The sequence below is a fragment of the Talpa occidentalis genome, unplaced genomic scaffold (genome assembly GCF_014898055.3).
Source record: "Talpa occidentalis isolate TD23 unplaced genomic scaffold, MPIMG_talOcc4v2.1 talOcc4.5, whole genome shotgun sequence".
Classification (NCBI taxonomy): Eukaryota; Metazoa; Chordata; class Mammalia; order Eulipotyphla; family Talpidae; genus Talpa; species Talpa occidentalis.
In genome coordinates, this window is record NW_023604861.1 from 80,612,771 (window position 1) to 80,751,884 (window position 139,114).

The 139,114-nt window shown below is 37.6% G+C and overlaps 2 protein-coding genes across 9 annotated transcripts; one reads left to right on the top strand and one right to left on the bottom strand.

The window, feature by feature from the left end:
- Window positions 1–37,762: 37,762 nt before the first annotated feature.
- FBXO48 (F-box protein 48) lies at window positions 37,763–46,993 on the bottom strand. 4 transcript variants are annotated; one of them, XM_054701684.1, is made up of 7 exons: window positions 46,943–46,993; window positions 43,628–43,765; window positions 42,296–42,363; window positions 42,027–42,115; window positions 41,426–41,569; window positions 40,026–40,351; window positions 37,763–39,584 (listed from the first exon to the last, which is right to left on the bottom strand). In XM_054701684.1, the coding sequence occupies exons 6-7, from the start codon at window positions 40,275–40,277 to the stop codon at window positions 39,366–39,368; spliced, it is 471 nt and encodes a 156-aa protein (XP_054557659.1). In that variant the 5' UTR covers window positions 40,278–40,351; window positions 41,426–41,569; window positions 42,027–42,115; window positions 42,296–42,363; window positions 43,628–43,765; window positions 46,943–46,993; the 3' UTR covers window positions 37,763–39,365. The 4 variants fall into 4 exon arrangements, with proteins under 4 accessions (XP_054557659.1, XP_054557658.1, XP_037383423.1 ...); XM_054701683.1 differs by lacking the exons at window positions 43,628–43,765; window positions 46,943–46,993 and adding an exon at window positions 42,489–42,544 and having other exon boundaries at window positions 42,027–42,087; XM_037527526.2 differs by lacking the exons at window positions 43,628–43,765; window positions 46,943–46,993 and adding an exon at window positions 42,489–42,544.
- Window positions 42,633–109,925, top strand: APLF (aprataxin and PNKP like factor). 5 transcript variants are annotated; one of them, XM_054701682.1, is made up of 11 exons: window positions 42,873–43,099; window positions 57,530–57,601; window positions 63,785–63,957; window positions 64,657–64,804; window positions 65,095–65,227; window positions 73,413–73,594; window positions 81,778–81,877; window positions 82,049–82,130; window positions 83,975–84,100; window positions 101,290–101,336; window positions 106,663–109,925. In XM_054701682.1, exons 1-11 carry the CDS (start codon window positions 43,004–43,006, stop codon window positions 106,866–106,868), a joined length of 1,365 nt encoding a protein of 454 aa, XP_054557657.1. In that variant the 5' UTR covers window positions 42,873–43,003; the 3' UTR covers window positions 106,869–109,925. The 5 variants fall into 5 exon arrangements, with proteins under 5 accessions (XP_037383418.1, XP_037383419.1, XP_037383420.1 ...); XM_037527521.2 differs by lacking the exon at window positions 42,873–43,099 and adding an exon at window positions 42,633–42,728 and having other exon boundaries at window positions 81,778–82,130; window positions 106,663–109,923; XM_037527522.2 differs by lacking the exon at window positions 42,873–43,099 and adding an exon at window positions 42,633–42,707 and having other exon boundaries at window positions 81,778–82,130; window positions 106,663–109,923.
- Window positions 109,926–139,114: the final 29,189 nt, after the last annotated feature.

Sequence of the window (139,114 nt, forward strand, 5' to 3'; positions counted from 1 at the left end):
TGATTGCTGAGTAATATTCCATTGTGTATATGTACCACATCTTGCTAATTGACTTTGACCTGTGTCAATTGCTCACAGGTGTTTGTGGGGTGGTCACGTGCTACAGTGGGAAATGCAGTGATCCTGAAGCCTGGAACCTGGATCTGAATCGCTGGTCTGTGGTTTAACAACATTTTCGGCATCTCTGAGTATCAACTTCTTTATCCCTACCGTGAGGGTAATAATGTCTCCCTCATAGGGTTTTGTATGGAATTAAAGGAAATGATACCGGTTAGTCATTCTGCCTAGGTTGGAGCTCAACAAACGCCGGTTTTCTTTCTTCTGACCCCACCGCCAAATAAGCCATTGCAGAAACCCAGGTTTTAAAGGCTATGTAGCAGTGGTTTTTCAACTCTTGGTCCATGTCAAAATTACCTGTGGTATTTGTTCTTTGAACATAGGGCTGAGCCTCAACTTCAGGGATTCTGACTTCATAAATGACTTATTCTTATCAATAAGGTTAAAAACTTCCAATATGCTGCTTGAATCCCCACTGTCAGCAGTTTAGATATCAGTGTAATAGCCTGGCATTAAGGCCCTTCACAAACTAGCTCCCACCTAACTCTTTCCTCCATTGTCTGCCTTCCACTTCTGTCACACTGCCCTCTCACAAGACCATCCTGCTTCTGTCCCCTCCTCTGGCTTACTCACCCCCAAGGCTGAAGTCTCCATTCCCTGTCTTTTGGCCTCTTCATTCTTATTTCTGCTTAAGATCCAGTTTAAAGCCAGCTCCCCTCAATCTTTGTACTTCCCTCACTCCCATTGTAGACCTTCTGCCTCTGAATTTCTCTATCATCTACTTGCATCAGGTGTTTAGCAATAGCCACATGCCATAGTGGTTCAAGTTGTTGACCATGCTTCCTGTTTCAGGGTTTGTGAACTTTGGGGCCAGAAAAGTGTGTTTCCTGATGCTTTAAATCCCTTTGTTACCAGGTTCAGGGCTTGGGCATAATAGAGCTCTATAAAAAGCTGTTGTTTGAGTGGTGTGAGTGAAGTAAGTACTAGTCACAGTTAAGACACTATAACATGTACCTGACTGGGACTGGGGAAGATCACTGAACTGTGGCAGCAAACACTTCTGTCTGTTACTAAGTTCTTAGTATTTTATGGAGACTTATACCATATGATTCCGATTTATGGATGAGGAAACTGGCACAGAGAAATAAAGTGACTTGTTTAAGGTCACACATCAAGGAATTGCCATGGTTGGGGATCTAGCCCAGTTTGGCTGGCCCCAGAGTTCATGATGAAAACCCCCACCTAAAAGTCCTCCTTCATAATAAGAGGTGGAGTTTAATTAGTGCTATTAGTGTCAGGAACTGAGCTGCATATAATGTAAATTGTTCACTTAATTTGTACAACAATCTTGTGTAGCAGCTTCATTCCCATTTTGCAAAAAAAGAAAATGAGGTTAATCAAATTCCCAAGAATTTGGGTCAGTAGCTGAAAGAAATTCAAACCCATATGTGCCTGGTTTCTGAATCCAGGCACTTACGCGCTCTGCTTTGCTGGGGACACATTTGTTTTCTTACCATCTTTCGGCTAGCTGTCTTGTTGCCAGGGGAACACTCAGCTAGGGCCCTATCAGCTATAACAAGATTTCCGTTAGGCCCCCAGCCACAACGTTTGGCTCTAGACTTTTCTTTGTTTAAAGGGAAACGCTATGGTTAGATACAGCCATGAAAATAGCTCTGTACTGCTTATATTGGTTTTGAGGCTTTTATTTTCTAACGTTATATGTTGCAAAACATTTTCCTTAGCCAAATACATTGTGTGTGTCTACAAATATATTTGTACCTTTGCATATATACCTAAAACTTTCAAAGTCCTAGTCTACTAGTACCGCAGGAAAAAAACGAAATGATCAAAAGTCATGTTGTGTCAATAGTTAGAAATAACAGAAGGGGTTCACTTTACTGAAGAAGATGCATAGATGACTCATTAGTCACTAGAGAAAATGCAAATTAAAACTACAATGTGACATCAGTATATGTCTTTTAGAATGACAAAATTATGGCGGGATCAGATCAAATGTTCACAAGGGTGTGGAGGATTTGAAACTCAAATACAGTGCGGTGGGAAAATAAAATGGTACAGCTGCCTTGGAAAGCAATAAGACAGTTTCTCAAAAAGTTAAACACGCAGCAACCACTCCACTCTGGGGTTTATACCCAAGAGAAAAGACAGTGTATGTCTATACAAAATGTGCATATGAGTGTTTAGATGAGCTTATTTGTAGTAGTAAATAACTGCAAACTACCCAAATATCCAATAAAAGATATATTGAGGAACAAATTGTATACATTTAAACAATCAAATATTAGTTGCCAATAAGAAGGAATTGTTGATAGGTGCAACATGGGTGCATATCAAAATAAGCAGACTGAGTGAATAAAAGTCAGATAAAAAAGAATATAAACCATATTGATACAAAATTCTAGAGGGCCTCCTTGGTGGCACCGTGAAGCTGTCCACAGCCTCTGCAGTGCGGGTTTGATTCCGGCCGGCCGGGCGAGAATCCCACATGGCGCAGCAGACCTCTCCTGTCTCACCCACTGCTCCCCTCAGCGGTGTATTTCTTCAGTCTCCCTGTTCTGTTCCCCGCTCTGACTCCGGTGAATACTCTCACCCTCCTGCACATTTGGCCTGTACCCCGGTTCTTGTATAAAAATGAATAAATCTTTAAAAAAAATTCTAGAAAATGCAAACTTATCTAGGTGACAAACACATCAGTGGTTGTCTAGGGGTGAGCAGGAGAATAGAAAGGAGAGGGCCGGTGTAGGAATTTCAAAAGGAAACTTTGAGAGTGATGAATAAGTTCATTTAGCTCAATTGTGGTGATGGTGAAATACATAAATCAAAACCTATCAAATTGTATATTTTATATATGCAGTCTATCACTGTTAATTATATCTCAATAAAGTCAGGCTTCACACACAAGAGGCTATGTTTTGAGGGTCTGCAGTACAAGTTCCCCATAACATAACTGTTTTTCCTCCCCCTCCTTCTCTGTTAAGGATTTTAAAACCCTGACCTTGATCTGTGTCCACTGGAATTTAGAGCCCAGGGGCTGGTGATAAGTCATGCCTAAAGGCTAGTGACTGTGGCTAGCCTGGTGGCAGAGGCAAGGAGAAGAAATTGCTTTGAAATCAGCTGTGTTTCCTGATTATTAAGACAAAGGATACATGTGTGAACATTTCCCTGTGTGCGCCACAGGTGAGAGAGTGACAACTGAGGCTTCTAAAGTCCTGCCTGAGAAGATACCCACAACCAGAAATGCTAGTTTGAATCATTTGTCTAAACTGGACTTCTGAATGAACTCTGGTCTAGTACAAGGAGAATGGCAAATCCAATATCACTATGGATTTTTGGTTTATTCTCAGTGTCTGAACACAAAAGGAAGAAAACTTTCTAATCATCTTATCTCTGGTTTAGTAAATGAGGCCAACGTAAGATCAGAAGTCTCATTGACCCAGTTTGGTCATGTTTCCTGTCACAAGGAGTGACCCAGTTGCTTAAACAATCAAATATTCTTGTTGTGCCTCCCTTCCTGTTTCCTATTCACCTTTCAATGTTGTGAGGTGCTAGGACAACTGCAATAGACACTGAGGCTCTGAGTCAAGATCTTTCTATTTGAATATTAGTTTTGAATTTGCTCATATTTTCTTTGAGAACATGCATAGAGTGCTTTCTCTCAATCCTTAAGTCAATAGTGTTTCAACAGGAAAGTAAATCACATTTGAAGATACCAGAGATGGAGCATATGACCTTTACCTTGTTGCTTAAATATTTTGACATTAACAGTAGCTTTAGCAATCTGTTTTCTGACTCCATCTGAAAAACACTTGTTGGACAGTTACGGATAAGACTTGCTGGAATAGAGCCTCTGGTTTCATTTAAAGCTTGGTGAAAGATAGGAAGGAGTTTAAGATAATTTCCAGTTTATGACTTAGCAATACAGAGATGGCATTTTCATCATGAGTATAAGAAATATACTCAGTGTGAAAACTGATGCAGCTAGGTAGGAAATTACTGACTTTAAAGTTTGAGTTAGGCATCTAGGAGTACCTGACCAGTAGCAGGAATCTATAGGAGATTGAAAAAAAGAAATCAAAGTGGAGTTATAGATTTCAGAGTGATAGCATATTCTTGGGTTTTGAAGCTGTAAAACTGAATGAGAGTTTGTAAAGATGTCTTTGACGTGCATGTCATGTAGTGTTTTGCCTATATTTTCTTCTATATATTTTATGGTTTCAGATCTTATGTCTACTCTTTAATCCATTTTGAGTTGGTTTTTGTGCATGGTGTGAGGTAGCAGTCCAGCTTCATTCTTTTGCATGTTTTCCCAGCACCATTTATTGAACAAACTTTCTTTGCTCCAGTGACACATCACCCAAAGCAGTGATAGTGAAAGCAAAGATAAACAGCTGGGACTACATCAAATTAAAGAGCTTCTGCACAGCAAAAGAGACAATAACCAAAACAAAGAGAAACCCTACCAACTGGAAGAAAATTTTTGCATACAACACTAATGATAAAAGACTGATGACAAAAATCTACAAAGAGCTAATGAGACTCAACAAAAACAAAGAAAATAATCCAGTCAAAAAATGGGCAGAAGAACTAAAGAGAAACTTCTTCAAAGAGGAAATGCAAATAGCCAACAGGCATATGAAAAAGTGTTCAACATCACTTGTAATCAGGGAAATGCAAATCAAAACTACAATGAGATATCATCTTACACCAGTGAGAATGGCACATATTAAAAAAACTAGCAACAACAAATGTTGGCGAGGGTGTGGAGAAAAAGAACTCTCCTGCACTGCTGGTGGGTGTGCAAAATGGTCCAACCACTATGGAGAGCTGTGTGGATATTTCTTGACCTACTAAAGATAGAGCTTCCATATGATCCAGCAACTCCACTCCTAGGTATTTACCCAAAGGACACAGAAACATTAATTCAAAAGGGCACCTGCAACCCCATATTTATAGCAGCACTATTTACAATAGCTAAGCTATGGAAACAATCCAAATGTCCCAAAATAGATGACTGGATCAAGAAGATGTGGTATATATACACAATGGAATATTACTCAGCAATCAAAAAAGATAAACACATGCAGTTTGCAGCAACATGGACGGAGCTAGAAGGGATCATGCTCAGCGAAATAAGTCAGAAAGAAAAAGAAAAATACCGGATGGTCCTACTCATAACACGAATTTAGAAAACTAAATAAGGGGCCAGGAAAAAGACTAATTAATACAAAGTAAAAATCAAAATCAACAAGCAACTATAAACCAGAGACACCATGGAAGGGGAGGAGGGAAAGGGAGAGGAAGGACTAGGGTCAAAATAAGGGGGGGGGGTACAATTGTATGGGAACTATAACCAAAATGATAATGCATACATTGTGCAAAAATGAAAAATGATGTAAGAATTATATAAAATAAAATATTAATTAAAAAAACTTAATGAGAGTGCCAAGGGAGAATAAGAGTTCCTGTGATTGTGCACTTATGCACTCAGTAATTATTGAGAGTCCACTATGTGATAATTGAAGGAATGTGAAAACATCCTGGGGAAATGTACCCTTTAAAGACAAACATGTATAGATTATTCTTTCAAGAAACTTGATTAGGAGGGGGACTATATCTGTAGATGATAATTGGATGGAATAGAAAACCAAGAAAGCACTCCTTTTTAAGGATAAGAGAGATTTTCTGGAGCTGAAAATTGAGTTGAATTTTATCTACACTTGAAAAAAAATCTTTTTATAAAGGAGACAAACATAACAAAAATTTCAGTTGATTGTAAATGTTAATGGTCAATATACAGGATGGTATTATAAAATTATATTATAAAATTTTTCAGGGCCTCCCTGGTGGCACAGTATGTTGAGTGCAGCATTGTGAAGCTGTCCATAGCCTCTGCAGCACAGGTTCAATTCCAGCCAGGGAGATACCCACATGGTGTGACAGACCTCTCCTGTCTCGCCCTCTGCTCCCCTCAGCAGTGTTTTCTGTCTGTCTGTCTGTTCTGTTCACCATTCTGTCTCTGGTGAATTTTCTCATCCTCCCACACCTCTGGCCTGTATGCCAGCTCTTGTATAAATAAATAAATCTTTTTTTCCCAAAGATTTATTTATATAAGCACTGGGTACAGTCAGAAGTGCAGGAGGGTGAGAGAATTCACCAGAGCCAGAGCGGGGAACAGAACAGGCAGACTGATGAAACACACTGCTGAGGGGAGCAGCAGGCGCAGCAGGAGACATCTGTAGTGCCATGTGGGACCATTGCTGGTGGCCGGGGATCGAACTGGCACTGCAGAGGCTGCGGGCAGCTTGGCAGCCCAGAGCTCAACCTCTGCGCCACCAGGGGAGGCCCTAAATAAATAAATATTTTAAAAAATAAAATTTTGCAGTGATTTCAATAATATCTATTAATGCAATAATTCACTTTTATCTGTCATCTGGTTTTGCTCTGCAAATAATGACTTTGAAGAATTACATTTCAAAAGAAAATGATTGGACAAACTTTAATTGATCATCTCCTCAACTAAGTGTTATATGGGTGGTGAAAAGTCCAGGCCCAACCCTGTGTTAGTATCTGCTTATAAATATAAATGCCAGTGAACCATATAGATGATCACCGTGATAAGACTAGGCTTTCATTTCTAGAAAACGTCTTAAAAAGTAAGAAAGTGGAAATGTCAAGGAAAATCTAGAAAACTGGCTTGAGGCTCTGTTTATACTAAAAGAAAAACTAAAGAATTTGAGTTTTTCCTTGTAGATGCTGGGGAGCCATTTTTAAAGGGGATCTGAATGGAGATAGCTCAGAAGAATATGATTCAAAAGGCAGGATAATCAACTAGTAGATTATTGGAGTTTATCTGTTTGGGAGGCAAGAGAATGTGGCAGTAGAAATAAGGATAAACAGAACTTGTTCAAAGGAAGAACCCATAGGTCATACTAAGTGGTGAGAAGTCCTCAGAGAGGACTCCACATCTTGATCCTTTGAGAGAACTAGGCCCTTAGAAGAAAAATGAAAAGCATAGAATGAGGATGGGTTTGGTATATGAGCTTGAAGACAGAAACAGAGGAGGTACAGGGATATGTTTAGACTCATGGACAAAGGAGAGCTGAAGTCCAAGGAGATGTACTCACCAAGAAGAATATGACATAAAAATAAGAAATGTGTGCAGCTTTGTGTCAGGACAGCTGGAAAGGCCCATGAATGGTGATTAGGAGCAGGAAGAGGAAGTAACAATGGGGGTTGGTAAAGATGTGGTCCACAGAAGAAGACTTTTAGCAGCCTAGAAAAAGCAAGAGAAGGGATCTGGTCAAGAGTAACAAATGCAGGGCCTCCCCGGTGGCGCAGAGGGTTGAGCCCAGTGCTGTGAAGCTGTCTGCAGCCTCTGCAGTGCCGGTTCAATTCCCAGCCTGCCAGGAAGATTCCCACATGGTGCGGCAGACCTCTCCTGTCTCGCCCACTGCTCCCCTCAGCAGTGTACTTCGGTCCTTCTGCCTGTTCTGCTCCCTGCTCTGTCTCTGGTGAATCCTCTCACCCTTCTACGCCTCTGGCCTGTACCCTAGTGCTTGTATAAATAAATAAATCTTTAAATAAATAAATAAAACCTCATTAAATCATGGATTCTCTTTAAAAAAAAAGAGTGACAAATGCATAGAGATTAAAGAGACTGAGGCTGCAAAAAGACAGTTGGGCTTGATCATTAAAGCATCATGGTAACCTCAAAGGAGAAATTTCTTTCAGTAGGTTGGTGAGGAGAAAATCCATAGTACAGGGGAAATGGTGGGGATGAATGGAAAGCAGTGGTTGCAGGTTATCCATTCTAGAAGTTTTTTACAGTGCATTATAGGGAGATGGTTTAAATTAGAACCTATGAGATATTTATTCACTGTTGAGTAAATAAGGCAAGCAAGAGATCCCCATTATTATGAAGCTTGCATTCTAGTGTGGGGGCAATAGTCTATAAACAATGAAGACAACTTTACATATGGAAAATGCTATTGGTGAAAATAAGACAAGGTATGATCTAAACACATTCTAGTGTATAGAAAGAGAAGGGCAGCAATCCTGAGGCAGGACTGAGCACTGCATGTTCAGTGAACAAAAAAAGGTCCATACATTTGGTGCTTGACAACCTAGAGCAGAAATGATAAGTTACAGCAGAAAGACAGGGAAGTTTGGGAGTTTTTCTATGTGCAAAAGGACACAATCCATGGAGTTTTGAGAAATGACATGGTCACATCTACAACTTTCAAATTCTCTTTGACTCCTTTGTGAAGAATTGAAGGTAGACAGAGTTAAAGCTTGGAAACACAATATGGACCTGCTTAATAATTCAGGTGAAGGACCAGAGTAGCTTAGACCAGACTGGTAGCACTGAAAGTGGAGAGAGGGGGTGAGACTTGGGATATGATTTGGTGGTAGAATCGTCAATAAGATGTGTTATATGATGCTGGGAAAAATACACATAAAGGATGAATTCTAGGTTTTTGGTCTGAGTGACTGACTAAATAGTAGAACCGTTTGTTGAGATGTGAAACTGGGAGTTGTGCAGATGTGGGCTGTGGTAGGTGGTAGGACCTGGGAGTTTCGTTTTGCTCATGTGTGGCATGTCTTGAGTCATTCAAGTAAAGGTGGCGTTCAGAGGAGTGGTCAGAACAAAGTGAACAATTTTTCTCTTAGCTAGCGACTGAATATTTGAAAATTGTTGATTGAGGAGGGAACATGTTGGAGGAAGAAGAGAAGAGGTAGCAGACTGGGAAGAAGTGTTTTGGAGGAGATGGAGAAGAATTGTATCACTGGCCCAGAGGGAGGACTGCCATGGAAAAAAAGAGGGACTGTACTTATGTGAAAAAGGAAATGAAGACAGATGTAGAAATAGAATTCTTTAGAGGTTGAAAGGAAGAGAGAGGAGAGCTCATTTGAATGCCTTCTAACATTTCTCTAAATTAGGAAATGGAGTCACCTACTTGGGGGGATTTTAGTGAGAGAAACTGGTGGAAATATGAGGAGAAAGGTTTAGAATAGACATTGTGGTGACTCAGTTCATAGTAGATAGCATCAATCTTTATGTTATGCACAGGGTGAGAAAAGCCCTTGACCTTTCAGAAGTCTCAATGATCTTAGGATTTTTTTTTAAGATTTATTTATTTATTTATGCGTACAAGAGCTGGGGTGCAGGCCAGAGACAGAGTGGGGAACAGAACAGGCAGATATACTGAAATACACTTCTGAGGGGAGCAGTGGGTGAGACAGGAGAGGTCTGCTTCGCCATGTGGGTCACCTCCCTGGCTGGGGATTGAACTCATGCTACAGTGGCTGTGAAGAGCTTCATAGTGCTGTATTTTAACCCCTTGCGCCACCAGGAGGCCCCTGATCTTAGATATTTAGGCAAGAAGGAGGAACCTAATGGGAATGACCTGGACACCCAGGTGGGAGTGGAGAGACTAGCGGTAAGTTGAGGGTTGGTAGACTAGGTTTGGGGCGTTTGTGGGATACAGGTAGGGAACCTGAAGTATTGAGTGGGGCTGAGAGCTCTAGTATTGAGTGGGAGTGTTGAGTGGGACTGAGAGCTCTAGGTTCCTGTTATATTTCAGTATATCATACACTGTTGGGTATGTTGCTGCAGCCTAGAGATGTGAAAGTGCATCTAAAAATGTGGTCCACAGAGCAGCAGCAGCTGCAGTTCCCCCCCAGGGAATCTGTTAGAAATGCAGAAACTGGGGTTCCAGATGTCTGAGTCAGAGCTTGCATTTTCACTAGCTTCCAGGGTGATGTCCTATCAACATTGAAGTTTGTAATGAGCAGTTCTAGGAAATAAGGCTCTCTGTTAAAAATAAGAACTATGCATTTCTGTTGAAGATCAGAGGATCTTTCACATAGATTAATGTGTTTTACTTTTTATTTTTTTGAAGATTTATTTATTTATGCATACAAGAACTGGGGTACTGGCCAGAGGCGCAGGGCATGAGAGGACTTACCAGAGACAGAGTGGGGAACAGAACAGGAGGATTGACTGAAATACACTGCTGAGAGGAGCAGCGGGTAAGACAGGAGAGGTCTGCTGCGCCATGTGGGTAGCTCCCTGTCCGGCCTGGAATCGAACTCGTGCTGCAGAGGCTACAGATAGCTTCACAGTGCTGTGTTTAACCCCTAGTACCACCAGGGAGGCCCTGTTTTACTTTTTAACATCTTTATTTTTCTGATTAAATAAAAAGGACGTAGACTTGTAGAAGTGGAAATATAGCTACAAAGAAGAGCTAACACCTCCCAAGAGCATCCACACCCACATTAGTTAGCACGTTGATGTGAGCCAGTCACTGTCTAATCACCACAGAATTGGCACATGAATAGAATGGGTACAGAGGCTGAGATGAAGGCCATGCATAGTGCTGAAAATATCAACTTCTGCTTTCAAAGGGTGACACTGCCATTGCTGAATGACCGAATAGTTCATAGCAAGAGAACAATGATGAACCTCCACTGTATCACTATTCTTTAAGAAAACCAATCAGTCACTTGGCAACTTGATTATGTTGGACACCTTCCATTCTGGAAAGTGTAAGGACTATTCTCATAGGAATAATCATCAATTCTGGATGTAGATGTCTCTTTTCTGTCCAAATAGACGTCAGCCAGCATCATGATCGAGGGTTTACAGATTTCTGATCTAAAGCATAAGATCTAATGAGCAGACCCATTTCATAATGAAGGAGATGAAAAAATGGATCTAGTGCATGGCATCCTTTAGTCATCTGACATGTTGTACCATCCAGAAACTGCTGGAGTGGTAGATTGTTCAAGTGGCCCACTGAAAGAACAGTTAAAGTGACACTTCAGAGGCAAATCTCTGAAGGATGGGAACTACCATCAAGGATACAGTATATCAACTGAATCAGAGTCCTCTTAAGGAGACTGTGTGAGAACCAAGGAAAGGAAGCTGGAGCAACCTCACTTGCCATCATGCCTGATGACCTACCAGGTAAGTTTTGGCTACTGATCCTTGCAACTCTGGGCTCTGAAAGTTAAAGGTTTTCACCCCCAGGGAGCACATTCTTGCTGGAGGACACAATAAAATTTCTATTAAATTTCAAGCTATCATTGCCAACTGTGCATTTGAATTCCTCATATCTTGGGTCCAGCAAGCAAGAAGAGGAGTGACTAACTTGAAATAGAATTAAGAATGCAAGAGATTTACTGGAGCTAATGCTTAGGAAAGGTGAAAGTGTGTGTGAGAGCAGGGTTAGGAGCGTTTCACATCAAGAAGCAGATCTGACAATGGCTCAGCAAACTGATGGGTCTCCAGTGCAAAGATTGCCTGTTAGTGGAGTCCCATTCAGAGGAGTGATGGCTAAGACATTGGGGTCCACCGTAATTTGCTATTGGGAAGACTGGGGCCTCGGCTCAAAAGCTGAGGTAGTTAGAAAGGTGCTAACCATCCAGATCTTCAGCTAATGCTCCCCCTTATCTGTGAGTGGTTTCTTCTAGGAGGGAGATCTGAGAGGCACACCTCCTTGGTTCACACATTGTCTTATGAAGTAGACTTTACCAACGCTTTTTTTTTTATTTGCTGATTGAAAGACACTTTTTTTAAGATTTCTTTTTTCTTTTTTTTTCATTTTATATATTTTTTACGTCATTTTTCATTTTTTTGCACTATGTATGCATTTTCATCTTGGTTATAGTCCCCATAAAATTCCCCCCCCCTTGTTTTGATCCTACTCCCTCCCCCCGCTATCCCCCCTCCCCGTAGTGTGTCTCTGGTTTATGTTGTTTGTTGATTTTGATTTTTACTTTGTTATAATTAGTCTTTTTCCTAGTCCCTTATTTAGGTTTTCTAAATTCCCTGCTATGAGTGAGACCATCAAAGCTGTGTGGAGATTCCTCATCCTGCTAAAGATGGAGATTTCATATGATCCAGCAATTCCACTCCTAGGTATTTACCCAAATGACACAGAAACATTAATTCAAAAGGGCACCTGCACCCCTATGTTTACTGCAGCACTATTTGCAATAGGTCAGACATGGGAACAACCCAAATGCCCAAAAATAGATGACTGGATCAAGAAGATGTGGTACATATATACCATGGAATAGTACTCAGCATTCAAAAAAGATAAACACATGCAATTTGCAACAACATGGATGGCGCTGGAAGGGATCATGCTCAGCGAAATAAGCCAGAAAGAAAAAGAAAAATACCAATGCTTTTTGATGGTAGAAGGGAATTATAGCACAGCATAAATAAGAAAATAACTTAATTGCAGTCTTACAGCCTTTCAAAATTTCCTGGCTCTTTCTGCTGAGAAGATAGTTCTGCCTGGACAGTGTGCTCCTTGCACTTCAGGCTGCAAGTAAACTGCAGAGCACCAATCTCAGTCTCCTCTCTTTACTCAGCTTCTCTTGATTCCCAGTTTCAAACTATCTCCTTGGATTATAAGGAACAACATCCAAGTTACTGTTAGTGTGTTAAGTTTCAAACTATCCCATCTAGGTTACTCTGTAACTTCCTTTTTGCAAAAGAAAGGACATGTAATGAGTTTTCTTTCTTCTTTTTCTTTTTTTAACTTTTCGGATGTTTATTTATTTATTTGTTTGTTTGTTTTTTAAAGATTTATTTATTTATGAATACAAGAACTGGGGTACAGGCCAAAGACACGGTGGGTGAGAGGATTCACCAGAGACGGAGTGGGGAACAGAAAAGGCAGACTGACTGAAAGACACTGCTGAGGGGAACAAGCGGGCAAGGCAGACCTCTCCTGGCAAGAGGTCTGCCTCGCCATGTGGGTTGCTCCCTGGCTGGCCAGTGATCAAATTCATGCTGCAGAGGCTGCAGATTTCTTCATAGTGTGGTGCTTAACCCCTTGCACCACCAGAGAGGCCCTATTTATTTATTTTTTAATTTTCTTTTTATTTATATATTTTCACATTTTAAACAATGTTCATTTTTATTTTTATTTATATATATTTTACATCATTTTTAATTTTTGCACAATGTATGCATTTTCATCTTGGTTATAGCCCCCATACAATTCCCACCCCCCTTGTTTTGATCCTACTCCCTTCTCCCCTCTCCCCCACCCCCCACAGTGTGTCTCTGGTTTATAGTTGCTTGTTGATTTTGACTTTTACTTTATTGTGATTAGTCTTTTTCCTGGTCCCTTATTTAGGTTTTCCTGCTATGAGTGAGACAGTCTGGTATTTTTCCTTTATTTCTGGCTTATTTCGCTGAGCATGATCCCTTCCAGCTTCATCCATGTTGCTGCAAATTGCATGAGTTTATCTTTTTTTGATTGCTGAGTAATATTCTATTGTGTATATGTACCACATCTTCTCGATCTGGTCATCTATTTTTGGGCATTTGGGTTGTTTCCATAGCTTACCTATTGTAAATAGTGCTGCTATAACAATGTACATTTTTAAACAATGTTTTCTTCTTCGCTCCGTCCCCTACCCTGCTCAGGTGTACTCCTCACAAAATTTCCTTTACCTACGCACCCATGCAAAATCACCACAGTCCCATGTGCTCCTTCCTCCCTCTGATCCCTCTCCCTCTTTCTCCCCTGCAGGATGTCTCTAGTTTATTGTCTGTTTGTTTTTGTTTTGTTTTGTGGTGTTTTGTACTGTTATTATTTTTTTCTCTTGAGGCCTTATTTGGTTCCCCTATCTCTTTCTATAACTGAAACCATCCAATATTTTTCTTTTCCTTTTGACTTATTTCACTGAGCATAATTCTTTCTAGCTTCATCCACGTTGCTGAGTTTATCTTTTTGATTGCTGAATAGCATTCCATTGTGTATATATAGCAAATCTTGATCCACTCATCTATTTTTGGGCATTTGGGTTGTTTCCAGGTTTAACCTATTACAAATAGTGCTGCAATAAACAAAAGGGTACAGGTGTTCTTTTGAATCAACATTTTTGTGTCCTTTGGTTAGATCCCTAGGAGTGGCTTTGCTGGGTCATATGATAGCTCCATTTTTAGTAGACTGAGAAATCTCCACACAGCTTTCCATAGTGGTTGGACAAGTTTGCACTCCCACCAGCAATGTGTAGGAGAGTTCCTTTTTCACCACATCCTCGCCAACATTTGTTGTTGCATGTTTTTTTGATATGTGCCATTCTTACTGGTGTAAGGTGGTATCTCATTGTGGTGTTGATTTGCATTTCCCTGATTATAAGAGATGTTGAACATTTTCATATGCCATTTGCATTTGGCCATTTGCATTTCCTCTGAAGAAGTGTCTTTTAAGTTCTTCTGCCCATTTCTTGACTGAATTATTTACTTTGTTTTTGCTGAGTCGTGTGAGTTCTTTGTGTATCTTTGTGATCAGTCCCTTATCAGTTGACTGGAGTGTAAAGATTTTTTCCCAATCAGTGGGGTGTCTCTCTGTTTTGGTTAATGTCTCTTTTGCTGTACAGAAGCTTTTCAGTTTGATGTAATCCCACGTGTTTATCTTTTCCTGACTTTCTTTGCTTTGGGTGATGAGTCTTTAAAGATGTTACTGAGATGTATAGTAATGAGTTTTCTTAAATAGAGGAAGAACTGTTCTTTTTTTTTTTTAAGATTTATTTACTTATTTATACAAGAACTGGGGCACAGACCAGATGCACGGGAGGGTGAGAGGATTCACCAGAGACAGGGCGGGGAACAGAACAGGCACACTGATGAAATACACTGCTGAGGGGAGCAGCGGGGGTGACAGGAGTGGTCTGCTGTGCCATGTGGTACCCTTGCTGGTCGGCGGGGATCGAACTCGTGCTGCAGAGGCTGTGGACAGCTTCACAGCGCTGTGCTCAGCTGCCTGCGCCACCAGGGGAGGCCCGGAAGAACTGTTCTTTATGAGATCAACTTTAGTATCTCTCACTAGAAAGTAGAAAAAGTTGCAGGAGCATTTTGTTCTTTCCCAATTTGTTCCTAGTACAGATGTTTCTTTTGAGTGACCAGTATTTTTGTGGTTAGGTTCTGATCAGCAGAGAACCAGCACACACACTAACCTGAACAGTGAAAATATAAAATAAAGAATTATCAACTGCACACTACTTATAATAAGTAAAACCTGGAAACACCCCAAATACCCAAAAATAGGTGACTGGATCAAGAAGATGTGGTATATAGACACAATGGAATACTATTCAGCAATGAAAAAAGATAAACCAATGTCATTTGCAGCAATGTGGATGGAGCTAGAAGGAATTATGCTCAGTGAAATAAGCCAGAAGGAAAAAGAAAAATATCAGATTGTTTCACCTATAGGAGGAATGAGGGGAGCCAAATAAGACATAGGGGAAAAATAATAACAATACAAAACACAACACAACAAAACAAAATGAACAGACAATTATAAACCAGAGACATCCTGCAGGGGAGGAGGTGGGAGAGGGATCTGAGGGAGGGAGGAGCACAGGGGACTGAGGTGATGGTGCAGGGGTGCATTGGTGGAGGAAATTCTATGGGGAGTACACCTGAGAAAAAAAAGCAAACATTGTTTAAAAATGACCAAAGATGTAAAATATAAATAAATATATAAATAAATAAAATGAAGGACAGAAAAAAAAAGAATTATCAACTGCAGCAGGGGATTAGAATAATAAAGGGTTGAACCACTATGGAGAGCTGTGTGGAGATTTCTGGACCTACTAAACATAGAGCTTCCATATGATCCAGCAATTCCACTCCTAGATATTTACCCAAAGGACACAGAAATATCAATTCCAAAGAGCACCTGCACTCCTATGTTTATAGCAGCACTGTTTACAATAGCTAAGCTTTGGAAACAACCCAAATGCCCAAAAATAGATGACTGGATCAAGAAGATGTGGTACATATATACCATGGAATATTACTCAGCATTCAAAAAAGATAAACACATGCAATTTGCAGCAACATGGATGGCGCTGGAAGGGATCATGCTCAGCGAAATAAGCCAAAAAGAAAAAGAAAAATACCGGATGGTCTCACTCATAGCAGGAATCTAGAAAACTTAAATAAGGGACCAGGAAAATGAATATAAGAAAGTGAAAATCAAAATCAACAAAAAACTATGAACCAGAGACACTTTTTGGGGGGCGGGGGGCGGGAGGGGAAGGATTGGGGTCAGAATGGGGCGTTTGCAATTGTATGGGGGAATATAAAAATAAAATTTAATATTAAAAAAAATAAATAAAAAAAAAACCACATTGAAAAAAAAAAAAGAATAATAAAGGGTTGGCTGGTGAGGAGTACAGAGAACTCTAAAGAATGTAAGAACAGCATATATAAGGAAAAGCCACGATCCCTTAGGCTGAGTTATGACACCCAAGGAAGAGGCTTCCCCAGGGCTGAGATCCAGACCTAGTTGGGGAGACCATGGCTTTGGTTTATATTGGTTCCACTCAAGGGTCTGGCTGGGAGGACTTACTGGAATCTGCCTCCAGGGTGCTGGGGAAAGCTATTTACCAAGAAGTCTTAGAGGAGGGCATTCTGCTAGGAATCTGAGGGCTGAAAAAGAGCATGATGATAAAAAATGGAAGTATTTATTTATTTAGCTTAATTTTGTTCATATGTTCCTTTTTTTAATTTTGAAGTAATTATTTATACAAGCACTGGGTACAGTCAGAAGTGCGGGAGGGTGAGAGAATTCACCAGAGCCAGAGTGGGGAGCAGAACAGGCAGACTGACAAAATACACTGCTGAGGGAAGCAGCGGGTGCGGCAAGAGAGGTCTGTGCGCCATGTGGGACCCTTGCCGGTGGCCAGGGATCAAACGGGTGCTGCAGAGGCTGCAGGCAGCTTCACAGCCCAGCGCTAAACTGCTGCGCCACCGGGGAGGCCCTGAAGTAATTTTTCTTACAGCATTATTAAGTTTTGTACAGTATATGATTTCTCCCCTCAAGTATGGTCACATAGTTCTCCCACCAGTAAGGCACGCACAGTCCATCACCATAGTTCTTTGAGCTCTCCCCTGCTGTTTTCACCCCCTGTTCTCTCCTCCCCTTACCTCCTGGGTGCCTCACATGTATGGTCAACTTTCAAAGTTTGTCTTTGTCTGATCCTTTGTTTGGTTTCTCTACATATATTTCACATACATATAGAGAAACCATCCAATATTTATCTTTTTTCTTTGAACTTATTTTGCTTAGCATAATCAAAATGGAAGGTTTTCAGCAGAATGTACTATTGATTTTTCCAGGTCTCTCATTGTAAAACCAAAGAACATTAGAGAAAAAAGAAAAATAAATATTGGGTATCATAATGAACTGGGAATAAGAATGTTATTTTACTCCTCAATAACAGTATTTAAAGAAGACAACTGATCAATATTTTCAAAATTCTGAGTCAAATTTATTTTTGACCTGGAATTCTATATTTGTCTTCCCTGAGCCATGCACTTTCAATTCCTGAGCCCTTCTGGGTTTCCACAGTGCACTTTGCATGAACCCTTTTTAGTATCTCCCCTGCAGCTACTTAGAGTGACCTTTCTCTTCTCCATTAAACCATTCCCAGTTCCCTACACACTTGATGTTTTTATGTTGTGATTCAGTTATGCACCAATTAGTCATGTTGAAGATACAATTTGTATTGCTGCTCCACGCCTCACTTCTTCTGGAATAATCAGCAAGTAGATACATAAAGATCCTTTCCTTGTTCCCTTAAAATGGCAAGTTCCTTTTTCCATCTTTGGCTCATTTATTTAGTTTTTCAACAGATATTTATCAATTGCCTACTTTCAGCCAGACTGGGATAGCAAAACAAAAGTAAGCCCCTAATGGTCTTTTGTATAACTTATTAACAATTCTAATTCCACCTTATTTTCCCCACAGAGGTAGATAACTAGGTCAGGTTTTTATTCTCAGGAAGGCAAACAAACAGAATAAATGGAATATTCAAACTGTGAACACTTTCTTTTTACCTGTACATTTTGCACATGTTCCTTTGGCTACCATTATGCATTCGTGCATTTATTTTAAGTGTTTTCTCTACATGTGGATGTTTCTTCAGGGTTCATTGTCTTATCAGAAATTGAAAAATACCTTCATAGTCAATGCCTTCCTAACCCCATCCTTTCCATCCTCACTCTTTCTTTGTATTTGCTTATGACTTTCTTGATTTTTTTCAAATGAGTGGACAGAGATGCAAATGTCCCTTATTTGACTTGTTTCATGTGTTTCAGTGTCGTCCTGAAACAAAGCTTCCAGGGAGGCTATTCCAAAGTCCGTCATGTCTGTGCATATGGTGTAGCACATGAGGGTGCCTATTGACTTTTTCAACCCCATCTGGACACCAGATGTTGGCTAACACATTAATTGGTTGAGTGTTGTGAGTACTTTTCCTTTAAAACTGAGGAGGGAGTAGGATCAAAACAAGGGGGTGGTGGGAATTGTATGGGGACTATAACCAAGATGAAAATGCATACTTTGTGCAAAAATGAAAAATGATGTAAAAAAATATATAATTAAAAAATAATGAAAAATAAAAACTGAAATTTCTAAAATGAGTAAAAGGATCAGTTAAAAAGTGAAGCTGCAAAATAAAATGTGGTATGTATAATTTATTAAAGAATCGACTTAGACAAATTATTTAAAGTGGAAGAAAATTGAAAGTAATATAGGCATTATCATTGTGTGATTCCTCTGTTAATGAGTTTGTAAGCAAAAGCTTGTGCCGTACAGCACTTATTTTTCTAATTCATCCAAAACGAAGCCAGAGATTTCAGAAACAGTTGCTCCTGGAGGATAAGAAAGAATCTACACTAAAGCTTTGAAAAGAATACTCTCAGGTAGAATTTACATCTTGTTAGATAAGTGGAAGGGTGTTTGTAAGACATTTGTGTCCTAGGTTCTAAAAATATTTCCTTTCACCCTTACTGGCAGCTTAATAATTATGTTGTATCTAACTGCCATGACAATATTCTGGCCAATTGCTTTTATTTCACTTCAATTATTTAATTAGCATTCATTCAAAACCCATATTGATTAGCCACTGTGCCAATATTGTTTTAGCAGCTTGTCTTGGTGAGTTTATATTCTTACTAAATAAATAAATTATAATGTGGTGATAATTATTACATAAAATATCAGATGGAAGCAATCAGAGTGAATGGTCAGTGATTAGTGACACCATTTTAGTGAGAGTATTTAGGAAATCCCTCTCCAATGACATGATACTGAAGCAGAAACCTAAAGGCAGAGAGTGAGCCATGATAAACCTGGGAGAAAAGCATTCCATACAGAGTAAAAGCAAGTGCAAAGACTCTCAGGTGGGAATATGCTTGAGGAACATTAAGGATGCAAGTCTGGCAAACGCAAAGTATGAGTGGGAGGTAAAGGAGAAAAAAAGGTCTGAAGGTAAGATCAAAGTGGAGGACCTCCCCGGTGATGCAGTGGGTTGAGCACAGCGCTGTGAACCCACACTGCAGAGGCTCTGCAGTGTGGGTTTGATTCCCGGCCGGCCAGGAAGAAACCCACGTGGCGTGGCAGACCTCTCCTGTCTTGCCCGCTGCTCCCCTCAGCAGTGTCTTCGTCCAGCTGCCTCCTCTGCTCCCAGCTCTGTCTCTGGTTAATTCTCTCACCCTCCCGTGCCCAGTTCTTGTGTAAATAAATAAAATGTTAAAAAAAAAAGCAACAGCAGAGTTCTGGTTTTGTGGGGCCATTTGAGGAAATGATACGAGTAAGTGAAAGTGTCCATGGAGTCTGTTGTATGAGTTCTCAGACATTTCCTCAACTTCTGAGCAAAAATATCTCCAATTAGATTTACATATGCAATAAATTGCACCTGGTGAGGACACATAAATGGCCTCCACATTGTTAAAAATCAATGGTCAGAATCATATTGTCATACTGATCTATCATAAAATAGATCAGGGGTCATTAATGCCCCTGCCTCTTAAAGCATTTCACGTTACTTTTTTAAAAAAGATTTATTTATTTATGCATACAAGAGCTGGGGTACAGGACAGAGATGCAGGGATGAGAGAATTCACCAGAGACAGAGGGGGGCACAGAACAGGCAGATTGACTGAAATACACTGCTGAGGGGAGCAGTGGACGAGACAGGAGATGTCTGCCTCACCATGTGGGGGTTGCTCCCCGGCCAGCCGGGGATTGAACTTATGCTGCAGAGGCTGCAGATTGCTTCGTAGTGCAGTGTTTAACCCCTTGTGCCACCTTAAGCCCTCATGTTCTTAATTTTCTTTCTTCTTCACTCCTCAATCTCCTTTTCTATCTCCTCTGCATCCTCTTCAGATTTGAATGATGGAATGTGTTAGGTCTCATTCCTTGAACCTCTTTACTAAGTCCTCTGTGGCAGAAAACATTAAATATAAACTAATGAAAATGATTATGTTCCTGTGATGATTGGTGTTAATGTTGGACTTAAAACAAAACTTAAATTCAAAGACAAAATATTTTGTAAGGAGATAATGCATACAAGTGTTCATTACAGAATCACTTGGAAAACAATGTAAGCTCAATTTAAATAAATACAAAAACAAAACAGAGAAATCCTTGCCTTACATAAATGGCAGGATTGGATCAAAGATTTGGTCATTTAGTGGACAACTCATCACACTGAATATAACACTGCATGGGTATTCATAGGAAGTTACATAAGCAAATTATGTAATCTACTCATTCTAAGTGAAATTTTGAAGAAACTCAGTTGGCAATCTGACCCACTTTGCCACACTGAAGTCTCTTTCCAAAAACAGAAATCATGGTTTGAAGTGTAATTGTGAACCTGAGAACTAAATTCCAAAAAACTCTTTGATTTCAGACTTGATGAAAATGAACAAAGATTATTGCTTTTACTGTCTAACTGAATATTGATAGTGTGAAGTTGTAACAAAGAAAAATTACTAAATTGCAAGTAAGCAAAATTATAAAAAAGAAATGCAGTGATGTTCAAAGGACTGAATTTTTACAAATATCTTAAGAGTGGTCAGTTAGATATAAAAAACGTTGTGTAAAGATTGTATCCATATTTGGAAGTACCTATGCTTATGATCAGCTGTTTTCACTATGAATAAAAGTAAACATCTCTCCTATTTAAAGTATTTAAGGCTAAATTCTGTGTTGCAAACTATAACAAGAAGCACAAACCTGACAGTGTTATCTTGGTGAGGAAGGAAATGCGTGAGACTTTGACTTCAAATTATAGGAGCAACTGATTAAAAGAGGAAAATATAATTTAACAGAGGTGATATTTAAAGAAAAGTTTTATTGTGCCTTTCCAAGTACATGACCTTGTACCAGTTAGCCTTGAGGGGGGATATGTTACAGAAGCAATGAGAGTACAATCAAGGTCATATTCCTTTTTTGATATTTTTTTGAGATTTGCAGTAGGTTTAAGATCCAGTTAGCGGCGAGAAAGAAAGTTTGCTTTTTAAGGCAATGAAAACTCAGATCATAGAGGTAATGTACTGAAAACAGTCATGCTTGGGTGACTATGTGATGAGGTAGAGCACCGAAGTGGCTGCTGGTTGTGGAAACCTGCCAATTCCAGTTCTGTGGTGGTGGGAAAAGGTAGAGAGAAAGAATGAGGAGAGACAGAAGGAGTGTGTTGTGATAGTCCACATGTGGGCCTCGGTGTGAAAAGTGGGAAGAGTCAGATAGGTTGAAGAAGAATGCTTTCCCTGCTCTCAGTTTGAGATTCTGGGAAAGACTCCTGTGTTGGGGCTCCATGTTGAAATGGGGTAAATCACACAGCCAGGAGAGCATATAATCACACTTGTTATTGGTAAGAGCAAGTTTCCCCACAGGTAATATTGGCTAGAAGAATGCATGGAGCATATGGGAGAGGTCTACAGCCAAGTGATAGCTAAGGGTAGACTTGATTAATATGAGATCCAGCTGTAAAGTCCTACATGCATCAGATGTAAGTCAGAAGGAGATGCCAGTAGAATATCCCACTACAGTACCAGACAACTCTACTTCAGCAGACATAAAACCCAGCAATGAGAAGAAAGGTGTCACATGACTTCTTCCAGTGCAAAATCACTTGATTTCTCTTTCCCCTTCACCATTTTGAATGGAGTAGAGTAGAAGGCAACAGAAATACAAGGCAGCAAATATTTTCCTAAAAATCTGCTATTTAAAAGTACTTTACGTTATTGAAAATACTTTATGTTATCTATATAAACTGTATAAGAAAAGCTATGAAAGCATTCAGGATTATCAAATATTTATATTTTTCATTTTGTATTACAATTCACTTTCAAAATAAAATTTCCAATATTATACAAATGTGTATGAGACAATGTGCCATAGTTCAGTAAAAATCAGGCAGATTTGATTATATCTTTCCCAGTTGATTTTTCTTGGCATTCAGGCTACTTCACTCCTGGATATTGCCAACTTGGCCCCTGAAGGCATTTGGGGTTCATCTGTTTCAAGAAATCTAATTCAGGGAAATCTAATACTCTTCAGGAACTCCTTGACTCTGAGGGAATACAAAAGAAGGAGAGTAAAGAAAACTCATATATTAAACTCACCTACTAAAAGAATCTTTCAGTAATTCCATGAAAAAATGGTTACAAATCCAATTAAAAGTAGGTTTATAAAGAATGTGTTTGCCTCATTCCATGGAAGATTGGGAGGAGGTTAAACTCTTTAGGTTTCCTTACAAAAGTAAGTCTCTGTGTGACGTTAAGTGTACTCCCTTTCCCTTCTTTTCATCCTTGCTTTTTTCCTTCCTTTGTTCAACAGATAAATATCAGGCCCAGGGCTAGGCAGTGGGGATATAACCAGGAATTAGACATGATGACACCCCAGGATACTTAGACATTAGGGAAGAAGACAAGAAAGAAAGAGAACACAAGTAGAGACGTACATAAAGTAGAATAATTGCCCCATGAAGGAAACAGGAAATTGAAATGAAGAACAATGGTCAATTGGAGGGAACCTCTGATGGGTGTCAAGATAAAGTCTCACCGAGGGGTGGGACTTCGACTGAGACTTGAAAGTGGGTGGCTGCTGTGTCCCAGTTTGCTTACAATTTTCCTGGTTTTTTAAACTGGAAGTCTAGCACCCCTGGAATCTCTTCAGTCTTGGGCAACCCAGAAGGGTTGGTTACCCTAGTTGAAAGATGAGAAAGCGCTAACTTTTCAAAGAATGAGGGAACAAGCTCCCCCAGGAAAAGGAAAGCACAGGTACAGCACCTGTAAGGTAGGAAAAATCTTGACACAGTCAGTGAAGGGTCAGTGCAGGAAGGAAGCTCAAGGAACAATGCAGGAGGAAGAAACAGGCAGTGGCACCACAGAATGGAAACTGTAGTAGAGTGCTCATTTATCTGAGGTGCCTTGGGAAGGCACTGACAGGTTTTATTTAAGGAGTGGTACAATTTTATATTAAAAAATCACTTTAGGGGCTCTGAAAAATGGACAAAAGGGGTCAAGATTACCAGCAAAATTAGGATGATATGGCAGGGTCCAGAAGAATAGTGAAGTTGAAGGGGAGGAGACAAATATGGGGCACATTATGGAGGCAGAAGGGGAAGAACTCACTGATAAATGCCTGCGGGGTTCTGATCTGAGGAGCTGGGTAGATGACTTACTACAATGAAGGAAACTGGAGCAAGAAGAGGTACTTTCTCCTTAAATCTCCACTCCTTATAAAGACATAAAGATTTTAGAAAATGTATCTTCCTACAAGGACACTCATTTCAGCATTTCAAACGTGCAGTCTATGTGAGATGCAGCTTAGAGCCATGGAAAGTGGTTATTATTTCTGAATCTCTGGTATAACCCAGTTAACTTTTAGTTTTGGAAAACAGCACTGAAGAAGATGATGATCTGCTAAGCAGAGCCAGAGAGGTAAGTTCAGAGACTGTAGCTAGAAAGAAGAAAAGTACCCCACATTTCTGTTTATAGTATGGACTTAACCACAACTGTGTTATTTCTAGACTCATATATCCTGCTTACTGCATAGCTTGGGTTTAAAAAAAAAAAGAATAAATGATTAAAAATATATACAAGCAAGAGAACAAATTTAAAAAGAAAAAACATGTGACTAGAAATTTAAGTGAAAAGAATAAAAAAGAACTATAAATAAAAGGATATATAATGTAAGGAATGATTCAGAAAATCAAAACAATAGATTTGTTAAAAATTTAAAAACAAAAGATTAAGAGGGACATAGCTAAAAAGTTAAAGAAATGAAGATTAAGGATAGAAATTAGGGTTAAATTAAAAAGAGATATAAAAAGAATAAAATATACATTATAAAGTCCAGAATAGACAGGGTGAGGAGCAAAAACTCTTGATCGGCAGATTTAGAAGGGTAAAATCATGGCAGAGGTAAAATAAGCTAAAAGAGGAATATGGAGGACAAAAAATAGGTGACAAAAGACTGAAGAGGAGGAAATATACACAATTGGAATGTTAAGAATTTCAAATTTACTAAAAATCCCCAAGTACTTGTAGAATGAAGGTCTTGGAAGAAAAGATTCCATTACTTAAGAAGAAACAAATGTGACAAGTCACGTGAGTGACCTTTGGACTGAAGTAACTCCCATGGGTGAGGATCTCCAGCAGTGATTCATTAGGGCATGGATGGCCTAAACTTCTAGGTCTGAAATCTCTCAAGTGCCTCTCTAATGTCAGCAGCAGACTTATTAATCAATAACAAATAATCAACCTGGAAGATCACCACCAACTAGTGTAAGAATTTCTATTGCTTTAACTCTGTTCCTATTTGTTATGCCACAAAACAGTGAAATACAGAAAATACCAGAGGGATAATATTTCTTGAGTGTGAATATATTGCTAGTGCTTTATAAAATTTTAATATACATTTAACATAATAATATGTTTATATTTTCCAATGAGATTGGCAAAGTTATTGGAAAGACAGCCCAATCACTCAGGAGCATTTTTTCTGAAAGTATTTTTTGTCTCCTCCTTATGGAACACTCCTCCAGCTAAATTAAGTTTAAAAAACTGACTTTCTGGTACTCACAATAACCAAAACAATCTTAAAAAAGAAGAACAAAGTTGGAGGACTCCCAGGTCCTGATTTCAGTACTTCACACAAAGCTACATTAATCAAGACAAGTGGATAATGGCCCAAGAATAGAAAGATCCATGGACTAGACTGTCCAGATATGAACCCATATACCTATGGTCAAGTGATTTTCCACAAGGGTGTCAAGACAATTCAATGGTGCTGGAAGGACTGTAGAGCCACATGTAAAAGAATGATGTTTCCTAACTCACACAATATGCAAGAGTTAAATCAAATGTCCAAAACAGGCAAATCTATAGGGATAGAAAAGCATGGGGCCTGAGGCAGGCATGGGGGGAAATGGGAAGATGGGACATAAATAACTATTATTCTTCATAATGGCAGATAATTTTGTAATCTTCATTTTATAGATACAAATCTGAGGCATAGGTAACTTACCTACTCATTTAATAAATAGCAGTTGTAGAATGAAATATTTCCTATGGCTTATGGGAGGACCCTCTAAACAGTAAGCATTTGCCTTAGGATAGCTATTATTATCTACAGACATTAATCTTGAGTAAAGAATATTACATCACAAATATACTGTGCTTTAGGCAGGATCAGGAAAATAGAATAAAAAACTTAATCATACTGAAATAAAATTATACATCATACTTGGGCACATTTTGTTTTCCATTTTGAAATGTGGACATTGTATACATAATAAAGTCTGTAATCCAAGAGAGGAATTTCCATGATAGGAATTTCTATGATAGGTTTCTTCTAAAATGAAGTGGAATCTTGCATGTGAATTTTAATTACTTTGCTCAACTTCCCAAGCCTCCTGGCTCACTCTTTCTGCCTAAGAGCTTGTTGAAGGGAAAGAATAAAAACATAACTCTAGAAGTGTTTTCTCCCCTTGGTGATTACTTTTTATAAGGGAGCAGAACTTATTCACAATGTTAGTCAAAGGGTGAGAAATTTCTTTATGCCTAAGGACTGTTAAAATATAAATGTCTAGTTACAAGGTCTTGAAATGGAAATAGTCAAAAAGACTCTTAAAAGAATGCTCAAACACAGTCAAAGGACAGTGCCCAACGTAGAGGACAGGTCACTGTCAGTTATCACCCATGCGCACAATTATAAGACCACTCACGCTCGGGTTCCTACATAAACAAGGTTTATTCAACACATAGGACTGGAAAAAAGGAAAGAGTTTCTAAGACCCCCAGTGGCTGGCTATCTCACCTGGATAGTGTCCTCAGTGTCCAAAAGTCCCAAACAAAGGCCGATCATGGAAGATGAGGTGACACAGCAGCAGCAGGCTGAAGGCTGGAATGGACACCGGACTAGACAGGCAATGGACTCAGCTGCACCAGGAGGTGGTACTGGAGAACTGGAGGCTGTGGTCAGCTATTTGAGCACTGGGGAGAGTCCTACATTGCTCCTTCAGGCAATGTCAGAGGCAGGGCCAGTTGCAGCTGCAGCAGCTGAGTCTATGTAATGATCTCTGGTGGTATGGAGATCTAGAAATATATGAAGAATCCTTCTTCAAAGATGTTCCAATGAATCCTTCTTCTCTCTTTGGAGGCTGGCTGCATACTGGTTCTTGCTCTACCTCATCCTCTCTCCAAGGTCCCCCACCCTATATGTCTGGTTGGGCCCTTTTTTTTCTTTCATTTATGTATGTATCTATGTATTTTCTTACATCTTTGTCAATAGTATTTGATAGTATTTGATTTCTTCTGGATAGTATTTGATTTCTTCCCTCAGGTGCAGTTCCAGCGGTTCTCCCACCACCATAGTACCCATGATCAATCACCACAATCCTTTGTGTCCTTCCCTTCCCTGTTTCTACCCCTCTCCTTCCCCTGCTGTATGTCTCAGTGACTGGCCCATTTTCAATCCTAAGCATCTGATTGGACCATTTAGCACCAATCAGCCTATTTTGCATTTTTCAATCTGAATATTGAACACATGAAGTGAGCTGGAACCTAATCGGTCCATTCAGCTTCATCCTGATAGGTCCATTTAGGCTCTTACAAATGCTTACTGATATAAAAGCAGGGGAAATCCCAGATCGGGCCAGCACACAGGTCAGGGCCGGCTGTTGGGCCTGTTGACTCCAGGAAGCTATGGCCAAATCTGGCTTTGCTGGGGCCAGAGAGGGGGAAATCCACAGGCAGCCCTCAGCCCCCTGAAAAAGCCACCAGAGGCTATGGGTATCTGGTCACAGAAGCAACCATCACAGAACTCCCATCTGTTACTTCAATAGGAAACACTCATACTTATAACCCGACTTAGGAAACTATAGAATCATTTGGGATTTGGAGAACAAACCAGTGGAAAATGAAGTAACACCCTTATGGAAAAACATTGCACAGAACAATGACTTGGACATTCTATTTTGGGCCAAAAATGCAAAATGTGTCTTTGGAGATTAAGGTAGAAAACTATTTGGCAGTCATGTCAGGACTCAAGGGCCCCATTGGAGTGAGAATTCCATACATTGGAGAAATAAATTCTTGAAATCTTGATTTCCTAGTGTTAGAGGTTGTTTGTCATTTTGGGGTTATACTCTTTGTTTTTTTCCCTGGGAAAGGCCCCACTCCACTCTCAGTCCAACCTTCCCACTAGTTTAAATTCTGCTATTTGCAACAAAAAAGGATTTGGACAAATTCTGACTTCTGAGATTTTGCAATAGGTGAGCATGGCTGGTGTGAGGAATTCCTCTCACACTCAAACTCTTGGTCTGGATTTTACTAGAGATAGTGTTCCCTCTGCTGGCAGATGGGTGGCATTGACCAGATCTCCAGATGTGGCAGAAACAGTGTTAAGTCAAACTTGGGCAAGGTCAGCGTCTCTCTCCAATATATAAACTGTTTGACCTTATACAAGTTACTTTGCTTCTTTGACCTTCAATTTTTGCATCTTTAAAACAATAATGTAAAAAAACTACTTTTCAGGACTTGTAAGTTAAATGACCACAAAAAAGTTTCATTTAATCAATGGAAGATATTATTGCAAGACAACTTGGGGGAAGAAAGCCAGCCTGATCATTGAGTTTGTTAAACATGGTCTTCAATACTGTTGACTTTCTGTATCTGAGAAAACATACATGTTCTATATAAATGTATATAACATACACATTAACTTAAATTACCATTATAGTATAAAGTGATCACATAATATTTGGAAAGTTCTTTAAAAAGCTCAGGTGAAAGATGTATATCTTAAATTATAGATGCCAAAAAGCTCTTTCATAAAATTCAGCTCCCGTTACTAATAAAATTATTATGTAAAATAGAAACTAATGGATATTCCCTTAGCATGGTATGCATAATATAGCATATACTCTTATAATATTTTACTTGTATTTTTATATATTATATAAAACATACAATTTTATTTGTAATATATATGTGTTACACACACATATATAAACTGTACATATTTCCTTAACATGTTGCATACATATAAGATGAAGGGATAGGGAGAAAAAAGTTACTATAATGGAGAAATACTAAATTTTTTTATTACTAGAAGCATTCTCCCTAAGAAAAGGAATAAGACAAGATGTCTGTGATTTGCATCACTATTTAATATCATATTCATATGGGATGAATTAGCACTCATTCAAGGAAAAAAATGAAGGTATAAAATTTGGAAAAGAAGTAAACTTCATTTGCAGGTGATACCGTAATATATCTGGAAAACCCAAAAGAGTCATTGATAACACTAATATAAACAAAAGAATTCAGCAAAGTCAGTAGGCTACAAAATTAATGCGCAAAAAGCAATTGTGTGTGTGTTTGTAAATGATAACCAAATTAGAAGACATTTATAATAAAGACTTAAAAGATACAAAGACTTGAAAATGAACTTAAAAATGTACAAAAGTCATATGAGGAAAAACTTAAGGTACTTAAAAACAAATGGAAACATTTCTTGGTCTTGGATATGATAACTTAACAACGTAAGGGTGTTAATTGTCCCTAATAGCTATAATAATTAAACATATATATTAAACTATAAACATTTATAATTGCATATATAGCAGAATAATTAACACTATTCCAATCAAATTTCAATAAGTATGATTCCTGAAACTAGACAAATGGACACCAAAGTTCACATGGAAAAGAATACATGCATAAATAGGAAAACCTGGGGGGATAAGGATCAATGAGGACAGATAGCCCTATTAAATACCAGGATACTAGAAATCCTCTATAATGCAGAACATGATATTACTAGATGGACAGATCTTGAACATAATTGAAAATTCAAAAACAGAGCCAAGTAGAAAAGAATATTTATTCCACTACTAAAGTGGCATTTCGATAGGACAATTACACAGTCATCTAAAAAAAAATACTTGTGGATTTCAAACAAACATCATACTCCAGAAAAACTCCAAAGGGAGAAAAGATGCCAGACAAATATAGACGAAAACCCAAGTAAATTTGTTCATAAACTTGCTGTGGGAGAACCTTTTAAAATCAATTCATTTTCCAGATGACAGCAGAAAAGATCAGCAATTGGACTCCATTAATAAAGAGAAGTTTGGCAAAAAAGCACTGTCAGCAAAATTCAAAGACAAGTGACAAAGAGAAATATAATAGCAACACATGTTATACAGAACTAATTTTCCACATTTACAGAGCAGTCATAAACTGAGAAAAGCAAAGATTCACACATGCCAAAAAATATAAATGCCTTTAAACATATGAACTTCTGTTTTCATGAAAGATGCAAGTCAAATATATAAGGAGAAATTTCTTTTAACTTTATGTTTGAAAAAGCTCATTATAAATCACTGGACAAAAGTTATATTGAGATAGCATATCTCTCTATCAGATTGGCAATCATCTAAAAGCTTGAAAACACACTTTTCTGTAATTGACTGAGGCAAATTTGAATCTTATATCATTATTGTATGAAAATTAAAATTTTGGGGTGTGATTATGCAGGAGTATGTGAGTGTCCCTAGGAAACATGTATAATATACATTTTAAATAACCTAGAGCAATATTATTAACTGAACTACCATAAAATAGGAAGGATGCAGGCTGTAACTGAATCCCACCTAAAAAGAGATTAGGATATTTACCAGTTGGTGCAAAGAAGAAGGAGGGCTACCTGGGGTGTCTCTGAAAAGAAGGGCCTACCCTTGCCTCCCCCAGACATGAGGTTTTCATAGTGTGAACAGATGTCCCTTCTGTGTGGCAACCAGACCCTGGCAGAAGGAAGTCCTATGATAGGATGAGGCAACCACAGCAGGGCAGAAAGGGCATGCTGTGGGGTGATCAGGCAGAATAGGTTTGAGAAGAGACTGACTTACTGGAAAATGTTCCTGCTTTGTCAGCAAGCATTTTCTATTCCTTGGGGAGTGTGGAGCTGGGAGGCAAAAGGGGCACAGTCTAACTCAATCTTGCCTGTTAGAAGTACTCCAGTTATTTCCACACTAACTCAGGCTCAGCACATACTCAGCCTTTCAGGCTAGGGTGACCGGATTCCAGTTAGACTTGAATTTTAGATAAAAAAGCAATAACAAAAAAATTTTTTTAACTGGGTCCAATGGGATATTTGTAACACATGGGTGACACACACACACACACACTCACACAGAGCATGATCTGCTGTTTGTCTGAAGTTCTAATTGAACTATTGTAAGAATCCTGTATTTTGGTTTGTCAACGTGGCCCCTCTATGTGGTGTTCCCTGTCTGTCGCTCCTTCTCCCTAGTTCCTGGCATCTGGGGGTGCAGGAACCTTAGAAACAGCATGGCATCAGAGCAAGTCTTCCATGCTGTCTTCCGCTCTGGCTGGCTTACCTCCAGGCCTCTTCACTTTGGGGAGGAGTAAGTCTCTCACTGCATCTGTTGGCCTTGAGTATGCAGTTTCCTCTCTTGGCAGGATCAGGGCTCAGGACCTGGGCGTCCTCAGTCCTCGGTGGCTAACTCTGGCCCACTGGAAATCTCGCTGTTTTGCTGTTGATCTGAGGACACTGCCATCCACTATTTGGCTCGTGGTTCTGGTTTCAGCTGTCAGTGCCACAACTTCTGCTTTGGGTTCATTTGCCTGATTTCTCAACTACTTCTTAGTTCACTCATGGAGCATGGGAACTTTTTAAGATCTTCATGTCCCACTGACCTGAGGGAAACTTGAGGTCTCTCTCTCTCTCTCTCTCTCTCTCTCCCCACCCCTCCTTTCTTCTCTCCCCTCCATTCCTTTGGAAGTCCAATTCTAAATATATTTAACTTCTGTATTCTCTAACTGTAATGAACCTTAAATCCATGTATTGAATTTTCATTTCTATTATTGTACTTTTCAGTTATAGAATCCATTTAATTCTTTTTTATTCTCTATTTTTTTCTGATTTAATTTCTTATTTTTACTGGTCCAACCACTATGGAGAGCTGTGTGGAGATTTCTTGACCTACTAAAGATAGAGCTTCTGTATGATCCAGCAATTCCACTCCTAGGTATTTACCCAAATGACACAGAAACATTAATTCAAAAGGGCACCTGCATCCCTATGTTTATAGCAGCACGATTTATAATAGCTAAGCTAAGGAAACAACCCAAATGCCCAAAAATAGATGACTGGATCAAGAAGATGTGGTACATATACACCATGGAATATTACTCAGCAATCAAAAAAGATAAACACATGCAGTTTGCAGCAACATGATGGAGCTAGAAGGAATGATGCTGAGCGAAATAAGTCAGAAAGAAAAAGAAAAATACCAGATGGTCTCACTCATAGCAGGAATTTAGAAAACCTAAATAAGGGACCAGGAAAAAGACTAATTAATACAAAATAGAAATCAAAATCAACAAGCAACTATAAACCAGAGACACACTACGGGGCAGGGGAAGGAAGGGGAATGGAACTACTAGGGTCAAAATAAGGGGGGGTGCAATTGTATGGGAATTTTTGTTCTTTTTCTTGACTTTTAGTCATTTAGCTTTTTCTTTTGACTTGCAGTCTTTCAGTTCTATCTTTTAGCATGTCTGATACTTTTTTTATTGAAGACATTACATATGAAAAACTAGATGTTCAAGGGGATGCTATCTCCTCTACTGATGATGAAATGTTAGTATCTGTAGGCTCATGCATTTGCTCACTTTGATCAAATTTCAGGTTTAGCCGAATTGAGACCGTGGCCTTTGTTATGGAGACCTCCAACTGAGACCCCTGGGTCTCTCCCTCTGGTGCATCCTCAACTCTAATCACTGTCTTCTAACCAGAGTGAGACTGTGCAAAAACTCCACTCTGCTTCTCAGAAGTTCTATGATTAGCTTCTTAACCTCCAATCCTACAGAGCTTCAGAATTTGGCACATATTTTAAGAAGAAAACGAACGGTGTATCAGATTTAGTTTCCCATCTCTTTCCTCTGGTTGAGTCATCAAGTCTCCACTTACTGTTTCTCTAGCCTTCTTGAGACCATCCACAGATCTGCTCCATCCCCTGTTCCTCAACCAGTGCCCTCCTCCATGAAGCCCAGATTCTGTTTTTGTTCTGTTTTGCATGACAACTGGAATTGCCAAATGTTTCTAAGGAAAAGAAAATTGTACCTCTCCAGGTCCAGCTTTCTCTAGGATCTTGGTTTATTGTATTGGCAGAGATCCAACACCTTTAAACAAGTGATTCTTGTTTAATGTCTGACTTTTCTATTTGAGCATTCTCTTACATATCATTTTGGTTTTTTTTTTTTTTGGTCTGTTTTTGTACTAATTTCTGAGAGGTGTCATGAAATTTCCTATTATGGTTATGGATTCCACTATTTTTCTTATAGTTAAATTAATTTTTTACTTCTACATTTTCATCCTGTGTTATATTCATGCAAATGGAAAAAATATCTTAATCTTTATGATGAATTGTCTTTTATCACTTTACAGTTAAAAAAAAAAACAACCCAGTAATGCATTTTACCTAAAAGTTTTATATGTCTGATATTACGTAGACCAACTTTTCTTTGGCTAGTATTTGTGCGGTATAGTTTTCTATCTTTTTACTTTAAAATTTTCTAGGGGGCCTCCCTGGTGGTGCAAGGGGTTAAGACACAACCTATGAAGCAATCCGCAGCCACTGCAGCATGAGTTGGCAGGGAGCAATCCACATGGTGCAGCAGACCTCTCCTGACTTGCCCACTACTCCCCTCAGCAGTGTATTTCAGACAGTCTGCCTGTTCTGCTCCCCACTCTCTCTGGTGAATCCTCTCACCCCCACACACCTCTGGCCTGTAGCCCAGTTCTTGTATACATGAATAAATAAACATTTAAAAAAATAAACTCTAAAAAAATAAAATAAATTTTTCTTGTAAGCTCCAGTCTGAAGTTTTTAACTTTTGATTAGTGTACTTAGCATTATTATTTATTTTAAATATTGCTACAGATATATTTGGATTGAAATTTCCCATCCCACTATATATTTTCTATATATTCTGCTTGTTCTATATTGTTTCTTTGTCATTTTTTGTCTTTCTTACATTGATTATTTTTATTATTTCATTTTAATTCGGTACTTATATATGGCTTGGTAGTTATATATTCCTTTACTATTCTTCCTTGCAATTTTCTTTTCCTTTACCTACACATTACTTCACATATCCTTGACTTTTCAGTGTATAACATCAGTTGGCTCTTATTCTAGTCGCAAACAATGCAAACCTTGAATTTATTCCCTCCAAACTTAATGCCAACAGTATCCTGTATTTTACATTCCCTATGTAGGTTAAATACCACAGTCTATGAAGTTATTGTCTTATACTTGATATTTGAGATTTGTCTCCATACTTACTTTTTATTTAATTCTCTATTTTTTCCTATACTCCAAACAGATGAAATCTGAAGACATATTCTGTTTATCTTTTGAATATTTTTATTTCAAATCTGTTCAAGAAGAACGTTCCCAGTTTTTGTTTTCCTTAGTATGTCTTTTCTTCACCTTCCATCTTGAAAAGTATTTTCTCTGAGCACAAAATCCTAGGTTGGCAGTTTTCTTCTTTGGAAAGTTTCTTTGAAAATAATATTCCTTGATCTTTTTGGATTCCATCGTTCTTGTCAAGAAGAAGTCACTCTGGCTGCTTTCATCTTTTTTTTTTTTGTCTTTACCTTTCAGCTTATTGACTCTGACATAGCTTAGTGAGTATAGTGTTTTTTGATTGTGTTTGCAGATTACAATGCTTTTTGAATCTGTGATTTGAGTTCTTTCATCACTTTTGGAAGATTCTTAACCATTATTACCACTTCAAAGTTGCTTCTGTCTCATTCTTTCCTTCCTTGTCTTTTTGCACTATAATTACACACATATTGAACCTTCATGTTATCATTTCCCCCCCACCATCCTCTCATCTCTATTTTTCATACTTTTCTTTCCCTTGTTTCATTCTGGTATTTTCTTTGTATCCTTCTTTGGATTCACTAATGCGTCCCCCTCTCTTCATCTGTATTTAATGTGCTGTTTAATAGGTCATTTTAATTTTTAGTTGTAAAATTTTCACTTGCTTTTTTTTATTATTTTCAATTCTGCTGAAAATCTCAGCATGAATTTTTTATCACTGATTACCTCAAGCTGTGTTATTTTGGAGACGGCATCTGATAATTCCAACTGTGTATCCTTTCTATTGTTTTTTTTAATTATTATTAACTTACGGTGTCTTATTTATTTTTTAAAGCTTTATTTATTTATACATACAAGAACTGGGGTACAGGCCAGAGTTGTTGGGGGAGCTGGTGAGAGGATTCACCAGAGACAGAGCAGGGAGCGGAACAGGCAGACTAATTGAAATAAACTGCTGAGGGGAGCAGTGGGCGAGTCAGGAGAGGTCTGCTGCGCCATGTGGGTCACCTCCCTGGCCGGATCGAACTCCTGCTGCAGTGGCTGCTGGGAGCTTCATAGGTTGTGCCTTAACCCCTTGTGCCACCAGGGAGGCCCTACTGTGTCTTCTTATTTATGTATGTGTCTCTGTGTGTGCACATCTGACATTGAATTTTAAAAATGTCTGTAAAGATAATGTAAAGCCTAAAATGGCAATAGCTTTCTTCAAGAAGGACTTTTTTTTTCTGCTTCTGCCAGGTGTTTAGGACATTACTATTATCTCATTCCATTTTCAGAGATTGAGATGTTTTGATGGTGCATGGTTTTCTTGTGATGACCTAAAAACTAGATTACTCCCATTTTTAGCGTGTAGTCCTCAAACTATTTAGCGTTTAGACTCAAACTATTTATTAAGTAAATGTGTTACTAGTTTCTTTTCTCTAGTAACTGTCCTCATAGTCTTGAGAGACTTTCAAAATCTGCTTAGTTTTTCAGCTGCTCCTGCAAGAATTGCCAAGCCCCCATGGAAAGATTAACTTCAACCCTGGACTTACCTCCTTAGTTTTTATTTTCCAAGAAATTGGCCCAATATTTCTTTACTATATTGTAGATCTCTGATGACTTCAATTAGATTAATGTTTCCCCCCAGGTTTTCAAGTTGTCCTAAGTAAGAAGTTTTGTTAGAATGAGCTGTTCTGCCATTAGCAGAAGTGTAATTTCTACATATTTAGTATTAATTTCCCCCTGATTTTTCTAGGTATTCGTGATGGGAGGTGTCCTTTGTTAGTCTTAGCCATTCACATTGGCTAAAGGTAAGAACTAAGTGTCAAGATAAAAAAAGTCACTAGAAGCTATTGGTTAAAAGATTAGTCTCTGAAGTCAGAGAAAACTGGGCTTAAATTGTGACTTTATATCTTGGTTTTATAATTTTTAGGTTGTCCAGAAAAGAATTTGGAGATGGTTTCTGGTGTTCTTTGAAAACCTAATTAATTATGAAGATGAATAATGTTTATGAAGCATTTAGCATAGGGTTGGCTATAGGAGAATACTTTAGAAATAAGCTGTTGAAAAAAACAAAACTTAATAGAAAAATATCCCATTAAATGGAGAGATTTTGGTTATTAACACCACATAGAACAATCATTGTGTGCTTCTCAATATGAGGCAAAAGTTAGCATATTACATCAGCTAAGTTTCACCTCATTCAAATTATGATGAGACAATCAGACATTAATTACAGATGATCCTGTAAGATAACCAGCTTGAAGCCTTTAAAAGAAAAACCAAAGGCAGGGCAACATTTATGATTAAAAGAGATTAAGAGGACATAAAAGTAATATGTATATGTAAATCTTGTGGACCCTAATTAGAAAAAAAATCTAGAAAGGATTTTTTGGGGCCATTGGGGATATTTAAATATTAATTGCAAATTGGATTTTACTGAATGCATATGAAAATTTTAGATGTGATGATGATATTGTATATAGGGGAGAGTATTTATTTTTAGGAGACACATGCTGAAGTATTTTAGGGTGAAGTATCATATCTGCAACTGGTTCTTAAATGTTTCAGCAAAATAACTACTATATAAATGTGGCAATATTAACAATTGTTATTACTAGGGTATACATAAGAGTTTTTTGTTATGTATCATAACTTTTTTGTAAATTTGAAATGTTCAAAATAAAAAGTTGGAGAAACATTCTCTTTCATTTATCATAAATTTTGAATAAAAATTTATTGAGCATCCACTATGTATTATATACTTTTATAGACAGAGATAGGTAAGATTATTCTCTAAATTTCAGCTTCCTCATGAATAATGTGTAGATAGCACCTGCCCGAATACATTGCTTGGTGCAGAATAGGCATTCAGAAAGTGCTGGCTATTATAACCAAACTTTGCTCGTTGTTTATCTAATTTCATTCATTTGATCGTTATGGGTTTCAACTCTAAAGAAAAATGTATGATCTTTATCTAATGCATTATTCTTCCCAATCTATTTACTGATGTTACTATTGTTATTTTTGTTGATTTTGTGAAGGGCATTTGAAATTTTAAAAAGATTATATATAAAGTCAAAGCAAAGATGAAATTAAAGTGGTTAGGAGAATGTTGTTTTTTCAAATTCTGTGTGTGTGTGTGTGTGTGTGTGTGTGTGTACTCTAATGTCTAAAGTTTTTATATTCATGTAGATTTTATTGAGTTATTTCCTAAAAACTTGGTTACAACTAAAGAAGTTTCTAAATTTATTTTAAAAATACTAGGTCTTGGGCCTCCCTGGTGGCGCAGGAGGTTGAGCGCCGTACTGTGAAGCTGTCCGCCACCTCTGTAGCGTGAGTTCAATCCCCATCAGCCGGGAAAATCCTTAAGGGTGCTGCAGACCTCTCCTGTCTAGTCTGCTGCTCCCCTCAGCAGTGTATTTAGTCAGTGTGCCTATTCTGTTCCCCACTCTGTCTCTGGTGAATCCTCTCACCCTCCTGCGCATCTGGCCTGTACCCCGGTTCTTTTCTAAATAAATAAATCTTTAAAAAATATACTAGGTCTTGAACTGATATTTTATAATATTGGAAGTTCTTTAATACTCTAGTCTAATATCTCTCTACTTTCAAAAATTGTGTATAGTAATATGCTATTTTATCTATGCGTAAGAGCCCTCCTTCCTTGCATTTAACTCTACCCATTTATGTTCTCAGATGCTAGTGGTTGGTTCTGATAAATGTACAGTTCATTCTGAGCCAGTCCTGGAACTTAATGAGTTTATCATTAAGTTCCAAAACTTTCCTTTTGATGCAGACTATGATCATAGCTAATAACTTATGATATGAGACTTATTTTAATACAACAGTAGTAAAATAAAGCACCAATGATTATTAATATAACTTACAAAAGTAATATTTAAAATTGATTTGGGTGACCCAATAATTAAAAAGAACAAGTGACAGTTTTCACTTAAGTTTATTTTCAAGTGTTTATGCAAACAATAAAACATTTCTACTTTCCTATTTTCTTCATTTATTAGCTTTAATATTAAGTATCTGATATTTAGTATTATGGGTTACATATTGCACTTTGATATAACCTTGTCCACTGACAAGAAAATACAGAAATCCATTTTTAATATACATTCTGGGTAAGATTAAAATAAATACTACAGAAATAATTTAACAAATCTTTATGGGTTTGGAGAACACAAAAATAAATAAATGGCCCTGCTATTAAGCAGCTCACAGTCTAAAGGGGGAGATAAATAAGAGACAACTGAATGTAGCATGACAGCTTTGAAAGTGGCATGTACAAAGAACTATGAGAAACTTATGAGGGTCACTTATCAAAAATGGTAGAATTAGGGATGGTTTCAGGTCAAGATAGTGAGCTTTACAAAAGAGTTTGCCAAAAAATAAAAATTAAAAATAACAACAAAAAAAGAGTTTGCTAAGAAAAGAATGGTGGGTGAGAGGGATAACATACCTATAGAACATACCTGGACTGCTTGAACTTAAAGTCCTTTCCAACTTTAGGACAGTAGGAGCCAATCAACTAGCGGCTGCTAGATCGAACAAAGGGAATTTCTATAGAGTGGGACATCTTTCTGTTATTTTGTGATTGTTAAATACAATCTTTTGTGCTACACAGATCAATTTAAGAATAAAATCCCATACTAATTAAACGTTTTGAGGGAACTTTACTATGGTGCTGACCAGAGATTCAGAATGAACAATTTGGTATAATGAGTACCACATTATCTACTTTTAAGAAAAAGTGACCAAAAGCTAAATTAAAGGTATCTGGAAATCTATAAGTTGCATCAAAATCAGATATTGAGGGTTCTCTAAAATAATCTTTAAGTTTGGAGAATACAAAAAGTAGCTGAAGGTACTTTGTCTCGGTTATCTATGAGTAGTATACTAGAAAGTGCTATAAGGCTGTCAGAAAGTCAGTTTTATAATAGTAGTAGTATGGCAGTTCTGATGACAGTGTTATGAAAACTTCAGCACCCTGAGAACAATTCTAGGTCTGTAGGGGAGTAAAGAGCATCTTAATGTTAAGCTTTAGCCCTCTGGTCAGATTAATTTTACATTAAACCACTAGTTTAACACATTTTAAAATTGTTTCAGTGTTTGACAATTCAATTTGATTCCACTGAAAGGGAAATTTTAAAGTTACTGAAATACAAATTTATATAAATACATTGCTAGTCATTTCATTTATAGTTAGTTATGTCTATTACTTGATGAATCTCTAGTTCAGTGTCTTCAAATGGTTTCCTGAATTTCTGAATTTTCACTAAGCATAAAATCAAACTCTTACCCTTTAAGTGCTGCAATATTCACAAATACATGAAATACTACAGTGTAGTACTGTATAGCAAATAAATATCATTTCATGATTTTCCACATTAGAAAACCAGAAAAGTATTTTTTACTAAAGTGCAAAATAAAAACAAAGCTTTGCTTTGATGATATTTTCTATTTACTTTTCATTTAAATGTTAAATATTGTTAAAAGTGAATAAAAAAATGAACAAATATAGATATATGTTTTGCAACCTAAGAGTCATTATAGCTTTTAACACTCAAAGTTATAAAAATCTGTGCTTTTTCTGTTTTTCTTTCCAGTTCAGCTTCTAGAATGTCCCCCCATGTATCTGCATCCATCGGGTACATGATTTTTTCTGGTAGGTTAACAGGAGAACTTATGTTGCTGAATTTGCCACTTAGCCATTCCTGTTTCGCTTTACTCTTCTGGTAATTCCTCCGTAATGTTTCCTGAAAGAGGTAAACCATCATCATTCAAGAATATAGGAGGTTGGTCAGTGAGTTTCAGACTAGAGAAGTTGATTGACAGGGCCGAGAAGAAGATCAAGTATTTAATATACACATATACTAATAAATGGATTATGTGTGCAGAGTGAGTCAGAGATTTCCTGGGGGGTGTTTTTAGATAAGGTGGAGTGAGCTGTAGTCACGTTCCTTCTGATTGACAGGAAAAAACTGCCTGAAATTAGGATTTAAAAAATGTCAAAGGACAGGTGGAAGATAGTGGTTCTCAGAAAAAGAACAATAATTCAACTTAGACTCATGTTCAAAAGTCAACACACTAGTACTCTGTTTATTAAGTCTACGCCCTCCAAGTAGAAGGTAGAATTGGTTCAAATCTACTACAATAGCATTGTCAAAGACACTACAGACTGGGAAGATTAAACTTACCCTCAGGGAATAACCCTTTTTTACATCTTTCTTTACTTCTGGGCACACAGATTGTAAAGTCAAGTAAGGTCCTTTCCATATGGAGTCAGTGCTGCTTATTATTTCATTCCAGTTGCAGCATGTCATTGAAGCTGAACACAAACTCGGAAAGTCCAGCAGACTGAAAATGTACCTCTTAATTTCTCGAGGCAGGAGAATAAAATAGTCATTTTGATTCTTTCTGTTGTTATTTTCAGGATCTGAAGAGTTCATTTCTATGTTGGAATCTCTTGAATTATTGTTTTTTGCTATAGCTTGATGTTTAGTAGATTATCTTCAAATGTAACCTTAAAGTCAAAGTTTAAACAAACTCAGTTTCTTTAGATCAGACTATTGGTCCTATGCTGAACTAGATTCTTTCTGGCTATGATGTGAAGAACTTCAACTTTCTGTACTTGAGCTTCCTATGTATAAAAAGGAGTTAACCATGCTTCTTTCCTGAGTGTGCATAGGACCAAGGGATAATATGTGAACTATCTAACCTTACATCTGCACTGCACATGGGAAATATTCAATACCCTCCTTCTTTTAAAATAGTGTAAGTAAATGGGTTTCTAAATATTTGTTTTTCCATCCTCAAAGAACACTATCTAAAAATGAGTCTTCACTATAATTTATTGAATTAGTAGAGATGACTATTGTGAGAACATTCGATTCCAAGTTTTATTAAGAAATGTTGAACATATTTTAAAATATTGAGATTATCTTTGAAAACAGGTATGATTCAATTCTATTAAACTCCTAAATATTTGTCTATAGGAACTGATGCCTTATCATTAAGGTCTTCATTTACAATTTGCAACTTAACCATCAGCCTAATGGACTTAAAATACTCTACATAAGAATTGTTTATCTACTGGTAACTAATGGGTGGGTGCCCACATTCCACACAAATACTACCTGAAATGGACAAGAGGATGATATCTGGTTAGAATCCTCTCTGGAGGATTCTATTCTAATCCTCTATAGAAGATATCTGGTTAGAATCCTCTATGGTCTATGGACGCTATTCCACATGCATAGTTAATTATGAACTAAGGCTATTAGTCACGGATGCCATCAAGCAATAAAGACTAACAATTATAAACAATGTTTATAATTCTGCTAGATATAGCAGGGTGATTTAAGATTTAAAGTCCAGTTTCAGGGAATTTTCCTAACCTGACCGGCTTTGGAAATCAGTGGAAACCATAGAGCTATTTTTACATATAAAGACAGCTCATATGTACTTAAAAGCAGTTTACTCCATTTTGCACTTCCTTTTATATTCAGGTATGGCAATGCAGGGGGAGGTACTTGAGATACACAAATACTTTTAAACTCAGCTAATGACAATTCCCCCTTTTAGGTGTACTACTCACCTATATGTTTCTGGACTTGCCAAAACCACAGTCACTCCCATTCATTTGATTGTTCATGATCCAAACTAAATACGGTGGTTAAAATTTTAATGTCTGTTCAACAGACGACTTCCTCTTGAGGGTTTGGGGAAGTAAGAAAGTAAACTGATAAAAACAAGATTAAGAATCAAGAGCAAGTTTTTGCTATGCACCTCCTCCCTCTTCATCAAAACAAACCAAAGTCCAGTCATTTTATTCTTGAAAAGACTTCCGTACTAACGGAACGTTACTGTTTATTTGTTTGCTACTTCTTACTGGGGAATAAAATGCTTTCTCCCATCATAATTATATCACAGGAATGAAGGAGGGGAATGATTCATTCTTCAAGACCCACGATTGTAACTTTCAGAGGCAGTTATTCAAAATAATTATTTTGACTCTCTCTACTGTCATGCTCAGTATCCAAAGACTGCATTTCTATGTTGGAATCTCTTGAATTACTGCTTTTTTGCTATAGCTTGATAGTAAATTATCTTCAAACGTAACCTTAAAGGCAAAGCGTAAACATACTCAGTTTCTTTACATTCGACTATAGGTCGCGGGTCTTGGGGAAGCTCCTCACCTTCCACTAACCATCTTCGAAGTCGTTTTGCCTGGACGCCTGGAAAATTACTCCGCTTCTCCTTTACAAACCAAACCGCAAAACTGCCTCTTTAATGAAGTTATAGGAGGAAGGACCGAGACAGCGTAGAAGGTGAGGCTGACGCCACTTGGCTCCTGGGGACACACCCGGCTCTTGGGGACACACCCGGCTCTTGGGGACACACCCGGCTCTTAGGGACACCCAAACCTGTCGATATATTTCAAGTCGGTAAGAATGACCCCACGTACCATCTAAGCCGCCCATCTTGCGCGCCCCGCGCAGGTTGCAGCTGCCCGAGCCCAAGGAACACGATGCACTGAAAAATGAACACAAATGCCAACTGTCAGCCCTGACCTGTCACCACGGCTAAAGACCGCTGAGTGAGGGCAGCCATTGGGCTGGGGGCCGCCAGGGGTGGGCGGCAAGTGAACACCCTCTTACCAGTAGAGCCGCGGCGCCGTCTCCTTCAGCAGTTTAAATTCTGCGGCAACCTTATCCTTCCCATCGTCCCTCAAGCCCCGCCCACCTCTGGCCCCGCCCTGTTGACCCGCACGTGTGCGCTCGCGTAAACACCGCGCGCAGGGCCTTCTGGGATTGGCGTTTTTTTAGGGTGTTTTAACCTCGGAAATGGAGGAAAAAGAAGGTTCCAAGGACCCTAAGGTCCTGCGTCCTTCAAACTGGGTGGGTGGTGCTAAAGGGTGAGGATGGGTGAAACCTGGGCTTTTAATCATTGATTTTGAGGCTCCGTGACGTGGGAATCCCCGAGTGCGTCACGGCTGTGGGGGAGAGGCGGGGCTCTGGACGCGCCCGGGGACCCGGCTGCGCTGCTCCGCGCACTCTGGCGGGTTTCTCCCCCTGTGTTTTTCCCGGGGCCCCGCTTAGGCTCCGCGCGTGGCCGGGGAAAGCGGAAACGGCTGCGGGGACAGTCTCCTTGCGCAGGGGCCATCCTCGCCGCCATGTCGGGGGGCTTCGAGCTGCAGTCGCAGGATGGCGGCCCCCGGGTTGCCCTGGCGCCCGGGGAGACGGTGATCGGCCGCGGGCCGCTGCTGGGAGTAAGTGTGGCGGGGGTCGGCCAGAGCTGTGCGGGGTCCTTGGCTGCTTTGCCAGGCCCTGCTGCGGTCCTGGCCGGATTCCCCACCACGCCGCAACTATCTGTCCGCATATTGCAAGTTTAGGGGCTGCAAGTTTTCCAGTCAACTTTAATCAGCTCATGAACGTTTCTTATGCTGCCTTTAAAGAGCACTGACTCGTATTATTCTAGTGTTTTTATAGGGGAGGGCAAAATAGGGCGGTGGATCCAAATCCACTCTGTTTTTGTTTGGGCCCACGTACAAATTCTTACATACTAAAATGTAAACAAAAATGTCCATTAACTTTACAGGGAGAATAGTTGCCTCAAGGGTTGAGGATGTTGCCTCATCGCCTGAGAAATATTTACAGTAGTATCTCGTCCTTGATAGTAAAACTTTGCCACTTGTGATTTTATCTTTTCAGGCTAATTTCTTTGAAGATTTTAGTCTCTTGCGGACACTTTTATTGTAATAGTTTTTTAGAGTAGTATATCAGTAGCAAACACTTACCTAGTGTTCCACTCATTGATCTAAGGACTTGACTTATACCAACTTCTTATATTCTTTCAAACCCCGATGAGTTGGATGCTATACTATCTTCATTGTTCTTAGGAGAAAATTCAACCATAGAGCGGTTCTTTGAAGGACCTGCATAATGCATTGGGACACATAATGCCACTAAGTTATACATTCTCCCCCTTTTTCGGTATGTCTAGAAGTTAGAAATTTGGCCAGTTTTCTGGAATTCTGTAGCTCTCTCCCTCAATACATACTGTTTTCATAACACTTGGCATTTCTTGTTTGGTGGCCACTTTGTGTGGCACCTTTTGCAGACTCTAGCACCGGGGCATGCAAAGGTGAATGAGAAATGGGTGCCTATCCTCTAGAACTTTTCTCATGTGAACTCTCCACACAAACTTGTGTCAGTGAGGTAATACCTTTTGGAGTATGGAATGTTATCCGGGCTAACCTGTGTCTCAGTGGAATCACTACTATAGGTTTAGTTACCCTTTCCAGGAAGGAAAAGGAGGTTCAAGGTTCAAGTGATAAGTGATAAGGGAAGTCAGCCAGCCCTAAAAGGGGTGGGTGTGTGTGTGTGTGTGAAGGTTATTGAAAATATTGAAGTTCTGTGCTTTTTTTTTAAAAAAACTGGACAAGTAATCACTTAAATGTTTAAATAATACCGTGTTACTTTTATTCATAGTTTATTAACCCCTGTGAATATTTGAAAGAACTGCCTTGTAGGGTTTCTTTCTCTTCATATCCAAGCTAGAAACTTTGACCAGAGTATTTGCTTCATTTAGAAATGTCTGGTGACTAATTAATTTTGATTTGCTTAACAAACTCTATTATTGACACAGAGTATTGTGGATCTGGTAAAAAAGATGGGTGAATTTTTTTAGGCCTGTGTTTTATACACACGCCAGTAGGTTGCAGACTCATTTGAAGCTTGATCTTTGTGTTAAGGGCTTGCTATTGTAGATGAGCCTATTTGGATTCTGTTTTTGAAAATGGTAAGAAATAGAAACTCAGGTATGTGGTCAGGATGTCACTTTCCCTTTTCAAACTATCCTTCAGTGATGAGATTCTGTTGCCAAGTTTAGCAGATAATAGGTTTGTTTATGAATGAAATCCAAAATGTATTGAAGGAAACAATTTAAGAATAAATAACCTTGTTTGTTTTTAAGATTTTAAGCTTAAAAGGTTTTAAGCTTTTAGATGTTTAAGATTGTAGAGCTCACAGATGCATGTTTCTTTTCTGCAATGGTTAAACTCAACATAAGGGCAACCATTTCAGACAACAGCAATTGTAGTGAGGTTGTTGTTGCTGCTGCTGTTGTTTTGTAGTGTGAGTGAGCAAAGACTTATTTCCAAGTGGGAAAACTCAGAAAGTTCATTGTAAATTTATGTCCATCTGAAATGAATACTAATAAAGGAGTTTTGAACTTCCTCATTTAACCAGACTTATTTTTCTGAGACAGGTTTCACAAACCTCTGTAGCCACACAAGCATAAAGGTTTGTAATTCAGTGTGTAAAAGTTTTGGTGCTGAAATAATTTGACAAGAAGAATGTCTATTACAGTGGTAGGAAAACACTTAACAGAATGCTTTGGGAGAACAGAACTCAGTAGAGTTTAATTCTTTTTTTATGCCTTTGGCTTTAGTATGAGTCATGAGCAAGCCTGATGTCCTTTCCTACTAAGTTGTAATTCGGTTTCATGATCTGCAACAATTACAAGGTTTTGCAACAGGCTGATTCTGCAGGGCATTATCCTGAGTTAAAACAGTCATTCTCACAGGTTACAAATTATTGTATCATTCACTTATATAACATTCATTGAAATGACAAAATTATAAAAATGGGAAACATATTTAATGGTTGGGATTAAAGAGAGGGGGAAGAGGGTAGTAGGAAATTGGGTATGTCTATAAAATAGCAACATGAGGGATTTTTGTGGTGATGGAAGTGTTTTGTATCTCAACTGTATCAACATCAATATCTGGTTGTGATACTACACTAGTTTAGCAAGATATTATGACTGGATAAATAGTACAAAATATCTTTATTATATCTTTCAATTATATATTTATCTACAACTATATGAATGAAAACATATAATTAGGAAAAAAAGATTTTACAGTTCAGCTTCTCAAGCAACAGTGTCTTTAGACTAAATTATTTGCTTTGTTTTTCTTTAGTTAAAGCTGATTACACTCTTAAATGAAAACTTTGTGATTTCAAATTTTCCTTGTTCTGTTTTGATAGCAGGTTTATATGACACATTCCTTTATGATCTACTTTCCTCTAAGAAAATAGGACAGTACTAGGTATCTAGTGAGAATTAAAGGCAGATGTAATTGAATGGACTCTTTAAATAAAAAGAACAGGCCCTGCATGGGGATGGGTTAGTTATGAGCCCTTCTCTGGACTCCTCACCAGGCATCTGTTCATCACTTCTAAGAAGGCTATTAAGAGTCTTACAAAATTTGTGCAGTTACCACTCTGAGCTGACAACTCTGTACTCTTCCTATTTCTTCGGGAATCCCATTTGCTGCCCTATTAGTGCAACACAGATTTCTTCCCAGCTACCTCCTCTTTGTTGTCTAGAAGGGGATACCCTTTGGTTTTGCCCATCCCTTAATAATAGTACAATGCTTGGCACATAGTAGATACTCAACGCATGATCTCTTCATTCCTGTTCAGTCTTTCGCTCTTCCAGCACTCATACAAAGGCTACTTGTAACATAGGTATAAAAAGGTTATTACAAGGTTTTAAAGTCAATTTAACCATAGTAAAGAGGCAGTGCTCCTGTCTGCTTAAGCTTAAGTAGCAACATTCACGATGAATTAAGTGTATGATTTTTCCTATTTTGTGACTAATAATAAATTCAGAAAATAGTTGATGAAAATATACTCTAGTCAGACGGGAGAGAGAAAAGAGAAATAAGTCCTTGCTTTTAAGAAACAGTTTAGTAGGTCTGAGAACGAAGTAAATAGGGGTTACAAACTCAAATGGAAACTGGAGCCAGGCAGGCACCTTGAGTGAAGTGACAGGAAGTAAGAAAAACAATGCAGGGGACAGTGATAAATGACAGCAGTGTTCTAGATGACAACTGCCTCGGTGTTGGGAGGCCATAGAAGCGGGATCTGTAATGTACTCCTTGCTACCCACTCCCTTTCCCACCTGGTAACAGTGTCATGTCAGTTTTTTCAAGACTAGTAATGAAATCTCTACTTACAGGTTATATTTAAAGTTTTGTTTCAGTATCATAAGCCATACAGAATGATATTACATAAACAAAGAGGTAGCAAAAGGAACCCACAATTAAGAGGAGGGATCAGAGAAGGCTTCGTGAACTCAGTTACATGCTGAGCTGTCTCTGAGGGTGTTAGAACTTAGAATTTTGGCTAGTGGAGAGTGGATTGTAGGGAGGAGGTTCTTCAGTCTAAATGAATGTATGTTCTAAGGCTTTAACATCAGAAAGTGTAGGGGCCTATTGGTTAATTGAGTAAGTGCTAACTGGATGTGGGGATAATCACAGTGCATCAGTGATCCCATTGAGATTTTATAGACATTGCTTTTATAGTGTGCATTAGGTTTCTTTGTAAAATATACTTTATTGGCAGTTTTAAGGTTCACAATAACTTGAGCAGGAAATACAGTTTCTCATATGTCTTCTGTCCCCTCAGCCACCCTCCTCCATAGTTTCTGCTGCTGTCAGCATCTGGTAACAGTGGTATATTCAGTGAACCTACATTGATATGTCATTGCTCAAAGTCCATAGTTTACACTAGAGTTTACTCATGGCCCTAACATACCTCTATGCTTCACCTATTCCTTCTACCCTCAGCCACTGGCCACTACTGAACTTTTTACTGCTTCCATAGTTTTATGTTTTCCAGAATATTATTTAGTCACGTAGCCTTTTTAGGTTGCTCCTTTCACTCAGTGTCAGTGGTATGTTTTTAAGGTTCTTCCATGTCTTTTCATGGCTTTTTAATGATGAGTAATTAATTGTTCATTGTGTGATTATGTCTCAGTTTATCCATTTCCCCACTGAAGGACATCTTGATCATTTATAACTTTTGGTACCTATGAATAAAGCTGTTATAAACATCTGTGTACAGATTTTTGTGTGGATGTAAATTTTCAGCTCATTTGAGTAAATATCAAGAAGTGTAATTGCTAGAATGTATTGTAGAGTATATTTAATTTTGTAAAGAAACTGCCCATGGTCTTCCAAAGTTGTACCGTTTTGAGTTCCTAACATTAAATGAGAGATTTTTCTACATCCTTACCAGCACTTGGTGCTGTCAGTGTTTTCAATTTTGGCCATTCTAACAGATACATAATTAGTTACTTTGTGTGAGTGTGGGGGGTGTATATGTGTGTGTACATACATATACATACACACATAGACAAATTGTTTATTTCCCCCTAAATTAATGTATTTAAATTCTCATTTCCCAAATTACTGCTCAACTTTAACTTGCCCTCTCACATGCTTCCATACTTCTTTGTTTGAGCTCCTTTCTCTGGTGATTTGATTCTGTAGGTAGTGTCTGGATTTTGTATTTTTTAAAGCTCTGCAGATTATTCTTTGAGAAGCCAGAGTAGAGAGCAATTTCTACAAACACTTAAGTAGAATGCTTGGCATTGAGTAGATCTCCAAGAAATATCTGAACTGAACTAAGTAAATATTCAGAAACTAATTTTCCAATGTCCCAAATGGGATTTAAACACATTCTTGTCTTCCTAAGCGCTATATTTTTACTCACTGTGTTCTCTCTATCATAATATATTATTGATGAGGATGAAGTTCTCACTTTTGTATAGCATTCACTTATGTAAGCAGCATTGCAAGCCAAACAGTTTGGGTGATTTCACATTTTGATGCATCAAGTCAGCCCAGTGCCTTATGTTGGCCAACAATTCAGCAACCTTGAATCAGGAATGCAGAAAATATTGACTTTTTAGAAGATCTAAATGGTCTTTATTTTGCCAGTATTGTGAATTAAATAGGTGTTTGTGACGTAGTTTGATAATCTAACTTGTGAGGTTTGGTCTCCTTGAAGGGGTCAGATAGGTTTTAAATTGTGGGGTCATTTTTCCCTGAAAGGGTCAGATAGGCTTTCTTTAATAGTCCATAGTAAGCCTCTTGCAATCAGTGTCTCTTTAATATAGGAATGAAAAGTCAATCAGGAACCTGCAAGTCTGGGAATGTCTATTACCAATGCATAAAGAATGCAGATTATTTTAAATTTAGAGCATTGAAGTCCTGGACTAAGAGAATCTTTGTCCTTGTCTCAGTCCTTTGCCTTTTTCTTAACATGGCGATCACTGCTCCTTCTTTTTATGACCTAGAAGAATGGAGTTTGGGGATGTCATCCAAATATAGGTTTATCTGTAAACCTATCTTGTCTGAGAATCTCATCTTGACTCCCCCTAGCAAGTCATGTGAAACCTCCTGCTCTCCCTGATGTTGCAGGTCCTTAAACACACTACCTATAGCCATGTAAATTCTCCATCCATATGTTACTAAATTTTGGCTTTTTCTCCTAATTAACTGTCTGACATTAAGTTGTTTGTTGGTCCAGCTCAATCTCAGAAGATCCCAGATGGGATCAGGGAATTTCTCTCTCTGCCCTGAAACAATTATTTACATTTTTATTCTCATGGAAAAGTATATTCACAAGTTCCAAAGAACACATCTAGTAGATTAAAACCCTTAAAAGAGAACTTACTCTAAATTGGAGTGTGCTTAGAGAACTTCAGGCCAAAATCAAGTCCATTTCATTAAACTTACTCTTTCTTAACATTAGAAATTGAGCATTGTTACCGTCCAAGTGCAGTAATATTACACATCTTATATCAGCTGACTGTCGCGCTACTGGTATTGATAACTGAGCCCTGGACTCTGCTGGACCTGATACTCTCGAGATAAAACATTTTACAATTTATCAGCTGGTTAATAGTTACCAGCCTAGGGTCTTGATTTCAGATTTTATTTACTTGTCACAAAAATTGTTTGAGAAAAGGATTTTATGCCTATTATGCCTAAGATAGTTCTCATGCTTCTTTAGATTTATGCATTTTCTTATCATATAGGTGGAAATCCCATACCAGATGATTTTCTTTTCCTCTACTATGTAAGTTTGAATTTGTCTATTTTTTGCCTGTTGTCAATAGAAAAAACTAGATAACCTTGTGTGAAGGTACCGTAGATTATAAAGTATTGTACAAGACAGTTTTTATTACCTTAGCTCTTGGTGTGTTATGTAGTGTATATTGGAAAAAAAAATACATCTTGCCTCTTCCCTGTTCCTGTGTTTATAGACACCAGGATAAACTGGAACATTTAATCATGACTATGTTATACCTGTCAATAATATCCAGAAAATTCTGTAGAAAACATTTTAAGAAAAATTACCTGGTGTTGATTTTTTTTTTTATTTATTTATTTATTTTTTTTATAGAGGCATGTTTTATTTATTTATTTTATTTGTTTGTTTGTTTTGTTTTTACATGCACTGGGTACAGTCAGAAGCGCGGGAGGGTGAGAGAATTCACCAGGGCCAGAGCGGGGAGCAGAGCAGGCAGAAGGACCGAAGTACACCGCTGAGGGGAGCAGCGGGCGGCAGGAGAGGTCTGCGCGCCATGTGGGACCCTCCTCCGGTGGCCGGGGAGCAGCCGGGGATCGAACCGGCGCCGCAGAGGCCGCGGGCAGCTTCGCAACCCAGCGCTCAACCGCTGTGCCACCGGGGAGGCCCCTACCTGGTGTTGATTTTTCAATAAATATGATATATAAGCAAAAAATGAAATGAAGTACCATTTTATTACAACTATTTCTGGATCCAATAGTAGCTTTTCCGCTTTTATTTTTAGAATTTGGGTAATAATAAATAGGTTAGAAACTTTGATTCAAAACATCTAAGCATTTCTGCTAGTAGTATAGGAAAATCTTCATTTTGCTTGATTTCAGAAAATGTGAGAAATTCTTTACAAATCAAAAATAGTTCTTTTATGTCTGTAAGTCTTTTGGTGCAAACATCATGTCTTAAAAATAGAGAAAGGACTTTTACATACATCATAATGCATAAAATATTCAGCTCAAAATCAGAAAATCAAAGAAAAGGGATCCACACTGTACCAGTACAAAAGTGATATAGAAATATCCCTGTCTCCATTTAAAAAACAATATGAAGAATTCAAGTAAAAAGGAGTTTTTTATAGTATCTGGAAAAAAATTGCTGTCATTTTAGTTGTTAGTAAGAAAGTATAGGAGTGATTACAGCATTATCCTTCAGCCAAATATTCTTCAGGGTTTCCTTTCTAAGCTCCTGCCTATATACTATGCAATTCTTTTAATATTAAGAAAAGTTCTTTAACTTGAGTGCTTGAGTTTTGTGTATGTATATAAAAATGTGTACTGTCACATCACTCAGAGAATTGGAACTGCAATAACTTAATACAACTTTTTATTCACTTTTATCTAGTTTTCCTAATAATAACTTATTTAGCATTAAAAAATTTAGGATCCAGGGCCTCCCCAGTGGATCATCACTAAGTGCTATCATCACTAGGCCTGAATTTGATCCCTGGCCAAGGAGCTAACCTACATATGGTGCAGCAGACCTCTGTCTTGCCCACTGTTCCCCTTAGCAGTATATTTCAGTAGATCCACCTGTTCTGCTTCCCCCGTCTCTGGTGAATCCTCTCACATCCCCACCCCCCCAGCTCTGGCCTATACCCCAGTTCTTCTACCAAAAAAAAAAAATTAGGATCCAATCATATATTATCTCCTTTAATCTACAACTATTCTGTCTTTTATGGCATTAATACTTTTAGGAGTCAAGGCCAGTTGTTTCATAGAATGCCCGCAATTTTGATTTGTCTGATTATTTCCACATACTTTGATCCAGGTTAAACATTTTGGGCATCAGTATTGCGTAGATGGCTTGAACTCAGAGCAGCATATCAGGAAGCCCATGTAAATGTGAGCCCTTGGGGAAGGCGGTTTGGGCTAGACTTCTCCCAGTGAAGTTATCTTTCCTTTCAGGAATTATCTGTTGAGCAATCCTTTGAGACTTCACGAATGTTCTGTTTCCCATTAAGTTTTCACCTGAAAGTTAAGATCAGCTGATCCCTTATGGTTATTACATTGGTAGCAACAAAATAATGTTTTTCTGTTTTCTGGTAACAAAAAAAAATTTCTTTATTAGCTGCCATTCTTTTATACAGAAAGGCTTTTCCTTCCAGTCTGTAAGGGCCGGACTGGGCACAGGTGCAGGTTCTCTGATCCCATGCAGACCGGGTAAAGGAGGAGTCAGAGTTCTCAGTGGTTTTGCAGGTCTTTTATTGGGGTTCACCAGGCATATGGCAGGCAGGGGTGCTGGCTGGGGGGCTGGGAGGCCTGCCAGCCTCCCAGCCCCCAGCAAGTCTTTACTCTATCTGGGCTATCTGGCGTTCTCTGCTTCTGCGTCGGCTTCTCCTTCAGGTTCTGCTGCTGCTGGCTGGGGCTGCTGGCATCACCCCGTGACGCCGCCCTTAAAAGCACAGTCTTAGCTCAGCTGAATCCCATCTACCTATGCCCACACCCTATTCCAGGTGCCCGCCATCAGGCATGCATTCAGGACAAGGATCCATCATCTATCCTGATGGCGGAAGGGCAGAAAAGCCTGATATTTTCTTTACCCTACAGTCCACCCCCTCAGGGTTTTCTGCCATATAGTCTATACATGTATACAATTTTCTAAGCAAACAAACAAAGCAGCCATGGCCCACAAAAGCAAATACATCAAATATAACAAAATACAACAGAACACAAATAAGTCCAGGCAGGGCACCAACCAAGTGCAAAAGACAATTATTGGTACCAGCAGATGAGCCACCAAATCTGCTGCCGAAGGCACTGCTCATACGAGGGAGGGGAATCACTCACGGCATCTACTATAACATACCAGGAGCCGTCAGGCTTCCTGGCCTTCTCTGGCTGTAGTCTCGGCTACAAGCCACACACCGCATCCACCCCCAGGATGCACTAGCTCTGGGATTGGCAATTTTATTCTGTTGGGGGTAATCGCCAACCCTCAGGGTTTCTGTCTGCAGTCGCTCCAACACTCGGCCTTCACAGCCACCCATGCGACTCGCAGACCCCTGCACTCAGGCCAACCCACTGCACAGGCACATGGGTCGGGGATCCAAACTCTGCATTCGGCTTGGGCTCCACCCCAAGCCACGTTCCCCACTCGCCCCCCAAGGACAGGTTCCTCAGCTCCTCACCCTCAAGAATGAGCAGGGCATCACCCACAGGTGATTTTATGAGACTCACAGGTCTTCAGCATACTAAGGCTGCTTAACAGCCACTCAGGGCTTCTCAACTTAGCATCAGCACCAGCTTTTGCTTTCTTAGTTGGCTTTTCTCCTCCACCTGGCTGCTGGGCATAACAGGCTGCTTTTGGCCATCTAGGCCCACTGGCCACCCCCAGATTCTCAAAAAAAACATAACCTGCCAAGGTCCTCCGCCTTCTGGCAGGATTGTCAGTCCAGGTTTATCAGTCCATGTCCATTGGCCTCTCCCTGCGTCAGCAGCGGCCTGCTGCCTCAGGGATCATTGGCTGGTCCTTTCCAGTATCGTTGCCTGGTCCTTTCCGGTGTCGTTGCCTGGTCCTTTCCGGTGTCGTTGGCTGGTCCTTTCCGGTGTCGTTGGCTGGTCCTTTCCGGTGTCGTTGGCTGGTCCTTTCCGGTGTCGTTGGCTGGTCCTCTCGGGCATCTCCTCCATGCGAGGTCTCGTCCCACAGCTCCGGACCGAATCCACCTTCTGTGCCGCCATGGCGCCTCCAGCGTCATCACAGGCAAACAGTCTGTTCTTCTTAGTGCCTCCAGGTCTTCGGAGGGCTCCAATACCCGTCTGCATGGATCTTGCCGACTTACGCCAATTGTAAGGGCCGGACTGGGCACAGGTGCAGGTTCTCTGATCCCATGCAGACCGGGTAAAGGAGGAGTCAGAGTCCTCAGTGGTTTTGCAGGTCTTTTATTGGGGTTCACCAGGCATATGGCAGGCAGGGGTGCTGGCTGGGGGGCTGGGAGGCTGGCAGGCCTCCCAGCCCCCAGCAAGTCTTTACTCTATCTGGGCTATCTGGTGTTCTCTGCTTCTGCGTCGGCTTCTCCTTCAGGTTCTGCTGCTGCTGGCTGGGGCTGCTGGCATCACCCCGTGACGCCGCCCTTAAAAGCACAGTCTTAGCTCAGCTGAATCCCATCTACCTATGCCCACACCCTATTCCAGGTGCCCGCCATCAGGCATGCATTCAGGACAAGGATCCATCATCTATCCTGATGGCGGAAGGGCAGAAAAGCCTGATATTTTCTTTACCCTACACAGTCCTAGCCCTAGCCCCTCTCAAATTCAATGTAAACTCATAGATTATTTGTGTATCTTCCATTATTCCCGTTATTCATATTGATGCCTAAATTGTTACCAACTTTGCCGCATCTCTGAATTGTTAGATGTGAATTGTATTTTCAGCATTTCTTAACTCAGGTGTTACTCTTTTGGGGAGTGGCATTACTTGTTTCCCATTACCCCTAGATTCTTGCTCCCTCTTACCAGTTTGTCCTGTTGGTGATTTAAGTGTGAGTATTTGGGGAAGTTCTCCTACTTACCAGTTTATCATGTTGGTGATGTAGGTGTGAGTATTTGGGGAAGGCAGGGTGGGACAGACTTCTCCCAGTGAAGCTATCATTCCTTTCAGGAGTTATCTGTTGAGTGATCCTTTAGATTGCATCAGTGTTCTGTTTCCCATTAAGTTTTCACCTGAAAGTTAAGATCAACTGATCCTTTATGGTTATTACATTGGCAGCGGCCACCTGACTCTTTCCCAGCATATGTTCTGAAGCTTGATCTGCATTTGGTGTTTCTTTCCCGTCTTACATGTAACCAAGTTTGCGGTATTCTTTTTTCTTAGTTATGCTTTAGATGCAGGATGTAGGTATTTTCTTTGCTCTATTTGTTGAGCTCTGATTTTTTGGAGGATGTATGGTGTGGTTAGAATTTAGGTGGTTACAGTTATTCTATAGGAAACTGGAATGCCTTAATTTTTACTATTTTTATGACTAAAATGTGAATGCCTGATTTTGTGAAGTTTTCATTTAAACCCCTTGACTCCTGGTAATAAATAAGGATACTTGGGTAAGTCTCTAGTATTTTTTGAAGTATGTTAAACCATTTTTACTGTTCTCACTAGCTTTGAGCTAGCGAGCCAAATATAGTTTGAAAAAGAAACTCAAGTGTACTCTTTGAGTTCTTGGGTTCTTTGCTTTTCTATAGCCTCTTTCCACTTGCAGCCCAATATCAATCATCGCTCCATCCATACCCCTTAACAGTGTTAAGAGCAAAGGTGTCTTTTGAATCAGATTGCTTAGGTTCCAATCATAGTCCTGGTCCTGCTGCTTATAGGCTGTGTAAGTAGTTACTTAACCTCTTTGCACTAACATTTCTCACCTACAAATGAATATAATAGTATTTTTTCCATAGATTTTTGTGATGATTAAACATGATAGGTGTAGAACAGGAACTTGATCTTGATAAATCATTGCTGTTACAGTTAATATGAGTGTATGGATATTTACTCTATACAAAGAAAACTGTCAGCTGTTAAATAAAGGAGGCCATAAGCTGTTTAAGATAATAAATTAGTGATCTATCACCAATCCCAAGTCCTTCCATCCCCCACCACCATGAAACTAAAATAAACTTTAATGATAATTTGTTAAACCTTTAAACTTTCCATTGAGAAAACAAATTGTATTTTGTAATCTATTCACTATTTAGAGGTATTATTTAAAATGAACAATTATAGTTAAATGCCTGAATGATGTCAATTTCAAAGTCTCTTTAAAACAATTTTTTTTGGGTACTCTGTAGAGACTTGCAGCTTGCATTGGGAATTGTATGGTTGTAAAATCATGTGTCCACTAGAGGTCACTTTATACTCATTATTTCAATATTTTACAGTAAATTACTCAACTATTTTCTTGCTAGTATCAGTGAAACTTATTTCAAAGACTGACAGAGGAAAAAGCCCATTATTGCCTCCTGCAAAAATATAGTTTGAAAAAGAAATAAACCTGAGCTGGACTATTACAGGAACCATCATTATGTGTCCTTGTTTTGTATTTGCAGATTATTACTCTGTTGGTTAGAAAATTGATTTGTATTATTAAAATTAACAAGGAAATTTTCATCCCTGTTAGAAATAGAGATACTTCTTACTCCCAGCCACAGGCTAATTTGTATTTCTTGAAGCTATTTCTGAATGATTACATGTAGTTATAGAGTCATCTATGAATATTTTTCTGATATATTTATTTTTACTAATTGATTTGGAGTACTACCTACTCAAAAAGTGACCTACACAGTTACCTAAATTCTTTGGACTTGGAATTTCCAAATATGTAAAATATGAATAATAACTATAACAGTGTCTTCGTGAATACCAATGTTTATGTGAAACTTTATGCAAGGGCACAATCTATGCAAATGCTGCAATAGGTTATCAGATAACTGCTGTTGTGTTTGACCCACAAAGGCACATTAGGGGTAGAATATAGGAATCTCCAAATTTCTGTCTTCTCTTATCTGACAGAATGGATTATTATTATTAGCTTATATTTACTTTTCTGATATAACCATTGTGGCTAATAGTGAATATTTTTTAAATGAATTACCTTTCACTTTACTGTCGTAAATGTTTTAAAAAATTGACTATAACTGTGTGGAAAATTCACGTATGTGGAATTCATTCTATTGCGGTACTTGATGTTACTATTTTTATATAGTCGCAATCTTAGTGTGGAACTGCTATATGGTTAAAGAAAAAGTGGTACTGATTCCTGGAAGTGTCACATTTTTGCAGATCTAATGGGTTTAATTGAATTTGGTCATTACTATCATCTGCTTTTACAGATAATTTTGGTCCTGATGTGGCTAGTAAGTATCTGAGTTGAAATGATAGATACCAAGAGATGGGCCACATAATTATAGTATTCGGTGGTGGAGCTGGTTCTTAAAATGTTTTTGTTATGTATTAGCCTCAAATTACATAGGTAATTTTACTATTGTGCTTACAGCCATGCAGAGAAGTCCTGACAGGCAATTTCAGCATTTAAAGTGCAAACAGTTTCTAAACTTTGGTATGCAGAAATGATGGTGAGCATAAGTAGAAAACAGATGGCTCAAACAGGAAGCAAGTGTATAAAAAAAGTGATAACCTCTTTTTCACTGTCAACATTTGGTTTTCACAGCATCCCCTCCCACCTTCCTGTTCCCTTTATTACTGCTGGTGGCCCTAGCACTCAGTGCAGGTCTGCCTGACCCAGGTCTGTCTGTAGTCACAAGCCTGTAGTTACACATTTTATATTTACCACAGGCTGCTTTTCAAACCTTTTGTATTATACCATACTATGTATTTTCTGCACTTAAAATGTTTTCTGCTGGGTGCATACTATATAGATTTCTCTCTCATTTTATGAATTTTATTTATCAGAACCCCCACTAAATGTCTGTCTTGAATGGAAACCATCATATTAGGTCTTTGGATCTGTTAGTTTCCAACTGTGAGTCTCTGTTCTGCCATTTATTCTGTGATTTGGGGCAGGTCCCTCAGTCTCTGAGTTGTTTCATTTCTGTCCAAAGAGACAGTCAATTCAGTACACAATTGTTGTGATGTTGTGGCACAGTGGTAGTGCCTCTGACTCCAGATCAGAACCTTGCATGTTCTGTATACAGTTGTTGAATGAAAAATATATTTCATATCTTGCCTACTAATTTTAGAAATGCGGCTGTGGGTTTTTTCCTTGTTTTGTTTTTTGAAGAGATGACCATTTGAAATTTTTTTTTTTCCTTTTGCAGATTACAGACAAAAGAGTGTCCAGAAGACATGCAATTCTTGAGGTGGTGGGTGGTCAGCTTAGAATTAAACCGGTAAATATGTTATTCATGCTTTAACATTTTGTCTCTCACTTTTTCCCAGTTCTTAGAGGGGCTTATTTTCTAAGATTATGGAAATAGGAATTAATGTCAGAATATATCCTTCTTGATATCTGCACCCCTATATTTTTTGCAGCACTATTTACAATAGGTAAGATATGGAAACAACCCAAATGTCCCCCCCCCCAAAAAAAATACACATACACACACATACAATGGAATATTTGTTTGTTCAGCAATATTTGTCAGCAATATTTGGTTGTTCAGCAATCAAAAAAGATAAACTCATGCCATTCACAGCAACATGGATGGAGCTGGAAGGGATTATGCTCAGTGAAATAAGCCAGAAAGAAAAGGGAAAATATTGGATAGTTTCACTTATAGGAGGAATGTAGGGGAACCAAATAAGGGATCAGGGAAAAAATAATTATAATAAGTTATAAAACAAAATTAAAGGCAACTATTAATCAGAGATATTGCAGGGGAGGGAGAGGGATCAAAACAGAGGAAGGAAGAACACAAGAGACTATGTTGATGGTGGATGGGTGAATTGGTGGTAGGAATTTTATGGGGACTACACCTGAGAGGAAAAAGCATGCGTTATTGATGTAAAACAGAAGAATGATGTAAAATATATTTAAAAAAATAATGTCAGAATATATCCTTATTGCCAGAAGATAATTGGGAGATAACTATTTAAATTATCTCATTTTCCACAAGGCAATTCTTACATAATTAGAATTTTAATGAAAGATGACTACCAGTTCATGTTTACATTATGATTGTGTTCATAACCGAATATTACAAATGAGATCCTATAAGAAAGTCTGTAACTATGTAATAGTTGTTTTTTTGAGGGGTGGGCAGTGACCAAAGTTATTTCAGTCTTATAAAGCTATATTTTACAGTTTTCTATACCTTGGTGTGTACAGTTGAATATTTCTAAAATTTGGACCTTGTTCAACTGTAAAGTTTTAAAAAATAATTTTAATTTGAGAGTCCTTGTTGAAGGCTAGAATTTGAATTGCTTCCGTTACAGTCTCAGCACTGATGTTTTATCAGGACAGCAGTTTTTGAGAATATATGTGATTATTCTATTTTATTTGCAGAACTTATTGGATAGGAGAATGAAATGTGTGTGTAAGGGTCCATTTATTTTGGACTAGATGTTGTGCTGATAAAATTATTCATTCTTATGTCTTATGTCTGAAAATTAAACTTCCACCTCAAATGATGCATAAAAATCCAATTCCAGGTAGATTAAATAGGAAAGTTAAAGAATAAAGCTATTAGAAGATAATATAAGAAAAAGTTATGATCTTAGAGTAGGAAATGGATTTTAAATAAAGTATGAAAAGTAGAAACTGTAAAAGAAAGAGTAAAAAAAGCCAATTACTTGAAATTAAAAACATTTTCTTAATCAAAAGACACTAAAATAAAAATGGAAAATATAATATAGAGAAGTTATTTAATATACATGTAATTGAAAAAGAAAGGAAATCCAAAATATATAGCAGATGTTTTCAATCAAATATTTTGCTATGATGGTCCCTTTTATCTGTATACATTCCCAAATTATGTTTGGCTATTAAATATTTTTTGGTTTTCTTTCAACTTGGAAATCCAAACATACTCTTAAATTAAAAATTGCCTTTGACAATGATAGATGAATGTAATTAGTGAAAATTTTAATTTGTACTCTTAATGGGATGAATTTCTGACTTTTTCTTTCTAATTCTCTTTAAAAAGCTTCCATCTCTTAGCAATTCTTGGAGATGTGCATGAAGAGATAATGTTAGCTCATGATGCGATGATGTTGGCTTTTTTGGTGCGTCATTTAAATTAATTTACAGTCTGGTATCAGCAGGGAGAAAATGCATTATCAAGGCAAACTATCCATGTTCTCAGTAAATGACTTTATCACCAGTGGTTGGTTGTGTCCTGAGGGTGAATTCAAAGCTTTTTATTTCATTTTAATAAAATATCTTTGGTTCTTGGATGATTGAGGGATTAGTTTTATAATTACATGTAAATTGCAAAAGATTCAATTATTATAAAAAATATATATCTTTGGGTGTTTATGTTTTTTTGATCACAAAATGAAATTCTTGATTTGTAAGTGCTTTTCTTCCCATGAAAGCTGAAATAGCTATAAGATACTACACTAGCTTTTCCACATCTCATTTTGTGGAAGGAAAAAAAAAAGAGTGCTTTCTACATTAGAAAAAAACTGAAAATAAGAGGAACATTTTTGGGGGCACATATCAATCTTTTTTCAATATTTAATAACTCCAAGAGAAAGATATAGAAAATTGATTTGTGTTTTAATGCATTCTTGCACCACTTCTAAAATTATAGCATAATCTATTTAAGCTAGCTTTTATAATCTCATGGATGTGTTAAAAGGCACACACCAATAATATACCTGTATTTAGGTAGCTTATATCTTTTGTTCACTGTGGATTTGAGTTTGTTGATATTTTGCCTACCCTTATCTATTTTTGGAATCAAAGTTAAACTAACCTCATATAAGGAATTCCAGAGCCTTCCATCTTTTTCTGATATTGGCAAGAGTTTGAATATTCAGAAAAATATTTCAATTTATTTTTAGGAGCGATTGGAAAGATTTTAAATTATTGATTGTATTTTTAAAATATTATTGGTCTCATTCAGTCTTCTTTCCATATTTAAATACTTTTGAACAAGCTTGGTACCTACAGGCATACACATACACACCACATAGACATAGATTTTTTTTTTTCAGTTTAAGATAGTTGTCTATTTTGGCAAATACATTTTATAATATTTATAATATTCTATTATTTATATTTTATAATATTTATTATCTATTATTTTTCAATATAATAGATGCATTTATAATCTATTATTTTTCAAAAGTTTTGTTTTATGTGCATTTATATAGCTGTTTTGTTCCAATTTTTTTGGTGTATAACTTCTCCTTTTTTGTTTATTAATATTGCTATCTTATTACCTAAAAAAGCTTCCTTTTGGACTTCATAAATATGCAGCTTTTTAGCTGGGCAATGTATAGCTTGTGATAGATTTTTTTAAAAAAATGTACTTAAAGAGTGAGAATGGCACATATTAAAAAAACTAGCAACAACAAATGTTGGCGAGGGTGTGGAGAAAAAAGAACTCTCCTGCACTGCTGGTGGGAGTGCAAACTGGTCCAACCACTATGGAGAGCTGTGTGGAGATTTTTGGACCTACTAAACATAGAGCTTCCATATGATCCAGCAATTTCACTCCTAGGTATTTACCCAAAGGACACAGAAACATCAATTCCAAAGAACACCTGCACCCCTATGTTTATAGCAGCACTGTTTACAATAGCTAAGCTTTAGAAACAGCCCAAATGCCCAAAAATAGATGACTGGATCAAGAAGATGTGGTACATATACACCATGGAATATTACTCAGCATTCAAAAAAGATAAACACATGCAATTTGCAGCAACATGGATGGCGCTGGAAGGGATCATGCTCAGCGAAATAAGCCAGAAAGAAAAAGAAAAATACCGGATGGTCTCACTCATAGTAGGAATCTAGAAAACTTAAATAAGGGACCAGGAAAATGAATAACTATAAGAAAGTGAAAATCAAAATCAACAAAAAACTATGAACCAGAGACACTTTTTGGGGGGTGGGTGGCGGGAGGGGAGGGATTGGGGTCAAAATGGGGGGGTTGCAATTGTATGGGGAATATAAAAATAAAATTTATTATATAAAAAAAAAGAGTAATACCTCTTTAGATGTAAATAATAGGATTTTGGGTTTGCTAAATGTCTAATCTTCAACCATCTAAAATTTCCATGTTAATTCCTTGCAGCTGAGGAAAAAAAATACCAAACTGAATGTTTCTTTAATTTTGAGTTTTTGTTGCCTTTTTAGAGATGTGATTAGTTTCCTGTAGTATTTTGCCTTTCCTACTCTTAGATTTTATGCTTTTATATTTAGCATCTTAACCTTTATGGATTTAGGACTAGGGCATTATTTAATGATGTTTAGGGAGTCATCTGAATCTTTAAAAGACTTGTATATAAGAGCATGGAATTGCCTTCATCTATAATAACTAAACCTCATTTTCAGAATATTTAGCGATCAGGCAGAAACTCAGTATTCCTGATTTGCAACATTCCTAGCTATGCTGATCCTGGCATACTCATGGAATAGTAGGTTCACTTAAAAGACAGAGGCATGAAAACAAGGGAAGGATTTCCAAGCTTGGCATGTGCTCAAGCTCAGCATCCCTAGGTTAAGAGTATTGTTTGGACAGTTCAGTGTCTAAAGTGTATAGTTATTTTCATTCCCAATTGAGCTACATGGTTCCTTTCTTCAAATTCCTGCGGCTCTGGGGTTAGTTTCAAAGTGTCGTATTATGGTGTTTGATGAGATGAAGTCATGTGAAATGACAAAGTTACTTATATGATGTTCTTGGGATTTTGAAAACTACTAAGTTCATGTGCTCAACCGCTTGCTGCCAGGAGCTTTTTAGAAAATCATAGTGGGGTCATTAAAATTTTAGTTTACCTAATAGTTTAGATTTTAATCTCTAGAAATCATGTGACCTAATATCTTAGAAGAATGGAATTAAAATGATTTTTAGGGTGACAATTATTTAAGGTAACAGTTTTAGTAAACATGTTAGATTTCAAGCCTTACTACTACAGTAAACATCTGGGTCTTTCCTGAGATTATTCACCAGTGAATTCAGTTGGAAAATTGATTTATTCTGTTAGAAACCTCTTTAGTCATTTTAGTCACAGGCTGTGAGAGCTGTTTTAGGTAGAATTATCAGCACTTGTGGACCTTACAGTTTAGTGGTGATTTACCAGATGATTATAGGTGATCTTTGACCTGATAAGAACTGAACAGTTCAAACTGTTCAAGTGAAAAGGTGAGAGGAGTAAGACATTTTAAGCTCTAGTAAATATTTGAGCAGACCTTTATGATTGGATCAAAGATTGTGTGTATTATAGATGGAAGATTTTGGAATAGGAAGTAGAAGACGATGGAGACCACTGTAGGTTTAGGAACGCTTTCACTGCTGTGTTTTTTGAATATGGGGTGGGGGGATCCCACAGAGGCTTTACACGAGGAGATATAAAAGAATAATGAGGAAATGGTAAGGTTAATGAAAACAGGTAGACTGATGTGATGTTAGTACAAACAAGAAACACAAGCAAGAGCTTGAAATAGGGTGGTCACATGGTAAAAAGAAATAGATGCAAGAGATACTTCAGAGGTAAATGATATGGAATTTGACATTTAGATGGAGTGGGAGAACAGTTTGAACATTGTGAATGTTCAATAAATGGACGATTTGGGTGTGTTTTAATATGTAATAGAGTCCATCAAAATATACTGCATTTACCCCTGAAATGCTATAGTAATTTTCTATAGATATGGGCTTAAAATAAATGATAACCCAAAGTTAACACCATTTGCTTAATGTCCTATAGCAGTAGTCTCAACTTGTTTATAATTTTTTAGTTTGCATTCTATAAAGGCTTAAGATTTTAACAAAATCAAAGTAAATTTAGTAAAAATATTAATGAAGTTTCCTAGTTATATGAAGTTGAGTTATATTTAGGACTTGAAATTTGAATATCGACAATGATTTCATAGTGGTAGTTTCAAACAAAATAAGATCCCTTAGTGAAGAGCTAAAAAGTTGTGCTGTTTGCTTGAAAGATTTGATCAGAATCTTCCTTCATATAGTTTCTCATTTTTGAATGATAGTTAGAAATTATTTGGTGAAAATAAGTGGAAAAGAAGCTAGCCAATTCCAGAGGATTAGTAAATTTTAAACATGGAAGTTGGGGTATAGTTTCCATACTGAGAATTAATTTTCATGTTTCTCTTTCCAATGTCCAGTTATCTCAATTAAACAGAAGTATCTTATAACCAGTTAATTAATAACTTTGCCTTTTCTCTGTTATTCTTAGAGGAAATGGGAAATAGAGCTTTTTTCTTTTTTTTTGTGTAGATAATAACTGTGGTATCTGTAAGCACCAGATTTACTAGGTTTTTTAGTCCTGTAACAAATTATTCTTATATTGTTTTGCTGTCAAAATTTTGAATCAGTTCATATTTAGTTATATTTTTGTCATAAATGTGAACTACAGCATCACTGTATTCTTTTAATATTTTCTAGATACACACAAATCCATGTTTTTATCAGTCTTCCGAGAAGAGCCAGCTCTTACCATTGAAGACAAATCTATGGCACTGGCTGAATCCTGGAGATAGATTTTCTTTGTTAGTTGACAAATACATTTTCTGTGTTTTTTCTACATATTCTGAAACAGAAATGGAATATACTTTAAGGTAAGATTGCCTGATAGAATATGATGAAGTAATAGGTATTTGTTATCTAATCCTTCCTCCATCCACAAATGCGTCAGTAGAAACCATTCTAAAATTAAACTACACTGGTGACAAAAATTACAAGTATGAGTGCTTGTGTATGTGTTTCTAGAAAACTATTGCTTTTACTATACTAGATTTAGATACATTTCCAAGCTTTTATTTTTTTCATTCCAACGAATTCTGGTAATATTACATTATAAATCTTGTGATGACTGATTGCTTATAGAAGTATTTGAAGATAAATGAAAAATATATCTGTATCACAGTATAACAGTGTTTATATTTAAATAAAGGCATAATAGAATAATTTGTACTTGTTTAGAACTGAATGCTAAATAAAATTTTGTTCTGGAATTGGATTTTTTATTGTTAAATTTATTCTAGATAATTATAGTCAAATATTCCCTACAGGAAGAATTTTATGACAGTGAGCAGTGCAGTAAATAATATACTGAGCAGGAGGTGAAGAACATGTGTTAGTGTGCATATTTTATTCTAGTATACTGTAATTACTTTGGGGGTCTTGGTAAGTCCTCGAAAAGGAGCACAGCTCAGTTCAGGGTACTTGTGAGAATCACATTTGTAATCTACCTAGTAGGCAACAGAAATTTCTTAAATTTAAATGATTTTTAAATAAATTTTTATTTTATTTCATAGAAACAGTCAAATGCTTGATGAAGATGATATTTTGAATGAAACACCAAAATCTTCCCTGATGAATTTGCCTGATGAGACAATGGGTGCCCCGCAGTGGGAAAGAAGCCCAGAAATAGCTGAGACCCAGACTGCTATGGAAAATAGTGTGGTGAGAAATTTGAGGTCTCATTCATTTATAGGCCATTCTTTTTGAGGTGGGAAAAGAAACCTGAATTTCTAAATATGATGGCAATATTTTTAGCATTATTATTTTTAAGTCAAATGCAGAGAATATCATGCTAGTCCATCAATTTGGCTAATAAATTAAGATAATAAATTTCTATCTTATAGAAATTTAACTCAGTCAGTAGTTGCAAATGTTTACTGGTAGTTTAATGCAAAGAAATAATTTTGGATGCATGATAAATTTTAGTAATTAATATGTAGGTACCTTTTTAGTCTTTCCTAGGTAAATGTACAAATTTCAGTAAGCAACAGCCAAATCCTGGCCAGAGGAAAAGAATCCTTCCAACGTGGATGTTAACAGAAAATGTTAGTGATCAGAATCTTCCAGTACCAGTCATTAGTGAAGGTGGGTTTTATTTCAAGAAACATTAAACAAAACTTGAAAGTTTTTCTGAATAATTAGAGATAGTGTAGTGGTTGTGAAATATATAAATTAATCAAATCTTTTTTTTTAGATGTTTTGCATGAAGTCTCATTTAAAACATAAGCTATTTTTAGGCCATTTATCTAACACCATCCTGTTAACAAGTGTCATTTATCTTATTGCTAGACTTACCGTATTATTGTAAATTTGTGAATATATCAGTTGGTGTAATGTCCAAGATAAAAGGCCAGCCAGATAAGAGTTTTTTAAATATATTTGATTACATTTCTAAAAGTGCCAGGCATACAGTCTTAATGTGCTGAGGGATTCAAAGAGGTGACCTGTGTCCTAGTACACACAATACCACAATGATTTATGTCATCTGCTGTATATTCCTACTGATTCAAGATGATTGAAATGTTTGTTACATTGTCTTGTGTAACCAGTGTTTTATTTGTAGCCTTCCAGTCATCTCAGGTTTAGTTAACTGCTTTTTTTTAAAAATATGGGTCTCATTTTTCTTTTTCTCATATTTAGTGCTTTGCTATTGAACATTAGATGTTATTAATGATATATCGTAGAGATTTAAAAATATTTCTTTCCTATGAATAAATACTATTTTTCTAACAAATGATATGTGTATTAGGCAAACATGCAATTTTCTTCCAATAGTCAATTAATTCATACCCTAAACTCTGTTTCAGACACTGTTGTGTACAGCAGCTGCAGTATAAGTTTAGTTCTTTCAGCTTTAGGCTGCTGCTTTTTCTTTGACTTCCAGGGTTTCCCCCAGGCACACATGGTTTATCAGGCAGCAAATGATTGGAGGGATTTTATGGTAGATTTTGGTTATTTGCCCCTCCGAGACGTCTTTACCTCATGGGATTTTTATCCCTAAGCAGCTCTGCAAACCTCAGAGTCTGTCTTCTGGCCAGTTAAGCCATTAAGATTGCAACTGTATCATTATCCTTAATGAAATTGTAAAATTATTTCCTTTGTAGAAAAATACCAGTAAACTCACAAATCCACAAACTTCCCGAGTTGTAGTTAATTTTTCAATGTTAGATTCTTTTGCAGTTTAGCTTTTTTGGTCACTGTTCAGTGCTTTCAAATAGTTGCTTTTTAATGTTTTATCCAAAATTTATAGTAGTTTTGTATTAGTCCAATCAATCTACTCTGCCTGCTTACTCTGAACATTCTTTTTATAAATCAACAACACAATGTATACTTAATAATATCCTTTTTGTATTCAGCATAGTGGTCAGTCTTCTAAATTTTTTTTTAATCAATTATCTAAATATATATGAATTCGTTATTTGATGCTACTTTGGATTATAGTAGGATTGCAGTGGTTTAGCATATCATGTATAATTGCTTTAATTTGGAGAGTTTTCATATCTAAATCTAAGATTTCTTGCTAAGAGTTTTATTCTAGTATAGTGGTTTCTATCCCCCCCACTCCCATTGCACATGTATGATATATTTAACACTGCTATTTTTCATTATGTATGGTTATCCTTAGCCTGCAGAAAGGAAATGAGAGATCGGAATAAAGAGGGGCAGCACTTTCCTTCAGTGGAATAATTTCTCTAATAAGAAAGAATAGCTGTCTTGACCCAATATTGGACCAGTGTAACTGATCCCTGTAAACAGGTCCTTTTCTTTCAGTTTGTTTTGTATTGTAACTGCTTCTGTGCTGCCACTATTATATTACTTATAATTGTCCAAAATATGTTGTGCTTCAAATTATAAATAGTATTAACTTTAACTTGATATGTACACCATATAAAATATCAGGTACACTTCTGAATATTTCACAAATAAGAGTAATTTGACAATGGCTTGTTCTGGAATAGTGTATGATAATTAAAATATAAAAGCTACAAAATAGGATAGGAAAGAGTCTTTGGATTCTTAAAAACTTAGACTGTAGAGGAGTACTTGTAAGAGTAAATTCAGTTTATTTAATTCCTTTATAGACAAAGATTTAGAAATTTAGTACTTGAATCTAGTTAATTAAAGTTTGGAATGATTATACTTTTATTTGATGTGTGGTTTTGAAAAAAATATTGCTGTTTTGTTTGTTTAAGTACTATATCATCCAGATTTAGACACATTTAGATGTAGGTTATTCTATTCTATTTTGGGAGGTTTGTATGTGTTCATTGGTATTTGTTTTGATTATCTGGAGCCAGCCATATTTTGGAAGAGTCTCTGTCCTTAGGTGTAGGACAAATAACATTAATTGATGTCCAGTGACTTATCTAGTGTCACATAATTAATGGCAGAGCTGTAATTGAGACCTAGCACTGTCTGGCTTTAAAGCCCATGGTCTGAACCATGTCACTTAAATTTACCCTCTGTCTGTTTTAGTGGTTTTGTTTTTTCCTTTTTAAATATTTTCTTGCATTCTCTCCTGGAACTGTTCTTAGTTTAACTCTTGGTTTAATCTTTAAATATATGTGAGTGTTTTCTGTGATAAGGCTGTTTTTTCTGTTTTACAGCTATTTCAGTTCTAGTTTATTTTATTTTCTGTGCCCCCAATACTAGTCCTTGGATGTTACCAATTTTCTTCTTGTCCTTTAATGATTGGGAAATGAAGATATTTGTCTGTCAGAGCCTCTCCTCTCTCAGCTTCCAATTGTCTATTCCTTCAAACTTGTAGGTCCCAGGATATGTCAATTCCTAAATTATGGCCCTCTTGCTAGATTTGAATAGGGGGCTTTTATATTTTTACTGATATCATTTTAGTCTGTGGCACTTTTTCGCCCACCTTCCCACCCTCCAACATGGAGTCATGGAAAGTGGTGATAGAGATCAAAGCAGTTTCCAAACTATTTGGTCAGTGTTTAATTTTTTACTTTGAATATTTTCTGATGACAATACAATGCATACTATAAGCATTAAAATAATATTGTTTTAACTTTAGTTCAAAATTAACTTAAAGCACTAGTGGTTCTATATATTTCATTTATTTCCAGCAACCCTGCTAAGTTGTCTAATTAATTCTAATAATTTTTGAGCCTCTTGGATTTAATAGCTATACAGTTGAATTACAGTTTTGACTCTTCTTATCTACTACTTTTTAGTTTTTTATCATTTTTATTTCATGAACAAGACTGCAAATTTTGTTATTTTATTTATTTTTAAAGATTTATTTTTATTTATTTATACATGCAAGAACTGGGGTGTAGGCTAGAGGAGCGGGCACGTGGGTGAGAGGATTCACCAGAGACAGAGTGGGGAGCAGGACAAACATATCTACTGGTACACTGCTAAGGGGAACAGCAGGAGAGAAAAGAGAGGTCTGTAAATTTTAAATGAAAATGGATAAAACTTATTTGGCTGATAAAACTTATCTTGTGGGAATTCAGTTAGTGTTTCAGCATTTAATATGACCTGTATCAATTAGTCTGATTCCCTTTACATGTTTAAGATGTTTAATATTACTTTTTTGTTTTTTTGGAAAAATTGTTGACTTTCCTGAAAACTTTTTTTGCATTTTTATATGTTAATATAATTAATGATGTTGGTAGATTGCCTAATATTGTACCATACTTGTGTTCCTGGAATAGGGTAACTTTATCATGATGGCTTATTATTTTTATGCTCCATTAGGTTAGATTTCCCAATATTTATAACATTTGTATCTATATGGATTAGTATGGTTATTATTTTTCTCCATGTGTGACATCTAGTTTGATTATGGTGTAAGAGCTATGTCAGAATTGTATAAAATGAATTAGGAGGTTTTCCATGTATGCTCAAAGACTGTTTGAATAACAAATATTTGTTTCTTTATAGAACTTTGCAACATCACAATCTGGGCTTACTTTTGTAGTTGGTAGTTCTGGCATAGAATAGATAAGTTAGTCCAATAAAAAAGAAACACCCAGAAACAGATCAAAATAATGTACATTTAATATATTGAATATGATCAGTTCAAGTTGTCAGGGAAAGGATGCATTATTGTTATAAATGATACTGGGGAAATTAGCTTTCTGTGTGGAAGAAAATATATTAGAAAACTACCTTACATTATTCATAAATAAATTTCTATTGAATTAAAAATCTCAATGTAAAAATTAAAATTATTAAGCATTTGAAGAAAATCAGAGGAAAATGTTTTTTTCTTTTTTTTTTTTTTAAAGATTTATTTATTTATTTATTTATTTATACAAGCATGGGGTACAGTCAGAAGCATGGGAGGGTGAGATAATTCACCAGAGCCAGAGCAGGGAACAGAACAGGCAGACTGATGAAATACACTGCTAAGGGGAGCAGCAGGCAAGACAGGAGAGGTCTGCACGCCATGTGGGACCCTCGCTGGTGGCCGGGGATCGAACTGGCGCTGCAGAGGCTGTGGGCAGCTTCGCAGCCCAGGGCTCAACCGCTGCACTACCAGGGGAGGCCCCGGGAAAATGTTTTTATTTCTTCTGGTCGGTGTTCTTAGGATTAAGACATCTTAAGATGATAAGGAGCCTAGAATCATAGATAAAAATTGACCAATTAGTCTAGATTAAAAATGAAAAAAAAAATGAAAAAAATATTTGTATGGAAAGACACAATAAGCAAGGTCAGAGGCAAATAACAGGCTGACAGAAATACTGGAGATATTATGTTCCACATTTATAAAGAAAGGTTTTTGCTTATTTATTTATTTATTTTTTATTTTTACAATTTATTTTTAACAGCATTGTTTTTTTTTTTTTTTTTTTTGTGGGACCCTCCCCGGCGGCCGGGGAACGAACCAGCCTCGAAGCCCAGCGCTCAACCTCTGCGCCACCAGGGGAGGCCTCAGCATTGTTCATTTTTAAACAATATTTGCTTCCCTCCATCCCCTCAGTTGTAGTCCCCATAGAATTTCCTTCACCAATATACCTGTGCACCATCACCACAGTCCCCTGTGTTCCTCCCTCCCTCCCTGTGATCCCTCTCCCTCCTCCTCCCCTGCAGTATGTCTCTGATTTATAATTGTCTGTTTTTGCTTTATGGTGTTTTGTACTGTTTTTTTTTTTATACTGATGTCTTATTTGGTTCCCCTATTTTCCTGCTATAAGTGGAACCATCCAATATTTTTCTTTTTCCTTCTGACTTATTTCACTGAGCATAATTCCTTCTATCTCCATCCACTGAGAATGGTATGCGTTTATCTTTTTTTGATTGCAGAATAATATTCTATTGTGTATATATACCACGTCTTCTTGATCCTGTCATCTATTTTTGCGCATTTGGGTTGTTTCCAGGTTTTACCTATTGTAAATAGTGCTGCAATAAACATAGGGGTACAAGTGTTCTTTTGAATCAATATTTTTGTGTCCTCTGGGTAGATCCCTGGGATTTCTGGGTCATATGGTAGCTCCATTTTTAGTAGACTGAGGAACCTCCAGACAGCTTTCCATAGTGGCTGGACCAGTTTGCACTCCCACCAGCAATGTAGGAGAGTTCATAAAGGAAGGTTTTTAGTAAGTGTCCACTTAGTAACAAAAGAGAAGAAATTTTGGTGCATTGATATGCAACAGAAGAAAATATACAAATAGTCAATAAATATCTATTACAAGATAGGAAAATGTAAATGGAAACAATCAACAATTTGCTCATTAAACTTATCAAAATCTAAGTAACTTATAATACCCAATGCTGACAGAATGGTTATTATTGAATAGCTGGTGGAAGTATAAATTAGTATAGCCTATTAAAGTTTTTTTGCTGCTACCTCTTAAGTGTTTAAGAATACAACCAAAATTTGATCCAGAAATTCTAATTTGTAGGTATTGATCCCACATAAATAATAACATTTATACCTTTAGCCCTATGTGTGTTTACGTATATGTATTTGTAGATATAGTTGCTTAAACTTAAGAAAAGTTGAGAAGGATCCCCATCAAGTTGTTAGTATAACTTAGCAGTGGTTCTTTTGGAGTGTAATTCTGGATGTATATAATTTTTAATGACATATGCATACATTGAGCCATCATTCATAAGACAATAGTGTTACAGCTCATGTAAGTACATGCAATTAATAATAATTAAAATAAGCTGATTTATTTTATTTATTTAAAAAATTATGTGTATTGAGGTAATGTTTGTTTACAATACTATATATGTTTTAGGTATATAGGTTCACACCTCTACAAACTATATTTTCATCCCATACCCACCAACAAAGCCCCATAATCCTCTACCACAGTCCACTGGGTTCCCTCCTCCCTTTCCCCTCCCCACCTCTTAACTTCCTTTCCTGGTAACCTTAGTTCTGTGGTCAGAGTTCAAGGATTTGTTTTGTTTTGTTTTCCTTTATTTTTCATATATGAATTAAATCATCTGGTATTTGTCTTTCTCTTTCTGACCTACTTTGCTTAGTGTAATCCCCTCTAATTCTATCCATGTTGTTGCATATAGTTAAGAGTTCAACTTTTTTTTAAAGCAGAGTAATATTCCATTGTATATGCACTGCTTCTATTTTTGGGCACTTATACTGTTTCCATAACTTAGCTAATGTAACTAATGCTGCATTGAACATATGGCATCAAAAAAGAAGTTAGCTGTGTCCTTGGAAGGAATATTTATAGTAATGAATTTGGAATTTGGGAGTATGTTATATTATATATATATATTTAATTTTAGAATTTTATATACATGTGTGATATAAAAGTTGGCATTTGGCAAACCATTTTTGCAGAAGCTGTGTCTTAATTAATTTACATTTTTTAATTTTTAGCACAGTGAGAAATATCATTAATTCATTACTTAACTTGGTTCCACTGATCCATAGCCGGTGTAATATTTCATCATTTGTGGCATTAAGTTGTATAATTCTGTTTACTTCTATTTCTCAGTTTTTAAAATGATAGGAAATGCTTCCTAATTCAGATTAAAAATAAATATTTAAATAATTTAGGTAACGTTTAGTTATTGGTTAGTTTACTCTTACAGTGTTTATATTGATACTTGATTTTCCTGTTTAATAATGTGGACGTTATTTTATTAGTATTTCTTTCTGAAAGAAATGAAGGAATATTAATTTCACGCCACTTGAATATTCTTTACAGTTGTTCCGAGTCAAATCCCATCTACCGCTTGTTTTTGTAAATAAAGTTTTATTGGAACATAGCCATCCTTATCCATGTATGTATTGTCTGTGCCTGCTTTCATGGTACAAAGGCAGAGTTATTTAGTTGTGACAGATACTGCATGGTCTGCAAAGCTTAAAATAATAATTCTCTGGCTTTTTATAGAAAGTTTGCTAATCTTTACTTTAGAACATATAGTGACTATGGATTTCTTACATACCTATATTCAGTCTCTCATGGCAAACAGGAAAAAATTTTTATGTTCACAATTCGTTTAGTTAAACTGTTTATTGAGTACCAGTTTGTGCTAGGCACAGTTCTACGTACTGGAGACGTAAGAGGGGAACATGACCAAGGCACATAAAGTCTCTGCCCTCTTGAAGTTTCCATTCAGACATTAGCTGTGAAGATTTCCCCCTGAAAACGAGTAGTTGTTTTCTTTTTACCAACTCCCAATTAGACAGTCCATGAATTTTTTTGACAGACTATAATACTGAGGTTTGCCAACTATAGCGAATTTGGGTAAATATTTTATGGGATAGTGTCCATTGTTATTGAGAATTATTTCCTTCATAGACATTTGTAGAGGTCACTCTCCCATTTGTGTTATTTTGGATTCTTAATTTTTATCTAAAAAAATTGAATCTCTCACTGGACATTAGAGGCTCAGTACTATCTGTAAAATAGCTATATGTCAGACTGTTAGAGAAAATCAATAATAAAATAAAATATTAGGATACTAACATATGTCAAGTACTATACTGGATAGTTTATATCTTGTACCTCATTTGTTCCTCTTAATAACTCTATGAGTTATTATAATTCATAATTTCCAGATGATATGAGGTAAAACAGTTAAAGGATGGAACCTACACTGGTCATGGCCTGGCTGACTCCAGGGCTGGAGCTCTTGGCCATTGTGCTGATCAATACTTGAGATTTCCAAGTGTTTTTAAGTTGGCATTAATATAAATAAATCTTTAATTTTATTTGCCTTTTTCTTTTTCTTTTTTTTTTTTTTTGGTGTGAATACTTAACATTTGAACACACAGGAAATAATTTTATTCTTTTTTTTCTTGGTGTGTGTGTTTAAGATAATAATATTCAGGAAAGTGGAAAAATGGGAATCTGCAAAAATAAAACCCAAGGAAACATAACACAGCAAAGAAGAAAGCGATTAATTTCATCGGAAAGTTCAGAAGGCACATCAGCAGAGCAAGACACAGGGAAAAAATGCAGAGATGCTGATCAGGAAGAGTCTGTCATTTCATCAAAGGTGATTTTTTAAAAAATTCATTATCTGATTTTTTTTTGCCGGGTATTGGAGATAGGAATTAATTATATGTTATATACAACTAAGCCAAAACTACTTTTTATCATTTATGTTTGTGAAAATAGAAACTAAAACAGATTTTATTTTGGCTTACTGAAACTAATATTTAATAGTACTTGCATTGTAGAAAAGAAAACTATTTAATTTAGATAGTTTCAGACTAGAAAAAGGTGTCTTGACTTTGGTCAGACTTTGGTACCCCCATTCTGAATATTGGTGTCTTCTATAATATTGGCATTCCCAGACTGAATTTTTCTTGAAAGGACATAATCACATTTTTCTCAGTAACTTTGAAGAGAACAACTACTGATGGACTTGCCTGTTGCAGGATTACTTCTGAGCTGATAAACAGTATTTATAAACATTTTCTTTCTTCATTCAGTTTTTACCAACTCACTGAAATGGTTTGGCTATAGTAAGCACTTGAACACAGAATAGTTAAAGAAAATGAGGCTTATTGATTAGAAGCATTTAAAGAGAGAAGGAAAAAGAAACTATAGAGGTGGCCTCATGCTAGAAAGTTCAGATATTTTTCCCCTTCAAAGAGAGGAGATGACCATTTTCAGGTCTTTGTAGGCTTTTGATTGAACTCTGTGGGTTCCCATCTTTTCAGTGAGAGCCCAGGGAGTGGGAATAGTTTTAGACTAGTGTGCACTGGGATGATTGAGATGCAGCAGCTATACACCATAAGGGAGGGAGGCAAGGAAAGGTAATTATTTAACCTCTTTGAAGGAGGTTTTTGATTTAGGTGTTGAAAAGATGGCTGGCCTCTTAGCAAGTGGCGAGGAGGAGTATTGTCAGTGAGTGCACATGTAATCTGGTCCATGAATGTACACCTATGCTGGAATGTCTTATGCATGCCCATGTGAATGTGTGTGGATGTAGATATAGCTGGGTGACGAAGCTACTGAAATAGGCTGAGGAGCAGATCAGGATGACGGTTGAAAAAGAAATTAGATGGGCCTCCCTGGTGATGCAAGGGGTTAAGCACTGCACTATGAAGCAATCTGCAGCTTCTACAGCACCAGTTGGATCCCCTGCTGGCCAGGGAGCAACCCACATGGTGCAGCAGACCTCTCCTGGCTCGCCCGTTGCTCCCCTCAGCAGTGTACTTCAGTCACTCTGCCTGTTCTGCTCCCCGCTCTGTCTCTGGTGAATTCTCTCACCCCCTGCATCTCTGGTCTGTATCCTAGCTCTTGTATGCATAATTAAATAAATCTTTAAAAAAAATTAGGACTGTGTTTTATGGCTTCAGAGAATTTTGGAAAGTAAATTTTAGGTGAGAGAGTCATGTGGTCAGCAGTGTCTAGCAGTGATATGTAAGATGGAGCCAGGAGCCACCTAAGAAACTGTCACAGGAGGCCACAGGAAATGAAAGTCTGAACTAAAATGAGAGTAGTGAGGCCAAAAAGAAGCAGACAAATGTGCAAGATATTCCTGATGACTAAAAGAATATTGAAAAGATAAAAATGTTCTTAAGAGCAGGAAGCAGTAGATACAGCAGTTGGGGAGAGTAGAACTTGCTTGGTTTGCAGCAATGGGGGCAAATCTATGAAAGCTGTCTAGTAGCAGAAAATCAGGGCTAAAGTGAGAGAGAATTCTATGATATCCATATTATTTGGAGGTGAGTATATAGAGCATGTGTAGGGGAATGCTTTGTCAGTGAGAATCATTTCCAGTTACACTGCCTGCTCTGTCTGTATATGTAGTTTTCCCCTATGGTATTAACTGTTGAAGTGAATAAACTGGCTATTAGGTATCTCACTTCTTTGTATATAGATGCCGGCTGTGGAGTCTTACTCATATTTCTTCAGGGGAGATGGAAGATGTAACTCTTACTTATGTGGCTATATCTTAATTGGCCATTTGGGGCAGTATCATTTTATAGCCTGACCTTTATCAGTCCCACTGAAACATCTTTTTATTCAATCATTCAAGTTTTCATTAAGCTAGTAGTAGTAATATAGTGGCATTGATAATGCTATTAATAGCAACAACTGAAAAACATAACCTTTTAGTGAGCACTTACTCTAGGCTAGACCCAGTACTGCATACATTTATGTCATTTAAGTTTTAAAAAATTCTAGAAAATAGTTTGATAATCTCATTGGTTTATAGATTAGGGGACCTGCAGCTCTGAAAGTTGAAATCAACTTGTTCAAGGAGGTTAAAGGATAGAAAATGGCAGTTGATATTCAAAATCTGATTTTTTTTTTTACTTCAAAGACTGTTCTAAGAATCGTTACATTGAGTAGCCTTTTTGTTATATAGAAGGCAGTGTTCTAGAATCTGGGATTAAAAGATGAATAAGACATAGTTGATAAGGATCCACAGTCTTGTGGGAAACATGATTCAAAATTATTAAATAATATGACAGTACATTGATTTTTTTTTTTTTTAATGGAGACTTGAGGACAACTACTTAAGCCAGCTGGAGGATTCCTATGGAAGGGTTCCTAAAAGAAATGCTGTCACATGAATGTTAACAGGAGAGCAGTAGGAATGAACCAGATACAAAAGAGGGAGAGACAGGAAGTCATCACCCCAGGGTGGGACAAAGAAGAGCAGAGGGGATGCAAATGGTGTGCTGGAAACTACTGTCTCTAGAATTATTGATGCAAAGTTGAGCAAGAGAGGGGAATGGTTAGTAGACCTTGAGATGTTTTTAGCCTCAGAGGATAATCTTGGCAGCTCTTTAGAGATTGAAAGAGGACAGAATAAAAAACAGGGGGGTGCTTGAGATTAGGGCATTACTTGCAGCCATAAAGCAACGAGAATCTGACTCCAGGCAGTAGCATAAGAATGATGCAATGACTTTGGATTAGAAAAATATATAGAAAACAGAACTGCAGGACTTGTTGCTTGGATCTAGAGAAAGTGAGGGAAAAAAACAGTGAAAGATAGACTTCCTAGTTTCTAGTTAGAGTGACTCTTTTAGTTGAGGCAATGAGATATTGAGGAAGAAATGTCTAGCTGGTAGTTGAATATATGAGTTTGAACTCAAGATTGAAGCTGTACCTGGAGATTAGGACTTTTTAGTCATTAGCATATGGATAATAATGAGATTGGTACAGAACTTTTATGGTAACTTACCAGTATAGAAAATCTTTCCAAAGATAACTTGGAAACAACAACAGATATTACCTCATTGACCTTGTGTTCAGGGTAAGTTCTTTATCCTGTTTCTGGTAGTACTTTACCCCAGCAGATGGTTGAGGGGTGGGGAGGCCTTGGTGGGTAAGTTAACAGACTATTTCAGTAGCTTCAACAGTACAGTTCAGCTGCCTTCAAGCACCAGTATCAAATTCCACCAGCTTCAGGTACCTTCACCCCCGAGGTCTCTAGGATGCATTTTGTACTGCGTAGGGGATCTGACCTCTTTATCATGAATCTCCACTGTCATTTCATTCTTCACATTCTCATCTAGGAAGTAAGCAGTGTGGGTGTTGATACAATATGTAGCTCTCTGCCTTTCTTCTTCCAAGTATGGAGCACCATCCATCTTTCCTATTCTCTCACTTAGTCCATTCAGTGACCTGTTCTGGCTCATAAGCTTTGTAATTGGCACAGTACAAGTTTATGTCTCAGCAAGCTAACAAATTACTGCATGTAATAGAGTTTGGGCATCATTTATAAATAACTGAAGTCATGAATTTTAAATTCTTCAATGCCAGGGGTTCCACTGAATAGCAGCATTTCATGGAATTCCATAAGGAACATTAAGAATTTCAGTTTTTAAGCCTCTTAAAATATATTTGAGAACCCCTGTCCATTGTATTAATAATTGTGACTTTATAATTTCTTTTCCTTTTAGAATAAATTGACATGTTATATATATTTTTTGTGAATTAAAAAAAAACATGTTGTGGGAGTAGACGGAGTCGAAATGATGCTAAACATTTCATATTTTATATTTTCTTTCCTTTGACAGTCCCTTCTCCCCCACCGCTTGTTTTTTAATGTAGGTGAGAGATAATGGTAGCTTATATCTGGGTGTAACAGTGAAGGAGTAACAGTGATCTTACCTAGTCTGCTTGCTTGCCATTTTTCCTCTTTCATTTGTTTATTAACCTTTATCTACACAATACCTATTATGGTGGCATGTATGCTAGGTCTGCAAGACTAACAGTCTCTGTCTTCACAGAGCTTATATTCTAATTAAGGAAAGACAGACAATAAAAATGCAAATAAAATAACATTGTGCTAAGGTGTCTGAATACATGCCTGTCACATGCCTGTCATGTTGTGTAAAGGTAAGAGGAGAGGAGGGAGTCACTACCTACTTTAGCTAGGGTAGCTGGGGTAGGTAGGTAGTGTGTCTGAAGAGCTAGCGTTTAACCTGAGAACAAAGAATGAAAGCAAGTGTAATAATGTAAAGAATGAAAGTGGGCAGTCTGTAGTGGTAGAGTCCCATAAGATGGGGCAAAGGAAATGGAGTGAGGTTGAAATAGGTACTTCTTCTGTTTTGATTTTAAATGTAGTAGGAAGCCACAGAACCATGTTAGGAAGGGGAGAGACTTGATCTAACGAACATTTTTTTTAAAGACTTATTTATTTATTTATTTATTTATACAAGCACTGGGTACAGTCAGAAGCGCAGGAGGGTGAGAGAATTCACCAGAGCCAGAGCAGGGAACAGAACAGGCAGACTGACGAAGTACACTGCTAAGGGAAGCAGCGGGCGCCGCAGGAGAGGTCTATGCGCCATGTGGGACCCTTGCCGGAGGCCGGGGATAGAACCAGCGCTGCAGAGGCTGCGGGCAGCTTTGCAGCCCAGCACTCAACCGCTGCGTCACCGGGGAGGCCCTAATGAACATTTTACTTTTTTCATTATTATGTTTTTAAATGGCATCCACTGGAAGGTCAGCTGCTAGGGGTATTGGGTTACAGGAGCTAAGGAAGTAAATCACTCATTAAGTGAACTTAGAAGGCCAAGATGTTAAGCTCCAAGCCAATCAGGATTTCATTTTATTGAGGTCAATGCTGTTTTTACTTCACATTAATAAAGCCTACCCTCTGTTGCCAAGATTCATAAAAAATCCTGGTTGTAATTATTCCCTCCACTGATAAGGAGATAGAGAATGTCAAATTTAGGAAGGCTGAAAGAAAGGAATGGAAGGAGAAAATGCAGTCTCTCCTCCTCTGGTTTGCAGTCTCTGATTCCAAAACATATGGAATCATGCCGTTGTTCTCATAAGTGCTGTGGCCACTCTAGGAATAGAGATCTCTTCCTGAGGCCAGCTTCCCTTCTTGGACACCAGTTACTTTGGGGCAGAGGTGGACTACCTAAGGTCTTGACAGATGTCAAGCTCAGTATAGGAGACTGCCCCTCCATCTACAGCCTTAAATTTCCTTATCATCTTAAACTTCACTTGCCCCGTTCTCTATTAAAAAAAATTTTTTTTGAAGAAAAGCAAATGTAGGTAGGAAATGATGGCTTATATCTAGGTGGTAACAATGAAAAACTAAGAAGAGATCTTTCCTTATCTGCTCACTTTCCTTTTTCCTCTTTCATTTCTTTGTTAACATACTAATAAGGATTTTAAGATTGAAGATGAGAAATGTTCACCATTCACCCCCAGGTTTTATTCAAAGAGAACTAAGAGCCCAGAAGATTTTAAGATTTGAAGGAGTATTATGTTTCTGGGGAGAAGTTACTCTCCCTTTCTGAAATCAAAAGAGAGGCACTCTAAGGGAATTATTTATGGAGTTATGCTATGCCGGCAGAACAAGAGACTAGCATTTTATTGAACATCTGCTTAGCTGAAGGATTTGCTGACCTTCTTTTACTGCCTGAACAGAAAGAAGAACACTGGTGGTAGTTAACCTAGTAGGGAGATGGGTCGATTACTCCCTTACCACCCCAGACGTCCAGTCCCAGGCATGTTAGTTGTCCTATTGCAGAGAGACATTGGATTGGAGTGCAGTTGAGCAACTTGGGAGGAAAGACTATGGTGAGAGATGTGGCAGGAATGCCACAACTGACGGTTGACTCTAAGGGGTAGCCAAGTGATTGCTTTTCCCTTAGATCGTTTAAGATGATCCAAGAACCATGATAAGACCTAGGTTCCTTTTTGCAAGGTGTTTAGTCTGTTTGGATAACATTTTAAGTTTATATACCATGTTTCTTAAAAAAAAAAAAAAAGACAATTAGTCCAGAAGAAAAAATGCTAATAATACTTTATTGAGAAATTTTGGCTGTTGAATATTAAGTAACAACAAAACCAGCTTTTCTCTGTAGGGCAGCTATCATATGTGAGTCTTAAATTATAAATGCGGTGAACTTTTTATGTGTATCTGGTGAGCTGTCATCACATCTTAGGTATGGTTACTAGGAGGACAAGGGCTTATCTAAGCAAATGCTTCCACTTCACAGGATGTAGAAGTAATTAGAGGTCATCTTTGATAAGATCAGAAGGGTTTCTCTTTGTACTGGTTTCTCCTGTCCAGTCATAATCTGACTGAGAATATTTATTTGGTCAAAAATACCTTTAATTGGTTAAGGTGAAACTTACTCAGACTACTTCAAAGGAATCATGTTTATTTTCTGAGTTGGTTGTAATAGAACTTCATGTACATTTTGTCATTCAGCTATAGGAAAAATCATGATTACATTTAGAGGGTAAAAATAAAGTATTTCAGTAATTAATTTCAGTAATTTATGAGGACAATACATATTAAGAATATGACATTGTGGAGTAGCATATTCAAGAATCTAGTAGGTTTTTTGGGAAAGATTATGTTCAAATCAAAACAAATGTATTCTTTCATTTCATTTGTGTTTTTCTGGTAATTTTTCACTGAATGATTGTTAAGTTTTGATACAACTGTAAATTCATTTTCTAATAACTCTGGATTGTTTTATTTATTTCCCTTAAATTTTGTTGATTTATAATTTACCTTTACATATCTATGTAACGTTGGGGTTAGATTTTCATACCTCCATATGTGCACATGCTTCATTTACCCTCCACCAATACTCCTGTCCCGGTGTTCTATCCCCTTCCTTTCCCTCTCTCCTCCTGCCTCTCCTTTTTTCCCTCTGGTAACCTGTATATTTTTGGCAGAATCTAAGTTATTTTTGCTGTGCTTTGTCAGTTTGTGTTCTTTGGTTATTTATATTCCATGAATGGAAACCATCCAGCTAGTATCTGCCTTTTAATTTCTGACTTATTTCACTTAACATAATCACCTCAAGATCCATCTGTTTTGTCCCAAAGGACACTGTTTCATCTTTTTAAATAACTGAATAGAATTCCATTGACTATATATTCCACAGTTTCTTTGTCTAGTCCATCATTGGAATAATGGGTTGGTTCTACACTTTGGCTATTATGAATGATGCTGCTATAAGCATAAGAGTACACAAATCTTTATGTTTTCATATTATTTTGGTAACTACCGAAATTATACAGTGATATTGTTGGAGCCTATACTATTTCCATTTTTGGTTTTTTAAGGTGTCTCCATCCTGTTTTCCATAGAAATTGCACCAAATTATGTTCCCACCAGTAGTGGATGAGTGCTCCTTTTTCTCTGCATACTTGCCAACATTTGTTGTTTCCATTCTTTTTGCATGTAGGTTATTCTCACAGGGGTAAAGGTGATATCTCATTGTATGAGAAATATGTATATTTATTTAGTATCACTTTAAAGTTGCTAAAATAGAGACAGAAAATAATGGTGTGTGTGTGTGTATATATATATATATATATATATATATATATAAAAGATTTATTTATTTATTTATACAAGCACTGGGTACAGTCAGAAGCTCAGGAGGGTGAGAAAATTCACCAGAGTCAGAGCGGGGAACAGAACAGGCAGACTGACGAAATACACTGCTGAGGGGAACAGGGGCTGTCGCGCCATGTGGGACCCTCGCCGGCGCCGGGGATCAAACTGGCACTGCAGAGGCTGCGGGCAGCTTTGCAGCCCAGTGCTCAACCGCTGCATCACCAGGGGAGGCCCAAATAATGGTATTTTTAATAACTTTAAAATGTGGATGTTACACATTTTAAAAAGATACATGTTATATAAATCTTATAGTTTCACACCTTTATGCTTAAATTTACATATTTTTAAAAACATGTTTTATTTCCAATTTTTCTTTGATTGTCTTATAGGAAATACCACAATCATTTTCTGCAACCACATTAAGTTACACACAGATGAATAATATAAAAAGTGATACACGGAGAAACAAAATTTCAAAAGAGGAACCTGGTAAGATTTCTGAACATAAAATCATCACTCAAGGAAGACAAGATGAAGAAGATGAGGCAATTAACTGTTTTGAGCGTTGTTTGAGTGCCCAGAGCAGGTCACTACATGAAGCTCAAGGATCTCATCCCGAGTCTAGTTCTAATCCCTCGAATCCTGAAACTTTGTATGCAGGGAGAACTGATTCAGTTCCACAAGGTTCTGAAGAAAACAAGGTCAAAAGAACATCCTGCATGTACGGTGCAAACTGCTACAGGTAAATGAAAATTGCAGGTAGGGTGTAATTCTTTTACTTTAACAGCATGCAGCCAGGTGAATATATGTTATAGAGTAGTATTAAAAGCCTAATAAAACCCATGAACCTACAGATTGGGAACTTTGTCATATTTCTACTGGGAACTTTGTCATATTTCCTTTCTTATTATGCATTCTAACAAGTCCTACTAGAGGTTTTTAAAATAGAGTCAGGAATTGGAATTGAATGTTTCATATGTAGACATGCTGACTAATGCAGCAAATTTAAATACTGGGGAATCTATACTTGACAATTGAATCACTCAGACCTAAATACCTGCATATTTAATGTCTTACTTAGGTATTAGAGAAATAGCTTCAGACTATTGTCCAGAGACCTCTTAGGTTCCAGTGCTCAAGATGCTTTTTAGGTTGAAATTATTTTCATAATGATGAGACTTTTTATTTGTGTGCCTTTTGTTTCTCATTTTCTCACAAGTATACAATAAGATTTTCCAGAGACTATGTGATTTGTGATATTGTTAACATTATTTGTGATAATGCAGAACCTGATGTGAGAATCTGGTTGCCCTGGTTAAAGTAGACATTGAAGAAATATCTCCATCAATTTGTTTTGGAAGATACAAGTTATTTATATTAACACTATTTAATAACATACATAAATATCTTATAATTTAAGAATAATATATTTTAAAATTTTCTGTTTTAAAATTCCTTTTAAAAAATATTTATTTATATATATTTTATATCTTTGTTCATTTTTGTACAATGTTTGTGTCCTTCTTTCAGGTGTAGTCCTCGTAAAATTCCCACCACCATTTCTCCTGTGCACCATAACCATAGTCACTTAGGCTCTTTCCTCCCCTATTTGATCCCCCTCCCACACCCTCCCCTGCAGAATGTCTCTGATTTATAATTGCTTGTTAGTTTAGGGTTTTTGTTTATTATTATTATTATTATTATTATTATTATTATTATTTTTCCTGATCCCTTATTTGGTTCCCCTGTATTCCTCCTATAAGTGAAACCATTTGATTTTTTTTTCCCTTCTGGCTTATTTCACTGAGCATAATCCCTTTTGGCTCCATCCATGTTGTTGTGTATGTCATGAGTTTATCTTTTTGATTACTGAATAGTATTCCACTGTGTGTATATACCACATCTTCTTGATCCAATCACCTATTTTTGGACATTTGGGTTGTTTCCATATCTTACCTGTTGTAAATAATGCTGCAATAAACATAGGGGTACAGATATCCTTTTGAATTAATGTTTTTGTGCTCTTTTGTTTTTAAATTTCTAATAGATTAAATAGCCACAAGAAGAAAAGCTTTCTGGGGTTTTATTAATTTTATCCTGAGACCAAAAAAGTTTGAGAAACATTGTTTCAGGTGATAGGATAGTGATTGCCCTTGGGTAGTAAAATAGGTTTGATTTGGAATGAGACGTGGGGGCTTCTGGAATGTTAATAATGTTCTGTTTCGTATCTTAGCTGAGGTTGCATAGATGTGTTCCCTTTATTAAAAGTCTCTGAAAGCTATAATATTTTATTTTTACATATATAAATCCTATTTAAAGTGCCATTTGCAAATTGTTCTTTGATATTCATGACCTACCACACATGCCACCAGAAATTCATTTTGTTACCATGAGAATTTTGTACTGACTGGATGTCATGAACTTTATTTTTGAGCAACATACACATTGGCTTATGTTCTGGATTAATCAAATGTATGTTGCTTGGTTTCCTGAATTATCCAATGAATTACTTTTTTCGAGTAGATTTGAGATGTAGAGTATCCTGTTAGTAATTTTTTTCTAACAGTATATTTGTCACCCTCCTAGGAAGAATCCTGTCCATTTTCAACATTTCAGTCACCCTGGTGATAGTGATTATGGAAGTATGCAAGTTACATGTCAAGATGAGGCTGATGACCAACCTGAATGTCCCTATGGAGCATCCTGTTACAGGTATATAAACCTGAAATATTTGGTTGTCTATCTTTTCTCCTTAACCTGTGTTACTTATGCAGGAGAAACTGCAAGTAGCTTCTCATTTCAAGCCTTTTTAACTTAAAGTTTTTAAACTTTCACACATAATATGTTTTCATTTTCTTATGGGTAGGACTATAGTATTCTTTTAGATAATTTTAACTTCTTGTAGTTGTAGACCTCATAAATGCCTGAAATTGTTCCTCATTGCTAACTTGCAAAGATGCAAATAAAATTATTTAAAAACTGCCAGTGCTACCTCATTACACTCTGCCAGACTCCTTAGTGGGACATGAAACAATTCAGAATGTTGTCTTTGCTTCACTCAATTCCTAGTACTCTACCATTCTCGCCAACACATGAAACTCAATTTTAAGAGAAAAGTAGAAGTGCATTATATCTTATCGCTATTTGTATCATGTAATATAGAATTTATCTTATGAGATTGTGTTTGTTTCTTTTCTGGATGACTTCTTCTCCAGATAGTAATGGCTTGTTGAACATACACAAACAAGTATTTGTGTATTTATTTGTCAATCTATATTTTTAGCATAAAACAACCTTTCACAACTCATGTCATAAGTCATAACTCATGATACGCCTTTTCATTTTTAAAAAACTTTTTACTTCCTTTCCTGCTTTTTTTTAAACTATGGTTGCCACATATTTTTACCTCTATACCTGTTAGCTTATAAGCCATTGTTTTTATTATTTTCTTAAATTTTAGACACTAGCTTTCTTTTATATTTACTAATATATTTCTCATTTGGGGTACCCTAATTTCTTTGTGAAGTTTTATCCTTTTTACTGGGATCATTTTCTTTTTGTTTTAGGAAATTCTTTTTGTATTACTTGTAGTAATTCTTCCAGCTTTTGTGAGTCTGAAAATGTCCTTATTTTTATTATTTATTTATTTATTTATTTATTTTATTTAAAGTTTTTTTTTTTTTAAAGATTTATTTATACAAGCACTGGGTACAATCAGAAGTGTGGAAGGGTGAGAGAATTCACCAGAGCCAGAGTGGGGAGCAGAACAGGCAGAAGGACCGAAGTACACTGCTGAGGGGAGCAGCGGAAGTGGCAGGAGAAGTTTGCATGCTATATGGGACCCTCGCTAGCGGTCAGGGATCGAACTGGTGCTGCAGAGGCTGCTGGCAGCTTCGCAGCCCAGTGCTCAACTGCTGCGCTACCAGGGAGGCCCCTTATTTTTATTTTTATTATTTTTTTTTTTATAAATTTTATTGTTATATTCCCCATACAATTGCAGCCCCCCATTCTGACCCCAGTCCCTCCCCTCCCGCCCCTGCCCCCCTAAAAGTGTCTCTGGTTCATAGTTTTTTGTTGATTTTGATTTTCACTTTCTTATAGTTATTCATTTTCCTGGTCTCTTATTTAAGTTTTCTAGATTCCTGCTATGAGTGAGACCATCCGGTATTTTTCTTTTTCTTTTTGGCTTATTTCGCTGAGCATGATCCCTTCCAGCGCCATCCATGTTGCTGCAAATTGCATGTGTTTATCTTTTTTGAATGCTGAGTAATATTCCATGGTATATATGTACCACATCTTCTTGATCCAGTCATCTATTTTTGGGCATTTGGGTTGTTTCCAAAGCTTAGCTATTGTAAACAGTGCTGCTATAAACATAGGGGTGCAGGTGTTCTTTGGAATTAATGTTTCTGTGTCCTTTGGGTAAATACCTAGGAGTGGAATTGCTGGATCATATGGAAGCTCTATGTTTAGTAGATCCAGAAATCTCCACACAGCTTTCCACAGTGGTTGGACACGTTTGCACTCCCACCAACAGTGCAGAAGAGTTCCTTTTTCTCCACACCCTCGCCAACATTTGTTGTTGCTAGTTTTTTTAATATGTGCCATTCTCACTGGTGTAAGATGGTATCTCATGGTAGTTTTGATTTGCATTTCCCTGATGACAAGTGATGTTGAACATTTTTTCATGTGCCTGTTGGCCATTTGCAATTCCTCTTCAGAGAAGTTTCTTTTTAGCTCTTCTGCCCATTTTTTGACTGGATTATTTTCTTTGTTGTTGTTGAGTCTCATCAGCTCTTTGCAGATTTTTGTGATCAGTCCTTTATCATTAGTGTTGGGTGCAAAAATGTTCTCCCAGTTGGTGGGGTTTCTCTTTGTTTTTGTTATTGTCTCTTTTGCTGTGCAGAAGCTCTTTAATTTGATGTAGTCCCAGCTGTTTATCTTCGCCTTCACTATCACTGCTTTGGGTGATGTGTCTGTAAAGATGTCTTTGATGTGCAAATCCCGTAGTGTTTCGCCTATATTTCCTTCTATGTATTTTATGGTTTCAGGTCTTATGTCTAGTTCTTTAATCCATTTTGAGTTGATTTTTGTGTATGGTGTGAGGTAGTGGTCAAGCTTCATTCTTTTGCATGTAGCGACCCAGTTTTCCCAGCACCATTTATTGAACAAACTTTCTTTGCTCCAATGCATAGTCTTTGCTCCTTTGTCAAAGATTAGTTGACCATAAATCTGTGGGTTTATTTCTGGATTTTCTATTCGATTCCATTGGTCTGTATGTCTGTTCTTGTTCCAATACCATGCAGTTTTGATGATTATGGCTTTGTAGTATAGTTTGAAGTCTGGGAGTGTGATGCCTCCATTCCCTTCTTTTTTTTTCAGGAGAGCTTTGGCTATTCGGGGTTTTTGGTGATTCCATATGAATTTCATCAATAATTGTTCTATTTCTTTGAAGAATGACATTGAAATTTTGATTGGAATAGCATTGAATCTGTATATTGCTTTTGGAAGGATGGCCATTTTAATAATGTTTATTCTTCCAATCCATGAGCAGGGGATATCTCTCCATTTCTTTGTGTCTTCTTCTATTTCTTTTAACAGTGTTTTATAGTTTTCTTTGTATAGGTCCTTTACCTCTTTTGTTAGATTTATTCCCAAATATTTGATTTTTTTTGTTTCAATAACGAAAGGGATGGTTTTTTTGATTTCTTCTTCTTCAGATTTATTGTTTGTGTATAGGAAGGCTACTGACTTTTGTGTGTTGATTTTGTATCCTGCCACTTTACTGAACTGATTGATGAGTTGAATTAGCTTTTCTGTGGAGTTTTTGGGGTTCTCTATGTATAATATCATATCGTCTGCAAATAGTGATAGTTTGACTTCTTCTTTTCCTATTTGGATTCCTTGGATGTCTTTCTCTTGTCTTATTGCCCTGGCTAGGACTTCCAGTATTATATTGAAAAGCAGTGGTGAGAGTGGACATCCTTGTCTTGTTCCAGATCTTAATGGAATTGCTTTCAGCTTTTCACCATTGACAATGATACTGGCTGTTGGCTTGTCATAGATGGCCTTTATGATGTTAAGGTATGTTCCTTGTATCCCAAGAATTTCAAGGGCTTTTATCATGAATGGGTGTTGCACTTTGTCAAAAGCTTTCTCAGCATCTATTGATATTATCATATGGTTTTTATATTTCTTTTTGTTGATGTGTTGGATAACGTTGATTGATTTTCGGATGTTAAACCATCCTTGTGCCCCTGGAATGAATCCAACTTGGTCGTGGTGAATTATCTTATGGATACATTGTTGGATTCTGATAGCTAAAATTTTATTGAGGATTTTTGCATCAGTGTTCATTAGGGAGATTGGCCTGTAGTTTTCCTTTTTTGTGTTGTCCTTGTTCGGTTTTGGTATTAGTGTAATGTTGGCTTCATAAAACGTGTTTGGTATTGTCCCTTCCTTCTCAATTTTTTGGAAGAGTTTGTGAAGGATAGGCACTAATTCGTCTCTGAATGTTTGGTAGAATTCATTTGTAAATCCATCAGGTCCTGGGCTTTTGTTTTTGGGGAGGTTTTTGATTACCATTTCAATTTCGCTAATTGTAATTGGTCTGTTTAGGTGTTCTATTTCTTCTTTATCTAGCTTTGGGTGATTGTAGAGTTGTAGGAATTTGTCCATCTCCTCTAGATTGTTAAACTTGTTTCCATATAACTGTTCATAGTAGTTACTGATTATTCTTTTGATTTCTGCTGTGTCCGTTGTGATTTCTCCTCTTTCATTGATGATCCTGTTTATTTGTGCTTTCTCCCTTTTTTCCTTTGTGAGCCTGGCTAGGGGTTTGTCTATTTTATTGATTTTTTCAAAGAACCAGCTCTTGGTTTCATTGATCTTTTGGATTGTTTTTTTAGTTTCAATTTCATTTATTTCTGCTTTGGTTTTTATTATTTCTTTTCTTCTACTGGTTTTGGGGTTTTTTTGTTGTTCTTTTTCTAGATCTTTGAGCTTCGAGATTAGGTTGTTTCTTTGAGTTCTTTCTTGTTTCTTGATGTGAGCTTCTATTGCTATATATTTTCCTCTTATTACTGCTTTTGCTGCATCCCATACATTTAGGATATTGGTGTCCTCCTTGTCGTTCAATTCAAAAAATTTTTTAATTTCTTCTTTCATCTCCTCATTAGTCCAGTGGTCTTCCAGTAGTGTGGTTTTTAATCTCCATGAGGTAGGAAAGTTCCTTGCCTTCTTTTTATGGTTTATTTCTAGTTTGATGCCTTCATGGTCAGAAAAGATGGTTGATATGATTTCAATCTTGGTGTATCTGTTGATGTTTGTCTTGTGCCCCAGTATGTGATCAATCCTGGAGAATGATCCGTGTGCACTTGAGAAAAATGTGTACTCCGTTTTTTTGGGGTTTAGTGTTCTATAGATGTCTGTTAAGCCCAATTGCTCTAGGTCCTTATTTAGAGCTTTGGTTTCTTTACTTATTTTTTGTCTTGTTGATCTATCCATTGTTGATAGTGGTGTGTTGAAGTCTCCCACTACGTATGTGTTTTCTCTGATGTCTGTTTTCAGAGAGGACAACAGTTGTCTGATATATTTTGGTGCTCCTTCGTTTGGTGAGTATATGTTAATGAGTGTTATTTCTTCTTGAAGTATTGTCCCCTTGATCATAATGTAGTGACCATTGGGGTCTCTTTTTATCTTTTTGAGTTTGAAATCTGTTTTATCTGATATAAGTATAGCTGTTCCTGCTTTCTTTTTTGGTCCATTTGCTTGTAGGATTGTTTTCCATCCTTTAACTTTGAGCCTATTTTTATATTTTGTAGCTAAATGTGTTTCCTGGAGACAGCAAAAGGTTGGGTTTTGTTTCTTAATCCAGGCTGCAACTCTGTGTCTTTTTATTGAAGAGTTTAGTCCATTTACATTTAGAATTAATATTGATATGTTAGCATCTGTATTTGCCATTGTGTTTGTCTTTCCTTTGATTTTATTTATTTATTCTTTTAATAACTTTTTTTTTTTTTGGCCTTCTTTCATTGTTATTCGTCCCTCTGAGGTTCTGGCTTTAGGACTCCTTGTAGTATTTTTTGGAGTGGGGGTTTAGTTGCAATGAAATTCCGGAGTTTCTGTTTGTCTGGGAAAGTCCATATTCTTTCTTCAAAGAGGAAGGAGAGCTTTGCGGGATAGAGTATTCTTGGTTGGCATCTGTTTTCTTGGAGTCTGTTGACTATGTCCCTCCACTCTCTCCTTGCCCGTAGTGTTTCTTCGGAGAAGTCTGATGTCAGCCTGATTGGCTTTCCTTTGAATGTTATCTGTTTCTTCCCTCTTGCCAGCTTCATTATTTTTTCCTTGTCCTGGATTCTTGGGAGCTTTACTATTATGTGTCTTGCTGTATTTTTCCTTTCGTCGTGGAAGTTTGGTGTTCTTCTTGCTTCTTGTATATCAATTTTCAGCTCCTCCTTCACATTTGGGAAGTTCTCTTCAATTATCTCTTTGAATATTTTCTCTGTTCCTACTTCTCTCTCCTCTCCTTCTGGTATTCCTATAACTCTTATATTTCCTTTCCTCATGGAGTCAGATAGTTTCCGAAGTCTTTCTTCATTCTTTTTCCTTCGTACTTCTCTTTCCTTTTCTGTTTTGGTTCTTTTTATTTCTGTGTCTTCAAGAGTACTTATTCGTTCTTCCATTTCATCAATTCTGCTTTCATTGCTTTTCCCAGAATTCTTTAGTTCTTCCATTAATTCTTTGATCTCCTGCATTTCTTTTACTTCCCTCTTTAGGGACTCAATTTCATTCTTCTGATTGTTGATTATTTTTCCCTTATCATTGTTTTCCTTTATGACTTCTGTCAGTTTTTTAATCACGGCAATTTTAAATTCTTTTTCTGGAAGGCTCAGAAGTTCTTCCAAGTTACTGTCATTGCAATCTGGGGGCTGGTTTTCTTTTTGTGGTGTGCTTTTTCTCTGGAGAGTTGCTAGGTTGCGTGTGGTTCTTCTCCTCCCTACTGTCTGTTTTCTAATTTGCCGTATGCGTTGGGACACTGTGTTGTTGGGACTGGCCGGCATCTTGGGTGGGCTTCTCTGCTCCCCTCTGGTTCCTCCAGGAGTCATCTGTCAGTTTCAAGCAGTCTTTACTGGAGAAAGGTCCCTGTTCTAAAATGCCGATGTGGGGACACACTCCCCTGTGCGCCTGGTCTGCCCCGGCGGTGGGTTCCTGCTCCCCCTCTGGGCTTGGACTGCAGGCCAGAGGGGGTCTGGCATGGGCGAACTTCCCCCGCTCACCTCTGGCTCCTGAGGAAGCCTTCTGCAGGTAGTCTTTACTGAAGAAATGTCCCTATTCTATAATGGTGATGTGGGACACACTCCCTGCGCGTCCGGTCTCAGGCACACTCTTCTGCGTGCTTGGTCTGCCCCGGCTGTGGGTGCTCACTCTCCCTGTGGGCTCAGACTACTTGTTCGGAAGGGGCCCGGCGTGGGCTAACTCCCCAGCTGGCCACTAGCTCCTTCAGGAGCCTGTGCTGGCTTCAAGTCGCTAGGTGGCGCCAGAGATCTCTCCTAGAGCCCTTGGGGAGCTGATTATCCACCCCGTGGGACAGGGAACAGAGCGGGGATGGTAGGGTACACCTCAACGGCTTTGGGGTGCTGTGTCTGCCTTGTGCCCCACCGTCGTGGGGAACCCACGCCCCTAATTTCGTGCCCCGGGTCTCAGTTCCAAAGCCCTCAGTTCCAGGACGCGGGCTGTAGCCCAGATCAGTGGCGCGGGAATGGCGCCTTTTGAATCCTGCTCCCGTGCCTGGGCACCTGGTTCCTGCTCACTCAGGGAGGGCCTCCGCGCGTCTCCCCGCAAGCCTAGGTCGCAGGCGCGGGGACCTGGGCAGATGCGATCCGATCTGGATCCGCGTTTGCTTTTCAACTGCACTGCTTTTCAGCTCGATCCGCGCTGCTTTCCGCGCAATCCTGACCGCGATCCGCGCCTGTTTTTCCAGCGCACCGCTTTCCGCGCAGGCTTACCGGGCGGCCGGGGCTGTGTGCTGGTCCTGGCCTCCTCCTGGGCGGGGTCTCTCTTTAATGGCGCCCGGAGCTCACCTCCGAGGCGGATCCTGCGGGGTTCTCCACAGCTCCCGTTCACGGGGTGTGGTGGCTGCAATAGTTCCTTTCCACTCACAGTCCCGCTTGCTGTGTCCTTTGTTCTTGTGGGTCGTTTTAGTTTGTTGTTTTCCTCCTCTCTGCCGGTCGGAGAGTGCCGCCTCTGTGGGCAGGGGAGGGGAGCAGGGTTCTGCGCTTCCCTCCCTTCTGGTCCTCTTTTATGGCCACTTTCTTCTTCGGGCAGTTCGCTGGCGTCACCTGTTTATCTTCCGTGACCCGGTTCTCACTGGGACCTGCCGCTTTTCCTCCCTATTCACTTTTTTTTAATGGGAGATCTTACTCGCAGCGTCTCCTCGCCGCCATGTTGCTATTTTTATTTTTTAAGGTTCTTTCCATTGGGTATAAAAGTCTAGTTTGGCAAGTTCTGTTTCCTTTCATCATTTTAAAGATGTCATTCCATTAACTCATGCATTCATTAACTCTTGCATTCTTTTATGTTGAAAGTTAATTTTTGCTTCTTTGAAATCAGTGTATTTTTTCCTCTGGGCACTTTTACGATTTTTAGGATTGGTTTGACTTTCAATAGTTTAACTAACACATATGTACCTAAGTATTGTGTTTCTCTTTGTTCATCCAGTTTGGAGTTCATTGAGCTTTTATTATTTAATTTTTTTGCTAGTTTGAGGAGACTGCCTACCTGTTACCTTATAAGATATTCTTTCTGCCCACTTCTGTCTCTTTTCTCCTTCTTCTACTCCAGTTGAAAATATATTAAATCATTTGAGCACATCCCCTGTCTCTTGTATATTTTCTTTCCTCTTTGTGTCACACTGTCTAGTTGGTATTGATTTGTCTTTAAAGCTTATTGAGTTTACTAACCTTTCTTGTGTCTAGTTGACTGTTAAACCCACCCATAGAGTTTTTAACTTCATTTTTCAATTCTAGAATACCCATAATTTTTTATAGATTCTGATTTTGGTGAAATTACCCATCTTTTCACTCACTTTCTTCATTTTTTTTTTACTTTTTCCTTTTAATTCTTTAACATATTTGTCTCAATTTTTTCCAAAATTGTATTTGCTTATGAATATTCCTGGATTGGTTTTTGTTGTTGCTGTTATGACTGACTCATATTTTACTGCCTCTTTCTATCTAATAACTTTTTGTTGCAATGCCAACATTGTTTATAATAGGAACTGTAGCTAACATTTTAGATGTTAGATTCCATTAATGAGACTATCCCTATTTTTGGCAGATAGACACTAGTTATTTCTGCCCAATCAGAGATTTGGATAGGCAATCAGTGGGTTGATGCATTAATAAAAGTCTACCTTTAGTTTTTCCTCTTCCTTTAGGCTTGACTTTTTTAAACTTTTGATTGAAAGGTATGATTCTGTTTTTCTAGCTCTGCAACTTCTCTTTGGAGATTTTGAACTTAGCCCATTAGCCTACCACCCATGCATCTTCAATTTTGACATATTTCTTGAGGGAAACTAGTTATGGGTTGGTTACAGATCCCTTCTTTCTCTAGTAAGACTTTGTCTCTGAGACACTCTAAGTTGGAGATTTCATTTCACTATTTTGAAGTTTTAATCCAGACCTTAAGCCTCTCATAACTTCCTGGAACTCATCAAGCATTTCTTTGGAAAATATCAGCTTCCTGTTGGGCTTTTTTTAGTTTCCAAAATGTTGTGACACTACTATGAGACCATGGAGAACCCTATATATATTTCTTCTCAAATAGAATTCTTCCATTTGTTTCAAATTACCCTCAATCTATACCACTATCTGACAAATCTATACCATCAATCTATACCACTATCTCTAAGAGAGAAATCTGTCCATGATTGTCAGCTCACCTTGGAAGGGCTTTTCCCTCCATGAGATATTAGATTCACTAAAATTTTCATTACTCCCACAATTGTCTCAATTTACAATTACAATTTATCTCTTTTTGCTAGTTGTTCAAATAAAAGTTTTGGTTTATCGTGATAGCCTGCATCCTACTCAGAAGCAAAATTCAGCTTCTTGAGAAGAATAAAAACAAAATACAAAGGCTTGCAGCAAAATAATGATGTCAGAATATTACTGCCTTCATGTCATCAATCTCCATAAGAGGTCAGTGTAGGGAGTAGTCAAGAGAAATTATATATATAGTGTGTTCATCTTTCATCTGTTGACCTCCTTGGTGTCCTGGTTCAATTTGGAGATAAATTCTTAAGCTTATTTTCCCCTCATTAATTTTAATTACAGTTCAGAGAGATTCTTGGAGAATATTACGTATGATTGCATACTGCAACTACTGTTTTACACATAACAAAATGGAAACTAAGAAAGGTTTAGTGAGTTGCCTAAGTTGTCTGAGTCTCCTCTCTCCCCCAGTCTAGCATTTACCCATGGCAGGGCTTGCCACCACTATTGTTAGTTATGCCTTTATAAAGTATTAATAGTGATTGATTTTTTAGCCAAATGGTGAATAGCTTGAAGTTAAAAAAAAACAACCAAAAAAATTCAGATAAGGTACTTCGGTGAATTCATGAAATTTTCATATCAACAAGATATAGAAATCCTAGTTGCAGATGCAAGGTATATTTTTATACACCCTTATCAAATTATCATTTTGTGGCCAAAAACATGAGTAGTAGATTTATTTTGTGTCATTGTTAAAACTAAACTGAAGTTATATTATGATTAAGTTAGTGTTTAGAAGTCTTGATTTGCAAATACATATTATTTTGGGGGGCATATACTGGTTAGTGTTACAAAAGAATATTAGCATTATATTTTAGAAGGATAAAATGTTCTAATTTAGTTTGCTTGAAAACAAATACATGCCAGTTTCTTTGTGTAGTCATAGAAGAAAAACATTGAAGTCTCAGATCGTAAAATAACCTACAAAATCACCAAAAGTTATTATGGTTAGAAAACAAAAAAATGAGTAATCTAAAAATAGAGTTGTTGTAACCTTGTGACCAAGGTCTCCAGACTATTAAGGGGAACATATTTTCAGGGTTCAGTCATCTGTGCACATAATGGCAAAGAAATTGGACTCTTGGTGTAAAAGATCTTTCATTGATGTACACAGAGAGAGAGAGAAGAAAGGATTTCATATAACACATTCCCAAATTCTCAGAACTCCCAACAGATTTCCAATAAACTTCATTTCCCAGTATCATCCATGGTCAAAGTTTTATTACTATAAAGCAAATATGAAAACCACAAAACTACATATATGGGTATACTTCATTTTCAGCTGTTCCATCCCATGAGTAAAATGGAAAAGCAGATGTGAATCACATATTAAATGCACACTATAGTAAAATGTGAATATATCTTATATATTCATATATAGCCTATATGAATGAGATAGCTGTTTAGAAAGGACATTTAATTATTAATTTTTATGTTTTTCTAGAGTTACAGAAATTATTAACATTTTCTCTGACTTATATATTCTAAAATCTAAGAAGTTTAAATCAATTTGAAGAAATTATAACTTGAACAAACTAGTTGATGTCATTTTAAGTACCTTGCCCATTTAACTGATTTATTTCTTTTGTACTGTACTCTGCTATCTGAAAGAAGACTAGCTCAATTTATGCATTTGATTAACTTCTGGTACTTGTCTGAATTAGAACATTAGAACATTAGAACATTAGACACTTGATGTCCAGAATAACTCACTGATTGCTATGTCTACCTCTGACTGACATCCTCTGGTGCCTAATAGGATTTTATATAGTTCATTACTCCTGTTCTTGCTTGTTCAGTTAAGCACTACATTAAGACTATATATATTTTCTTGTTTGTTCAGTTAAGCACTGCATTAAGAATATACACACACACACATACACATACACACATACATATTAGAATGAATGGAATTCATTTTCAATCAGCTTAGTGTAAAAATGTAGTCAGACTCACATTACAGTTGTTTTGAATTTACAAAAATTGAAAATGCCTTTCAATTTGGTAAGGCCCTGAGGTGGAACAAGCTAGGGTATTTAGAAAAGCACACAAAGCTCAAGAGGAATAGTGAGGAGGAAAACAGTGGGAAATGAAGTCAGAGAAGCACTTGTAGGGTATGTGAAGAGTTTTTTGAGAAGCTATTGGAAGATTTTGAATAAGAAAATAACATGATGCCAGTTATTTTTAGAGAATTACTCTGGTTGCTATGTGGAGAACGAACTTGTGGAGGGCAAGAGAGCAAAGAGGGATAATCAGTTAAATTCTGTGGTGCTTCAGGCAAGAGGTGATGTGGGGATGACTAAGGCAGTAAAGGCAGAGGAAGTTAAGAAGTTGGTCTGGTTTCAAATATATTTTAAAGGTTGAAATGGCAATTTCCTCTTTCTGTAGTGTTCTTCCTTCAGATATATGTAATTCATATGTCTATATCACTAAAATGAAATGTTTCAGAATGTGTATTTTAATGGAAGAGCTAACAGAAACCCTGGTGTAGTTAGGGGTATGTAGCTCTATGTTCAGGACCCAAAGATTAATGTTAATAATTAACAACAATGCAAAAAAAAATCAAAAGATCTGAGGCATGCTGAGCTACAGAAAATGCCATTTGTGAAAAAGGTTGATGTAAATCTTTTATGAATGAATTCTGAGTAAATATTTCCATTCATTATTAGGAAACAATCCTGGATGAAATTTAGCATTGTCCATGAAAGTTGATTCAAATGCTCATATTCCCCTTAAGAGCTAAATAGAATTGCTATTTAGTTTTAACCTAGACTTACATGAAAAGGACATTCAGCCTTGTTGTGAAATAACTGATTTTTGAAAATGGAATATGCATAGAAAAATGTTAGAAAATATTCTATAAATGTGTAAAGTACAATTGGGGCAATATTCAACTATAATAATTGTGGGTATTGAAGGCAAAATTAAGCTACTTGGTATTAATTGGTAATTACTTTTATTGGCATAGAGAGTTTTTATACATTGTCAGCTATCAAAGTGAAATTGATTTCTGTTTCTATAAAAATACCTGACACCTGTAAAATGCTTAATAGTCTACAAATGTTTATACACATTTCCTTATTTAACCATTGGAACAACCCTGTGTGAGGCAGGCAATATTATCTCTGCTTTACAGATGAGGAATTGGAGACTTGGTTCATAGGATTTGCCCTGAACCATACAACTATTAAATGGTATGCTTTGAATTTAGTTTTGGCTCTTTTGATCCCCCCAAACTTATGCCCTTCCATACCATAATGCTGGTGATCTAAAATTTAGCAAGCTAGATGAGAATAGGCCCAAGACACTGTGGCATATTTCTCCTCAGCATTTTAGGAGGACTCTGTGTTCTTTGTTGACCTGGGTGATTGATTGATTAGAACTAAGTGTCTTATGGTGATGAGCCGTCAGTATCTCAGAAACCTGACTGCAGTGGGCTCTGCTTAATGTGACTGTCAGATTTTCATTGTTTCCTGGGGAAGTAATATAACTTATTAATTGCAGGAAATTATAATATGTTTTAGTCTTAGGTTTGTGTAAAAAGATTAGTAAGTACTTGGATTATTAACTTTATAGGTATGACTCTAAAACAATTTCAGCATGTTGTATTCTTTTCAAATTAATGAGAATAGGCATTTTCTGGACTATTAGTGATAGGGAAACTGCATTTCCAAGGATAGATTTTGGAGAAATCAGGATCCATGCATAAGGGTTTATTAGAAAAAAAAGAGTAAGTATTGACATTAACTCAAGAAAACTCATTAGTAGTCTAGAAATTATTAGAAACTTTTTTTTTTGTACTATAACCAATGAGAATTGTAATTTTTGGTTAGTATTACAGGTGATTCTTGTAATTGTAGTCAACAATCATTTTCTTAAGAAATAGTAAGGAGCAAAACATGTCTGTTTTTCCTATTAAATAGAAAAAAAACTCCATCACTTTTGAAACTAATAAAAGTATAATTAAAAAAAATTTGAAAAATTGTGGGTGGTAATCATCAATTTTCAGTAGGTTTGAAGTTTTTTAAATGAAAAGTTACCAGTGTATTTACCAAAATAAAAAATAATTTTTAAAAAGTTACCAGAAATAATCTCACCAAATGCAAAAACCAGACAAGTAATAACACAAAAAAGAAAGAAAATTACATACCAGTATGGCTGAAGAACATAGCTGCAGAAATCCTCAACAAAACACTATCAAATCAAATTCAACAATACATACTATGACCAAGAGGGATTTAGTCTAAGGATGCAAGGTTCAACATATGTAAATCTGTTAACGTAATATATTATGTCAACAAAAGGCACAAAAAATGGTCATATACATAGATGTAGAAAGAATTTGATAAGATTCGGCACCCATTTATGATAAAAACTCTTAATAAAATGGGAATGAAAGGAACACACCTCAACTTAGTAAAGGCCATGCACTACAAACCCGTACCTAATATTGTCAATGGTAAAAAAAATTAAGCTTTTCCTTTAAGATCAGGAACAAGAAGATTATCCACTCTCATCACTTCTATTTAATTTAGTGTTAGAGATTTTAGCCAGGGCAATTAGATAACAATAAGAAATAAAAGGAATCCAAAATAGAAGAGAAACTATCATTATTTATAGATGATATGATTGTACATATATAAAATCCTAAGATTTTATTAAAAAAACTAATAGAAACAATAAGTGTAGGCCACAAAATCAATATACAACACTCTGTTGTATTTCTGTATGCAAACAATGAGCAGGAAGAAAAATATTAGGAAAACAATTTTATTTATAATCGCATCAGAAAGAATTAATTACCTATGAATACAACTAACAAAGAAGGTGAAATAGCTGCACAACAAAAACTACAAGTCACTGTTAAAAGATAAAGAATAAGACCCAAAGAGATAAAAAGATATTCCATGTTCATGAATGGGGAAAATTAATAGTAAAAATGTCCATCTTACAAAAAGCAATGTGCAGATTTAATTTGTAAATTGCACATTAAAGAAGCTTGAACAAAATACTAATATGTATATTGAACCACAAAACCTCCAAATAACTAAAGCAATCTTGAGACATCATATTACCTGGACTAAAAAGTAGCCACACATATCACTAGAATAAAATCAAGAGTCCAGAAATCAACACACACGTATATCAACACTTAATCTATGAGAAAAGTGACATAACCTGACAGTGGAGAAAAGAAAATCTCTTTAACAAACTGTCAGAAAAACTGGACAGCCACATGCAAAAGAATGAAACTGGATCAATCTTTAATACCATGCACAAAAAATAAATTCAAGATGGATTAAAAACATGACTGTAAGACCTAAAGTCATAAAATATATAGAAGAAAACATAGATAAATACTTTTCATGATATCGGTTTTAGAGATGTCTTTGGGGATATCAACAGCAAGGAAACAAATGCAAAAGCAGACCATTGGAAGTACATTAAATTAAAAAGCTTCTGCACAACAAATGAAAATATCAGCAGAACAAAAAGACATTCTGCTGAATGGGAGAATATGTTTGCATAGCATACATCCCATAAGGAGTTAATATCCAAGGCATATAAAGAACTCATGCAACTCAGTTACAGAAATACAACCCAATTAAAAAATGAGCAGAAGATCTGAATAGTTACTTCAACAGACATACAAAGACCAACATGAACATGAAAAAATGCTCATCATAACTTATTATTAGGGAAATGCAAATTAAAACCATAATGACATATCACCTCACACCTATGAAATAGCATACATCAAAAAGACTATTAACAACAGCACTGGCAGGGTGTGGAGAAAAAGGAACCCTCATACACTGTTGGTGCGAATGCAAATTGGTGCAACCATTTTGAAAAACTGGATAGAACTTCCTCAAAAAATTAAAAATAGAACTGCTATTTGATCCAGCAATCCCACTTCTGAGTAGCTATCTGAAGAATATTGAGTTGAATTATTCATCAACATGAATAATTATATGCACTACAATGTTTACAGCAACATTATTTACAATAGCTAAGATAAAGAATAAACCTAAGTGCCCACTAATAGAAGAGTAGATAAAGATGTGACATATATACATAATTGGGATACTATTTAGCTAGAAGGGAAGATGAGTTTGCTACTTGCAACATAATAAAAAGAACTTGAGGGGGTTGTATGAAGTAAAATATGTCAGGAAATAAACACAAATATTTGATGATTTCACTATAGATGGGATGTAAGAAACAAAGCAGATGAGCAGAAAAACAAAACAAAACAAAAATAAACCAATGGACACTGACAACAGAACTGATATTACCAGGGAGGAAGAGGGTGAGAGTAAGAGTGGAGGGATTCTATTGGGTTGTGATGAATTTAAATTTTTTTTTTTTGTAAATAAAAGCAAAACAAAAACTAAAACAAATTCTCCCCTCCCCACCAAAAAAAAAAAAAAAATTGCCTCAAATGAACAGCAATATTTTTTAGATTATCGGTGGAAAATACCTTTGGTATTAATATCTTTAATTTTCTGTTCCTCCTCCCCTGATGTCCAGGGCTAACTGCACTTTAATTAAGACTGAATTAAGCAAGTCAGTGACCTGCTCCATTGTGTTCAGTAGGGAAAGATCTTCTCACAAATATTGATTACAACTTTGGTTGCAGAGTTCTTCATCACATTTAAGTTGTCCAGTTTATTTTTCTCAATCTTGAAGTTTCTTTTCCATGAAAAGTTCAAATTTGGGTTAAATATTCCCACACCTGATCTTTGGTAGAATCTTTTTCCCTACTTTTCGAAATTGTTGAATTATGACCCTAATTAACTGTGTGGTTGTACTCTTAGGCTGTTTATCGCTTTCATTTTAGAAAAGGTTATCAAACAAAAAAAAAGAGATTTTAACAATAAGAAATGTCACTGACAACTGACTCTGTGCTTCGTGTGTAATAAGCACCCTGTGGCAATTTCTTGGACCAGTGATGAATGATGAATCGATGGCTGATGTTAATTACTTACCACCTCCCAAACCCTTCGACTAAGCACTTTCTGTGTGTTCCTGGTGAGCCCTTGTGTGAACCACCCACCTCAGCACTTACCTATTGTTATTGTCCACCAGCTCTCTTTTGTAAGTCCCCTACATGAGAGGTGCCCTTCAAGTAGATCATGATCAACTAGCTAGTACTTGGTATTTTTGCTGTTTGGACAGGTTTGCATAATGTCTTGTATGTGTAATGTTTCCAAGCATTTGTTTAACAATTAAAATAATAGCAATCAATAGAACATATGATCAAAAGTAGATGTTTAAATAGTAATTCCGTTTGATAATGGAATATGTTATATGAATTTCTCCACACGGTTTTGGAGAAAACAGGGAAAATTCCTGCTTCTCATAACAATTGAGTGGTATTCTTTGGAGAGACATTACTTAAAAGCTTTTATCTTTGGATTTAAAAAAGCCATAATAGTATCCCATTAGACATCACTCGTTTATCTGATACGTTGTATAAAAAATTTTTATATTATCACCGTTTTTATATATGTGACATATACCATTGACATTTTAGAAATACAATCTGCTTTAGGAATATAATATATTTTAATTGTTTCAACCTATCTTTCTATAGAGTATAAGTTATGAGGGAAGAACCCCGTGTGGCTCACTGCTCTCTCTGTGCATCTAGAAATATGCCTGGCAGGGAGTAAGCACTCAGTAAATGTTATAATTAAAAACCACACAAAAAAATTGCTTTTTAATAAAAGGCTTATTGGGGTCTAATTTTATTTGTAGGTTGATGAATGTTCTAGTTTAATTTAAATAGTCTTAACTAATTTTTAATAATTGGAAAAACAGATCTTACTTTTCTTTTTTTAGGAAGAATCCTCAGCACAAGATAGAATATAGACACAGTACACTTCCAGGTAGGTAATTTTCCTTCAGGAAACTCAAAATGAAACCTTCAAGTTATTCTCTTATTAAACCTAGGTAGTTTCCAATTGTGAATATTTTTTTATCTTTGTTTCTGTGAATTTATTAAGTTGATAATTTCAGTTTTTCTTAGGTTAAAAAAAACTATAAAACTTTCATATAACAAAGTTTCTGCCATCATTGTCTAACAATATATGTTTGTCCTTGTATCTATGAGGATTCTTTTGTTTGCAAGTACCTAAAAACAAAATATCAAACTGACCTAAATGATAATGAGTATTTATTGACATCAGTACTGAAAAATACAGAAGTAAGGCTGAATTTAGACAAGATTTGTTGCTTGGACTCATACAAAATGTCAATAATGTCACCAACAACCCAATTTCCTTCTGTCAGTCTGTCTTTAGAAGGGTCATTATTATCCTAAAGCTGACTTCTTTCCCCATGGGATAGAGAAAAAACAATGTTCACTCTTACTCATTTGGGAGGATAGGCACCTGTGTTTACATCAAAGAAGAGGGAGAATGAATACTTTAGTTGTTACTGACCCTAAGAAAAATCACAAAATTCACTTTTTAAAGTTGATTTAGGCCTCATTTTTACTCTTGACCCAGTCACTTTCACCACTGATTAATTTGTATCACTTCTGGAGCCAGGTAGCCCAATAGAAACTAATGTTTTGGGGAAAGGAGAAAGAGGAATAGAAACTAGGAAGCAACTATTGATTGTCCATCTGTCCTGTTTACATCAATTCATTTTACCTTCTGTTTCCCCTCCTTCCAAAAGCTATTATTTTTTCCCCTTTAACAAATTCTGGCTTCTTTGTATCATTTATGTCAGTAGCCAATTCAGCATGCACTATTGAGAGAAAAAGAATAAAAATGTGTAATACTATCCAGGCTATGCCCACATATGTTTGTATACACTAACCTTTAACCAAGTGATACAAAGAATTAATTTCACCATAAGGGAATTCCATTTGAGATTTCTTTTTTTTTTTTTTTAATATTTATTTATTTATTTATTTATACAAGCACTGGGTACAGTCAGAAGCGCGGGAGGGTGAGAGAATTCACCAGAGCCAGAGCGAGAGCAGAACAGGCAGACTGACGAAGTACACTGCTGAGGGGAGCAGCGGGCATGGCAGGAGGGATCTGCGCGCCATGTGGGACCCTCGCCCAGTGGCCAGGGATCGAACCGGCACTGCAGAGGCTGCGGGCAGCTTTGCAGCCCAGCACTCAACCACTGCGCCACCGGGGAGGCCCCCATTTGAGATTTCTGATTGAAATACAACTTAGTGCTTTAGTACTCCTGAGACAAATATTCAGTGCTCATTTTATCTGAGTCATTATGGTATGGAGGTTATATATTTCTCTTATACTTTCATTCTTGATTGCATTTATAATATGGAATATTTAAAGTCTAATTGTCAGCATTTAAAATACTGTCAAGTCATTAATGTGGCACCACTAACAGGACATAGAGCTGAATTCCAGAGCTGACTTTTCCCTTGTCATGATATTGACTTTTCAGGTGCTTTTACCTAAAGCACAATGTGCCTGTTACTGCTCCAGCAATTTCTGTATGATGATATTATTAGATTCTGAACCTTCCATGAAAGGCGCATGAATGTTCAAATGTAAATGACAATTTGAGGAATCAAATGGGGTTCTTCTGATTAATGTGGCTGATGGTTTCAACAGATAAGCCTACCCATTAAATTTCTAAAGAAATTCAGGGTTCACTGAGGCTGAAGCCTCCTTCAATTAGCAGAATTTAAACAAGACTATAATACAATTCCCTGTGTTGATAGGCAGGCTAGTGATCAAAAGTGTAGGTCATAATAAGAAGGGTTTCTGTAAAACTAAAGGTGATTGTTGATTTTTAAGTGGTTCATTTGTTCATCCATTCAACAAATATATATATACTAAGTTCCTTATATGTGTTAGGCACTATTGTAGGAGCTGAGAATAAGGTGAAGACAATGGTACTGTGCTCCTGCAGAATTTAACCGAGGTGGACAGTGCACATGAAATAATTATATGATGTCACGAGTGATAAGAAAAATAAAACTGTAGGGACGCCCTGGTGGCACAGGCAGTTGAGTGCTGCGCTGTGAAGCTGTCCGCAGCCTCTGCAGCTCTGGTTGGATCCCTGCTGGTGGGTGAGAATCCCACATGGCTCAGCAGACCTCTCTTGTCTTGCCTGCTGCTCCCCTCAGCAGTGTATTTCGTCAGTCTGCCTGTTCTGTTCCCTGCTCTGTCTCTGGTGAATTCTCTCACCCTCCTGCACATATGGCTTATACCCTGGTTCTTGTATAAATAAATAAATCCTTAAAAAAATGTTCCTTTAAAAAAAAGAAAAATAAGGCTGTGTAAAAGAACAGAATGGCGTGGTGTGTATGGGGAGGCGGTGCCATTTCCAATAGGATAGTGAAGAAGGATTCTATATGATAACTGACATTAGCACAGAGGCCAGAAGTAGAGAGCAATGCTGGTAATTATCTGAAGGAAGAGTATGACAGGCAATGGAAATAGTGAGATCAAAAGCCCTAGAGATGATCCTGCTTTCTAGTTCGAGGAATAGCAAAGAGAGAGTAACGTTGGAACAAAGAGGGTAAGTAGAAAGTGGTAGATGAGGTCAAAAGGCTAACAGTGAGTGAGTTGTATAGGGTCTTAGAGGCCAAGACTTACTAATGAGGACTTCATGTATTATTCAGAGTGAGATAGAAAGCTGTTGGAAGATTTTCTGGCTAGTTCTCTGCTTGTGAATAGGCAAGAGTGGGAGCAGGGAAATTAATTAGGAAGCTGTTGGGATAAGCCAGGAAGAAGTTGATGGTATTTGGATCAGGGCATTGGAGTGGATTTGGTGAGAAGTGCTAGTATATTTTGGAGATTGAGATAACAGGATCTCTTGAAATACTGGATATTGGGTTTTTAATGAGTGGATATTCAAGAATGACTCCAAGAATTTTTATTAAAAAAAAGGTTGGAGAAGTCATATACTCAAGACTGATACAAGAATGACCAGATTTGGATGATAAGACTCAAGAGTTGTGTTCTGGAAATGATATATGTCAGATGCCTATTAGTCATCCAAACAGAGATAATATACCAGCATTCAGATAAATGAATCTGGAGTTAAAATGAGAGGTCAGGGCTTACGATACAAATTTGGAGATTTAGGATATAAGACTGTGAGAAATTACCCAAAAGTGTATAGAGAACTGGACATTCCAAATTTAGAGCTTGGGAAGATGAAAATGATTGCGCAAAAGAGACTGAGAAAGAGCAGTCAAAATAGGAAGAGAACCAGAAGTTGTTTCAATCTCTCTCTCTCTCTCTCTTTCTCTCTCCTCTGCCCCCTTTCTTGTAAATCTGCTGACATCATTTTCTGAATCTGAAAGGAAACTCTTTATTGAGGTATCATGAGTTATGTATACGACATACTTCTAAGAGCAAATGGACAAGAACAGAGATATTAATGTTCTTGACTCCTCACTCCCTCCCCCAACTGCAAACTGCTCTCTAAATGTTTTTTAAATGTATTCTATCATAAAAATAATATTAGAATTGAGATTAGCTAGACTTAAAACATGTCCTCAAGATGCTTTCAGCAGATAAGAAATGTATACAAATACAGTGCAAGATTTCCCTGAAGGTTCTGTGGGCTTTCTATTTTGTGTAATAAGAATTATGCAAGAAACTCAGGGAGAAATTTGATGCTCAATTTAAGATAGTTATGTTAAAATTGAGCTTGACATTTATATTCTGCTTTTTGTTAGTTTTTACTTCTATTTGTAATTATTATAACTACTATTATTATTATTCTCAAATCCTCCCTGGAATGAATAGAGATTAAAGTTAAGAAAAATGTACTGGGACATGGGAGTTAAGAGGACAGATAACTTACCTTCTCATCATTCTAATTTTCCCCCACCACATTCCTTGACTTTCATTTATATCTGTCTATAATATATCAGTATCTTAGGAAGAAATTAAAGCATCTACAAAAGTATAGACATTAATTTTTTAAAAAGATTTATTTATTTATGCATACAAGAGCTGGAGTGTAGGTCAGAGGTGGCGGGGTGAGAGGATTTACCAGAGACAGAGTGGGGAGCATAACAGGCAGATCTACTGAAATACACTGCTGAGGGGAACAGCATGTGAGACAGGAGAGGTCTGCTGCACCATGTGGGTCAGCTCCCTGGATGGGGATTGAACTTATGCTGCAGTGGCTGCAGATTGCTTCTTAGTGCTGCATCTTAACCCCTTGCACCACCATGGATGCCCAACATTAATTATTTTTAACCCATACATAAGCTGTTCATCACAGGACTTGTTTTCTTCCATTCAGAACATATCTAGATAGAAGCTCTCTGCTTATTTTTTAAATGTTCCACATCATCCTGGAGTCTCTCACTGCCTTATTTTAAACCAACTCTCTACTCACTGAAGGGAAAAAAATTAAACAGAGTGGAATGGGGGAAGAAATGAATTCAGAATAGAAGAATTCTATTTAAGTATTATATAAAAATTTGTAAATTCTAATGACTATTACCATAGTAATCCTAGTCTTACCGAAACAAGAACTGTAAGAATATCTTAGATCTTTATGATCTAAAATAAATCTTTGAAAATACATAAATTTATGTCTTTTCAGTTGCTCTTAACCCTTGTGTGTATTGATCAGATTGTGAAAAGATTTCCATGATAACAAACCACAAATTTCAGCACTCTGCGACAATAAATAGTTGTATTTCTCCTGTATTGTTATAACTGCATATTGGCTGGGGCCCTTTTGCAAGTGTGTCCTCATTTTGGAATGAGAATCAGCCCCTGCCTGGGACACATTGTTCTCACAGTAGAAGGCATATGGCGATTGCAGAACCACAGAAAGGAGAAAACTCCCTGGAAGAGGCACATTCTACTTCTACTCACTTTTCTTTGGCCAAGTCTGCTGTCAGTGGGGTTTGGGAAAAATAACCATATCACAGGAAGGGGCAGTGAAAAACTCTGACAATACTGCTTTCTACCATTCTGGAAGACAGGGCAGCATGATTATGATCATGATGTTTTTAACCATTATTAGAAATCTCACAGGATTCTTTATCAGGAGTTTCTTAGGAAGCTCATGATAGGGAAAGTTAGAATAATAAATAACCAATGGTCTTTTTAATTCCCTCTCTAAAAATTTAGAGTGGTTAGCTCTGTAGTAATAAATTCATTCTTTTGATGGAGAAAAACATTTTACTGTATGACATCTCTAAAGCCAGCTTGAGTGGCAGTTGATGTGTACTAAACTTATGTTTTTCAGTGAGTAACACTTCAGATGAAGACAATGATAATGTTGGACAACCCAATGAGTACAACCTGAATGACAGCTTTCTAGATGATGAGGAAGAAGAATATGAGCCAACAGATGAAGATTCTGATTGGGAACCAGGAAAGGAAGACCAAGAGAAGGAAGATGTGGAAGAGCTTTTGAAAGAAGCCAAAAAGTTTATGAAAAGAAAAAAGTGACCCTTCTCTGCAATAATTTATGGCTCCCATTAACTCAACTTTATGGAGGAAAATTTCAGGAACTAAGGAGGCACTTAGTCAACAATTGTTTTCCTTCTTTTTATAGTTATGACTTTACTATTGACTCTTTACAAATGAAACATTGAAATGTCAACCTTCAATGAAGTGGATGGATTTTGTTTTGTTGCTTTGCCTTTTTTAATCCTCTGTAAAGTACCTGGAAGTAGGAAACAGAGAATTAAAGAGTGGTTATTTTTAATGTACATTGTGTGTTGGTAATAAAAAGTTAAAGCTACACAGGTTGCACAAAACTGTTTTTTTTTTTTTTACCTTTCCCCAGAAAGTCTGTCTTTATAGAATACTATGCAAGTATAACCAAACAAATTACATCATGAGTGAAAAAGCATGCTTTTTTCATTGCCATCGAAGTAATTCTTCAAGCAGAGCCAGATTTTGAAAAATGACAGCCATCATACAGTGATTATTTTTCTGATACCCTAGGTGTGAATTTTGCAATTTATTCTGTTAGTCTCACTCTTAGAAATGTGGGGAAATTAGAACCAAATGAATACTGAAAGTAAATTAGACTATAGAAATGTTCACCATGCAGGGAGTGTTATTTTGTGACCTACCTATGTAATTTACTGTATGTCTGTCTGAGTTTAAAGATAGAAAGACTCAAAGAATTTAATAGTTCCTTTTTCAACTAAAGTGCTCCCTGATTATTTTAACTCCCAATATGCTCCTTAAGAATATAGAAATGATGGGGCCTCCCTGGTGGCTCAGTGGGTTGAGCGCAGCACTGTGAAGCTATCCGCAGCCTCTTCAGCACAGGTTCAATTTCGGGCTGGCCAGGGAGATTCCCACATGGTGCAGCAGACCTCTCCTGTCATTCCTGCTGCTCCCCTCAGCAGTGTATTTTGGTGGTCTGCCTGTTCTGCTCCCTGCTCTGTCTCTGATGAATCCTCTCACCCTCCTGTGCCTCTGGCCTGTACCCCAGCTCTTGTATAAAAATAAATAAATCTTTTTAAAAAAGAATATAGAAATAAATTTTAACTCTAATTTTCTCAATGACAGATTTTTGTTTTGTTCTCAGATAAAAGTAGTAAGTTGTCTGCCAGATTTCAGAAACTCCTTTCTTTAATTTTATGAAGTATATATTTTTTCTTAAACTACTTTATCCCTGTAATTATCTTCATTTTAGGTGATTTAGAATTTCTGAAATATAGTAACATTTGGGTATGTGTACACAGTGTAGTGGGCATATTATTGAAATTATAAAACATTGAACCAAAAGTGTCCTTGTTAAACACTAACGTTTTCTATTCTTAGAGACCTAAATGTTTATATCTTCAAAGTGCAAGAAAATAATATTGATTATACTATTTTCTTAGTGCTTTCAAATATATTTCCAGGTGATTATATAGTATTAAAATTTACTTATGCTGACAAATAATAGATAAATATTGTTCAAGGCTATTATTACTTATCATTCTGACTTTGCCTCTATTGTTATATGGAAACTCATTTTCTCTTTCTGATGGGGATTTGACAAAACTGTGACTAAAATATTTGAACTTACTCTCATCCCTGCACTTAGTCCTTAAATATTCATTAATTCACTCAGATATTTTCCAAAGGAAAGTGGCAACATCTAAATGTACAATGAGCTGATGAATGGATTAATAAAATCTGGTTTTGTGGGTATCCTTGAAAACAATTTCCAGTGGGAATGTGTGTGGGCTTCTCCACACCAATAAGCAATTTTCAGACACCATCAGTTTGTCCTAAGAATTCAACTCAGTTATGGCTGAGAGAGCTTCAGATCCCACAGATTCAGTCTCCCAAAATCATCTTCCATTTAAGATGACAACTGCAAGGCCATTATGCCACCTGGGTTTTTGACCAATTGGCTGCAGTTGGGAGGTTCCCATAACCCTCTCTTCCTCACCCTTCAGGTGCTCGTCCAAGTCCAGTTTATTACCTGTGCTTCTGACCAACAGGCTATAAACTGAGATTACTAGGTCACCTTCCTCAGGTTCAATTAATTTGCTAGAGTGGCTCACAAAACTCAGGAATCTCATTTAGTCACTAGATCACTGGATTACAAAGGGATCTAATTCAGAAAGAGTCTGATGAAAGAGAGATACATAGAGCAAGATAAGGGGGAAAGGAGTGGCGTGCCCATGCCCTCTCCAGACGTGCCATTCTCCCCAAATGTTCACTTGTTTACCAATCCAGAGCTCTGGATCCTCCTCCTCACAGGTTTTTCTGGAGTCTTTATTACACAGGTCAGACTGACTAAACCATTGGCCACAGGCAATTAAACTCAACCTCAAGCTCCTTTACTCTCCCTGAAAGTTAGGGGGCAGGGCTAAGAGTCCCACTATTAATACTGGTTTCCTTGGTAACCAGTTCTCATCCTCAGGTATTCCCCAAAGTCATCTCATTCACCTAACAGGAGCCACCTATATCACTCCCAACACTTAGGATAGTCCAAGGTTTTGGGGAGCTGTGAGCCAGGAGCTGTGGATGCAGACCAAATATATGTAAGAAATGTATACTTTGGTCATCTGAATGACCAAAGATATGTATTTTATTACACTATTGCTGTAGCATATTTAAACAATGGATTTTTTTTGGCTATAAGAACTGAAGTATTGATACATACTACAACATGGTTGTATCAATACTATTGATACATACTACAACATGGTTGAACTTGACAACACTATGCTAAGTGAACTCATTTATGTGAAATGTCCAAATTAGGCAAATTGATGAGATAGAAGGTAGATTAGGCTATGGAGAGTGACTGCTAATGGGTAGAGGGTTTATTTTTGAAATGATAAAAATGTTCTAAAATTAGTGGTTTGGGTTGTACAAGTCTGTAATATCCTAAGATCCACTGAATTGTATACTTTCAAAGGATGAGTTTTATGCTGTATGAATTATATACCAATAAAGCTGTTATAAAAAAAGAATGCTAAAAGATGACACAGTTTTTTTTACGGAAAAACATTTAATAATAGAACATATTCTTGATAGTAAAGTAATGTAATAACTCTTGGTAGCAATTTTTTAAAGGATAGTTTGACATACACTGCATACTAATCCTAAAGACACTGAGTAGAACTAATATATAAAAAAACAACTTAATTCACTAAAGTGTAATGAAAAATTGGCACTTGTAATTGGACTCTATTTAAAATTTTTTAAAGATTTATTTATTTATGCATATAAGAGCTGAAGTACAGGCCAGAGATGGGGAGGGACTGTGTGTGTGAAAGGATTCACTGGAGACAGAGTGGGGAACAGAACAGGCAGACTGACTGAAATACACTGCTGAGGGGAGCAGCGGGCAAGTCAGGAGAGGTCTGCTGCACCATGTGGGTTGCTCCCTGGCCGGCTGGGGATTGAACTTGAGCTGCAGAGGCTGAGGATTGCTTCATAGTGCAGTGCTTAACCCCTTGCACCACCAGAGAGGCTCTATTTAAATTTTTGATTTCCATAATAGAGGGGAAACTGATGACATTAAGTTGTCAGTGGGCTCAAGAACATTAACAAAAAATTGATTCTTCAATTAATTGCCATCCTAAATAGTGGGTAAGATTGAAACTATCTTCCAGCCTCCTCTATCATGGTATATATTGTGTATATATTTCTCACCTGTGTGCTTAATTCTAAAAGCAAATATTTTTGTGTCCTTTTTTTATTAATGTATAATAACATAAGTTTCAGATGTGCATTACTAAAAATCAATGTCTGTCTATTATATTAAAGTCACCAATTCTATCCTCCTCCATACAATTGGCCCTTTTTACCCAATTGACCAACCCCTGACCCTCTTCCCTTCTGATAAACACTAATTGGTCTCATAGTCCAAAAGTTTGTTTTTGTCTTATTAGTTCATCCATTGTTTGGCTTCCCTATGTACAATATGTGAGTGAAATCATCTTGCATTTGTCTCTCTCTGTCAGACTTACTTCACTAACCATAATATCCTCTAGTTACATTGTATTGTTGAAAATGGCAGTATTTATTTATTTATTTATGTCTGAATAGTATTCCATTGTGCATACATTCACATCTTTATCCAGTCATCGGTCAATGGGCACTTAGGTTGTTTCCTTCTATTGCCCATTGTAAATGCTGCAATAAACATGAGGTGTTGCTTATATTTCTTTGAATTGGTGTTTTGTATTTTGGGAATAAAGCACCAGAAGTGGGATAACTGGATATATGGAATTTCTCCTTTTAATTTTTTGAGGAATCGCCATACTGAAAAAGCAAAAAAAAAATTTTTGTGGACTTCTTAACAAGAATTGGGTTTTCTGGGACCTTGGAAAACAGGAGATAAGATTTTTCCGTGATACAAGATACATATTGTAATGGAAACTGTAAGCACAATTTTTCCTAAATGGTGATATAAAACTGAGAAAAAATGGATAGTGACTTCCTTCCAAATAATCCACTAACACAACCTAAGGAGTGAGAAGCCACACACCCAGGTACATCCAGTCCTGCTCTGATACCATCTCATTCCTATTAAGTGTTCTTTCTTGAGATGGAATCTATAATGGGGTATGTATCTCTAGCATTTTCTTGCCAGTCTGCAGACCCAACTTACAAAACTATACCTCTGCAATTGGTAGTGAAAGGAAAGTTATAGTTAATTATTGCAGAGATCATTACTGGTATATGATTGGTCCCTCACAAAGCCTCAGATAGGCTTTCTTAAATATGCCCAGAGCAGGCCTCTTCCAATAAATGACACCTTGATGTGAAAAGCCAATTGAGGCCCTGTGGGCCTTGGGAAGTCTGTTACCATTACTTAAAGAAAGCAAATTATTTTAAGCACATTGAAAGCCTTAGTGGGTGAAAAGAAATCTTGTCCTGGTCTCAGATTTTTCCTAATCAAAGAGGCAATCACTTCTCCCCCTTTTCATAACCTGGGACAAACTTTGCAGGGCTAGGTTTACTGGTGGATATGTCCCCCTTTCTGAGAATCTCATCTGTTTACTCTCAGAGTAAAAACTGAAGTCACCCCCTCCTCATCATGTAAAGTACTCCCCTTTCCTTGATACTCAGGTTCCTTAACAATGAATATATATATTCCTGGTTTTAACCATTTTAATTGAGAATTTTCAGCCATATGATCTCAAGGATGGGAAGAGAAATTATTGCCAGATTCAGAGCTTTTTGGGGTTCCTTTATTTCCTTAGTTTACTCTTGTGGGGGGATTCAAATTATACTTTAATAGGAAGATTTTTTTAAACTTTAATTAACTTATTTAGCTCCTTTATTTCTAATGGAAGGCCCTGTTCCAGTAGGAAAAGTGGTCATTCTTGTCTGTATTGCGGGGTCTAACTTCTGCGAGGGTGGGGAATATCTCTTTTTCTCACATAATACTTAGCTCAATGCTGTACACACAGTTGATTCTCAGTAAATGTTTGCTCTAGTGAATTAGATTTATATCTTGTGACTTGAGAAAATGACTACGCTAGAAGAGAAAGTAATTTACACTATAGCCAACAGAATCCAAGTCCACATCAGCTGAAACACAAATCCATAACACAAGAAACATCAACATTTCTATCATAGCCACTGACAATACCCAAATTATTGAGTCACAACACTGCAAATGAAAGTAATGAACAATTTGTGTGTATATTAATGGAATATATGTTACTATATTTGCGCTGATACGTGTATATGATACTGAGGTTAAGATTAAGAACTTCTCTTTAGTCAGATGTGCACTTGACTATTTCCATTTTTAAAGTTATATTGTTTTTATTTAATTCAATTTAACTAAAAAATAATTTCTTTTGTGTGGCCATCATTGTGCTGAAAAAAAAAAAAACACTAAAAGCTGTTTAAAATGTGTTTAATCACGCCCTTTAGTTTCTTGAATTGACAACAGGCTAGCTAATGTGCCTGAATGTTTCTACTTGGTTCATTAACTCCCTGTCAGATACTAACTTTTGTCGCAAAGCATTTCAGTTTTATCATATAACTGGAGGATATATATTGGCTGAAAGCATAAAGTTGCCATCATTTAATTTTATCACTGAAAGAAGCTTTAAAATTGATTGAGAAGCAACACGGACTGTAGGAGAACATTGACTGTAATTTTAGTCAATGATGCATTGCTTCCCCTGTTATATTCCAAAGTGTAAAGGATCATCAAAAGATATGGTAGAAACTGCATCCATAGACACAACTTAATCTAAAGGCAATTTTTGTGTGTAAGAGCAATCTATTTTTATTAAAAATCTAAAATTTCAGGGCCTCCCCTAGTGGCGCAGCGGTTGCGCGCTGGGCTGCGAGGCTGCCTGCAGCTTCTGTGGCGCAGTGTAGGGTAAAGAAAATATCAGGCTTTTCTGCCCTTCCGCCATCAGGATAGATGATGGATCCTTGTCCTGAATGCATGCCTGATGGCGGGCACCTGGAGTAGGGTGTGGGCATAGGTAGATGGGATTCAGCTGAGCTAAGACTGTGCTTTTAAGGGCAGCGTCACGGGGACGCCAGCAGCAGCAGTAGAAGCTGAAGCCGAACCCGAAGCCGAAAGAGAAGCCGAGAAGCAGCAGAATGAACGCTAGAGAGCCCAGATAGAGTAAAGACTTGCTGAGGGCTGGGAGGCTGGCAGGCCTCCCAGCCCCCCAGCCAGCACCCCTGCCTGCCATATGCCTGGTGAACCCCAAATAAAAAACCTGCAAAACTACTGAGGACTCTGACTCCTCCTTTACCCGGTCTGCATGGGATCAGAAAACCTGCACCGTGTCCAGGTCCTGCCCTTACACGCAGGTTTGCAGGTTTTTTCCCCGGCCGCCGGCCAGGGTCCCACAAAAAAAAAAAAAAAAAAGAAAAACAAAAAAACTAAAATTTCATTTAAAAAAAAATCAAAGAAAACAGATAAGTAGAAACATCAACATAAAAATCACCCATAACCACCACTACCTTCAAACCATCACTAACTCTCTTGAATGTTCTATTCCCATTTTACTATCGGTAAATTAATGATTAGAGATATTAAGTGAATCCCCCCAAAGTTCCAGAGGAAAAATTAGTAGTAGTGGAGGTTCTAAGAGGGGATGACAAGGGATTTAGGTCTATTCCTCATTCATTCTATGTTGAAATTTCAAGTACTTCCTTCCAAACTACCAAGTCCTTCTACCTTCTGAAGCTGCCCCTAGTTGGTAGTGGTGAGTTCAGAGAGAAAACAGTTTACATGATGCCCAGGCCCATTCTCTCATGCCTAAACTTATATATATGTAAAATAAGGTCCAATTTTGTTTTATTTTTTTAAAGATTTATTTATTTATGCATACAAGAACTGGGGTGTAGGCCAGAGGTGTGGGGTGGGGGGGAGGTGAGAGAACTCACCAGAGACAGAGCGGGGAGCAGAACAGGCAGATCTACTGAAATACATTGTTGAGGGGAGCAGCAAGCAAGACGGGAGAGGTCTGCAGCGCCATGGCCATGTGGGTTAACTCCCTGGCCTTGTACTCATGCCGCCTAATGGCTGGTGATAGTTTGATAGCACTGAGACTTTAATCCCTGCGCCACCAGGGAGGCCCAGAAGGGTCCAGTTTTAACCCTGTGCTTTAATCTTTCTTCAGGGCACTACTTTAGCATGTCGATACTCAATGTCAGATTAAAATAATCATCAGCCCTACTGAAATCCATCCTCTTAGTGTACACAGGCCTTTTTTTTTTTTTTTTTTTTTTTTGCTGAATTTGCTATTTAAAAGAATGAGATAAATCAGTAAGGGAATAAAATAGATGTCAACTTGGCTTCATTCTTTCAGTGATAAATAAAGTATTTCTGAAAGAGGAGTTCCTGATTAAAGATGAAGGGATCTTGTCATGCTAATTTCCTCCAATTGCTTCCTGCCTCTGTCACTGCCAGTGACTGACAGCTGGCTTAATAATTAAATTGAAGCAGTGTTTACTTTTCTTGACCTTTACTGAGAAATGAATTTTCAAGCTCTGGACATGACTAGAGTGCTTTAATTGAGGGAGAATAATGTGTTTGCATCATTCCTAGCAATCCATGGATCTGATTACCTGTGTTATTTCTGCACTCCACCTCAGAGTGGACTTCTAGAGGATAACTGGCAGTTGCAGTCACACTGTAATTAATTCCCAGCTTTGGCTCTCTGCACACATGTCACCCAAAAGAGGGTATGTTTATTTCCGGTTGAAGAATTGAGGGCTCTAGCTGACCACTGTTCTCATGTCTCCCAACATTTTTTATTTTGAATCCCTAGATTGTTCATGTTCTGTTAAGGTCTTTTCTCATGCTGGCTCATATGAACATATTGCTTTCTTGAGTTGTAGCCTTGATTTTCATGCTCTTTCTTCTTCTTTCTTCATGTGCTCTTATAAGCAGAATATTTATTTTTGGTACATATTCTTATACTTTAATCAATTTCTTAGTCATGTTTCTGCCTTATTCTATGATACTAGCATTTTACTGAAGAATATATTTTCCTTGCAATGGCCTTATTTCTAAGTTTTTTCATAAAATCACCTGCAGTCTTCTTCAAAATTGCCATTTGCAATTGTTTATACCTTCATTTGTTTCTTCTCTATTGAATACAATAATGTTAATAGAGAAAATATCATTACTGAGGTACCTAATAATATTAGAGTCAATTCTGCTGGTTGGAGGTTATTCCCCAATCCATTTTGTTTTGGATTCAAATGGAATATGTTAATCTAAGTATCTTCAGAGGTACTTTTCTTACCACTATTCAGAGTATCCTTCTTTTTCAAATGTTTTTACAAGACAAACTCATCAAATATATGATGTCTTTATTTATGAATCTTTGGAGTCTTTTGGCAAAATGTTTCAGATTCCATAAAAATATTGTAGACACACTCAATTTCATTCCATTCTTATTTGGTAAAATATATGCAATCCTGTGTTCATTGCAGCACTAGTCAGTCACAATAACCAAGATATGAAAACAACTGAACGGTCTCAGAGTGGTTGAATGGAAAAGGAATGGTAGAGCATCCTGCATTGTGTACACAATAGAATACTACTTAGTCATAAAAAGATGAAATCTTATTATTTTTGACAACATGGGTAGACCTTGAGGGGATTGTGCTAAGTGAAATAAGTCAAAAGGAGAAAGACACATACTGTGTAATTTCACTCACTTGTGGAATATAAAGGGGGGAAAGCAAATCAACAAACAAAACAAACTCTTAGACTGTGACAACAGAATGGTACCTAGAAGGGAATGGGCAGGGGGGAAGAAATAGGCTGAGGGGCTAATTAGTGAATGATGGATTTTTACTGGACATTTGCGGTGGCCTTGGTGTGGTAGATACTGTTGGTTGAGGTGAAAACTACATCTGAAACTTCTCCAGTACTATAAACAATTTACCTCAATTAAAAAATAACCAAAGCAAACAAACAAATGAATATCCATTTATACGCTTTCTACAAGACACTCACTTTAGCTCCAAAGACATGAATAATTTGAAAGTAAAAGGCTGGAAAAATACATTCTATGCAAATAGTAACCAAAAAAGAGCAGGAGTGACTATACTAATATCAAAATAATTAGACCAAATACTGTAACAGGAAACAATGTAGGATATTATAATATAGTAAAAGGTCAAATCACCAAGAAGATAGAGGAATTATAAATATATAACCACCAAATAACAGCATTTCTAAATGTATAAAGCAAATATTGATAGAATTAAAAGAAGATATAGATATATTTGTAAAAATAGGTTGACTAAACAAACTATAGACCAATCGGACCTAACAGACAAATACAGAATATTCACCCAATAATAGTAGAATATATATTTTTCTTAGGTACACAGGAACATTCTCCAGGATAGACCTGATGTTAAGCCATAAGGCAAATCCAATAAATTCAAAGAGATTGAAAGTTTATGCGGTATCTTTTCCAATCACAATGGAATGAAACTAAAAATTAATAGCACAATGGAAACTGAGAAAATCTACATGTATGTGAAAATTAAGCAACACATTCTTAAACAACCAATGGGGATGAAGAAGAAATCAAAAGGGAAATTAGAAAATATCTTTTGACACAAATGAATACAAAAACACAACTTGTTGAGATTCAGTACTAGTGGCCAACAGGGAAAATTTATAGCTATTAACACATTCAAAAGAAGAAAAAATTCAAATCAATAGTCTAACACCTTAAGGAACTAGGAAAAAAACCCACTAAACAAGGGCCTCCCCAGTGGCGCAGTGGGTTGAGTGCAGCGCTGTGAAGCTGTCCACAACCTCTGCAGCGCAGGTTCGATTCCCGGCCGGCCCAGGAAATACCCACATGGTGGCAGACCTCTCCTGTCTCACCCACTGCTACCCTCAGCAGTGTATTTCAGTCCATCTGCCTGTTCTGCTCTCTGCTCTGTCTCTAGTGAATCCTCTCGCCCTCCAGTGCCTCTGGCCTGTACCCCAGCTCTTGCATAAAAATAAATATATCTTTAAAAAACCCCACTAAACTCAAAGCGAGGAGGAGAAAGGAAACAATAAGATTAGGAAGAAATAAATGCAAGAATAGAAAATAATAGAAAAAAATGAATGAAACCAAAAAGTCATCCTTTGAAAAAAATCTACAAAATTGACAAAACTTTAACTAGATTAACTAAAAAAAGAGAGGGAAATCAATGAAGAAACAAAAACTTAAGACTATCTTAAAAATCATGATTTACAACTGATTTTACAGAAATGAAAAAGATTATAAGAGAATACTATGAATAATCATATAGCAACAAATTTGATAAATGAGATGAAATGGACAAACTCCTAGAAACAAAATCTGAAGTGATCTGTAACTAGTAAGGAGATGAATCAGATGTAATAAAAAGCCTCCCAACAAAGACCCGCCTAGGACCAGACCGTATTCAACACAGTATTGGAAGTCCTTAGAGTACTCAGGCAAGTAAAAAAATAAAAAGCATCCAAATTGGAAAGGAAGACATCAAATTTTCTGTTTGCAGATGGACATTGAAAGGACAGATAATAAATGTTAGCGCAGGAACTTGGACTTAGATTTGTCTGATGCCAAAGCTCATATTCTGTGTGAGCCTCCATGTGCCCCTCTTGTACCTAAGCACTGGGGAGGGCACTGATGATGGATGATGATGATAGTGCTGTTAGTTGAGAGCTGCCAGCTCCTGCAGTAAGCATTTTAGGTCCTGAAGCACTTCAAAGTTTCCAAGTTGTTGTTTTACGCTACTAAGTTTGGGTAATTTTTATGTAGCAATCGATAATTAATATAATGAATGTTTAATCTGATTCTTTCAACCAATCCCCTAAACGTATTTTGCTTCCATTGCTGCCTAAGAAACTTAGAGAGAACAGATGATTCATGGGGATCTGTGTATTCAAAATCCCATGAGAGTTAAAGCTCTCTTTTTAAATTTGTAAATGGAAATGTTGATTTTATTCTTCAGTCTCACATGCTGGACGAATATGGCTCACTCTGAAGAGATGGATCAGCCTTCATTTGGCTACAAAATCAAGCTGCTGAGCCAGCAAGTCTGCAGAACATCCTTCCAGGTTGTGAAAACAAGAAGTTAGTGATTACCCTTTGAGGGTGAGAGAGCCAGCAGGCCTTTTCTGCAGTGAATGCACCTGCTTCTCCACACAAAACTCCTCAACACGGATGCCTAGGAAGTAAGAGCCAGGTCCTGGGGAGCCTGACTCTATGGGACTTTGCATATGCAGATTCCCGTGAATCATCTGTTCTCCATTTTAAGTCTTAATGGAAGATGAGTAACACTGAGGTGGTGGTGGTGAACAGAATCGAACATTTATGGGTATATTCATTATTGATTGATGCATAAAAATCACCCAAGACAGCAAACATTATTTCTCACTCAATTCTATTTCTTTTTAAAAATTTTTTTGAAGATTTATTTATTCATGCATACAAGAGCTGGGGTAGAGGCCAGAGGTGCAAGGTGTGAGGGGATTCACCAGAGACAGAGTGGGGAACAAAACAGGAGGACTGACAGGAGAGGTCTGTTGTGCCATGTGGGACAGCTCCCTGGCTGGTCAGGGATGGAACTCTTGCCGTGCTGCAGTAGCTGCGGATAGCTTCATAGTGCTGCGACTTAATCTCTTGCGCCACCAGGGAGGTCCTCAATTTCCATTTCTAAAGATCAGAAATCTGGGCCCAGGGGATTCTGGGATTAGGGTGTCTCACAAGGGCACCATCAAGCTGTCACAGAGGGCTGTGGTCATTTCAGGGCTCAATGTGGGAGGGAAGGATCCACTTGCAAGCTCACTGGCATGACTGGTGGCAGGTCTTAGGTCCTCACTGGCTGTTGGCCAGAAACATCAGCTCCCTGCCAATGGGCCCTTCCATATGGCAGCTCACAAAATGGCAACTTGCTAGCTCTAGATTAAATGAGGAGGAGGGCAAGAGAGCATGTCAAAAATTAAGCCACAGTCTTTTTTTAAACCTAATCTCAGAAATGGCATGTCATCACTTTTGTCATATTCTTTCTACAAGAAGTGAGTTACTAAGACAAGCTTGTGCTCAAGAGAGGGGATTACACAGTGCATTAATGTGAGGAGGCAAGGAAGATCGGGGGTCATCTTAGAAGTGGCCCCCCACAATCTTCCTTGTTCTATCGCAAAACTATTTCTTGCAGATTTAATTTAGAATCAGTTTGTCCAATTCTATACAGATTTTTAATGGAATGCTCTAAATTTGTCATTTAATTTGAGGACTCTAACATTTTTACAAAATCCAGTCTCATCCAACTCCTCCATCCATTTAGTTCTTTTCTGTCCTTCAGTATTATTAATTTTCTTTATAAGGTCTCCCACATTTCTTGTTACTTTTATTTTTATGTACTTTGTAATTATGATAGCTTTGTAAATGGAATATGCTTTTCTCTTTACATCTTCTAACTGGTTATTGTTATTCCTTTGAATAAGAAAGTAATTTAATTTTCCTGTGCTGATTTTTTTGGGATCAATTTAATGAACTACCTTATTAGTTTTAGAATTTATTTCAAGATTATAAGAGATTTTCTGGTTGGATGATGATATATGAAAAGATGGCAGTTTTATTTATTCTTTGCCCTTTACCTATTTTTCTTATTGCATTACGCTACTTACAATTCCCGGGACAATACTGAATAGTAGACATGACAACTATTATCCTTATCTATTTCCTGACAGTAATGGACTTACTTCTAATGTTTTGCCATGAAGTATAGAATTTGCTGCTGTGATAGAAAAGGAAAAGATTACAGAGCTAGAATTTTACAGACAAAAACTTTTACCTTTAGTGAGTTCTACAGAGAATAAAATGGAGGAAACAGACAATAAGTGCTTTACACATCAAAATCACAGTCTCTTTTTTTTTTTGTAAAAATGAAAGAGCAGTTGAGCTCTTCAAGAATTGCCTTAGTTTACTGGATCTACTTTCTTTTGTACAAGGGGTTCTTAGGTAAATTTACCTTTATTTGTAACTTATAAAGAATTTAAGAATGGTTTTGAATTTATCAACTATGATTACTATTCACCTACTAATACAATGAATCACATAATAGATTTCTAATGTTGGATCACACTTACATTCTTACATTAAATCCTGGTCATGATTCTCCAGCTTTTCCATTTTTGCTAGTATATATCAAAGGTATTTGATCTTTGTTTATAAGGGTGATGAGTAAATATTTGGGGAGATTTCCATCATCTGTTCTTTAAATAGTTCAAAAGACTTTTTGCAAAAACTGGATTTGGAGACCTTTAACTACGTTGTTATTTAGCTGTGATTACTGTGATTTCTACCTCTTCTTGAGTCAATTGTTATAATTTCATCAAGGTTATAAAAATTTACTTCATAATCACAAAAAAATTTCCTTTCCATTTTTAAAAGCTATCTTTTATATTAGTGGTCTATTAATTTCCTTCGTAATGGTGGATGAGGTTTATGAGTGATTGATGTGTATGATTGTTAAGTTGTTTTTAAATTTCCTAGCATTAACTGACTAATTTCTTTGGCTGTCTCCATGAATCACTGACTACTAAAAATGCAGAATGAACTAGGGAAAATATTCTAATACTAAAGATACTGGATTCCCAAGCTGGTTCTAGAGATTACAAACTTTGTACATCTAAGGCTCACACACAAACCTTGCTATGAACAACCCACTTCTCAAAATAAGAATCATCACAATGTCCCCAGTGGGGAAGGTAAGCCATATGACATTTGGTCTTTAGTCTTCCTTTAGTTCAAGGAGGACAAGTATAAAAACATTTTATGAATTGAATTGTTTTCCCCTGCCCTATTTATATGTTGAAGTTCTAATTCCTACTACCTCAGAATATGTCCTTATTTGGAAATAGGGCCATTACAGATGTAACTAGTTAATATGAAGTCATGCTGGAGTAGGGAGGGCCCTAATCCAATATGACTGGTATTCTTATTAAAAGCTTTCATTTCTTATTTAAAAATTTGGGCACACACAAATGCCTTCTGAAGATGAAGGAAGAAATTGGGATGATACTTCTACAAATCAAAGATTTTGAGAAACCACAACTATGAAGAGACATGAAACAGGTTCTTCCTCACTGCTCACAGTAGGAACTAACACAAATTACACCTTGATCTCAGATACTAACCTCCAAAATTGTAAGACAAAACATTTCTTTTCTTCTTGTTTTAAAAAAAGAATAAAAGTTTGTGGCAGTTTGTTGTGGCAGTTTGTTGTGGCAGTTTGTTTCAGTATCCCTAGCCAACTTACACAAGCACTGAGATAGATGGTGCTCCAGGAGTATCTCTAGATATTCCACATTTCCTGATTCTAATATCTGACAGACTGTATCAATCAGTCCTTGCTGTAATAAATGTGCTTTACTAGCAACCCCCAGCCTGAGTAGCTTAAACCACAAACATTTATATTTCACTCATGAATCTGTGACTGTGGCTTTGCTTGATGGACTCAGTTGTGCTACAGTGGACTCCAGCATGGGAAAGATTTGGGTCTACATGTTGTTCTTTCCTTTTGGGACCAAGACTGAAAGAGAGGCCTGAAGAAGGAGCCTGAATCTTAGATCAACCTGCCAGAGGACAACACTGATGAGTAGCTGCAGTTAGCCAACATTGCAAATGAGTAGCAGGTCACCACATCAATGGATGTTTGTTAAGAAATGAAAATCCGGGGTCTCCCTAGTGGCACAAGGGATTAAGCACCACACTATGAGGCTATCTGCAGCCTTTGCAGCACCAGTTTGATTCCCCAGCCAGCCAGGGATCTACCTACATGACGCAGTAGACCTCTCCTGGCTTGCCCACTGCTCCCCTCAGCAGTGTGTTTTGGTCAGTCTGCCTGTTCTGTTCCCCACTCTGTCTTTGGTGAATCTTCTCACCACCCCCCCACATCTCTGGACTGTACCCCAGCTCTTGTATGCATGAATAAATAAATCTTAAAAAAAATTTAAAAATAGAACTGAAAATCTATCCAAATCATCTTCCATCTACAAAAGAAGTGTGAGCACTACTACCAGCACCAGAAGTTTTGAGGAGGTGGAGCAGAATGATTCCTATGGCAACTAAGGGCATCTTCATTCAGTGGTGAGGGTAGTGGTCTCAAAGCCCAGAGAGAGCATCTCGTAGGAACAAATCTGGCAGTGTAGAAATATCACTGACCTGATATTTTATAGATGCAATTTTACAGATGATGACAGAGCTGACTCCCATAGAAGATGAGTTGTATATCACCTGCTAGATCGAAGCAGCAGGAAAAACTGCACCCACTAATTTAGACTTCTAGTATAGTGTTGAAGCTTCTTCACTCAATTCAATGTAGGATGGGGGGGTACAAAAATGGTTACAAATCATCATCAACTGGCAGGCTGAATTGATAGAACAGACATTTTTAAATATCAAGCATTGATCCAGTAGACAAAATTTGTGTCCTGCTAGCATTCAGTATGCCTTTATGCAGACTAGAAAAATGTGCCCCTTCCTTGGGAGGGGGAGGGTAGGAGAGGGCTCAGGCTACAGGAAAGTCATCAACTTGGTACAAGGCACATGGGTAAGACTTAAACTTCTGCACGCCTTGTTGTATGGGTGTGTTGTGTAGGATACACAGTCTCCCCAAAGCCTGGCAAAGTGGGGAAGCCTGTGAGGTTGGAGGACAGTGCATGGTGGTTGATACAGCAGGGAGATGACCCATTTTCAGTCTATGGGATTTGAGAAAGGGTCACTGTACATCCCACACACCTCTCCCACTCACTGTGGAGTTATTAAAATTACAGTATGGAGGGGGGCGGAGCAACATGGCGGCGAGGAGACGCTGCGAGTAAGATCTCCCATTAAAAAAAGTGAATAGGGAGGAAAAGCGGCAGGTCCCAGTGAGAACTGGGACACGGAAGATAAACGGACGACTCCAGCAAACTGCCCAAAGAAGAAAGTTGCCATAAAAGAGGACCAGAAGGGAGGGAAGCGCAGAACCCTGCTCCCCTCCCCCGCCCACAGAGGCGGCACTCTCCGACCGGCAGAGAGGAGGAAACAACAAACCAAAACGGCCAACAAGAAAAACGGACTCAGCAAGCGGGACTGTGAGTGGAAAGGAACTATTTCAGCCACCACACCCCGTGAACGGGAGCTGTGGAGAACCCTGCAGGATTCGCCGCGGCGGTGAGCGAACGGCTCCGGGCGCCATTAGAGAAGAACAAAGACCCCGGGAGACGCGCACACAGCCCGGGCTGCCGGTAAGCTTGCGCGGATAGCGGCGCGCTTGGCGCGCTTGAAAAGCAAGTGCAGACCAGGATCGCGGCTGCCCAGGTCCCCGCGCCTGCGACCTAGGCTTGGGAGACGACCTAGGCTTGCGGGGAGGCGCGGAGGTCCTCACTGAGGTGAAGGTCCCTCCCTGAGTAAGCAGGAACCAGGCGCCCAGGCACGGGAGCGGTGCAAAAGGCGCCCTTCCCGCGCCACTGAACTGGGCTACAGCCCGCGTCCTGGAACTGAGGGCTTTGGAACTGAGACCCGGGGCACGAAATTAGGGGCGTGGGTTCCCCACGACAGTGGGGCACAAGGCAGACACAGCACCCCAAAGCCGTTGAGGTGTACCCTACCATCCCCGCTTTGCTCCCTGTCCCACGGCATGGAAAATCAGCTCCCCAAGGGCTCTAGGAGAGATCTTTGACGCCACCTAGCGACTTGTAGACAGCACAGGCTCCTGAAGGAACTAGTGGCCAGCTGGGGAGTTAGCCCACACCCGGCCCCTTCCGAACAAGTAGTCTGAGCCCACAGGGAGAGCGAGCACCCACAGCCAGGGCAGACCAGGCACGCAGAAGAGTGTGCCTGACACCGGACGCGCAGGGAGTGTGTCCCACATCACCATTTTAGAACAGGGACATTTCTTCAGTAAAGACTACCTGCAGAAGGCTTCCTCAGGAGCCAGAGGTGAGCGGGGGAAGTTCGACCACGCCAGACCCCCTCTGGCCTGCAGTCCAAGCCCAGAGGGGGAGCAGGAACCCACCGCCGGGGCAGACCAGGCGCACAGGGGAGTGTGTCCCCACATCGACATTTTAGGACAGGGACCTTTCTCCAATAAAGACTGCTTGAAACTGACAGATGACTCCAGGAGGAACCAGAGGGGAGAAGAGAAGCCCACCCAAGATGCCGGCCAGTCCCAACAACACAGTGTCCCAACGCATACGGCAAATTAGAAAACAGACAGTAGGGAGGAGAAGAACCACACGCAACCTAGCAACTCTCCAGAGAAAAAGCACACCACAAAAAGAAAACCAGCCCCCAGATTGCAACGACAGTAACTTGGAAGAACTTCTGAGCCTTCCAGAAAGAGAATTTAAAATTGCCGTGATTAAAAAACTGACAGAAGTCATAAAGGAAAACAATGATAAGGGAAAAATAATCAACGATCAGAAGAATGAAATTGAGTCCCTAAAGAGGGAAGTAAAAGAAATGCAGGAGATCAAAGAATTAGTGGAAGAACTAAAGAATTCTGGGAAAAGCAATGAAAGCAGAATTGATGAAATGGAAGAACGAATAAGTGCTCTTGAAGACACAGAAATAAAAAGAACCAAAACAGAAAAGGAAAGAGAAGTACGAAGGAAAAAGAATGAAGAAAGACTTCGGGAACTATCTGACTCCATGAGGAAAGGAAATATAAGAGTTATAGGAATACCAGAAGGAGAGGAGAGAGAAGTAGGAACAGAGAAAATATTCAAAGAGATAATTGAAGAGAACTTCCCAAATGTGAAGGAGGAGCTGAAAATTGATATACAAGAAGCAAGAAGAACACCAAACTTCCACGACGAAAGAAAAAAATACAGCAAGACACATAATAGTAAAGCTCCCAAGAATCCAGGACAAGGAAAAAATAATGAAGCTGGCAAGAGGGAAGAAACAGATAACATTCAAAGGAAAGCCAATCAGGCTGACATCAGACTTCTCTGAAGAAACACTACGGGCAAGGAGAGAGTGGAGGGACATAGTCAACAGACTCCAAGAAAACAGATGCCAACCAAGAATACTCTATCCCGCAAAGCTCTCCTTCCTCTTTGAAGAAAGAATATGGACCTTCCCAGACAAACAGAAACTCCAGAATTTCATTGCAACTAAACCCCCACTCCAAAAAATACTACAAGGAGTCCTAAAGCCAGAACCTCAGAGGGACGAATAACAATGAAAGAAGGCAAAAAAAAAAAAAAGTTATTAAAAGAATAAATAAATAAAATCAAAGGAAAGACAAACACAATGGCAAATACAGATGTTAACATATCAATATTAACTCTAAATGTAAATGGACTAAACTCTTCAATAAAAAGACACAGAGTTGCAGCCTGGATTAAGAAACAAAACCCAACCTTTTGCTGTCTCCAGGAAACACATTTAGCTACAAAAGATAAAAATAGGCTCAAAGTCAAAGGATGGAAAACAATCCTACAAGCAAATGGGCCAAAAAAGAAAGCAGGAACAGCTATACTTATATCAGATAAAACAGATTTCAAACTCAAAAAGATAAAAAGAGACCCCAATGGTCACTACATTATGATCAAGGGGACAATACTTCAAGAAGAAATAACACTCATTAACATATACTCACCAAACGAAGGAGCACCAAAATATATCAGACAACTGTTGTCTTCTCTGAAAACAGACATCAGAGAAAACACATACGTAGTGGGAGACTTCAACACACCACTATCAACAATGGATAGATCAACAAGACAAAAAATAAGTAAAGAAACCAAAGCTCTAAATAAGGACCTAGAGCAATTGGGCTTAACAGACATCTATAGAACACTAAACCCCAAAAAAACGGAGTACACATTTTTCTCAAGCGCACACGGATCATTCTCCAGGATCGATCACATACTGGGGCACAAGACAAACATCAACAGATACACCAAGATTGAAATCATACCAACCATCTTTTCTGACCATGAAGGCATCAAACTAGAACTAAACCATAAAAAGAAGGCAAGGAACTTTCCTACCTCATGGAGATTAAAAACCACACTACTGGAAGACCACTGGACTAATGAGGAGATCAAAGAAGAAATTAAAAAATTTTTTGAATTGAACGACAAGGAGGACACCAATATCCTAAATGTATGGGATGCAGCAAAAGCAGTAATAAGAGGAAAATATATAGCAATAGAAGCTCACATCAAGAAACAAGAAAGAACTCAAAGAAACAACCTAATCTCGAAGCTCAAAGATCTAGAAAAAGAACAACAAAAAAACCCCAAAACCAGTAGAAGAAAAGAAATAATAAAAACCAAAGCAGAAATAAATGAAATTGAAACTAAAAAAACAATCCAAAAGATCAATGAAACCAAGAGCTGGTTCTTTGAAAAAATCAATAAAATAGACAAACCCCTAGCCAGGCTCACAAAGGAAAAAAGGGAGAAAGCACAAATAAACAGGATCATCAATGAAAGAGGAGAAATCACAACGGACACAGCAGAAATCAAAAGAATAATCAGTAACTACTATGAACAGTTATATGGAAATAAGTTTAATAATCTAGAGGAGATGGACAAATTCCTACAACTCTACAATCACCCAAAGCTAGATAAAGAAGAATTAGAACACCTAAACAGACCAATTACAATTAGCGAAATTGAAATGGTAATCAAAAACCTCCCCAAAAACAAAAGCCCAGGACCTGATGGATTTACAAATGAATTCTACCAAACATTCAGAGACGAATTAGTGCCTATCCTTCACAAACTCTTCCAAAAAATTGAGAAGGAAGGGACAATACCAAACACGTTCTATGAAGCCAACATTACACTAATACCAAAACCGAACAAGGACAACACTAAAAAGGAAAACTATAGGCCAATCTCCCTAATGAACACTGATGCAAAAATCCTCAATAAAATTTTAGCCATCAGAATCCAACAATGTATCCATAAGATAATTCACCACGACCAAGTAGGATTCATTCCAGGGGCACAAGGATGGTTTAACATCCGAAAATCAATCAACGTTATCCAACACATCAACAAAAAGAAATATAAAAACCATGTGATAATATCAATAGATGCTGAGAAAGCTTTCGACAAAGTGCAACACCCATTCATGATAAAATCCCTTGAAATTCTTGGGATACAAGGAACATACCTCAACATCATAAAGGCCATCTATGACAAGCCAACAGCCAGCATCATTCTCAATGGTGAAAAGCTGAAAGCAATTCCATTAAGATCTGGAACAAGACAAGGATGTCCACTCTCACCACTGCTTTTCAATATAATACTGGAAGTCCTAGCCAGGGCAATAAGACAAGAGAAAGACATCCAAGGAATCCAAATAGGAAAAGAAGAAGTCAAACTATCACTATTTGCAGACGATATGATATTATACATAGAGAACCCCAAAAACTCCACAGAAAAGCTAATTCAACTCATCAATCAGTTCAGTAAAGTGGCAGGATACAAAATCAACATGCAAAAGTCAGTAGCCTTCCTATACACAAACAATAAATCTGAAGAAGAAGAAATCAAAAAAACCATCCCTTTTGTTATTGAAACAAAAAAAATCAAATATTTGGGAATAAATCTAACAAAAGAGATAAAGGACCTATACAAAGAAAACTATAAAACACTGTTAAAAGAAATAGAAGAAGACACAAAGAAATGGAGAGACATCCCCTGCTCGTGGATTGGAAGAATAAACATTATTAAAATGGCCATCCTTCCAAAAGCAATATACAGATTCAATGCTATTCCAATCAAAATTTCAATGTCATTCTTCAAAGAAATAGAACAATTATTGATGAAATTCATATGGAATCACAAAAAACCCCGAATAGCCAAAGCTCTCCTGAAAAAAAAAGAAGGGAATGGAGGCATTACACTCCCAGACTTCAAACTATACTACAAAGCCATAATCATCAAAACTGCATGGTATTGGAACAAGAACAGACATACAGACCAATGGAATCGAATAGAAAATCCAGAAATAAATCCACAGATTTATGGTCAACTAATCTTTGACAAAGGAGCAAAGACTATGCATTGGAGCAAAGAAAGTTTGTTCAATAAATGGTGCTGGAAAACTGGGTCGCTACATGCAAAAGAATGAAGCTTGACCACTACCTCACACCATACACAAAAATCAACTCAAAATGGATTAAAGAACTAGACATAAGACCTGAAACCATAAAATATATAGAAGGAAATATAGGCGAAACACTACGGGATTTGCACATCAAAGACATCTTTACAGACACATCACCCAAAGCAGTGATAGTGAAGGCAAAGATAAACAGCTGGGACTACATCAAATTAAAGAGCTTCTGCACAGCAAAAGAGACAATAACAAAAACAAAGAGAAACCCCACCAACTGGGAGAACATTTTTGCACCCAACACTAATGATAAAGGACTGATCACAAAAATCTGCAAAGAGCTGATGAGACTCAGCAACAACAAAGAAAATAATCCAGTCAAAAAATGGGCAGAAGAGCTAAAAAGAAACTTCTCTGAAGAGGAAATGCAAATGGCCAACAGGCATATGAAAAAATGTTCAACATCACTTGCCATCAGGGAAATGCAAATCAAAACTACCATGAGATACCATCTTACACCAGTGAGAATGGCACATATTAAAAAAACTAGCAACAACAAATGCTGGCGAGGGTGTGGAGAAAAAGGAACTGTTCTGCACTGTTGGTGGGAGTGCAAACTGGTCCAACCAATGTGGAAAGCTGTGTGGAGATTTCTGGACCTACTAAACATAGAGCTTCCATATGATCCAGCAATTCCACTCCTAGGTATTTACCCAAAGGACACAGAAACATCAATTCCAAAGAACACCTGCACCCCTATGTTTATAGCAGCACTGTTTACAATAGCTAAGCTTTGGAAACAACCCAAATGCCCAAAAATGGATGACTGGATCAAGAAGATGTGGTGCATATATACCATGGAATATTACTCAGCATTCAAAAAAGATAAACACATGCAATTTGCAGCAACATGGATGGCGCTGGAAGGGATCATGCTCAGCGAAATAAGCCAAAAAGAAAAAGAAAAATACCGGATGGTCTCACTCATAGCAGGAATCTAGAAAACTTAAATAAGGGACCAGGAAAATGAATAACTATAAGAAAGTGAAAATCAAGGTCAACAAGGGACTATGAACCAGGGACACTTTTTTGGGGGGCGGGGGCGGAGGGGAGGGATTGGGGTCAGAATGGGGGGGCTGCAATTGTATGGGGATATAACAATAAAATTTAAAAAAAAAAATAAAATTACAGTATGGAAGTCAGTCCTGATGCTTTACACCAGGATAAACTGAAAACATACTTTGTAAAACAACTGGTAATACCAAGTGTTAGAGAAAATAAGATGTGGAGGCAGTTCATAATAGCATAAAACTGAAAACATCCGGTATTTTTCTTTTTCTTTCTGGCTTATTTCACTGAGCATGATCCCTTCCAGCGCCATCCATGTTGCTGCAAATTGCATGTGTTTATCTTTTTTGGATGCTGAGTAATATTCCATGGTGTATATGTACCACATCATCTTGATCCAGTCATCTATTTTTGGGCATTTGGGTTGTTTCCAAAGCTTAGCTATTGTAAACAGTGCTGCTGTAAACATAGGGGTGCAGGTGCCCTTTGGAATTGATGTTTCTGTGTCCTCTGGGTAAATACCTAGGAGTGGAATTGCTGGATCATATGGAAGCTCTATGTTTTGTAGGTCAAGAAATCTCCACACAGCTCTCCATAGTGGTTGGACCAGTTTGCACTCCCACCAGCAGTGCAAGAGAGTTCCTTTTTCTCCACATCCTTGCCAACATTTGTTGTTGCTAGTTTTTTTTAATATGTGTCATTCTCACTGGTTTAAGATGGTATCTCATGGTAGTTTTGATTTGCATTTCCCTGATTACAAGTGATGTTGAACATTTTTTCATATGCCTGTTGGCCATTTGCATTTCCTCTTCAGAGAAATTTCTTTTTAGCTCTTCTGCCCATTTTTTGACTGGATTATTTTCTTTGTTTTTGTTTAGTCTCATCAGTTCTTTGTAGTTTTTTGTGATCAGTCCTCATAGCAGGAATCTAGAAAACTTAAATAAGGGGCCAGGAAAAAGAATAACTATAAGAAAGAAAATATCAAAATCAACAAATAACTATGAACAAGAGACACTCTATGGGGGGTGGGGGGACGGGGAAAGGAGGGCTTGGGGTAAAAATAAGGGGGTTGTAATTGTATGGGGAATATAAAAATAAAATTTAAATTAAAAATAAATAAAACTGAAAACAACAGAAACATCTCTCAGTATGGGATTAATAAAGAAACTGTGGTGTAGCCACACAATAGAACACAGTACAGCAACTGAAAAGGATGAGGAAAATCTAGTATGCATGGAATGGCATGGAAAGGCTGTCATCTTGATAAGGGGATAAAGCAAACTTCAGAATAGAACTATATATTTTTGTTTAATAACTGTATACATGCATAGCCTCCCCGGTTTTTTCACTTCATTAGATTGGAGTAAAGAAAGGTTACATTCCTTTTCTCATTCAGAATAAATGCCACTGAACTTACAAGCCAACCCCTTAGGAGAATTTCCTTCTTATCTTTATAGAATCCTCCAGGAATAAATCCAGGCACCCATAAAAAACTTTTACACCTATAAAGGAAAAGCCTCCGCTTTTCCCTGTCCGTGAAGGGAGGAAATCCAGTGCTTCCCCACTGTGTGTTTCTTCTCCTTTACTGTTCACACAAAACATTTCACTTCCACGTGGAGGTTTTCCCCACGTCAAGTAATTCTCTGCTACATCACCTCAGGGGTCCTACAATTTAACACATTTCTGATGCTCTCTACTTGGAGATAGTGTCAGAGTCCACAGACTAAGAGCTCAGTCCCACAAGATGACTCCCTGCCCCCAAACACACACACACACACACACACACACACACACACACACTTCAGTCGCCAGTCACAAGCCTAGTTTATCACCTGTACTTCTAACCCACTGGCTATAGATTGGAGGTTCCCACAGCCCCATCCTTGGGTTCCATTTATTGTTAAGAGTGGTTTATAGGACTCAGGGAAACACTTACATTTGCAAGTTTATTAAGGGATATGATAAAGGTTACAGATGAACAGCCAGATAAAGAGATACATAGGTCAAGGTCTGGGAGGATTCCAAGGACAGGAACTTCTGTCCCTGTGGAGCTGGGGTGCTTCACTTTCCCAGTGTGGATGCATTTACCCACCTGGAACCTCTCTGAACCACATACTCGGGAGTATGGAAGTTTATTCATGAAGACATTGTCAAGTAGTAACTCTATTCCCAGTCCCTCTCTCCTTCCTGGAGAATGGAATTTCCAAGCTTTTCACCATGACTTGTCCCCTGCAAAGTACCATTCAGGGACCCTACCTCGAGTCACCTCAATAGAACAAAAGATGCTCTGGTAGTCTTATCATGTAGGAAATCATGAGTTTTGGGAGATTTGTGCCAGGAATCAGGAACAGAGAATAATATATATGTTATCTCATAGTCTGGTTCTGTGTGTTCTTGTCCCTAAAAGTCAAAACTCAGCGCCTTGAGGCTCAAGGGCTTCACACTGCTACCTACCTTTTTCCTCCAACATGTGTAGCTGACCTCTGTGGCTGTGACTGCTTAAACCATGAAACCCAGAAACTCTCACCAGTAGCCTCTCTTCTCTGCTGTTGCCTCCAACACCATAATGCATTTCTTCCCTTTATTGGGAGCAAAGGGCCTACAGGGGTTGCTGTCCTGGCTAGAAGTGGCACTGAGGCCTGCTGCCTAGAACATGGGCTCCAACACACTATCAAGTGTTTCCTCAAGTCTCCTCTGTTCGTCAGGGAAGTAGAGAAAGGGTTTGGCCATACAACATCTTGCCTCTCTAAGACCAGAAAGTTCACTTTCTCTCTGAATCTTCTGCATGCCCTCTCCATGCTTGACTGCCATTACCCCAAGAAGTCCCTTCCTGATACCCACAGGTTCAAGATGCATCCATCTCTTGATGAGTAGGACTGAGATGCAGAATAACGGTGTTCCTGTATTTGTCCACTAGGGTTCCAGGAGATATCTCCCAGGAAGAATAACCTGATCTTGGAATTCTCCAAAAACACAGACTATTCAATCTTCTACCTGTTCTTTAACATGCATGTACATGGAGAGTATTCTAGCAAACCATGTACACCATTAGAATGTTAAACTAATGTTCTAGCATGGAGATGCTTTTATGCCTTTATATTCTATCCTCTCTATTTGTGAAAACATACATTAACATATGCTAATACCACATTCATTAATTCTGTATAAAGTTATTTTAAAGCACTCTATTAGGAAAATATCTATACCAGGTGGCTAATTAGGGATTAGGGATAAAGATAATTGTGAGAATTTTTGCTTTTTATACTTAATATGGTCTGAAATGTTTATTTGCAACTGTATGTATTACTTGTGTGATCACAGACAAAACTAATGGACATTGGAAATGTCTTTTATATGGTACTAAATATAGTACTTCATGTACTAAATATCTATCAAGTCTCAGTATATATAATGCAGTATATATTATATATTATAAATATGTAATAGAAATCCTTGTTCTTGAAAATAGCATTTGTGGTGTGTGTGTGTGTATGAAAGAGAGAGAGAAAGAGAGAGAGAGACTTCTGGACGTAGACCTTAACAGCACTTGAGCATGAATGAGGTGACATGATCTATAAGGACAATTACGGCGATGAGGTCAAGGACTCCTAAATAACATGCCTCCACACGAAGTGACATTTCTGTCTGAGCAATTTAGTTCTCAAACTTCTTACTAAGCTCTGACTTCCATTTTACTTTACCTAGTAGCTCTAGCTGACCTAGTCCTATCTCAATATCCCCTCTCTTCTCATCTCCCTCCCTGCACCAACCTACTCTAAGTTATTTCACGTTGAATGTGGTTTTCTCCTGTCAGCTAGAGCACTACCCTCTGGTTTTTGGACACTGATGAAAGTGCTGTTGGGGCTATGCCATGCATGTTACTCTCTCCCCACTCCCACTCCTGCCCCTCCGCACACACGCGCACACACACATACCCCTACACACCCCTCTTCTGCAACCAGTTTCAATATAAGACAATTTTGTTGTTCATTTAATAAATCATGCAAAATATTTATATTTTTAGGTATAATTTGAATTCAGCCTTCTCTTGTACATTTCTCTATAAAATGCAGGAAGCAATTCGTAAGTGCAGAACTCTGTCATTTGACTTGATTTCAAATGATGTCATCTTCTTGACCCTGTGCCTATGACTGCTCTTTTGGCTATAACTGAAGCAAATGTCAGGCGAACCTAAAATCAGAAGAGGGAAAAGTGGTTGCAACTCTGCACAGAAGGCAGAGAAGGCTGAAGGACCTAAGAAAGTTCAAGAATCTTCGAAAGTTAGAATGTTTATTGGAATTCTTAAATTAAGCTATGAATCCAATTTCAATTTGTATTGTTTGTGATCTTGGCTAATCTGATAGGCAGAATGGTTTCTTATTGGGTTTTGATGACATTTCTTTAATTATTGGTGAGGATAGGCACTTCAAAATACTTTCAATGTAATTTTCATTTCTTTTTCGAATTGCCTATTTATGTATTTTGTCCCTAATTTTAGTTTTCACCTTATTACAATGTAACAGTACTTCACAGATTAAAATTTTTGACCCTTTGCTTACAATATTTGTCATAAATACTTTTCCTAATGTGACATTTATCTTTTAGTTTTGTTTATGATTATTTTTGCATATATTTTAAATTTGAATGTGGAAAAATCTATCTCCATTAGAATATCATTTATTGCTTTTTTCCCCCATCTCAATATCCCTTCTCATCTTCCTCCCTCCACCAACCTAGTAAAATTCTTCACTATGAAATCAAATAAATTTTTATTCAAGTTTTCTTTCAGTTTTTAACATTGAGTTTAGCTCATTAATCTTTCTATGTGCCTTTTGGAATATAGCGTGAGATAATGATCTAAATTAATACATTTTTAAAAAGATTTATTTATTTATATAAGCACTGGGGTACAGGCCAGTGGTGCGGGAGCGTGAGAGAATCCACAGAGACAGAGCAGGGAGCACAACAGGCAGAAGGACCGAAATACCCTGCTGAGGGGAGCAGCGGGTGAGAGAGGAGAGGTCTGCCGTGCCATGTGGGAATCTCCCCGGCAGGGTGGGAATTGAACTGGCTCCTCGGAGGCAGTGGACAGCTTCACAGTGCCTCGCTCAACCTGCTGTGCCACTGGAGAGGCCCTAAATTAATATTTTTTCCTAATAGGTGAATCTCCTATTCAGTGTTAATGATGAACTTACCTTTTTCTCATTTATGAAATCTGAATTCAAATAATATAGGTTCATTTTTAGAAATCGGGAAACAACAAATAATTGAAATAAAGGTATGAATACTTTTATTTCCATTCTGAATTGACCCTCCAGACATTTCCTTCTATAGATGCGTGTACAAATTTCCCCTCCAAATGGAATCACATTGTAATATGGTTTGAAACCCACTGTTTTTCCACTCAGTAATTTAGCTTTTCATGTCAATCAATACATCTTTATAGCACTATGTCCTAATTAACTTTTCACTGGAATATATACTATACCTACAGAAAAGTGCACATTTCCTAAGCATACACCTGGATAAACTTTTACCACCTGAACACACCCATGTAACCAGCTACCTGATCAAGAGAGATAATATTATTAACACCTCTAAAGCTCTCCAAATGGTTTAGTCCAGTCATCTCAGTCCTTGAGGGCAGACATTACATTGTCCTTCTATCCTGACTTCTTTTTTCTTTTAAGATTTATTTATTTATGCATACAAGAGTGGGGTGTAGGCCAGAGGTGCGGGGCGGGGTGGGGGTGGTGGTGAGAGGATTCACCAGAGATAGAGTAGGGAGCAGAACAGGTGGGCTGAATGAAATACACTGCTGAAGGGAGCAGCGGGTGAGATAGGAGAGGTCTGCTGCGCCATGCGGGTCACCTCCCTGGCCTGGGATGGAACGCTTTCTGCAGTAGCTGTGGATAGCTTCATAGTGCTGACGCTTAACCCCTTGAGCCACCAGGGAGGCACCTTTATCCTGACTTGTAACAGCATAGGTTCATTTCACAGGCCCCTTTGAAATACCTACAGAATACTCCAGCACACATAAACGCACCATAATATACTGGTTTTGGGTTAGATTGTGTTCCCCTCCCCCCTTTTGGGTTAGATTGTGTTCCCCTTCCTCCACAGTCATTCCTTTTAAAAAGGAATGTTGATATAATCCTAACTCCAGTAATTGTGAGTGTCTGTTTGGAAATAGGGTCTTTAAACATGGATTCAGGTTAAGACAAATCCATTAGGGTGGGTCTTAGTTCAACATGACTGGTGTCCTTATAAGAGGACAACACTATGTGTCTCAGAGACATGCAGGGAGAGCCCTTGTGGTGGGAGTGCAGTAGCTGCTAGCCCAGGGATACTGCGGATTAATGGCCACCATCAGATGCTAGGAGGAGGGGAGGAGGCACTGCCCAGAGATGCAGGGGTTAAGTGGCCCAACTGACACCTAGATTTCAGACTGTAGCCTTAGAACTCTGAAAGAATAAATTTCTGTGTTAAGCCACTAATTTGTGGTGCTTTGTTAATGGCAACCTTAGGAAACTGATAGTTAACCCAATTTTTATGGATTTGGGGTTTTCTACCATCTTTTAAATTTTTATTTTTCCCTTAGAAGACTATCAAAGAATATTAGTAGGGAATATTAGTATGACATGGCTATGAATCACTAAATCTCTCTTTTCATGTTGTACTTGGTAGCATAGTTTGCCTTCTTTATAATCCTATTTCACCAGAAATCCCTATTCTGTGAGTACAATGAATCCACATAAAGACATATGAGTCCTGCCACCATCTGCATAGTGCAGATTCTCTGTGAGTCTCTGAGGGGTTATCATTTAGGTTCCTGAATAGTCCTCTTTAGTTCTTCTCTTCCTGCTTAATGATCATGGGGCCTGGCTGTTCTGCTTCCCCTGTGTCAGTGGAAAGGACCCATTCTAGGGCTTCAGAAGTTAAGCTGGCCAGGTGCTAGAACATTGACATTTCATGTAGCTCTCACTATATTAGAACCAGATTATATTTCTTAAGCAAGATGGGAATACTCTCTTCTCCACTCCGTACCAGGAGCCCCCAAACAGTACTATGTTCTGCTGTCTTCCAGAATGTGTCTTCCAGAATCTCACTGCCAACAGCCTCTTCATTGTGGGACTCAGTCAGGAAGACCAGAATCTGAGGCACATACCATGCATCAGCTCCATCCTGCCCTCCACTCTTCCCTCTCTGTCCCCAAGTAAAATATTCCAGTTTGGTGAGTCCACTGAGTTATCAGACTTTATGCCAAGATATAGCCAGATCTCAACAGTGGACGCACTTTCTGCTCAAACTCGTTACCTACTGTCTACTTGAACCTTTATAAAGTTTTGGTATTAATGGGTCAAATTTCCACTTACTACTCTTCCAAATTTTTTTTTGCATGCTATTACATGTTTGTTCTTCCAGATAAACATATGGCTAGTTTTGGTAACCATTTAAAAATGCATAAGGGGTGGCATTAAACCAATAAAGTTCATGAAGGAATTGACATCTTCAAAATGCTTGGGTTTCCATTAGGAATGAGGGCATGTCTCTGTACCTATCAAAATCTTGCTTCACATCTCCTCCAGAGGGACCTGGGGAGGTAGAGAGGAATGGCAGAGAGCAAATCAAGTGACCTGCTGAGTGGGCTTTGGGAAGCTGATCAAGCACTGCTGGCTCCAATGCTGGAGAGGTAATTGGAAAAGGAGGCAGGATGAGTTCTGAGCCAGCTTTGGGTATCTTCCAGGAATCCTTGATTTTTTTCATGGCATTGGATGAGAGCATGTGCCGAGAGAACAAATCTAATGAAAATGGAAAATAAGCTGATTTAGTAAATTTGCCAGACAGGAGGAATTGTGGCGGGGCCCTGGCGTCAAGATCATGGAAAGAGGGGCAAATTGAGAACAGGTAGCAATATGTCCTGTGAATGTGGGCAGCTAGATGAGTGCAGGGAGAGCTGGGCAATGAGTCAGGGCAATGGATCTCCAACGAAGCTCTGAAATCCCCTCTGTCCCCTTGGGCTGGGGGCTTGCCTCTTGAGTATCTGTTCCCTCTGAACCTGAGTGTTCACTGAGTGACCGAGAAGCCTCCCAGAGCTACTAAGCAACATTTACTCCAGCAGTTACATGATGGAAAAAAGCCCCAAGATGTTAAAAACTTTATTGTATAAACCAAAGAATGTAATTATGAAATAAAATAATGAAGACATAAGAATTCAAAGGGCTGTTGGGATGATTCTTGCTGGTGGAAAAGGAAAGAAAAAAACCCCAAAGTAACCCAAGCACATCATTTAGGGCCGAGGGACTCCTCCAAAGAAAGTCCTTTCCAAATGAGTTCTTTTAATCTTGTTTGGTAAGGACTCCCTGTGATGGCAGACAGATTCTCTCAGATATAGAGACTTTCTTTGTAGGTAGGATGAGGCAATATACCTCTGCCCCTGTGGCAATGGGCTGTAATCACAAGACAACTTTCTAGAGTGTTGATGTCCTTGGGGCTACACATTTTTGTTTAACAAAAATCACATCATTGGAGTTCCAGCTTTTGTTTTTAATTTTTCCTTTCCTTTCTTCCTTTTTTTTAAATAACCCCACATTTTTAGTTCCAGGTTTTGCTCTAAGATAAGACATCCTGGTTTAACTCTGTCACAGAGGCAAATTTAAAATCCCAACTGGATGGGACTTTTGATAGGATTTAGATAGGTGTCTGCTTCCCAGATTGAGGGGGACTCTCCTGAAGCTTTTGATAGAAATTGACACAGAGGGACCCCATCCTTCAAAGGAGTCCCCAACGGGATCTGTCAAATTGTTACTTCCCCCAAGAGGACCTTGGTGGAGAAATCATCCCACTTATACCCACAGTCATCCAGCATTTCCCTACTTTGAAGGTCAAAAACTCCTTCATGGTGGCTAACCTCATTGGTATCTGCAGGTACCATTCCAGACCTGTGAAAGGAAAAGGGGAACATCTAGGTTCTGTATGGCAGCCAGCACTCAAGATGGGTTCCAAATCAGCCTAGTGACCTCTGTCTCTTACCATTCACATACTTGTGTGATCGCTTCCCACATTGTCTGATCTCTCTTTCTCTCTCTCTCTCCCTGCTCCGTGTGTGTGTGTGTGCAATGAACAATATATAGAAGTGGGGGAGGTCAGTTACCATGTAGTGAGGTCACTTAAGCAACCTATAGAGCTAGACCCATATGAAGATGCGGCACTGAATTCTTCTGCAATAGCCAGTGAGAAAATGAGACTGACTCAATCTTGTAAATGAATTTACAGGGAAATCCACCCCCATTGCCTACTCCTGCCCCCAACCCCTAGTTGAGCCTTCAGAGGAGACTGCAGTCCTGGCTGAAGGCTTGACTCCAATCTCATGACAGACTTTGAGCTTAGAACTACACAGTTAAGCTTCTCCCACATTCTTCAGAAACTCTGTGAAATAATATATGTTTGCAGTTTTAAGCTGACGTATTTAGGGGTAACTTATTGTGCACTCTATGTTTTGTTCTTGACTTTTGAGGGGAGATAGAAGCAGACATACATTTGCTATGTGGAATGACAAAATCAACGTATGTCTACCTTGTGGCAGACTCT

Excerpts from the sequence above, each read along its gene's own strand:
- FBXO48 (XM_054701684.1), bottom strand. The coding sequence starts at position 40,277 with ATGAACTCTTCAGATCCTGAAAATAACAACAGAAAGAATCAAAATGAC. Across the intron at positions 39,585-40,025 it reads AAAAGGGTTATTCCCTGAGG|GAAACATTACGGAGGAATTA; the intron begins GTAAGTTTAATC and ends TACCTCTTTCAG.
- APLF (XM_037527520.2), top strand. The coding sequence starts at position 43,004 with ATGTCGGGGGGCTTCGAGCTGCAGTCGCAGGATGGCGGCCCCCGGGTT. Across the intron at positions 57,602-63,784 it reads GTCAGCTTAGAATTAAACCG|ATACACACAAATCCATGTTT; the intron begins GTAAATATGTTA and ends AATATTTTCTAG. Across the intron at positions 84,101-101,289 it reads TATGGAGCATCCTGTTACAG|GAAGAATCCTCAGCACAAGA; the intron begins GTATATAAACCT and ends TTCTTTTTTTAG.